Here is a 144179-nt window from a genome sequence, read left to right on the forward strand (position 1 = left end):
AAGTAGGCTGTCCTGAGACTAATCCTAATGCTGGTAGTGACTACAGAGCACGGCGTCGTTCTGTACTGCCATGCTCAATTTGATCAATTTTGGAATTGAATCAAATTGTGTTGATTTAGGGTAGCCTAATTGAGGATGAAGCCGGGCATCTAAGTCTCTCTTAGGCAGTGCAGTTCGCCAACTATTAACAACAGCTACCCTGCGCACCGAGCTTTGGGATACTGCCACTGCTCTAGGGACTATCAATAACAAGTCGGTGACTTCAACATTAAAGTCCGAGTATGTAGAAAAGTACGCACTCATTTTAGGATTTTCAGGAACATGAAAAAAGACGTCGGTGGTATTGCATATTCTAAAGCTTACGACGACCTCACAAAGCCATTTGGTTTAATTCTATCGATGAAATATGCACCTGCAAAGTATGTTGGTTGCGTCAAAACATATATTTCAATGTCCCATTTGTTGTATCTTGGTTCAGTATCGCGGTTCAATAGCCCGTTTTATGCCGTGACCCTAAATGACATATGCGGCAACCTGAATAGTTATTTAACCATCATGCAACTAATTGAATCTTGTGTGTTCCTCACTACGCATAATCGCTTCGGTGGTCCACTAATTAAAATTTGAACGATGCAGATAAGATTATCATGATTTTGTGTAAGTACAGCACGAAAAATCCTGATGCGGTAGTGATTTAGTCCAATTGTCAATAGACGAATCCTCGTTCATTTGTCAATTTTATTGTTTGCGAATCATGGTATTGCAAGAATAGACCCCTCGTGACACGAAATATATTGTAATTTTTTAGGCTTACTGAAGAATCCAGGTATTGATTTAGAGGTATCGCAGAGGCATGAGCTGACTGACAGGGGATCAAAAGGTCTGTTTACGACTGGAGATCAATATAGTATTTAATCTCTCGGCTATCAATGCAATTTGGTAACACCAGAGTGCAACTGATATTTTAACGAAATATGGCAATTTGAACTTTCTTAAAGAATCTAGTGCGCAATTCTATCAGTGTTGATCGAGTCATAAGTCATTTTGAGTCAATACACAAGTCAAGTCAAGTCAAGTCAATCGATTTTCGAAGGTGCCCCGAATTTAATCAAGTCACTCGATATTTGGAGGTGACTCGAGTCAAGTTAAGTCAAGTCACGAGTCAAGTCACATTCACGTCAATTGCCTTTTCGAAGTATGAGACATGATTACGTCATTGCATTTTGCTAGCTGTTTTAAATACAGGCCGAGTGGTCATTGATTTTGAACCGATCAACCATAAATAAACCTCAAACATGTATATAAGTATTTACCAAAATACTCAAATAACGATGCAATAATTGAATCAGTTTTATGTCAACCACCTATTTTAAATTCAAAATAATCAGTTGGAATAAAATATTGAATAGGTTCCTTGTGGTACAGAATTTGAATATTGCAACGAACAACACATTCATATTCGCAATTTATTCACTATAAGCTTTTCAACTGACCCTCGTCGGTAGCGGCCGTCAGTATAATACGGGGATTGCAATTCGAAATGTAAAGATGAAATAGTAGTGTGACGTAAGAATGGTATAACAACAACAACGAGAGATTTCACAAAACGAGAGCGTTAGGCAAAAACGACAGGTAGTACATCCTTCCCTGTTGCAGGAAAGAGAGATTTCGTGGTGAAAACAATCCTAGGTTGTACCTCCATGAAACATTGACTGACAAATGACATGATGTGCTTCACAAATCTACCAGAAACTTTATCGACCCATGGTAAATGTAAATAGACTGGACATTTACTGGGTCCAATGAATTTAGTGGCTCTGAAGTCAATAAGTTTTTTGTCAATGGTGGACTTTACAATGTCATCAGGGTATCCAATTAGACTGGAAGATTTTCCGTATGAAATCTAATTTAGATTCAAGTTCCGACTTATTACAAATCATTAGAGCCCTGTGAACAAGCGTTCGTATCAGATTAATTTTGCGCTTTGTCGGACAAAATGAATTCCAAGCGATATATTGGCCAGTGAAAGTGGCTTTCCGAAAGACTGACGTTAGAAACCTCGTATTGAACTTTTTTACGAAGACATCAAGGAATGCTCCTTTTCCATAGTAAATTTGAGCGACGGATGAAGCTGATTTAAATGTCTCAAAATATATCACATTCCGATTCTTTTTTAAAGACCATGAAAGTGTCATCAACGTACCGATGGTACATAAGTGGTTTATCAATGTTCCGAAATAAATTTTGCTCGTGATAACCTACGAAAATATTAGCAAGTGTAGGACCAAGAGGTGATCACATAGCTACTCCATCGGTCTATTTGTATATGACGTCATTGAAGCTAAATTCCACGTTACATGTTGTCATGCGTTGGTAAACAGACTTGAGATCTCGTAAGAGCACATAAAAAGTTTAGCAGGATCGAGCTTAGAACTTCTTATGGTATCAGCAAACGTGAATGAGTCACGAATGCAATGGATACCATAAAGAGAACTTACTGGTTCAAGAAAGCGTGCAATCCAGTTATCGAGTTTGTGATATGACGAGCCAACCATTGAGAGTATTTCATTAGTGTGTATTTCATTAGTGTTGCGTCTCTGGCTACATATTAGGCTATAGCTTATTTGTATTGCACTAATTGCATTTTTGCTTAACGCTCTCGTTTTGTGAAATCTCTCGTTGTTGTTGTTATACCATTCTTACGTCACACCACCTATACCTATAATCACACTATAGTGATTAAATTGCGAATATGAATGTGTTGTTCGTTGCAATAAAATATTAATAACTTATCTTAAAGCAAAATTGGTTCTTGTACTATTTTCGGTTGTAAGCAATTTAGTGCACTGTTTCGAAAGGTTCTAGCAATAGTCTGCCATAATATGTTCGTCGCATCTGCACGGATATTTTTCTTTTGTTGTTTTGATGTATTGGTGGAACCTTTCCCCTTTCTATTCCCTCTAATCAACAATATCATCGGGAAATATATCAAGATGACTGAACAGGAAGTGAGATTTAAAGCTCATGTTTGCTCAAAGGTTTCCATATGCAAATGCCAATTCTCGGACCATCTGTTACAATGGTTGGGTGTTTTGTGATCGTCCAAAAAGTTTTATTACTACATCCTAGAAGTGATTCTATGCAGTGAGCACGATTCTTAATATGATATTGTAATCCTTAGTCCGTATTCGAATCTGAGATCCATCAAAGACTCCAGATTTAAGCTTCTCGTTTCATATGGAATCTAGGTGTACCCACTTTGTTAGCTTTACGGAAAAATTATCCATTTACAAGTCGGAAGAGATGAGACGCATATGAGTATTTTAATTAAGCTTTCCGGAGACAAACTTGATAGCTTTATACTCCTCTTTCATCTTGGTAGAATGTCCAATTGGACAGCAGAAACTATATTTCCATTGGGCAAAAGTACAATTTCTAGGCTTGAGGTACTGCTTTCTTAACAAACAAAGTTCTCGCATCGGGTCATGGTAATAATGATGGAATAACTGAGAACGACATGAGTGTTCATCATTGCCTATTATTTATTTATGCGCAGTATAATAGTAGAAAAATCTAAGATTTACTTCCTATCTAGTGAAATATTCAAGGGTAAAGACAGTGATTGTAAGCTTTTTTAGGGGTATAAATATATTTTTTTCTAGTGCCAATCTGCCAAAACTAATGTGATATTTGTAATCAGCAACCTCGAAAATCCTCTGATGTTCTGCCAATTTTTTTTTCTTCATTTTGTTGACCAGTGTAATTATTTGCACAAATCGAATTATCCAACAGATAATTTGCCGATGGCGGAATTAATGGCCTTTGATCGCTGAGCATCAAGCTTGAGCGGATGAACTTTTCACCGAGCGTGATGCACGTGTTCTGATAAATCTGGGTACATGCTGGTTATTATTTATTGTCGTATTAATAAAGGCATTTCAACTGATTACGCTACTACCTTTTCATAGAATCGATTTGGACATTATTTTGTTAAATGTGGCATATACAACTGAAAATGTAAGGATGTATCAATGCACGCAAAAATTGAGAATATGTGTGAACAGAAAATAAATTTACAGGTGGAATGGGAAATAAATCACAGGCCATTCATGGGTTATATAAAAGCTGCCGAAAATGAAATGCAACCCTATTTTTTTCTTTAATCGTTTGATGTTTGGTATCAGTCAGCCGACAATTTAAGTCGATAGTGAGATGTATGTCAGACATTGTATCGAACGATGTCGTGTATCAGCAACTAAAAGGGTGTGTTATCATTCAGCTTTCCGAGCTGTTGATATGGGACGGGAGGATGACGCCAGATGTCTACTGCAACGTTGTAAATATCATCCATATCACGGGATGTTCGACAGTCTTTTTTGGAGACTGCGATTTGACAAAACAGAAGCTGGAATGTTTTGCCGTGACCGGCACCAAAAATCAGGTATCTGTGAGCTGGAAAAATTTGCTGTTAACATATAAGGTAGTACTTTTTTCCGAAATTAGGACAAGAAAATTTGACGTAGCAGGTATAAGGAAAATTCGTTTATACGTAATCGCATCGCTCTGTCTATTGGTAATGCCAACTGCACGAGCTTTCGAATAATCAACTAATTGAATGGACCGTTACCTGCACTGTAAAACAGTCATTTTGAATACATCTTCTTTCACAGCTATCGCAACTGAGAATAGCGGATGCCAAGATGCCTGTAGATGGATATCGCGAAATCGCCAATACACTCAACGCCGTCGGTTGTAAAGGGATTCAGTTCGAAAACTGCGAATTGACGAGAGGGAAACTTTCTGAATTCTACTCTGGGTGTAAAGACAACGAGTTATCAGTGAGTTCGCCTAATTCACTGGAAACGTAGGCTACAATGTGTAGATTACGAGTGGTGCCAGGGCGATCGCGAGCTAGCGGTAAATCAAAGGGTTCTCTCCCAGATTTTAGTTAAACTCTAGCTAACCTGGGCAACTTGAATCATCACATGCATTCAAAGCTTTTTCCATGAAGATTAAGAGCTTTAACGCGTTACTTTATAAGCCCAAGTTTGGTATACAAGGGAAGGACTTAGGGATGGTGTAAACATGAGGTTCAAGTAGTCAGCAAATGATACTTATTCAATCAATCATTCTAATTGATATAGTAAAAATGGTCGTTGTCTAATGTAATAAATTAAGCGTGTTTTTCGGGATCCATCTGCTCAGAGTCGGACGCCGAATACATTGTCCGGTCTAGCCTCGACAGTTGAGGCGTAAGCTTACATTACCTTGCAATTCCTCGTCGAAATTGCTCGCAAAGCGACGGGAGATATTTATTTTATGGGATTTTTATATCATTTGTTTGCTCCAGTGATACATTTTCTGACGTTTAAAAAGTCAACATGTACTTCAGTATTATGGCATATTGCGACCTGAGTCGTTGCTAGGTATATTTGTGTACAGTACATTAATATATAACTTCTTTGGCCTCCGCAAAGCTTTCGACACAGTTAACCACAGAATCTTAAGATACAAGCTAGAACACTATTGAATCAGGGGTATTGCAGCAACTCTACTTGAAAGCTACCTGGCAAACCGCAAACAATCTGTTAAACTGGGGACATTAAGATCGACTACCAGAGATATAACTTGTGGAGTCCCACAAGGCTCAGTAGTTGGACCGACTTTTTTCCTCATTTATATTAACGACATTGTTAATGCATCTTTATTCCGCACAACCCTATTTGCGCTGATGATACTCACCTCTTCATAATCTCCAACACTGTCAATGATTTGCATGCATCCGTGAATAGGGAACTCCCAAAAGTGTCGAGATGGCTGCAAGCAAACAAACTAAGCTTGAATGCAGATAAGACCGAGATGCTCCTTTTCAATAATGCCAATCATAGTTTCACTGTGAACATCATCATAAACAAATCTCCATATGTGACTCAGCAAAATATCTCGGTGTCACCATTGATGCTAAAATGTCTTGGAAGCAGCATATTGAATGCATAATATCAAAACTAGCTCGATGTGTGGGAATAATGACCCGTCTGCAATCTTTGGTTTCCAGATCAATACTACGAACCATATATTTTTCTCTTTTCCACTCTCACCTGCAATATGGAATCGTAGTATGGGGAAGTGCATGCAAAACATTTCTGTGCAGAATTCGAACCCTGCAAAACCGTGCGATACGGCTGATCTCATCTGTACCTTTACGTACCAAACTATCGCCTTACTACCGTAAGCACCGAATTTTGCAAGTTGACGACCTATATCGCTTCGAAGTATCAAAAGTCATTCACAAATATTTTTCCTTTAGTTTGCCTCCTGTGTTTGATGACTTTTTCATGCCTGTCAAAAATGTCCACTCCCATTACACGAGATCCTCGTCTAAAGGAAATATCTACTTACCCCCGCCCAATAGCATCTTAACTAAGAGGTCCATCGACTACTCGGGACCTATCATCTGGAATGCATTACCACCACATATCCGTGAATTGCCCTATAATAGATTCAGAAAAGCCCTACTTGATCACCTCTTATAGTTACACTAACACTGTTGCCCTACCTCGCCCAGACATTGCTTCATTGATCATTTGCTACCATCGTTTAATTTTTCTTCTATTTTATTTTTTTTAACTACTGTAACATTTTTTACAGCCAGACTGTTTAGAGTCAAGTGTACCTGTTTGATGCTGGTGATCAGACTAGATGACCTTCACGGTCTAATCGATCATTCCTATCTAATACCGAATACTGTGCATGCATATTTTCTGTACCACCACCACTGCCGTGTGTTATGTATTTTGGTTTGATGAAAATAAAGACTCTCTCTCTCTCTCTCTCTCTCTCTCTAGGGTCGGAATTAGCAATGTGACGTCACGTGACGCCATACGGTTCACGTTCGCTTTCACACAGAACCTTTCAAGAAGGTTTGCGTTCACACGAACCTGCACCCTAGGGCCTAGAACGAATGGTCACTTCTGATGACACCAGTGGTTCATGAATAATGTTTTTCTCGCCAGTCATCAAAATATCTCTTGAACGCCAATGTTGCTGTTTTGCTCTTGAATTCCAATACAGAAGAATACAGGGAGACTATTTTTATCCCGATTGTTGGCCTAGTGTGGCGTACCTCTCATTGATTACTCTATTGCTCGGATTGATTGCCCTTGCCGATTCGCATGGTAGCCTACCCGATGTTATGTGGCACTCCGATGGGAGTCGCCATTTGGTCACCGTCCGAGGAGCGATCGCTTTTAGTCTCCGTCGGACGAGCATCGTTGTACTTTAGTTATTTAAATAAGAGAGTAATGCTGACGTGTCTACTTTGTCTTACCGAGTCGCGGACCTAGCAGGAGGCGCGCCCACGACCAGAGCACGCTATACTAGTAAACAGTTCAATATTTTCAAGTCGACACAGATTTGCCAACCACACTGCTCATATAAAACAAGCTTGATGTCTTCATATTTTTATTTTAGAGTAACCAAATCTTTAGTAGCAATGGGTCTAACTTGGCTGCCATTAGGGCGTGTAAATAAATATACTCTCCATTCCTCAGAATCGTATTCAGGCAAACCCGCTTCTGACAGAATATGACTTATGGCATTGCAATATACCAAATAGGCTCCTGAAAAATATTCGATATAAAATCTATGCTGCGCAGGGCGCAGGAGACGTTTTTCCTGTAATCTTGAAGCCAACGATTCTGCAAAGGGATCCAGGTCATTTACTTCAAGATGATTAAACAACAAAGGGTTCGAATTGATTTCTAAGACTTTAAAGCAGTGCTTTTCAACCTTTTTGATTTCCATTCGCACTTTTTGTAAAATAAATTTCTTTTGCACTAACCGAAAATTGTTACACAAAGAAAAAGGTGAAGATTATTAACAACATTTTGTTCAGATGTGCATCAAGCTGGCTACTATTTAGCTTAAGTTATCAAGAGTCTCATTATTGCGATTTCAACAACTTCACTAAAACCAAACAAGTTGTTGAGTTTTGTATAAGAACGTCTACTAGGGCTTAGATGACCAGGTCTTGGAACCTGTTCTGTACTCCCATCCAAAATACAACGTATTTGAAACGAGTGAAAAATGCTTGCTGGCAGAAACCGTTTTTGAGAGCTGACACGAAGGTTCCGGAGGCTCCAGTTTGTCGAAAGGGAGGAAACCTCACATGTTTGTGTTGAGGATTTGGCCTGATATCTTGAAAAATAGGATTCAAAACGATCAAGGTGAGTGGGCACATTAGAGCTCGCTACTATAGGGATGGTGTGAACCTCAGAGGGTTCAGGCTCGTGTGAACGCGAACTTTTTTGAAAGGTTCTGTGTGAATGCGAACGTGAGCCGCATGACGCCTCGTGAAGTCATGTTGCTAAAACCAACCCGACGACATTTCTGTGAAGGGATACCTAGCGAGGACTGGGGCCAGATAATATCACAATGCTTAAGTTCACGTTTTAAACGTCGCCTAATGTATCAACTGCGACAATCAAATGATATATTAATTCCATATAATTAATATGGTCCGCCGCTTTGCCAACAATTTCGACGAGGACTTACAAGGTAATTGGCCAGACCGGAAAATGTATTCGGCGTCTGAGTATTGCTACGTTGATATTGAGCAAAGCGTCATACAGGTTTCTATACTTGCTCTCGATATTAACCGATTAACAAGTTATATATCGGTATAACCAACACCCCGATCGCACGGATTTGGTTTTTATGATACAGTAAACATATGAAGTCATGATTGACCCCGTGCGCCTGCTAGATTTTACCATCAGACAACGATATCAATTCCATTGATTGGTTGAATAAGCATCAATCGCTGACTTCGGGTAGTCACTGTAGTGCATTTCGCTGTTGATGTTGTGTGATTGCGGGTAAGTTCATAGCATAGAGTCACTAAATATTCACAAACGGACAGCTGGATATTTAAAGCAAACTTTTGTAACGAAGCAAGTAAAGTATTTAGGATTGTTAAGGTACATTAGGGTTGTTCAAAATTTGGAAAATGTTTGGAATTCTGCGTGTCCATCGCTTATTCTGTAGATTATTGTTAAAAAACAATAATGGGCTTGAAAGAAGCTCGCAGGAAAGCCGGTAATATTTGTCTAAATGCGTTTGAAAGTAGCCGTCGGCGAGTGGGCGGGGAATCGATGAAGTGGGCGGGCAAAGAGAAGCCATTAATCCTGATTGGTTGAAGCCGGTAATAATAAGCTAGTGATTGGCTGAAAGACCGACTTTGTGAACACTGCTGGTAACGATTTTTGCGTGCTGTTGTGCAGTCGTTTCTGTTGGTGGCATTACAGACATGATATATTGCCTTTGTTAATGTTGTCATCAAGAGTCCATAGTACAACATCGCAACCGCCTAAGGTAATATCTACCTGCAGAAAGTGCTATGTATAGCACAGGTGCTCTCGCTAGTTGAGATACGAATAAACTAGATGCATGCATATTGCTACCTTCAACCTTTCCAAAAGTTACTGACAGTGAGTGAAACTCAAAAATTTACCACCAGGAGTCAACATCTCAGTAGTACTTGTTATGACTGGTCGACATCTCACCCATAAACAGACGCATATTACACTTTTTATTCACAATTGAATGAAGGCGAAAAGCACTATTTACAAAAGACATTAAAAAAGTACGTTGCAGATCAGTGTTGCATTGTCAGGCACAAGTTGCAGATTACAGGCTTTTGATTAGAGTTGACTTCCTGCTGTCTCCAACTGTCTTCCTATGCTGTTCCACAGCTTGAAGCAGACTGTCTCTTTGTTGTTCATTGCCAGTCAAGATTGCAGCATAGTCTGTGCTTAGCTTTACACCTCGTTCTGCGGCATCATTAACGACTTTGACAGAACTGATGTAGGAGCTCATTCTGGTGTAGGAATCTGATAAGTGCCAAACATCAACCGGTTGAGCTAGCCACGCCCCAGAGCATTCAAAAACATCAAATATGTACCACGACTGTGGCCCAATAAAATCAGACAAAGTAGTGTCCTTGTTGATGTGTACAGTTGCATTCAACGAGGGCGGGCCTCTCCTGAAACTTGAAGTTCGCTCTACCTGCAGGAGCGTCTTTGCCATATTTTCTCGGGTTTCATTGCTTTCACTCGGCGAAAACAAGGCATATACAGCGGTTTCCTCCACGATATACCAGTCATGCTTTAAAAGCTTTTGTGAAGCAGCTTTGGAAACTTGTTCATCATGTTCCTTGTAACTCAACATGTCCTGGATGAATCTCAAGTCATTACCGGCTGCATCACGACCGATGCTGGAAGCAACCCAGGCAGGGATATAAAAGAGAACTAAAAATAAATTGAAGCGATGCAGCAGTTCCACTTCTTCAGATTTGTAATGTAACTGATCAGCCCACATGAACATCTTCTGAGCATACAGAATTGTGCCCATCCATCTTGCATGGTGTGTTGCACCAGGTTTGTGATGATGTATATCTCCATCTGCACCGAGAAGAGCAAGAGCATTAGTCACACATTGTTTGTAGTCATCCCATGTGAAGAAATCTTTTCTGGCGAGTAGTAGCTTGAAGTTCTCAACTGTCATTGCTGCTCGTTCTTTAAAGCATATAGGAATAGTCAGAGTCTTGAATTGCTTTTTTCTGTCAAGACTGCTCCAGCTCTTCTTAAGGTGGGCAAACCATGTGTTCTCTGGTCCGGTTGTTGCTTTTCCAAATAAACATTTCCAGACGTCTTTGACTACTAGCTCATACACATGGTGCCGACACGCATGGTAAAAAACCTTCTTTCCTAGAAGGTCCTCAAGGATCTTCGCTGCACCCTTCTTCCAGCCGCTGTTGCTTGCTGTGGTGCCAAAAACCAAAGCTGTTACAGCATCTTGTATATCCCACTTTTTAATTATGTCGAAAGTAGTTTCAGCTTGTGTCTGACCTGCCGCATTTTGTATCTTCTGAATTCCAAGTAGTTTTCCTTCCGAGTATTGAGGTTGACAAGATAGAACAATTGACAAAGCTTCATATCGATTTCCTAATCTATCCTCTGTGAGCTTTCCATCCCAATGAATGGCAACATGCTGTGGTCTATTTTCGGCAAATTTTTCCAAAATGTCCTGAGATATTTCAGGCGATTTGTTTCCCTGGCTCTCTTCGTTGAAGATCTTGACAGGGAGAACATGGCTATATCTCCTCCACAAGCCTTAATAAATGGTCCCATCAACATCGTTGTCAGTTACTTGCAATCGATCCAGAGCTTGGGAAACATGCGTATTTTTCATAATATTTTTAGGTGCCATCAGTTTAATGGATTGGGTCGGGGTGCCAAGTCCAACATCAGCATCATAGTCAGAACTTGAACTCAAACTGTCACCCTCTTTTGAAGATGACGATGATGCTAAAACAACATAGTCACAACTTGAGTCGTGTGAAACGTTTTCAACAGTTTGATCTGCAATGGCTGCTGTTTTCTTTTTGAGGTCTTTAGCCAGAATTTTGTCTCTTCTCAACATTATTGACTGGCGAGATTGCCGCTGATCTTCATAAAATGCAATGTCTTCAAGCTTTCTTTCATGTGATAGATAAATGTCATTTTTTATTGTTGTTATGGCATCTCTACTTCCAATATCCCACAGCTTGTCCAAATCATCAGTGAATTTTGTCCTCTTACCCTTGGGATCACTTTCCTGTTTCGGATTATTCTTCAGATCACGCCATCTTTCGTGCAGGTTTTGAAGTGATCGCACCACATGTGATTTCTGCATTGTCGCAATTCTCGCCATTTTCCACACTGTCATTACATCATCCACCACCACAGTACATAGTTCATGAGCAGGGGTTGACTGAGGACAATGCTCTTTCAGATGCAGCAAGTAACTCATTACTTCTCGTATAGTAGGTAATCTCGAGCCACAGATGTAATCGCAAGTATATCCGACCAAGTACTGCTCAGATTTGGATCTTGTTCTTCGCTGCGGCATGTGTGCAATCTTTCGCCGTTTTGCCTCTGCCATGACTGCACTATTGTTGCTCCAAAGCATAAACTACTGCTATCGACTCTGAAGCATTCAAAGAACACGTGTTACAGTACTACTAATGACTCATCAACACACAACGCGCTTGTACAGAACCACAACCGCTACTAACAGACTCTACCTCAGCAAAACAGACTTTCAATTTAGTAAAGCGAAGCTCCCGAATCCGAGTCAGCTGTTGCAGTAATCAGTGAAGCTTAGCCGATTACCCAATCAAGAACCGTTGTTTCGTGATTGCCCGCCTCTGCTGTCGGTTGCCCGCCCACTCTTCAACAACGACTTTCAAACGCATTTAGACAAATGTTAGAGGCTTTCCTGGGAGCTTCTTTCAAGCCCATTATTGTTTTTTAACAATAATCTACAGAATAAGCGATGGACACGCAGAATTCCAAACATTTTCCAGATTTTGAACAACCCTAAGGTACATGCTCGTTTAGTGTTGCTTTTTCATGCTGCTAGCGCTGTGCATAGAGTGACCCGCAGGTAAAATGCAATAAATTTCAACCAAAGATGATATAATGAAGTTAAAATTGTAATATATGACAAAAGTTCACAGTACAGAATCTACCAAGGCTCGTTTGTGAACGTGAACCTCTAAATTTCTGAGGTTCACACACTGAACGCGAACGTAAACCTTACGTTCACACCACCACTGCTTGCTACCTTATGCTATGTTGCTTCAACTTGTGTTCCGTTTTTTTTTCGATTTACCATTATCTGTCTCGCGACTAATCGGGATTCGTAACTCCTCTAGTAATCCATAGTAACAGTATCATGCCAATGCTGTGAGTGAATCACGGCAATCCACAGAGCTACCGAAAGTAATCCATAGTCGTTGGTGAAGAGTGGGCGGGCCACCGTCAGCAAAGTTGCGAAAAGGCGGGCAATCACGAAAGCACGGTTCGTGATTGGATAATCGGCTGAGCTCCAATGATTACTGCAACAGCTGACTCGGATTCAGGTGCTTCGCTTTACTAAATTGACAGTCTGCTTTGCTGAGGTCGAGACTGTTAGTAGCGGCTTTGGTTCTGTACAAGCACGTTGTGGGTTGATGAGTCATTTAGTAGTACTGTAACATGTGTTCTTTATAGGCTTTAGAGTCGAAAGCAGTAGTTTATGATTTGGAGCAACAATATTGCAGTCATTGCAGAGGCAAAACGGCGTAAGATTGTACACATGCCGCAGCGAAGAACAAGATCCAAATCTGAGCAGTACCATACTTGGTCAGATATACTTCCGATCATGTATGTGGCTCGAGATTACCTACTATACGAGAAGTAATGAGATAATTTATGCATCTGAAAGAGCATTGTCCTCAATCAACTCCTACTCATGAACTAAGTAATGTGGTGGTGGATGAGGTAATGACAGTGTGGAAAATCGCGCGGATTGCGACAATGCAGAAATTTCATGTGCTGCGATCACTTCAACACCTGCGCGAAAGATGGCGTGATATGGCCACCTTAAGAAGAGCTAGATCAGTTTTGACAGAAAACAGCAATTCAAGACTCTGACTATTCGTATATGTTTCAAAGAACGAGCAGCAAGGACAGTTAATATCTTCAAGCTACTACTGACCAGAAAAGATTTCTTCACACGGGATGACTACAGACAATGTGTGACTGATGCTCTTGCTCTTCTCGGTGCAGGTGAAGATATACATCATCACAAACCTGGTGCGACCCACCATGCAAGATGGATGGGCACGATTCTGTATGATCAGAAGATGTTAATGTGGGCTTATCAGTTACATTACAAATCTGAAGAAGTGGAACTACTGCATCGCTTCAATTTGTTCTTAGTTCACTTTTGTATACCTGCCTGGGTTGATTCCAGCATCGATCGTGATGCAGCCGGTAATGACTTGAGATTAACCCAGGACATGTTGAGTTACAAGGAACATGATGATCAAGTTTACAAAAGCTGCTTTAAAAAGCTTTTAAAGTATGACTGGTATATCGTGGAAGAAACCGCTGTATATGCCTTGTTTTCGCCGAGTGAAAGCATTGAAACCCGAGAAAATATAGCAAAGACGCTCCTGCAGGTAGAGCGAACTTCAAGTTTCAGAAGGGGCCCAGACTCGTTAAGTGCAACTGTACATATCAACAAGGACACTACTTTGTCTGCTATTATTGGGCCATAGTCGTGGTATATATTTGACCTTTTTGAATGCTCTGGGGCGTGGCTAACTCAACCGGTTGATGTTTGGAACTTATCAGATTCCTACACCAGAATGAGCTCATACATCGGTTCTGTCAAAGTCGTTAATGGTGCCACAGAAGAAGGTGTAAAGCTAAGCACAGACTATGCTGCAATGTTAACTGACAATGAACAACTAAGAGACAGTCTGCTTCCAGCTGTGGAACAACATAGGAAGACAGTTGGAGACAGCAGGAAGTCGACTCTAATCAAAAGTCTGTAATCTGCAACTTGTGCCTGACAATGCAACACTGATCCTGCAGGTACTTTTTTAATGTCTATTGTAAATAGTGCTTTTTGCCTTCATTCAATCGTGAATAAAAAGTGTAATATGCGTTTGTTTATTGGCGAGACGTCGACTAGACATAACAAGTACTACTGAGATGTTGACTGCTAGTGGGAAATTTTTGATTTCCACTCACTGTCAGTAGGTATTGGAAAGGTCGAAGGTGGCAAGATGCATGCATCTAGTTTATTCGTATCTCAACTAGCGAGAGCACCCGTGCAATGCATAGCAACACTGTTATACACATTCTGCAGGTAGATAATAACTGTGGGGATTGCAATGTTGCACCATGGACTCTCGATCACAACATTGACAAAGGCAATATATCATGTCTGCAATGCCACCAACAAAAACGACTGCACAACAGCACACAGAAATAGTTACCAGCAGTGTTCACAAAGGCGGTCTTTCAGCCAATCAGTAGCTTATTATTACCGGCTTAAACCAATCAAGATTATTGGCTTCTGTTTGCCCGCCCACTCGCAGACAGCTACTTTCAAACGCATTTAGACAAATCTTCCCGGCTTTCCTGCGAGCTTCTTTCAGGCCTATTATTGTTTTTTTATCAATAATCTACAGAATAAGCCATGGATACGCAGTATTCTAACATTTTCCAAATTTTGAACAACCCTAATGTGTATGTGTACTATGGTCAATGGTCATTTACACCAGACCAAACGGGAAAGTACATGCAGGGACTTCGTATGTCGTCAGCTCAGAGTAATTGCTAAACATATGCGATCTGACTAAATATGCTTTTGACACATTCTTACTTGGTATTTTTCAGAGCTTTTATATTGACATGTCTTAGAAATGACCACTTTTACTTGAAATTGAGAATAAATGTAAGGAGTTACTTGTTGTTATACTTAAGTAGCAACGCTGGTCAGTTCAACCACATCTGGTTTGAAGTAAACTATCATAGCTAATCGAAAACCACCCTGAAAATGTAGACGTTATTATATTCAGAACTGTAGAGACGTTTAAACATGCAAAATACAACTGAGCTACTACATTAACATTCAGGTTTCGAAACTGTCGATATGGGATAGTACGATGACTTCGGATGTCTATAGTGATGTCGCGGCTATAATCAGTATCACGGGATGTTCGACGGTATTTTTAGGGAACTGCGATTTGACGAAACAGAAATTGGACAATTTCAGGACGACTGGCAAGGAAAATCAAATATCTGTAAGCTGCTTAATTTGATGCCAGAATTGCCGTTATTAGAATGTATTTTACTAATATCAGAAGATGAAAATGGGAAGTAGAACTAATAAGCCGACGGCTTCACGAGCATTGTAAATATAATTTATGACAAATTGTAAACGCGATCACGTCGCGATGAATATTTATAATAGCTGCTGTTTCCCGACCTTTCTTAAACAAAGAAGGAAATCCACCGTCATCTATTCTACATTGTATTTGTAGAGCAATCAGTAATGGTAAAGAATTCCTATTTTAAAGCTCTCAAGTCTACAAATCATCGATGTCAAAATGCCAGCCGAAAGTTACGGTGAAATCGCAATTACACTCAAGTCCATCGGTTGCAAAGAGATAATGTTCGAAAACTGCGAATTGACGAGACGGAAGCTCTCTGAATTCTACACTGGATGTAAAGACCACCACGTATCTGTAAGTTGGGATAATGTTCGCTAAACGTTCATTGCTTGGATTGAGATGTACCCGCGAGGATAATCTTGATCCACTTGTTGATAGCAAGATCCGACCGGCATACCCCGCAGCAATATTGAGTGAAACGAGCGATATTAACATGAATTTTTCAGTTGTAAGGAGATTGGTAGACCTCGACGATAGAAAGATAGTTTATTTTTTGTGCTTGGTGGATTACGCTTAATACACAGTCAGGCCATAATATCGGTAACGTTAATTGGAACATTCATATTAAGGAGCAGAGCAGAAAGGAATAGAAAGACACAGTGTAACGATAAGGCAGGATTATTCAGTGTAACGGAAAACTAATCAGTAATGACTTACAAATACAAGTACTCTACAACATGATATGGGATGGAAGAGATGTCGACTTGTCATGCTATCAAACAGACATTCGATATTTCCCAAACCAAGCGATCAGTCTTTTTACTGTGAACCCGAAATAATATTGTCAATAATATTCGAAATATTGTCTCTTAATAGCCCTGCAATGGCTCTTAGAAATACTAAAATTTAATTGCGTTTTTTTATTTGAGATTACTGAAATTCGAAATTAAAACGTAGTTTGAGAAATAGCCACCGTATAAACTATTGCCAATTGATTATAGGGGTTAACTGTCTAAAACTATGAACTTGATAATTGATCTCGCCAACGCGGGTCACAATAATCTCCGGGCTAGCAATAGCGATACTGCTCCTCGATTTGTATTGCAAAGGCTAGCAATAACTGCAGAGTCTAGCCAAGAAAATGTCGTCTAGCGATAATTGCCAGAAAAGAAAGTATGAACAGTAAAATATAACGGTATTTAGAAACGTCAATACGAAACCAAACAACAAAACTTTGTCACGAGTTTCCCAACGGAGACGGATTTACGGAGTAATAAATTTACCGAGCTGAAACCTTCCTTACATTCTAATCTGAACTTAAAGGAACTGCTCCGCACAGCTTTGTCGTCATATCAGCCATATTCCATACACCTTGCAACCCAGGTGGAGACGAACCATATCACCACATACTATTGAACTAAGATCGGTAGTCTTGATTACATTTTGACGAAATATATCCGTATTTCATAATTTTTGTGTTGTGGCTATTTTAACGCTAAGATTCTTGATTTGCTGGTCACGCATGAAGCAGGTCTTTCCACCCGGATAACTACAGATTCGTATAATACTTATACGCCGTGAAGAAACGGAGTTCAGGGTTGGATATGTTCGTCACAACAATTTTTAGCCTTCACCAAATCGAAAAGGGATGAAGAGCACCGCTTTAGAGAGTTAACTCCTATATACTCACAAATACTCAAAACATTGCATCTACATTAGAAAGTCCCTTAAAAACATAAATTTCTGCTACAATATCGGCAAATCACTATGGAATACCGTTCTTGAATTTACGTGTCGAATAGGGCTACCTCACCCAATTGAAAATGAAAACGATCTTATGATATCAGATTGCCTTGTTCAAGCACTGTGGCATTTGTCGACCACATTGAAACTCATTTTCATGTTAGCCAAAGCGCAGTCAATCATATGCTGAAATTATGTCACTTCGTGTTGTCGACAAAATGACTGTACCACAGGGGCGGGCAACTTCTTCAGTCGTCGGGCCGGATATAGGAAAATTAAGTACTTGGCGGGCCGGATTGCTGAATCGATACATTATTCGCACATTTACCCAGTTATACAAAGAATCGTATTTAATGAATGTATTTTACCGAGAGCAATGTCGCGTCAAAGTCATTTCTCGCCGATAATGACGAAGACAATGTGGATTTGAGAACAGCATTGTCATGAATATGAAGCCGCCATCTCTGCTTCTCTCTGATCAAACAACACATTTTGAAATCCCTAATTAAGATTTCAAGCAGGGCATGGTATGGTATGGTATGGTATGGAAGTATGGTATGGTATGGATCGATATTTTGGTATGGAATATGGTACAATGCAAGTATGGTATGGAATGGAAGATTTTAATCTATGGTATGGAACGACATTTCCATACTTCCATACTTTGGTATTTTATACATTTTATCGTGATCTGTGCAAGCTTCATGAAGCGTACGTTGTTCGCTGTTCAGTGATCACGGAATACGATCGATTTTGTTATGTGTGAACGTGAACTATTCAACGCTGCGTAGGAACAAATACACGCAACGGTTTTATAAGAGCAATTGGGAATACATGGTTTCGTGATGTAATAATGACAACATTAATGTTGATCCCATTCAGTTTTCCATGGTTGATCCTATATTCTACTGAGTCTAGACACGACGTCTCCGAACATAGTCTATCATGTGACCCAATCATTGGTAATGTAGGCCACTCCAACTACCTCATTCCTTGAGTGACGACAGCTTACAAGTAATCATGATGCAAACGAACTAATTGCTCAATGTGACTGATAATTACATTTCCTCTGAAATATTGTCAGCACATTTACACTATATTTACATACCGAGATATCTTATTGGTCATATTTCAAACGCTCTCGCATTAATATTATAGATCAGGGAGTGGGGTAGATATAGTTTGAAATTCTCGCCACGCTAACCCCAACTAAATACTTTACTGATATTCACGCAGATCGCTGCAGTATTGATCGCCTACAGCTGGGATATTTTATTATTTTGCGAATATTTACTTCAAACTTGCATGTGCCTCATGCCAATGTACCGGAAATACGATGAAATTCTTATGGAGCAGGGGCGGGTAACTTCTTCAGTCGGCGGGCCGGATATAGGAAAATTAAGTACTCGGCTGGCCGGACTGCTGAATCGATACATTATTTGCCCGTAGATACAAGGAATAAATCGTATTTAATGAATGTATTTTATCGACAGCAATGTCACTTCAGAGGCACTTCTCGCCGATAATGACGAATACAATGTGGATTTGAGAACCGTATTGTCATAGGCGTCGCCATGTCTGCTTCTCTGTGATCCACTAACTCACGATGCAATCCTTAATTGAGATTTCAAAACGTTTGATAAGCCCGGTACCCAAAATTTACCAAGATATCAATTCATTAGGGTTGAGTACATCGTAAATGCCGATAGTGCAAGTCTTCTCGCTTCGACGAACTTACGCGTAAGCTCCACTCTTCCACGCTGTGCAGTGCGCACACGTATATAATAACATACAGTCACTAAAATTTGACGTTAAGGCAGGTAGTGGGGAATCTCGGCATACTGGGGCCACTGGCCACATTATCATGTAAGACGGCCGTATGTTGCCTGCTCCTGCTGTACACAATGTCAACAAAATGAATAAGTGAACGACTCTTGGACTCTTGTAATGCTTTTGATCACTACAACTAAATCCCGCAGGTCAGGAACAGGTATAAAATGTTGTTGACCTTGTTATACGCAGACCCGTATATCCAACGAGTAAGTGAAAATGACAAAACATCGAGTGGCATGGAAATACGCCACAACCGCCAATACGTATTGTACAGTAAATTGTTAGATTTTCCAGACTAGTCCGATCCCGCAATATCACTGATTATGCCTATGCATATAATTGCGGGTGTGGGAAGAATACATGAACAAATTCTCGAAAATGATGTTTTTAGTAGACGTCATTTATCAGACATTTCTGACATTGGAATGGACAGATAAAATCGACATTATAGGTTACTCTTGCTGTCGACGTAAGTAGCCCTAAACAGAAAAAAACATCTAGTGTTCTCAAACTTGGCATTTACTTTACTTTGATTTTGATATCCATCTTTAAGTTAATTTATTGTACTGGAAACTTACAGATATGAATATTCGTTTTCGCCAATTTGTTGACATATTTGATATTGCAATTCCTATATCATCGAAAATAGAATTATTTCTTGCTGTCGACGGCGAATATCCCTGCACAAAAAAAAAATCATCTACTTTTTTAAAGCATAATAGTTACAATACTCTTATCTTGGTCTCAATTCACATTCGGCTCACGTAGAACAAGCCCAAAAGAATCAAGTCCGATACTGGGTAATCCAGTATCGAACTGGAATAGCCATATCCACTAGGGTTGTTCAAAATTTGGAAAATGTTTGGAATTCTGCGTGTCCATCGCTTATTCTGTAGATTATTGTTAAAAAACAATAATGGGCTTGAAAGAAGCTCGCAGGAAAGCCGGTAATATTTGTCTAAATGCGTTTGAAAGTAGCCGTCGGCGAGTGGGCGGGGAATCGATGAAGTGGGCGGGCAAAGAGAAGCCATTAATCCTGATTGGTTGAAGCCGGTAATAATAAGCTAATGATTGGCTGAAAGACCGACTTTGTGAACACTGCTGGTAACGATTTTTGCGTGCTGTTGTGTAGTCGTTTCTGTTGGTGCCATTACAGACATGATATATTGCCTTTGTTAATGTTGTCATCAAGAGTCCATAGTACAACATCGCAACCGCCCAAGTTAATATCTACCTGCAGAAAGTGCTATGTATTGCACAGGTGCTCTCGCTAGTTGAGATACGAATAAACTAGACGCATGCATCTTGCTACCTTCAACCTTTCCGAAAGTTACTGACAGTGAGTGAAACTCAAAAATTTACCACCAGGAGTCAACATCTCAGTATAGTACTTGTTATGACTGGTCGACGTCTCACCCATAAACGAACGCATATTGCACTTTTTATTCACAATTGAATGAAGGCGAAAAGCACTATTTACAAAAGACATTAAAAAAGTATGTTGCAGATCAGTGTTGCATTGTCAGGCACAAGTTGCAGATTACAGGCTTTTGATTAGAGTTGACTTCCTGCTGTCTCCAACTGTCTTCCTATGCTGTTCCACAGCTTGAAGCAGACTGTCTCTTTGTTGTTCATTGTCAGTCAAGATTGCAGCATAGTCTGTGCTTAGCTTTACACCTCGTTCTGCGGCATCATTAACGACTTTGACAGAACTGATGTAGGAGCTCATTCTGGTGTAGGAATCTGATAAGTGCCAAACATCAACCGGTTGAGCTAGCCACGCCCCAGAGCATTCAAAAACATCAAATATGTACCACGACTGTGGCCCAATAAAATCAGACAAAGTAGTGTCCTTGTTGATGTGTACAGTTGCATTCAACGAGGGCGGGCCTCTCCTGAAACTTGAAGTTCGCTCTACCTGCAGGAGCGTCTTTGCCATATTTTCTCGGGTTTCATTGCTTTCACTCGGCGAAAACAAGGCATATACAGCGGTTTCCTCCACGATATACCAGTCATGCTTTAAAAGCTTTTGTGAAGCAGCTTTGGAAACTTGTTCATCATGTTCCTTGTAACTCAACATGTCCTGGATGAATCTCAAGTCATTACCGGCTGCATCACAACCGATGCTGGAAGCAACCCAGGCAGGGATATAAAAGAGAACTAAAAATAAATTGAAGCGATGCAGCAGTTCCACTTCTTCAGATTTGTAATGTAGCTGATCAGCCCACATGAACATCTTCTGAGCATACAGAATTGTGCCCATCCACCTTGCATGGTGTGTTGCACCAGGTTTGTGATGATGTATATCTCCATCTGCACCGAGAAGAGCAAGAGCATTAGTCACACATTGTTTGTAGTCATCACGTCTGAAGAAACCTTTTCTGGCGAGTAGTAGCTTGAAGTTCTCAACTGTCATTGCTGCTCGTTCTTTAAAGCATATAGGAATAGTCAGAGTCTTGAATTGCTGTTTTCTGTCAAGACTGCTCCAGCTCTTCTTAAGGTGGGCTCTGGTCCGGTTGTTGCTTTTCCAAATAAACATTTCCAGACGTCTTTGACTACTAGCTCATACACATGGTGCCGACACGCATGGTAAAAAACCTTTTTTCCTAGAAGGTCCTCAAGGATCTTCGCTGCACCCTTCTTCCAGCCGCTGTTGCTTGCTGTGGTGTCAAAAACCAAAGCTGTTACAGCATCTTGTATATCCCACTTTTTAATTATGTCGAAAGTAGTTTCAGCTTGTGTCTGACCTGCCGCATTTTGTATCTTCTGAATTCCAAGTAGTTTTCCTTCCGAGTATTGAGGTTGACAAGACAGAACAATTGACAAAGCTTCATATCGATTTCCTAATCTATCCTCTGTGAGCTGTCCATCCCAATGAATGGCAACATGCTGTGGTCTATTTTCGGCAAATTTTTACAAAATGTCCTGAGATATTTCCAGACGATTTGTTTCCCTGGCTCTCTTCGTTGAAGATCTTGACAGGGAGAACATGGCTATATCTCCTCCACAAGCCTTAATAAATGCTCCTATCAGCATCGTTGTCAGTTACTTGCAATCGATCCTCCAGAGCTTGGGACACATGAGTATTTTTCATAATATTTTTAGGTGCCATCAGTTTAATGGATTGGGTCGAGGTGCCAAGTCCAACATCAGCATCATAGTCAGAACTTGAACTCAAACTGTCACCCTCTTTTGAAGATGACGATGATGCTAAAACAACATAGTCACAACTTGAGTCGTGTGAAACGTTTTCAACAGTTTGATCTGCAATGGCTGCTGTTTTCTTTTTGAGGTCTTTAGTCAGAGTTTTGTCTCTTCCCAACATTATTGACTGGCAAGATTGCCGTTGATCTTCATAAAATGCAATGTCTTCAAGCTTTCTTTCATGTGATAGATAAATGTCATTTTTTATTGTTGTTATGGCATCTCTACTTCCAATATTCCACAGCTTGTCCAAATTATCAGTGAATTTTCTCCTCTTACCCTTGGGATCACTTTCCTATTTCGGATTCTTCTTCAGATCACGCCATCTTTCGTGCAGGTTTTGAAGTGATCGCACCACATGTGATTTCTGCATTGTCGCAATTCTCGCCATTTTCCACACAGTCATTACATCATCCACCACCACAGTACATAGTTCATGAGTAGGGGTTGACTGAGGACAATGCTCTTTCAGATGCAGCAAGTAACTCATTACTTCTCGTATAGTAGGTAATCTCGAGCCACAGATGTAATCACAAGTATATCCGACCAAGTACTGCTCAGATTTGGATCTTGTTCTTCGCTGCGGCATGTGTGCAATCTTTCGCCGTTTTGCCTCTGCCATGACTGCACTATTGTTGCTCCAATTCATAAACTACTGCTATCGACTCTGAAGCATTCAAAGAACACGTGTTACAGTACTACTAATGACTCATCAACCCAAAACGCGCTTGAACAGAACCACAACCGCTACTAACAGACTCTACCTCAGCAAAACAGACTTTCAATTTCGTAAAGCGAAGCTCCCGAATCCGAGTCAGCTGTTGCAGTAATCAGTGAAGCTTAGCCGATTACCCAATCAAGAACCGTGGTTTCGTGATTGCCCGCCTCTGCTGTCGGTTGCCCGCCCACTCTTCAACAACGACTTTCAAACGCATTTAGACAAATGTTAGCGGCTTTCCTGGGAGCTTCTTTCAAGCCCATTATTGTTTTTTTTACAATAATCTACAGAATAAGTGATGGACACGCAGAATTCCAAACATTTTCCAAATTTTGAACAACCCTAATATCCACCAACCACCATAGCACATTACAAAGTAGACTAAGTGCATTTGTATCGAATGCAAAAATAATTGTTTCAGAGCAGATCATCACGGATGTACCGTCTCATATTTGCTAGTATAGTTAGTAATGCATTCCCACCTCAAGGAAATGGTTTTATACAGAGCACTGAGTCGCTTATACACACTCGATAATCTTTGAACCATAGAAATTCACTGACTGAATATTTGTCACTCTATGTTCGTTCGATGATTTGCATGGACTCTCTCGATTATTTTAGGTGACTACGCGAAATGAGTGTCAGACATTCCAGCGAGCAATTATATAATGGTCTCGAATAATCACTGCTGACAAGTTGCATCATTATCATTCAGCTTGCCAAGCTGTCGTTATGGGATTGTACGATGACGTCAGATATCTACGGTAACGTTGCGGATATTATCAGCATCACGGGATGTTCGACAATATTTTTTGGAGAATGCGATTTGACGAAACAAAAGTTGCAAAGTTTCACGGAAACCGGCAAGAATATTAAAATATCTGTAAGTTACAAATTTCTCTGATTGATTTGATTGGTTTTGATATGAATAATTCGTATTATGAAAAGAAGTACCAAGAAGTGAATCGAACTTAAACTATATACAGTAATTGTAAATAAATCGGATATGATGATTATATCTTATTTCATAGCTCTCCAAGCTCCACATAAGCGATGTCAAAATGCCCACTGAATGTTACCGCGAAATCGCAACTACACTCAAGTCCATCAGTTGCGAAGAGATCGTGTTCGGAAACTGTGAATTGACGGATCTGAAGCTTTTAGAATTCTACACTGGATGTAAAGACAACGATCTATATGTAAGTTTAGTTAATGTACCGAAAACGTGCATTGTTTGTATCACGAGTGATCGCTAAGTTTTCATTTGGTTTATCATTCCTACCCGCATATCACACAATTATATTATTCGCAGAATGTCATGCGTTTGACGAGTGATATTTACAGTACTTATTCCGGAGATTGGTAGATTAAAGTGACTTCTGTGCTGGAAAAGTAGTCAGAAATCCTTCCAAATAATGAGCACACAACACAAATTGACAAAATGAATTACTGAACAACTCGTGGACTATTGCAATGCGTTTGATCGCTGCAACCAAATCCCGCATGCTAGAGACCGTTCGAAAATGCCGTTGACTGTATTGCAGTTTGCAACGCACTGATAAGAATTGCGATGATAGTTGGGGGTAGCCCAGTAAATAAGAAGGGTAAGTTAAAATGGAATTAGTATAGAGAGCTATGCAAATTTGTTCTGGATACGCGGCCAACGATAATACAGCTTATACACTACATCGTTGGATTTCCTAGATTAAAATGCGATACAATCATAATTTCATTGAATAAGTTAATGACGACAAGAACTGTGGGATGTAAGAAGAATAAATCAGCAAAATCGTAGAAGTTATGCTTATTTATTTCTCGACCTTTTTGACACTGGAAATGATAGATAATAAGAATTGGAATCTTCTCGCGCTCTCTAATTCAGTATCCCTGCAAAGAAACATTTCTACTATTCTGAAACTTGACTCATATATCAGTTTTCAGTGCGTGACAGCCTCTTGAAATTCCCGACTATGACGTACCGTTTGAACCGTGTGGTGTTTCATACATTTTCCGCACAATTCAATCCAAGGAAGTTTTACGAATAACATCATAAGCTACTGCAAAGATTAGCATATATACGGGACTGCAATATTTTTATTTCAATATACGAGCTCGGAAGATGTTGATGAAATATAGTTTACTAGAGATGTTGCAAACATTTATTTACGTTGGTGTACGGCTTGGAATCCGTGAGCTACGTGTCCACAAACTAATTTTGTATGAAGTACCAGTAGTTCCCAATAATCTTAGCAATAGTCGTAAAAATTCTTGAGATGGTAACTGCACCGCGATGTCAGCAAAGGAAGTTTAACCCAAACGTAAGAGGTAAATTGAGATGTAATTAATTTTTAACAATTTCGATAAAGTTGCTTGACATATCACACCATAGTAATTCCTAATAATTAAATACCTCACTTTCGGTACTTCTACGTATTGGAATATGCATATAAATATGCCTGTACAAGTAAAAGGTTAGCTCTGTGTCATAACGAAGAACCAGTGTATTTGGGTATGTTTTGCAAACTAATTATTTGACTTTCTGGGTAAGCTAGGGTAACATAAAATAAGCGTTCATTCAATACTTGCCGTAGATTCTTAACACTTGCGGCGCAAATTCACTAGGGTTCCACTATAATATCACGTACGAGTTGTTGGTATTACTATGTCACGTGATAAAACACTCCGTTCGATCAATAACTACTATGTCGCTAAATTTTAACGACACAAATACCACTCCTGCTCCGCCGATAACGCTGATAACGCCAGGTGCAACAGTAATATATGCAACTACCATTACTTTTGTCAAATATACATCAGTTTACTTTGATGTAATTTCCGGGTCGCTCGGCTAAGAAAACGATGGTGACTCATCTGAAAAGTAGTGTTGTGATGTGCGCGTATGCTGGCAGTTTTGGTACGCTCATCGAATCGACTTTGATCTGCGATATTGCTACAACAGTCGGCCATGTTGCTGCAAGCGAATTCGCCTTGTAACCTCGTTGTCAATTATATTTATATTTAAATACTTATGTTTATGACAAGATAGAACAGGGTGAAGGGCTGCATGCGATCGTCACCGCAACTTTTTGGGATCCCTAAATGCAAAAATATTTTGAAAACATCGCATGTATATTAGAGAATCAGAATGTCGTTAAACACCGGAATTTCCCTGCTATTTCCAACTACGAATTAGACATGTAGAGGCCAAATATACTAAGGCACTTCATTGATTATTTCCTATTTGACTCAGTTGCTCAATCTGATGAGTAAATCGTAAACGTAAATCGTAATCGCCAGGACATCGCTACGTGTATTGCTAATTCCTGTTTCGCAACCTTTCTTAAACAAAAGAGTAAATAAACAATAATCCAATTTAGAGTATACAGTTGCAACGCAATCGGTAATTAAAAAGACTGTTTATTTTGTAGCTCTCAACTCTGTCTATAATCGATGCCAAAATGCCTGCTGAAAGTTTTCGTGAAATCGCAATCACACTCAAGACCACATGCTGCAAAGAGATGCAGTTCGAAAACTGCGAATTGACGAGTCGGAAGCTGTTTGAATTCTACACTGGATGTAACGACAACGATCTATCGGTAAGTTTATTTAGTGTAGAGAAAACGTGTACTGCTTGTATCATGAGTGCCCGCTAAGTTTTCGTTAGGTTTCTACTTCCTACCCGCAGATCACGCAATAATACTAATCCCAGAATATAATGTTTTAGACGAGTGATATTGACATTACTGTACTTATTCCGCGGATGGGCAGATCTAAGTGACTTCTGTGCTTGAAAAGCAGTCACAAATCCATCCAATAATGAGCACACAACACAAAATTGACAGAATGAATTACTGAGCGACAGGTGGACTCTTGTAATGCTTTTAATCACTGCAACCAAAGCCCGGATGGGGGGAACAGTTAAAAATGCAATTGAATTTATTGCATCACACTGATCAGAATTGCAATGATAGTTAGAGGTAGCCCAATAAATTAGACAAGTCAGTGAAAATGAAATTAGTAAGGGTGGTGTGAATCTCAAAGGTTCAGGTCCGTGTGAACGCGTACCTTTCTGAAAGGTTCTGTGCGAACGCGTACCTCATGACGTGACATGATGGTATATTGCTGATTGCAACCCTACATTTCAGTGAAGTAGTAGTCTATATTAATGTACACGATACCTAGTGACGACTCTGGCCACATAAATGCCAACTGCTGAATTAATATATTGACGTTTTAAACGTCGCCAAATGTATCAACTGGGGCAATCGAATGATATAATAATCCTATAAAATCAATATCTTCCGTGGCTTTGCCAACAATTTCGACGAGGACTTACAAAGAAATGTTAGCTTACGCCTTAACGGTCTAGGCCTGTCTGGGCAATGTATTCGGCGTCTGCGTATTTCTACGTTGATATTGAGCAGAGTGTACAACGGGTTTAAATACTTGCTACCGATATCACCCCATTACCAAGTTATACAGCAGTAGCCAACACCCCAGTCGCATCAATTTGGTTTTTATGGTACCGAAAAAATAGGAAGTCAGATTGAACCCGTATGTCTGCTTGATTTTCTTTACATCAGACAACGATAGCAACCTCATTGATTGGTTGAATAATCAACATTCGCTGACGACATGTATAGTCTATTTCGCTCTTGATGTTGTGTGATTGCGGGTCAAGCTCACAGTAAAGAGTAACTACCTATTCATAAACGGAAAGCTGGATATTTCGAGCAATTGTAACAAAGCTAGTAATTTTTGGTGATTGCCAAGGTACATGCTTGTTTAGTATTGATTTTGTATGCTGCTATAGTGCCGTACGTAGAGTGGCCCGCAGTTCAAATGCAATAAATTTCAACCAAAGATGTTTTAATGAAGTCAAATGTGTAAAATATGAAAATGTTTCACGGGGCAGAACCTACCAAGGTTCGATTGTGAATGTGAACCTTTACATTTCTGACATTCCCACACACCACGCGAACTGATCCTCACGCTCACTCAATCCCTACAAATTAATATCAAGTGATATGCAAATCCGTTCTGAATATACCACCACCAACAATATTGCTTGTACACTACGTTGTTGGATTTCCTAGATTATAATGCGAAACAATCATAATTTCATTGAAGAAGGTAATCACGAAACGAACTGAGTGGTATATGAGAAGAATAAATGAGCAAATTCGTAGACATGACGCTTATTATTTGTCGTCATTTTCTCGACATTTTTGTTACTGGAAAGGACATATAATCAATATTTGAATCATATTGTGCTATCTAATTAGGTACCTCTGCATAGAAAAACATCTACTATTCTAAAACTTGATTCAGATATCAAATTTTATTGTGTGACAGCCTACTGAAATTCTTGACTATTAGATACTGTTTGAATCGTGTGCTGTTTCATAAATTCTTCACACAGCTGAACCTGCGTGAGGACGTTTTGCGAATAGCACCATAAGCTACATTAGTGTTACCATACGTCCTCTTTTAGAAGGATTTGTCCTCTTTTTTCAAAAAATTGAAATTGTCCTCGGAGGACGCTTAAATGTCCTTTTTTTTAAACTGGTCCTTTTTTTTACAAAAAGTATTAAAATACCATCAAAAACTCGACTCCGACGCAGCGAACGTGTATAACGAAGGTCGGGTCGAAGTGTTGACCTTTTTTGGCAACACCACAGACTTATCGTAATTATGCGGGTGACTCGGGATTCGGGTCGTGTCTAAGTGATGACTTTTATATTTTTTTTAGTCAACGCATGTACTATTGGTCGAAAACCTTCAAAATTAACCATTTTCTTTTCCGTTATTACAAATTTCATAGATTGTAAAATGGTTCCTCTTTTTCGGAACTCAAAATATGATAACCCTAGCAAAAATGGGGGGTTGGAATATACTATTCATTTACGATTTCTGAACATCTTGATGAAAACTTAATTTACTAGAGGAGATGATGACAGCATTTATCCTCGTTAGTGCTCGGCAATGTTGCTTGACATATCACGCCATAGTAATTCCTATTAATTCAATAACTCACTATGGTTTCTTCTACGTTCTTGGACTATGCCTCTATATCCCTCCCTACAGTTACAAGGTTAGCTCCGTCTAATAAAACAGAACCAGTGTATTTGGGAATGTTGTGCAAGCCAATTATTCGGCTTTCTGGCTATAAGCTAGGGCAGGGGTGGGCAAACTACGGCCCGCTGGCCGCATGCGGCCCACGACACCATTTTGTGCGCCCCGCGAAAGGCTCGAGAATTGTATCTAAAATACTGAAAAAAAGCACAGTAAAAATATAATTTCTGCAGGGAATCGATTAAACTTTTTCTCATTATAGTTCACGATGATAAATATAAGTTATATTCTGACTAGTCCATTTTTATTTCATTGTTGGTGTGATAGCTCGATCTCAAGGCCCACGCATTTTAAAAGGTTTTAATTGCTAAACATTACAGAAATTCAAAACGGGAATGACTCTTGGATCACAAGTGTAATTTTATATTGGCCACTCCAGCAAGTTTATATTACTTTTAATGCTGTACTTGGAAAAACCGATTGGCGCGTGTGAAAGATTCGCTCTCTCGTAGAAGTCTTTATATTTATAACATCTGTATACAGCATATTTGAAGCTAACATGGTTGTGACGCTGTCAGCATTGTGTGTCCTGGACTTAAACCAAAAGTAGAATCAGCAAATCAATAAGCAGATCACTGCTCACAGATTCAAATCTTCCTACCGTTCTAAGAATCGGGACAAGCGACTTTCATCCTTAGGTTTAAAAAATGGTTATATTGACATTGGCCAGCAACTTATGAAATCTCGCCAATGTTTCTGACGCTTCTACCATATCTTCAAATCAATGGTTGGTTGGTTTTAAATAATTTATAATTTATAATTTATAATTTCCACATCCTCACTATATAATCAAACACCAATATTGTGCTTTGGTTTATAATCCCAATTTTATATAGTGCGGTAGGCGAATGGATTTAGATGTTGAATGCTCGGTCCACGAGTGTTTTTCTTTGCGAACTAGTTACTGATGAGGACTAAAACAACAATTCGCGCTCCGCGCGATTTGCCTATGGTTCATGCTTATTGCGCTGTCTATTGTCCATATTTCATATTTGATAATTCGCTCGTCTACAGCTATTACCTTCAATGCCATCAAACTATCCGTTAGGATTGCTAGCAATCGGATTCCGCTCTTGGATATTTTTTGATATCAAGTTGAAGGAGGTGCAAAATTTTTCACTATGATGAGGGGGGCGTGTCTGATAAAGTATAAGCACCACTACTAGATGATTATATAACAATATTGCTTTTTTGGCTAATAATCTCAATTTAATATGGTGCGGCCCGCGAATGGATTTATATGTTTAATGCGGCCCGCAAGCCCAAAAGTTCCCCCCCCCCCTGAGCTAGGGTAATATACTGTAAGCATTGATTCATAATATCTGCTATGACTTCTTGGCACTTGCAGCGCAAAGTGACTCGAGATCCATTATAATTTGATTCACGCATGCATATAACACCTTGATCGATCATTAACTATTCCTGCACTAAATTTTAAAGAAACTACTACCACACTAGTTTGGCCAATAACGCTGATCACATGCGGGGACAAATGTTATAAATTAACCAGTATACAACTACTGTCACTTTCGGCAAAATATGAATAAGTTTACTTTGAGTGAATTTCCCGACTCGTGCGTCTATAAGTAAATCAATGCGACTCATATGAAGAGAAGTGTGGGATCTAAACGTCTGCTGGGAAATTTGGTAGGCGTGGCGAATCGACATTGTTCTTCGATATTGCTACAGTAGTCGACCATCTTGCTGTGAGCGAATTCGCCTTGTAACCACGTTGTCAATTATATATATATATATGTATAAATACACATGTTTATGGCGTGAGAGAACAGGGTGAAGGGGTGCATGCGTTCGTCACAACAGCTTTTAGGGATCGCGTAATACAAAAATATTGAAGAATTGTCGCAGACTTTCATTATATACCCTAATTTCACTACTATTTCCAACTACGAATTAGACAGCTCCAGGCGCAAATATAGTAAGACCATGGTCATTGGATTGACTATTATCCAATTTAACCAAATTGATTCTGAAAGTTTAGAGTGCATTTTTTATCAAATTGCTCAGCCTAATAATTAAATCATAAACGTAAACCGTGATCGCTGTCACATTGCTACGTCTAGTGGTAATTCATGTTTCGCGACATTTCTAAAATTAGGAAGTATAGAAACAGTCATCTACTCTACAGAGTTGTAAGGTAATCGGTAATTGTGAAGAACGCTTATTTTGTAGCTCTCAAATCTGATCATTATCGATGCCAAAATGTCTGCTGAAAGTTTTCGTGGAATTGCAATCACACTCAAGACCACATGTTGCAAAGAGATTAATTTCAGAAACTGCGAATTGACGGCACGCAAGCTCTCGGAATTCATCAATGGATGTAAAGACTACCATCTATCTGTAAGTTAGAATAATGTTCCTGAAAGGCGAATTATTTAGATTGGGTGTGAAAATAAGGGCGATCGTGATCTGTCGGTAGATTGCGAGATCCAATCGAAAGTCACAAAACTATACTGATAGTAGGTCTTCTTGGGTGTGAGGGCAATATTGACTGGAATTTGCCATTGCTCACGGGTTTGGTAGACCATAGGATGACTGCTGCATCTGTAAAGTAGACAGCGAATCACCCCCTGGTCAGTATCGGAAAAATGAATCGAAGCAAGTTCAATATATCCCAGAGGTATTTGAATATGTGCTTGGAATTGAATGGCATGCAAATTCATTTCAATATGCAGCAACCATTGATCCGGTCAATACATGATATGTATTATACATGGTATGTATTATTTAATACATTAAAGTCTGGTACAACCGAAATTTCAGGATTTGTATTGCAAAGGCTAGCAATAACTGCAGAGTCTGGCCAAGAAAATGTCGTCTAGCGATAATTGCAAGAAAAGAAAGTATGAACAGGAAAATGGAACGGTAACTAGAAACGTCAATACGAAACCAAACAACAAAACTTTGTCACGAGTTACCCAACGGAAACGGATTTACGGAGTAATAAAATTACCGAGCTGAAACATTCCTTACATTCTAATCAGAACTTAAAGGAACTACTCCGCACTGCTTTGTCGTCATATCAGTCAGATTTCATACACATGGAAGCCCTGGTGGAGACGAACCATATAACCACACAATATTGAACTAAATTCGGAAGCCTAGATTTCATTTGACGAAATATATCCGTATTCATAATTTTGTGTTGTGGCTATTTTAACGATAAGATTCTTGATTTGCGGCACACGCATGAAGAAGGTCTTTCCACCCTGATATATATATATATATATATATTTACCTATTAGACTACTTTGGTGGACAGTCCTGTTTTGAAGCAGTTGGGCGACAATTATCGCCAACAGAAGGAGACAAGCTAGGCGTCTGAAAATAACTCGATTGGTTTTGGAATATCGATTCCGCGCTTCGTCACTGGTGATTTGCGGTTTATATCGCAGCGTTTAGAATATACACGAAATGTCCTCCAACTGCGGTCGCCCTAATTTTTCCCAACTTTTGCAATATCTAATAGACCACTTTAGTGGACATTTGTTACTTAGGGAGACAATTCGCCATTTTGAATTACCAGACCATGACCATTGCTGTTACTGAACTAAGGTGGACATTGACGTCGTATTATATGACAAGGTTCGGGAACCAGTTTCGTCAAAAGAGTCATTTACCAATGACAATCACTTTTGACGTCACTATTTGAAATCCACGACGTCATCCTTGTACGATATCGATGATCGCGATACATAATTCGCCGTTTGTTTGTTTTTTATTCATGGTGTTTTGACTAATTTGGTAGTTTTAGAGTATGCCTATATTCATTTTTTGATTCCGTATTCACCGACTTTTAGCACAGCCCACTCCTAGGATTTTATAAATCACCGCTTACGCGGATCACATGACAACGAGGAGCCTAGATAAACCTCCAACACTTGGGTAGGAATTCTCGTGTCGTCCTCAGCCGGACTCGAACCAACAACCCATTGGTGTTGCAGCTGTGGATTATACCAATGACCACGCCATTTCACCACGCACATATTTGCGTTTGAAAACTGCTGTGAAAATACGGAACATGTGTCTTTATAAGAAGCTACAGTTGGCCATGCTGCAGATTAGATCACCAGTTCTCTACGGCTAGTAGGCAAATAACTACGACATTCAATAGCTACTTTGCTGCGATAGCAGATCTCAGTTACCATAAAATAATAAATATATTCATTTATTATAATCGACCCTAATATCCATCGGAAGCTTCTTGTTTCATAGACTTGGAGTGTATTAGCAGGTATAAGGCAATTTTCGGCTTAACGTATAAGGCACACTTTTTGATCAATTATTACTAGTGCTGCAAGACAGAAACCTTCGAATAAATACCACATTAACATGTCTGTACCTCCTATCTCAGACTCTCGTCATGTTAAAGCCGCTTCAAATCGTTACGGATTAGCTGGAAATTAGTCCACTTCATTAAAATAACTCCATTAAAGGGTGGTGGGATAATTTTTTGAAATTAAGGACGACGAAAATGAAATGAGCTGACAAGCAGGTAAAATACGGGTAAATATATTCCTCCAGTGATAGTAACATGTATTTTTGTCGGACCAATTTTGATTTCATGAAATCATTCCCAGTTATGCAGGGCACATCGATGTCTCTCTGCCTTGATTCGAAGTTTTTACTGATTGCAAAGTCGCCATTCCTAAAATCTCATCCACAGAGACATCAATTGCATTCCTCAGCAACTCAGCGTTCCAATATTTCTCTGCCACTTGACATTGACTGATCCAGGGCGTAAATGATGCCGATTGCAATTGAGAATGGACTATGCCAATGAATGGTATTTATGAGTTGAAAAAGCATTTATGGTACTTCACTTAGGCGTTGATACTAGAGCTGTGTATGTGCTGGAAACTTTGCGAGCTTCAGGGAAATTAAATGGTAACCCACTGAGCTTATAAAGCACATTAGATATTTTCTGGTCTTTCAATATCACCAGAACCCCCTTCTTGTCATAAAGTAATAAAAAACATTGGTGATTTAACACGATATATGGATACAATTAGTTATTAGATGGTATTCACCGAATGTGGAGGATGACATGAAAAAAGGACGATGACTTTTGATAGGAATAAGATCTGTCACGATGCCAATTAGTCTTATAATCCGCCTGTAAGAGTACTATATAGGCTAGGAGTGCTGCAGAGGACATGATAGAATAATTCATAAATATCAAATTGCATCGTGAAGGAATCTACCTTGGACCGATAAAGAATATAGATATTGACTATCACTTGAAAAATATACTTACCCGTATTTTGTGTGCTTATTATCAGTTCATTTCCTTATTGTGGTCGTGAATTTCAGTGTGTAAAGTACTGTATTTGAGAATTATCTCACCATCGTTTCAACGTGTCTATCCAAATGAAGTGGACCAATTTACAGCTAATATGTGTCATCAATTTCTTTCAGTTACTGGCGATGTATGCCTTGTCAAGATCAAAACATGTGTAAAAGACATCCCTGCCTCCTAAGGCATAAATAGAACACGATTTCTGGACATGTCGGTGTGACGAAATCGGTCACCGTAAATACTATTATTCTAGCAGCGCAGCACGAAATCCAGCAAACCTAACCGAACATTCGCCGCATTCACAGACACGCCTATGAGATCTTCAATTCAATCAAGCTCGTTAGTAGAGCGTAGCGAGATAGCGTTTAGTGGAATAATCCACAACCGCAAAACCAGCTGATTGCGGTTTCAGGTCCGACCGAGGTCGACTCCAAATTTGTACTGTGTTAAAGGTTTATCTCGGTTTCTACGTACCACTCATTTGCGTAATCGTTGTCTTATGAACGTAAATATCGCATACAAAGATATCGGCAATGTGAACAATATAGTCGAGCACCATGAATATCAAACAATAACGACCAAAATTGTTGCGTTACGCTATATTGCGGCGTGAAAATTGCTTTCATGAATCGCATCGATCTGATGTCATAGTTCAGATACGCGCCTTTCGCAGATGAAACATATTAACCTAGCTTTATCGGCTCGGAGCCGAATGAATCTTCACTAATCTATACTAAAACAGTCAGAGTGGGTTTGTTGATGCAGCCATCCATCCAATCTTATCGAGTACACCAGTCAAACCAAATTCGAAATAGTGAGGTGATGTAATATTGACCTTGATACCGATAGCTTTCCTTCATGTGTAATTTCGTCATTAAATGCTATATTTGTCGTCAAGACTACGTGGACTACGGGTTTTTGTAAAGTATCATAACTTTTACGAGTAATTACCGTGCCCGATAAATTATAATCACAATAATCAACATGGTCAAAATGCCGAATCATATATAAGATTATCCCAACCGGGGCCTACGATAACTGGCCTACGATCGTAGGCCCCTAGGCCCCGTCCCAACCTATCTTCATTGCCAATTGCGAGTCTTCTTGATTACCCTGGCGCTTGATGGGTTCATCATCATTGTAAACGAGGTATTACATGCGACCTAATGTTATTTAATAGGCTCCAGGCTCCGCCTATGCATGCAGGAGGCCTGTGCTTCAAGTCCCGCACTGATCATAAATGGACTGTACGTACGTACACTAGGGCTGTTCAAAAATAAAGTAAAATTTCGGATTCCAGCCATTGACTTATTAAATTGTCAGGTTACCCTAAGAACACTGCACACCAAAGTTGGTTCAATTCTAACAAGTAAAGGACTCCGCAGATCAAATTAAAAATTTTAATTTATTAGGTGAAATTTTGAAAAAGAATTCAAATTTTTCTGCCAACCCCATGAAATTGTTTAGCTGTCTTCAAAGACGATGCAAACCAAATTTGACTCAATTCCGACCAGTAGAAGCGGAGTTATGTGAGTTTTTCGATTATAATCCTCGGATTATCCTGGATCGGTGGATCATCCGAGAAGTTCACGTTTTTCATAGGCGGGCTTTCCGAGGTTCCGTCTCGGTCGTTCACACCACTGGGCCATACGAGGTACCGCTGCGTTCGTCTTCGGGCCCCGCGTAGACCGATACCCGATACGATCGTATCGGACTTTCAGCCGACTCGGGATCGGCCTTCAAAAAACAGTGTATAGCGCTTTTTTCACAGTTTTTTTAATCACCGATTTCTCGCCAACCGAATATCGTAGCCGGATAAATTTGGTACCGGCAGACGCGTAATTCGATTACAATTCCAACGATACCCAGGAAATGGGGTTGGGACGCGTAGAAAAAAGTTTTCTTCCAAAAACCCGTGATGGTACGCCAATACGGGTTACGCAATTGGTTTTTCGATCGGTCGGTATCAGAACACAGATCGAAATACCGATCGACAACCGCTGGTCTTAGGGGTTCGACAGAGTTATCCCCGCTTTCCTCTCGTCGAACTGAACGCGATGATATCCGATTCAACGGCTTGGGCACGGGGTTGGCCCGGTATTGGCGTCTGAAAAGTCGGTTTTTGTCTCCCAAAGGCTACCGAATTCGCAGAATATACAGATCGATCAGTAGCTTAGGAATAGCCTACTTTTATCACAAAAAATTTAACATGCCGCCTTTCTTACAGAGATAGGCACAATTCACAATGTTGAATTAGGTCGATGACTTTTGTATTGTATACGTACGCGCGACCAATTGCGTGCCATCATCTGGTAAGGTCTCATGTCCGCTGTCACCGAGTGATTGAAAGATTAGTTTCAGCGTATTAGCAGGTTATTGTAAATGGACGTTACTTTGGACGATGGACTAGCAGATGATGTAGAATGATGCAGAAGATGTATTAGCACCTCATGGCCCTAAAGTTTCATGACAAGTAAATCAGCATGAATCCTTAACACGAATCTTATATGAAAAGTTAAAGACGCAAACATGCGTGATGGAGTTACTTCCCAATCAGTGTTTTCATCGAACGATTCGTTCTGTGTATTGAAGAGTATTCTACATAGCTGCTGAATTCTGCGTACAATAGCGTACAAATTTGGATCGCCACGCTGACTCCTTTTCCATGACAAAAAGTGAGTATTCAGTATAGAATGCATTTCCCTTCTGTTGTAAGTATTATATTTCGTTAACTACGTCACGCGGAAGGGTAAGTACTGGACAGAACAGTCGCCAAACGGAGGCTGCGTCCTGTGATGTTTCCCTCACTAATTCAATTCGTGCCGTGGTAGATTTTCACTGCGTAACGTGCTTTCTGACAGATTATTAAACGTCTATGTGAGTAGCAACGGATTTAGAATCGTCCTTGAAAAGGTGTTCACAGAACTCAATTAGTAAAATGTTGACTTCACGCTCAATATATCTGGGAATAGGCCTACTTTTATCGCGTAACGTTAACTTTATATTGTTTCCCGATTAATTTCAAATAATTCAACTAGCTAGATACTTTCTAAATATTGATAAATCGTATATATACGCTGTGTGAGTGAGCACATAGTTACGATAACATCTGCCTTTTCGTTTCATTGATTCTTTTCAAAATCAAGTGTGTGGCCTATGATAAAGCTCCATCTTGATGAAGCAACCTATCATGTTGCATTTTTGTTTTGAAATTTACTGGAGTTGTGTATAATCTTCAAACGTATGTACTGTGCATGGAGCTAACAATTTGGCATTAGATCGCTGCCTTGTTTTTCAGCCACTGCAAACAATCGAGACGTCAAGATAGCTGGGAAGACACTCTAATGAATTTGCCGTCAAGCAATTCTGATCAAAGTGCCTGCGGTCTCCCTAGTCTGCCATAATGATCAACGATGATGACGTGACGGTCTGATCACTTAAACATCAGACTGTCAATGTCAATATATGTATTGTTGCCTTGGCTTGAACGGACGGGGCCGTAATTGATAGCCGAATCTGACTGCTTCTTACCGTGTGTTAATATAAGGAAAATAGAATATCTGTACTCATGTTTTAGTTAGTGCAACGCATATAATGTAAGATTATCGGTTGTAAGCCTAGATTATACCGAGCGTTGTAACCAGCGCATTGTGCGAAACCGACACTCTGGGTATTTACAACTGATACCACAATATGTCTGATAGCCAGTGATAGGTGTTTGAATGGACACTCTCTTGCCGCAGCATTGTGACGTTATGAAATGACAAAACAAGTCAACTTTGCAGTTGGCTGCTTTCCGAACCTATATCGCCACATTTCAGCCTGATCATCATTATTTGTTTATGTTAGCTTTGCAGAGTCATTTTATCCTTGTACGTGATGACGAATAAACGAGTTTGATTTTTCAAGCAACACTGCTGCATGGTATGAGCGGATGACATAAGCTACGTCAGTTGAATTTAATGTTAAAATTACGGTTGATTGATATCACGCGTTTTCAACCCAGATATGCGTTTCTGGTAAGATGATAGGGTGATTACAATCATTTAAGGAATTGCTACAAACTTACGAAGGTATGGAAAGCTGATTGAGGTCACATGGTCCGTTGGACCTTGCACATAATTTGAAAATTACGACGAGATATATTGTTATTATGCTAGTCGTTGCTGTTCTCCTCTCTCTAGCAACGAAATTATTGTGGGTGTGGAGAGGGATGATTACACCCGCGGCCATATTAGGTCACATTTTATATTCATCTGGTCCAGATTGACACGACATGAATATTCGGCGCCAGCAATTTAGGTACCCGGATCAAGACATTTTTATATCGAAGTTTACGGTCAACATAAGGGAAATCCTTTTCGGCTAATGTTTTCTTACTGACGATCTTTTTGGCTCACTTCTCTGAGACCCATGTTGACCCACACTTTATATGTCTTTTTACATCGTGGCGTGGTAATGGCCAACGCTCGCTTAGATGCCTACGTCTACAGATGATGCGCATTTTTTTGTGGAGGAAGGGTGCCTAATAAACAAACATTTATCTACATGAAATCGCGTACAGCGCGAGAAAAATTAAAAAGTTACGAAAATTTTCAAATAAATAGCGAATAATTAGTGTTCATTCACGAAATAATTTTGGCACCATTCGAGCTCGCCCTCCCCCAAGCGGGGTAGGAATATCTGGGTGTGGCAGGAATGGGGGAGATAGCGTAGCAGTGATGCGTGCGGCTTTTTGATCTGTAAATCGTTGGTTCAATCCCCGGGCGGGTCAGACCTAAGATTCGAAAACTGGTATCCACGGTATCCGATGGTTAAGATAAAAATAAGTTTGTTTGCTTTCTCTCTTTCTCTCTCTTGAGCATTAGTAAGGTGAATCCTTTCTTATTTGCACGGTTAGAGCAACAACCCTCCTTGGTTTATCTGGGCTACTCCTCCGACAAAGACATGGATTTGCGAATGCCAGGAAAGCGAACACTGAATTGCTAGGACAAGCAACTGAAACACAGCTGAAGAGAAAAAATGGAAGCCAATCACCTTCACGATTAGGCCGAGATGGATGCTATAGATTAATAATAACCGTGCTTGGTAGTTTTAGCATTCTCTTCTCTGTTCAATATGTCGCAATGCATCTTTAGTACCGCATTGCACATTGTCTGGCTTGAGCGGAAACAATAATTTGAGCTAAATTAGAAATAAAAGTCGGGGGTTCGCTGAGGCTCGCGACGGTCCAAAAGGGGTCCGCAAAGACATGAAAGGTTGAGAATAACTGACACAAGGTACATGCCTTACGCTCGCAACTGACAGAGCATCTTAAAGCTGTTTTGACACAAGCAAATCAACGACCTATCAGCTCGATATATTGGGTGCGGGAAATACTACAGAATATTTATCATGCTATAACCAATACATATATTTGATGGAGTTGTATTAAGGTAAATCAGGGATCCTTTTTCACAATATGTATCACGAGTGTTAAACAACAAAATTTAACGATGGTATAGTGCCCTTTCGCCTTTGCCAAGAGCTAATCAGGGCCCAAATAATAGGAGTCGCCATTAAAATCGTACGATCCGCGGTGTCTACCAAGATCGCAACTAGAACTTATGTCGAGTCATCACAATGGTAGTCAGCATTTTTTATGTCGTCATTTTTTAAAACAGTGTATAAAGTCTTAAAATCCCTATATATACTGGAATGGTCTAAACTGAGTAAATCCTAAACAAAAACTATCATGTATGCAAAGCGGTGTCATTTTATACACGCGAAAAGTGGAAGAAAATCCCCCCTATTGATTGTCGACTTAATGCCACTTTTCAAAATACGGGGTTTATACAGGGGTCAAAATGTCGCCATTGTAACTCGAAATTCCTGCTACTTCATGACTTGATTTCTTTTGGAAGGGACAAATGAGGGACTAATAAGCGTGGTCCCAAACGGATTTGCTTAACAGACGATAGCAACCGAGGGAAAAATGTCGCCAAGAATTAGGGGGACACAAAATTGTCTCCCAATTTTTTTCGTCCCCCAACTGCTACAAAAATAAGTGCGATTGTCTCCCGAAGTAGCCTAATAGGTAAATATATATATATATTCGTATAATACTTATATGCTGTGAAGGAACGGAGTTCAGGTGAGGATATGTTCGTCACAACAATTTTTAGCCTTCCCCAAATTGAAAAGGGTTGAAGAACGCTTGGAAGAGCACCGATTTAGAGCGTTAACCCCTATTCTCAAAAATACTCAAAACATTGCATCTACATTACAAAGTCCCTTAAAAACAGGAATTTACCCATTATTTTTCTAATATAATTTCGGCAGATCATTATGTATTACCGTTCTTGAATTTACGTGTCTAATAACTAACCCAATTACAAATCCAAACGATCTTACGATATCAGATTGCCTTGTCCAAGCACTCATTTTTATGTTAGACAATACGCAGTCAATCAAATGCTGAAATTTTTTCACTTCGATTTGTCGACAAAATGACTGTAAACAATGAATAAGTGAGCGACTCTTGGACTCTTCTAATGCTTTTGATCACTGCAACCAAATCCCACAGGTATTATTGCAAGGCACCGATAAGAATTGCAATGATAGTTAGGGCAGACCCGTATATCCGACGAGTAAGTGAAAATGACAAGCCATCGAGTGGCATGGAAATAAGTTCTGAATACGCCGCAACCGCCAATACGTATTGTACACTAAATTGTTAGATTTCCCAGATTAAAGTCCAATCCCGCAATTTCACTGAAAATGCCTTTGACGAATAATTGCGGGGGTGGGGAGAATACATGAACAAATTCTCAAACATGATGTCAATCTAATGTGCAGGAAACTTATCGATAATGAATATCAGTTTTCGCCAATTTGTTGATATATTTGATATTAGAATTCCTATATCATCGAAAATAGAATTATTTCTTGCTGTCGACGGCGAATATCCCTGCACTCTAAAAGCATCTACTGTCTATATTAATAGTTACAATGTTCTGGTATCAGTTTGCATTTTGCTACAGCCAAAGGTGGTCAAATTAGGAGTAGAAACGCAAAAAATCGACTCAAGTAGAACACGCACAAAAGAATGAAGTCCTACATTGGGCAATCCAGTATCGAACCGTGCATTTGTATCGTATGCGAAAAAAATTGTTTTGGAGCAGATCATCACGGATGTACCGTCTCAAATTTGCTAGTCTAGTTCGTAATGCATTCTCACGTCAAGGAAATAGTTTTATACGGAGCATTGAGTCGCAAGTACACACTCGATAATCTTTCAGCGATAGAAATTCAGCGACTGAATATTTTTCACTGTATTTTCGTTCGATGATTTCCATGGAGTCTCTCGATTATTTTAGGTGACTATGCGAAATGAATGTCGGACATTCCAGCGAGCAATTATATCATGGTCTCGAATAATCACTACTGACACGTTAAATCATTATCATTCAGCTTGCCAATCTGTCGTTACGGGATGGTACGATGACGTCAGATATCTATGGTAACGTTGCGGATATTATCAGCATCACGGGATGCTCGACAATATTTTTTGGAGAATGCGATTTGACGAAACAAAAGTTGCAAAGCTTCACGAAAACCGGCAAGAATATTAAAATATCTGTAAGTTACAGATTTTGCTGATTGATTTGATTTGTTTTGATATGAATAATTCGTATTATGAAAAGAAGTACCAAGAAGTAAATCGACCTTAAACTATATACTGTAATGGTAAATAAATTGGATATGATGATTACATCTTATTTCCTAGCTCTCGAAGCTCCACATAAGCGATGTCAAAATGCCAGCTGAATGTTACCGCGAAATCGCAACTACACTCAAGTCCATCAGTTGCAAAGAGATAGTGTTCGAAAACTGTGAATTGACGAGTCTGAAGCTTTTTGAATTCTACGCTGGATGTAAAGATAACGATCTATCTGTAAGTTTAGTTAATGTGCTGAAAACGTGCATTGTTTGTATCACGAATGATCACTAAGTTTTCGTTGGGTGTCTTATTCCTACTCACAGATCACGCAATAACACTAACCGCAGAATATAATACGTTTGACGAGTGATATTGACAGGGGATTGGCAGATCAAAGTGACTTCTGTGCTGGAAAAGTAGTCAGAAATCCATCCAAATAATGAGCACACAATACAAATTGACAAAATGAATTACTGAACAAATCGTGGACTATTGCAATGCGTTTGATCGCTGCAACCAAATCCCGCATGCTAGAGACCGTTCGAAAATGCCGTTGACTGTATTGCAACGCACTGATAAGAATTGCGATGATAGTTGGGGGTAGCCCAGTAAATGAGACGGGTAAGTGAAATTGAAATTAGTATGGAGAGCTATGTAAATTTGTTCTGGATACGCAGCCAACGATAATACAGCTTGTACACTACATCGTTGGATTTCCTAGATTAAAATGCGATACGATCATAATTTCATTGCAAAAGTTAATGGCGACAAGAACTGAGGGGTGTAAGAAGAATAAATCAGCAAAATCGTAGACATTATGCTTATTTATTTCTCGACATTGTTGACACTGGAAGGGACAGATAATCAAAATTGAAATCATTTCGCGCTCTCTACGTCTGTATCACTGCAAGAGAACACTTCTACTATTCTGAAACTTGACTCAGATAACAGTTTTCATTGTGTGACAGCCTCCTGAAATTATCGACTACGGGGTACCGTTTGAACCGTGTGGTGTTTCATAGATTTTCCGCACAGTTGAATCCAAGGACGTTTTGCGAATAACATCGTCAGCTACTGCCGAGATTCGCATAAATACGGGATTGCAATATTTTTTTTCATTACGAGCTCGGAAGATGTTGATAAAATTATAGTTTACTAGAGATGTTACAAACATTATTTTAAGTTGGTGTCCGGCATGGGAACCGTGAGCTAGATGTCCACAAACTAATAATTGAGGTTTTCCCCTGTGAATATTTTGTGTGAAGTACCAGTATTTTCCAATAAAGACAACGATCTATCTGTAAGTTTAGTTAATGTGCTGAAAACGTGCATTTAGAAATTTTTCGGGGGGAATCTAGCTTTGGCGTTGTATCGGAAGATACAGAGGGTTCGCAATGTGTGGCGAGATAGTGCAGTGGTAAGCTCCACAGCTGCAACACCAATGGGTTCTGGGTTCGAGTCCGACCGAGGTCGACTCCAGAATTCCTACCTAAGTGTTGGTAAGTTTATCTAGGTTCCTCCTTGCCATCTCATCCGTTTAAGCGGTGTCTTATAAAAGGCTAGAGGTAGTTCGTGCTATAAGTCGGCCGCTACGGAATAAAAAATGGAGAAAATTTGCCTGGTGTAAATGACCATAGTAGTCAACACAAACACACACCATGAACACCACAAAACAAACAAACTGGGTTCACACGGTTTTTAGATTTTTATGGTAGAACTGTTATGTAGAAACTAATTCTTTACAAATATATGTTTCTTTCGGCGGATTTTCAGCTGGGTGTATGTTTAAATGCCTTCTTTAGATATATATTCCCCCTTATAAAGTAAAGTTCGCGAGACGATTTCGTTGGGCCCGCGACAGCATCCCGACCAAATTGCTACTAAGCAGGAAAAAATTAAGCCGAATTCAGCACAAGGCGGCTGATGAAATTGTTTACCTTTTTAAGTCAACATATGAGCTTATGTGAAAAACATATCAATTTCATCGATTCGACTCACGTCATAGCAAGCGGACTTAGTGATTTATGTTTCGTCAGCGGCTACCCGACCGGTAAAAAATCAGGTCCAATTTAGCTGTACTTTACCACGGTGAAGTGCGGTCCGCATTCGACATAGTTCGTACATATCTGAATACGATTGTCCAGTAATTGCTCAGTCAACAAAGCACCTTTTTTAGTCACAGAAAAATTATTATTGGGGGGGATTTTCAGCTCAAATATCGGCCAAGGGGGCCACGAGACGAAAAAGGTTGGGAACCACTGCTCTAAACCTGCCTTAAATTCATAGCACTTGCGGCGCAAGGTCACTAGGTTTCCATTATAATTTTACGTACGAGTTGGTTTTACTATATCATGTGATAAAACATTCCGTTTGATCAATAACTATTCCTGCGCTGAATTTTGACCACAACACTACCACACCAGCTCCGCTGATAACGCTGATAACGCTATGTGACAGATGATATAAATTCCACAGTAATATATGCAACTACCATTACTTTTGTCAAATATACATAAGTTTACTATGAAGTAATTACCAGATCGCGGGGGTCAAGAAAACAAAATTGACTCATCTGAAAAGTAGTGTTGTGATGTGCGCGTATGCTGGCAGTTTTGGCACGCTCATCGAATCGACTTTTATCTGCGACATTGCTACATCAGTAGGCTATTTTGCTGCAAGCGAATTTGTCTTGTAACCTCGTTGTCAATTATGTAGATATTTAAATACATATGTTTATGGTGCGATAAAACAGGGGGATGGGGTGCGTGCGTTCGTCACAACAGCTTTTTGGGATCCCTCAATGCAAAAATATTTTTAAAATATCGCATTTATATTAGAGAATCAGAATTTCGTTAAACACCGGAATTTCACTGTTATTTCCAGCTACGAATTAAGCAGGTGGAGGTGCAAATATACTAAGACACCTGATTGACTATTTCCTATTTGACTCAATTGCTCAATATGATTAGTAAAGCGTAAACGTAAATCGTAATCATCAGGCCTTTCTTAAACAAAAGAGTAAATAAATAATAATCCACTTTATAGTATATAGTTGCAAAGCAATCGGTAATGGAAAATAATGCTTATTTTTTAGCTCTCAAATCTGTGTATAATCGATGCCCAAATGCCTGCTGAAAGTTTTCGTGATATCGCAATCACACTGAAGACCACATGCTGCAAACAGATAGCGTTCGAAAACTGCGTATTGACGAGTCGGAAGCTTTTTGAATTCCACACTGGATGTCAAGACAACGATCTATCTGTAAGTTTATTTAGGGTACAGAAGATGTACATTGCTTATATCACGAGTGCCCTCGAAGTTTTAGTTAGGTTTCTAATTCCTACCCGCAGATCACGCAACAATATTAATACCAAAATATAATGGGTTTGACGAGTGATATTAGCAGTTGCTATTCCTGGGATTGGAATATCAAGGTGACTCATGTGCTGGAAAAGTAATTAGAAATCTCTAAATAGTGAGTAAACACAACAAAATTGGCTAACGAATTATAGAATTTTGGAATACTTTTGATCCCTGCAAGCAAAGCCCGCCTGTGGGGAAGAAGTTGAAAAAAGCAGTTCACATCATTACAACGCACTGATAAGAACTACAATGATAGTTAGGGGTATCCCAGCACATGAACGGTTAGGTGAAGATGAAGTTAATCTCGAGTGCATGCTATGCAAATCCGTTCTGGATACGCCGCCATCGATAATACAGCTTGAACACTACATAGTTGGATTTCCTATATTAAATGGGAAACAATACTTATTTCAATAAAAATGTAATGGCTACAAGAGCTGTGGGTGTGAGAAGTACGAATCAGCAAATTCGTAGACATGTTGCCTTTTATTTGGCGTCATTTCCTCGACATTACTTACACTGGAAAGGACAGCCAATAAAAATTGAAATAATTTCGTGCTGTCTACGTCAGTATCCTTGCAAAGAAACACATCTACTATTCTGAAACTTTACTCAGAGATCAGCTTTCATTGTGTGACATCTTCCTGAAATTCTCTACTCTGACGTAATGTTTGAAAATTGTGATTTTTCATACATTCTCGGCACAATTGAACCTGTTAAGGTTTTGCGAATATAATACCATAAGCTAATGTTGCCTGACACATAACGTCATACTAATTCCTCATAATTGAATAACTCACTTTTGTTACTTCTACGTACTTGGACTATGCCAATATATATTCCCCGGGAATTACAAGGGTTAGCCCGTCTCATAAAAAGGAGCCAGTGTATTTGGCTATGTCATGCGAACTAATTATCCGGCTTTCTGGCTAAGGCTATGGCAACATTCTCCAAGCACTCATTCAATGCTTGCTATAAATTCTTGTCACTACTCACTAGCAGCGCAGAGTAGCCATGGATGCATTATAAGTTTACATTTGAGTTAGGTATTACTATATCATGTGATAAAACACTCCGCTCGCTCATTAACTATTTCTGCACTGAATTTTAAATACATCACTACAATATCAGCTCCAACGATAACGCTGGTCACCCGGGGTGACAGATGATTTGACGTCAACGGTAATATATGCAACTGACGTTACTTTTTACAAATATGCAGCAGTTTACAGTGAGTAAATTTCCCGATTCGTGCCCGTGCAGTTTTAGTATGCTCGTCGAATAGACTTTGATCTGCGATATTGCTACAGCATTCGGCGATTTTGCTGCAAGGAAATTCACCTCCTAACCTCATTGACAATTATATATATATATCGAAATACATATGTTTATGGCGTGATCGCTGTTGTTTGTGGTATTGATGATGTTTCGACTACTATGGTCATTTACACCTGACCGATATTCCTTAATTCTGATTCCGTATCTGCCGACTTGTAGCACGGCCCACTTTTGGGCTTTTTATAAGACACCGCTTACGAGTGAGATAACAGGGTGAAAGGATGCATGCGTTCGTCACAACAGCTTTTGGGATCGCCAAATACAAAAATATTTAAAAATCATCGTATGTATATTAGAGAATCAATATTTCACTAAATACCAGAATTTTACTGCTGTTTACAGCTACGAATTTGACAGATCGGGGCGCAAATATAGTAATACACCAGATTGACTAGTCTCCTATTTGATTCATTCGCTTACGAAAGCTCCTCGTGCATATTAGGCAATTTGATAAGTAAGGCTATTATTTTGACACGTCAAAATTTTGTAAAAATAGTAGCGTTAGGTGAAAATTTGTCAAAATTGTTCACAAAGTCAACTTTTTTTTGACGTCTGCATCTCGTTTGTTTCGTAGATTTTGCACCGTCGGTGAACTTATCATTTGACATTTTACAACTTGTAGCCTACTTCATAGGCCTACCGTTACAAACGGCCAATTGTCTGCTCAATGTGAATCGTAAACGGTCAAATAAAACAAATATGTAGACATGGTGTTATGGTCAACGTACCGCAATATCCTAACTGAAGAAAGACTTCTTGGGCATTGCATCATTCTTATATTAAAAAGCGCACGATGAAAAACTATGATGTAGGTAGACAACATCAGAATGAAGCGACACGGTGTGTCACCAGTAGTGTACGCACAACTTGAGTCTTGTCAGCCTACAACTACTGCTGTTGAACGTTCTTTCTCCATTCTTGACAAGCTTCTTAGTAAGGACATGCACTTTCTACCCAAGAATGTAGGAAAGTATCTCTCGTTGTGCTACAAAAAATGTTAATTCGGTGTTTTACGCCTGAATCGGCACTTATCAGACTAGAAATTGTTCATTGATCTAATCGTACTCGGTGCCAGGGGAAGTTTCTCTGGTTCGACCGAAATTCGGTGTCGTGATCCGAAGCATGTGGTCTACTGCAAACGGTGTCTCGATATTATTCGATGTTCGACATTGCTCGGCTCGAGTTGACTTATTTATATTTCAATACATCTCTTTTCGTAGTAGTAACCAAAGTGAGCTTTTAAAATTCCTAAGTTGAAAAACCGATATCCATCAACTTTGCAGCAGTAATTAGGCTCGATGCGGTAAATGTGCTCACGATTCTCAACGCTCTCATTCTGGGTATTCCAGATTTCATTGAAATCATCATTGAACATTTTGCAACTATGAAATCATGTCGCGCGCAATAGGCCTACTGATACGAACGTTAAAATATGCACGTATGAACTAGTGTACTTCATATTTTCTTTCGAATAATTTGAAATACGTAATCCTTGTTAACCATGCCTAATGTTTATACCCCATAAACACTGTGTATTACCACCACGATGTCACATTTTCACGTAGGAATACAATATTGTGACGTCATTTAGACAATTAAAATCGCGTACACTCCTTGCTTCACCACCCTATATTGTCACGAGCCGCCACTGATAGTAAGACAATGGTCACTGGATTGACTATTATTCAATATGACCCAATTGTTTACGGAAGTTCCGAGTGCATTTTGCGAGCCAACAATTAATTCTTAAACGTAAACCATAAACGCATCACATTGCTACGTATATTGGTAATTCATGTTTCGCGACCTTTCTAAAAGGAGGAAGTAGGGAAACAGTCATCTACTGTACAGAAGTATTTTAAAGTAATCCGTAATGGTAAATAATGCTTATTTTGTAGCTCTCAACTCTCTATATAATCGATGCAAAAATGCCTGTTGAAAGTTTTCGTGAAATCGCAATCACACTCAATACCACATGTTGCAGAGAGATACAGTTCCTGAACAGCGAATTGACGACATGGAAACTCTCGGAATTCTTCATTGGATGTAAAGACAACCATCTATCTATAACTTGAAAGAATGTTCCTGAAAGCTGAATTGTTTAGATTGGGCGTGAATATCAGGGAGATCGTGATCTGTCGGTAGATTGCAAGATCTAATCGAGAGTCACAAAATACAAACCATGTGACTTATAGGGTGAAAGGGCAATATTGACATGAATTTTTCATTACTCGTGGGATTGATAGACCACGGAGAATTATGCATATGTGGAGTAGAAAGCGATTTACTAGTGATCACCCCCTGGTCTGAATCGGAATAAAAGAATCAAAGCTACTTCAATATATCACATATGTAGTTGAAATTTGGCTTTGATTCATTCTGAATATGCATCAGTCCATGATCTAGTTTGAACACTAAATAATATATATCATTTCCTATACAAAGTCGGATATAATCGTTATTTGATGTAAGTTGAGTTTCGGGACATGAGAACACAAATCCACAAATTACCGGACATGACGATTTCTAGAGTTCGCCATTTCGTCGACATATTTGATGCTAGGTTACGCATCATACGACTTGGTTAACTTCATCTAGCCTACGCCTTATACCAGGGGTGGGCATTTCTTTATCCAGCTGGCCAAATTAAAAGCAGGAAATTCGTTGGCGGGCCGATTCAAAAAATTGAATGATATTCTGCGGCATAATAGTTGTTATAAATTGACACAGTGAATTGCATTGTTCACATATGCTTCTCAGTATATGTATTGATATTAGGACATGGGGAAGTGACGTGTAATTAATATCATAATTCAAAACAACGGTAAAATCATAATTTAAAACTATATTTTATTGTACAGACACGTTTTTCTAGTAAGACATGGAAATGAATTTAGGATACTACAATTCCTGTCTTGGTCACCGCCTCCCAAGTAGTATGTAGCTTTGTGAAATAGCCTTGTTGTTGATGGAAACTAGCAGTGTTCCCCAAATTCGCCTTCCACTGCGACCTGCTCGCAACAGACCAAGATGATGGGTTCACCTCTGACTCCAGTATACAAATATTTAGTAGTCCATATCTATTTTTGAATTCCGGCACTCGGCCCGCAACTTCCATTTTTGACATGCCGCGATAATCGATGATCGCTTATGGGCGGTGATGACTGATCAAGCACAGACACTGGACACTGATTGACATGTTTTACTAATTGGGGATTTGCAAATGTATCACGTAACAATTTGGGCGGGCTGGGTGCTTGAGACCGCTGCCATATAGGGCTATAAGAAGGATTATATCGTAACTTTGTGTGGTACATGTGTCTCTGCGAAAGTGAAAAACAGACAAGTTCGAAATAATTGTAGTCGCCAGCAAATACATTTGTTAAGAAAAAAACATGAAAATTGCTAACTCTGTTGCTAGCCCGTGTAAGCTTTGATCATTTTCTACGTTTGTCACATGCTGAAAATTTCAGATGTAAACTATGTAACAAAGTATGAAGGGTACGTGGAAACTGTTTCCAGAACTGGACTTGATTGTTAACGAATAAAACGGCATTCGTTACCTTGGCTTTGAAGACCGCAATGTTCAGATAGTCTCTGTAGTCAATATTTACGGACCATGATTGTATTCGTATTGCTAAATCTACAGCTCCTTATAAACCGGAATCACATTTGATTATTTCACAACGTTCAATCGTTAATATTCTAACTGTAGACATTCTATAGCGATCATTATATTCTACCCGTCATATCATTAATAGTATTCCTGTTATTGAAAGTTTATGCAAACATGTGGTAATACATATATATGTGTGCAATAAGTCGCCAATGAAAATAAAAAAACATCTAAATTTATGGAGTCGAGTGATATCGATAACGGCAACAATAACAACTATATTTGAAAGAATGCTAACTAGCTTTTATCACTTGGACGCTTCGTTATCTAGAATGGCTGATTAATTATATAAGCGACTGTCAATTGGATTGGGTACCTTAGGTTTATTAAAAACGAACGGTTGGTTCGAATTCGAATTCACATTCATATGTCGAGCATGATCAATTAGTCATAGGTGACTGTGTGGTGTCTTTAGCTGGTTGTGCAAATTTTCAATATAATTTAGAAATTATTGCCTCATTCTTTATTGTGGTCTGCATTTACACGAATTCATTGATGCTTAGTTAGCATACAATTCACCATATCATTGGATACGTCGAAACTATATTATATCAGTGCGAGTTAGTATGATATAATATAACCAAAGTCAAAATCACCTTTGAGTATAATTCACACATATTTGTTTTATACAGCTTTCGAGACTGAACATCGTGGATAGTACAATGCTTCCAGACGCTTATTACGACGTGGCAAATATCGTCAAAATTACTAAATGTACTATTCTGTATCTCCGATATTGCGATTTGTCAATACAGAAATTGGAAAGCTTGGGTAAGAGTTGCAAGGAAAGTCACAGCTTGGTAAGTTGGTAAATTTTCTTTTTCATCACAACTTTTCTAAGAAGAAATCGAATCCGAAAACCACCAGATAACCAAAAATATTTGAAAGTCATTTTTTGTCCAGATGTCCATTATAGTCCACGGTTATTGTTGTTGATGTTGTTTGTGATATTTATGGTTTTTTCGACTACAATGATTATTCACACCAAACCGATTAACTTTATTTTGATTCCGTATCCATGCCGACACCGCTTGTGCGGATTAAATGGTGTGGAGGAGCATAGATAAACCTGCAACACCTCGCAAAGGATTCTGGAGTCGATCTCGGTCGTACTCGAACCCGCAACCTACTGGTGTTGCAAATGTGGACCTTACCTTTACGCTATATCGGCACCCACGTCAGAATTCCTCGTATCTACATTCGGTATTGGGGCATTTACATTACAGACTTCGGATATGGCGGGATTACTTGGGATGGCATGCTACTTCACATAGAAATAACTGCAATCTCTCAAATAAAATAATCAGTGTTCTGCACAGTTCAGATGAGCGGAGCCAGAAGTCTCAAGGTTGGGAGTCGGCCAACGTGTTAGCTCGTGTTATGTATTCATAATGGGCATCTGTTCGCGTGACGCACTATAGTGAAATTAGTGAGGCGATTACATTTTGCATTTAAAAAATAAAAATATTGATAATTGTTGATATTAAGAAACTTAATTTTGACAAAAGTTTGCGTTCAAGTTTAAGCTTTCTTAAGCTGGAAGTGGCGTAGCATGTAGAGTATATAGTCACTCCGAGTATACTCAATTAGACGACATTTTGTAGAAAGTCATTTTGCATTTTATGGCAGCCCAAAGGCAATCACTTAAATTATTCTCTTGCCGAAAACCCGCGACCGGACTATAGAAAAATTTGTCTCGCGAAGAACTGCAAAGTTTGAATGGTGTGCCTCCCGTGCCATTGGTTTTAGATTTAGTTTAGCGCAGGGTTCGCCAACTCGAAACGGGTGGAGGGCCACTTTTCAAATTTCATGGAGTCCTTTAGCCGTAAGAATGCAATATCTTGACCAAACAGACCACACTTTTAGCAACCATTACTTATTTACGTCAGTACAACGCTGTGCTCTCTAACTTGAACGACTGGCATAGTTCCATAAAAGAGTACTATTTTATTCAAAAAATACATATATCATTATCATCAATTTAAGATTATTTTCAAATACGAGCTGCATCCGATAGCCGACTACGCTTTTTAGCGAACAAGGAATCAAATCAATATTGGGTCCAGCGAGACACTGTACACGGTATTGCAAATCTTCATCTTGTAGGGAGCAATAAGATCTTTTTTAAGCGTCTCGGTCTTTGCAGTGTTACGGCAATTGCACGTAATGGCATTATGCCTAATTGCCGATTCATATCAGCTGATTCTTACTCGATGGAATGCTGTAGCAATTTCAGCTAGCGAGGAATAATGATGCGAGGCACAAGATAATAGCCTATTTTGCAAACAGCAACAACAATATTTTGAAACTGAAATCAATTACAGCATTTCAAAATGCTTTACTTTGCGTTCTTCCAAAATATGCAATCAGGTCGCCGGCCGCAAAATATGAGCGCGGGCCGCGTGTAGGTGACACCTTGTTAAGGGTAAGATACGTTTGAGCCAAGCCCAAGTCAGGAAATATAATGGGATTAGGCAATTGGCTAAAATTCGGTACAAATTATCGACTCATGCTGAGTTCATAAACTTCGTTTCGCTCAGGCGACATCGCCCCCTTTCAGATGCTTTCACGCCCCCAGTTTGAGAAACACTTGCATAGAACCTCACAGAAAGGTTCGCGTTCACACGAACCAGAACTTTTTAAGGGTTCCAACCATCTCTTCTTTTCTACGTTTCTGATTAGAACTGTCTGTCCATACGAAGGAGGTTAGCAAGGATAGGAAATGAACGTTCAAGAGCAGCACTTGTTTGCTGGCAGTATTGAAGTTCAGCGTATAGTGCTGGAGTTTTAATTACAAAATCCGTTGCTCCATACCGGTGATGTTGTCTACATCGAAATATTTAGACCTCAACATCTCGCGATCAACCTATACGCTGAGAACCACTATGATAGCCATGATAACCAATGTCGACCACGCAGTCAAGATTCAGGTTTGAGATATCGGCGTGAACTTGTGAAAACGTCAGACCTACTGAAATTAAACTCCGTTCTAGATGGGATTTTCATCGCGCAAAGTCAAATTATTTGTTTCATTCGGTCGTTTATCATTCACTATGACTGGTCATCTACACCAGCAGGCCTATCAACTGCTACAATGTGTAAAATGTCAAATTATTAGTTCACCAACAGGCAATTTTTTTTTTTAATTTCTTAAGTTCGTTCCAAACATATAAGTGCTCCACATCTAACATTTCGTGAAGCAATGCCTAATTAAATAGTTGGGGTCAAAAGTTTATTGTATTTTTTAAGTCAAAAAATGCCAAAATTCTAATTTTTATAGGTAAAAAATTAATCAACCGACTTATAAGAAAGGGTATATTTCATTACGTGATATGAATATAACAAAATCAACACATGTTGATTTCAGATTCCTAGACTTGGGATTAATTGGTCAAATTTAACTGCAACTGATGGTCATATATCAATTCTGTGCGACTTAATGATGTGTGCTGTGGAGATGCTGGCTCTATTTAATTGGGAAATAGATGTCAAAGGAAAACAAAGACTAATAGATACACTTCACCTCGGAAACTCTAAGGTTAGATTCTGATTTTTTGTTTATTATTTTATTTACTGCAAGCTTGCATTGGTAATCCCTAGTAGTAGTTAAAACGTCGTTTCGAAAATCACTATACGGCAGCTTTACTATCGTCTGGTTTCATCATTTAGTACTGATGAACTTATTGCAACGCTGTCCTAAACACAAAAGATATGCGGAAACTATAAATCGCCAAGCTTATGTATCAGTTCCACTGTGGTCACTGCCCCGAAAATTTCAATGACCTCTTTACCTCGATATCAAAAATGCATAAGTACTACACACGCGCGTCCTCGTCGTCCGACCATCATATGATCGACGCAAAAGATCATCGCTCTCGTGCAGGGGTTCTCAGCCCTTTCTTGGCCTTGGCCCATTTCCCGATTTGAAAATGTGCTGTGACCCACCTCTTATCTTAGAGACATAATCCCTGAAATATGCGCATTTTTCTCTTAATTTACTGATGAATATCAAATCTAGATCTCTCGGCACATGAAATCGTGACTTGCGCAACGAAAATTTTCGAGTTGAATAATATCCTCTGAATGGGGTGCTAGTACTACAGAGAAGTGGAGAAAGAGTTTTTTAATATGCATGATGTACAATGTATGCCTTTTACCAAACCAACTGAAGTTGCGATGTCAGAATATTCAATCCAATGATACAATCAATTCATGTGACTCTAACATTATGTTCAATGATTTCCAGGCCGGAAATTTTAAACCGACTCCAAAGATTAATGCGCCCCGCTAAATACTCAATCCATTATGGTTCGTTGCAGTGGTGCAGTATACCATCACCAGAAGTTGCTAATAATTTTCAATTATGACTATTTTTGTCTTACAATAATACGACCTGCCCTGCCGAAGTACAGTAAGTCTATACATCAATTACACTTCATTCCGAGTTTATTGCACACCCCTTCAACGACATACGACATATGACCCTGCCGGAATGCTTGGTTATTCCAGCATTACCTTCCAGTTATCATATACTCGAAATTGCTGTTAGCCGTAGGTTGTCATAGCCGATGGAAAAAGCCGCCGTTTGCCCCCCCCCCCCCCCATCCGTTTTTGACTGGTACATGCTGACTCCATACGTGCCACTACGTCTGATCAGTGTCGGAAGAAAAGTTTATGAAGATATTTGTAGCGTTTAACATAAAAAATACAACTAAACATACATTAATTCTAAAATTTTCTAAATAGCTTTGTGGCCCACCTCAAAATGCTCTGTGGTCCACCAGTGGGTCATGGCCCACCCTTTGAGAACCCCTGCTCTAGTGTATGGAAGAGTAAGTGTCGCCGGCTATCCGTCATTCGACGAGCATGTCTTATCCACACTCAAGTCGAAATACAAGCAATTTCTGCTAAATGAATACTTGACAGCCCTCTACTTTACCAGACCACGATCTGATATATCGATCTCGCCTACCGTCACATGCCACCTAATTTTGTCGCTTGTCATTTTATGTTAAATTCTTTACTTTTCATGCAGTGTGCATGCCTTCTCTTTACACCGCCTAGGCCCTGGTGGGTGCCTGATATCAAAGACTACTCCAAGTCGTTTCGACACATTCCTATCTTTTGATTGTATCGCAGCATTGTGGTGTTTTTCAATGATGAAATTTTAATAATAAAATGAATTGAACTGAACTGAACCAGTCCTTTTATATTATATTATTTTAGTTTTCATTCATTCATTCTTACATCGCCTAGGCCAGAGGTGTGTTTGATTTCGAAGACCACTCCAAGGGTGCGTTCATACCTAATTTTCAGAACACAATTTCCCAGAATAATCCTCAGAATGCCAACAAGGTGAACGCAGTCGGGAATCCCGAGGCTGGTCTGAACGACATAATTTCCAAAACTTCGGTTCTCAAAAATATCGATCTGAACGCAGCCAGCCCCGCGTCGCCTGTCAATCATATTCGTGTTTTGGGAATAGGCGCGTTCAGATCGCGCGGGAAATTACCACTGCATCTTTGTCTGTGCAGCGTGCTCTATAGTTGCGTTTCTCAAGGTGAATTTGGAAAGAGTTATTATATGCAGTTGCATGGGGCCAAATTGGTACGTACGACGTATATCTAGATCTCTACTATGCCTATTTAGTTGAAATATAGAAGATCGGGATAAGCGGGTGTCATTTTTCCCTGCGTACCGAACAGCATCATATAAATATATTTTACATTTCTTGTTGAATATAGATAGCTAGCATAATTTTGTGATAAAGAAACATGTCGTCGCGAGGTATACTATGGTCTACAGAGGAAACTAAATTGCTCGTCGATCTCTGGGCCGAGAAACAGATAGAATAGGGAAATCTATGGTAGCATATCACAATCGCTGCAACTACGGGATCACGATAGCTGTTACAAGAGGATGCAAAGACTCATTCGTGATTACCGCAAGTCCAAGGACGACTCGAAGAAAACTGGTGGAGGGGAATTGAGAATACCATCCTCAATTGCTGATGTATATCCAGTTAGCGATGCAGCCCTGCAAGACAAGGCCTTGACAGACCCGATTCTTCTAAGCTCCATGGATGGTGAGTTTCAATGTCATTGGGACTGAACCATTCTCCTATTATGTTAATTGCAGAGCCAGGCAGCAGTGATACGTCTTTTGAAGCTGAGTCAAGTGGTTAGTTATCAATTGCTCCATCAAATTTCATAATAACATTATTTTCATCATTTCTGTTTGTTTTTCTCAAGAAAAAATGTTACTGAAAAGGAAAGGTAACAACGGATTACCCGCCAGTAAGTTTTTTCGCTTTACATACGACTATCTGATAAACTGATGAACAGCTTTTTGTCTGTAGCTTCAGCTAAGAAAAGAAACAGTGACCTGTCACAAATAAGTGAGCAATATGAACAATATAGAAGATTTTAGACAAGAGGGATTGTTATTTTCATTTCAAAGAAAGATAGTGGCAATGGGACAAGAGAGGTCAGACAAACGGATCGAGTCCATTCTTCAATACCAAGTAATGGCTTGAAACTTTTTAATAACCGGATACTGAGACCTAGGATATATTATTTACAATTCAGAGAGAGGAAAGAGAAAAGGAAAGGCATGTAAGGGAGCTAGAAAGAGAGCACGAGATGAAGCTATTCGAGATGCTGACGAGGTTGGTAGTTTATTGAAAGATTGCTTTTGCCGAACATGCTACATAACGCTTTTTCTTCTTAGGGCTCATGAAAACTATGTGACACTCCGGTACGAGACTCAAGCTTGCTGTCAACTGTCTTAATACAATTCGAATGATTTTTATGCCCGAGGAACAAAACCTGGAAAACCCAGGAGAGTTGCAGGATAACTGATCGAGTGAGAAGAAGTGAAGGCTCTCTCCTCTAAAACTTTTCTTGTTGGTGTTTCATTAAAATAGTGCCATGCACAATTAACTAATAATAAATGTTTTTTAATTATTCTGCGGCAATTCATGTAGCAGTCCAGTTTGATATAATTAACACTAATGAACTCAGAACTACGGTAGAGTTAAGAAATCTCTCCGAGCGTCTCGCACATTCGCTCCTGATACTTCATCGTCCTCGTATGTCGGCACTGGCTCATCAAGTATGACATCATCGTCCATGTCGTCCCCTAGGGCGTCGCAGGAATTGTGAAGTATGATGCAAGACGCAATCATCATTCTAGCGTTCATTGGGCAGGCGTCACAGGATTTGAATAGGCATCGCCATCGCATCTTCAGTTTACCAAATGCTCTCTCCACCACCATCCTGGATTTGCTGAGTAGGCTATATGATTAAAATGACTGCTGTCCCTATCATTTTGAGCACAGGGCTTCATTAGCCACGGTAGTAGAGGATATGCAGCATCACCAATGATGTAAAACGGTATGTTTTGCCCACCAATTGAAAGTTCACTATGGGGAAAGAGAGCCCCACTCTGAGCTTTTGAGAATAGTTCAGATCTTCTCAGTACCCTTGCGTCATGCACTTTGCCAGGTCAGCCAATAACAACATCGATAAACCTCCCCTTGTAGTCGACCACTGCTTGTATGTTTATCGAATATTGACCTTTCCGATTCCAGTAATCTTCACCGTCATCAACAGGCTTTGGAACCGGGATGTGACATCCGTCAATTGCTCCAATACAATTTGGCAGGCCATTTTTGACACTGAAATTGTGAGCGGCAAGATGTATGTTCTCGGGTATTTTTACGTGCCTGGAAATACGGTGTGACAAGACTGAGCACACTTCCATAGTGACCATGCAGACGGTAGATTTCCCCAATCCAAAGGTCTCTCCAATGTGGCGGTAGCAACTACCACCAGCAATTCTCCATAATGCGATAGCTATTCTGCAGTCCGGTGATATTGGCTCTTTGTATCGTGTAGTTTGTTTGATAACATCCTGACGCAAATCATCGCACAAGATATGAAAGGTGGACCTGGAGAAGGAAATATGTAACGTCACAATTCATCCATCACACAAAATATAATAGATGAATTTATAAGAGGTATGCCAACTTTTTCAGGAATGATCATATGATTGTTAGTTGTAGGTGGTGGTACTACTACTACTAGGAGAGCAGTCATTTGTTAATTTTCACTGCAATATTTCTATTCATCAGTGAGGCACTGTGATACTTTTTGAGCCTGGAAAGTTTCTTATCTAGGCCTACTACCAATCAGCTGCCCTGTGAAACTGTGCACTTGGATCTGCATGCAGAATCAGGACTAGCAATAGCAAGATAATTCAGGGCCGCCGTTAGTCGGTACAGCAGCTAACGACAGAAACTGTGATTTCGACTACAAAACCCCCATTAATGCATCATACAAAAAGTTGTTTCGGCGACAGTTACGCTATAGAATGTAAGTAGAATGTATAGTTACGCTACCGGTACATGACTGAGGTGAATGAACAATGACTGGGTCTTGAATGTACGTACGACTAAACTAATACCAATAGTACTGCAACACGTTTCAAGAACTTTCTGACTACAATAGCTTCTGGCTCACTTACCTATTTAGACGAAGATGCCTCTTGTAGTCAACCCAGTGAACACTTTACAGATTAAAGATGTAGAAAAGCTGCGTCGATATAGTAGATATTAGATCTCGGCAGGTCGTAGAAAGGGGGATTTTGTGTCGACTCGTTTTAATGTCTTTTCCATGTCTTTCAAGAATGTAAATATTACGCATATACTACAGCGTTTTCATCAGCGCGTGGGATGTAGATCCGCTGGTTAAAAGACCACCCTGACACACTCCCTTCCTGCTTCACCCATTTAGGCATACCTGATCATAATAGCATGCCGTCACATATGCAATGGTATCCACTACCCATTACCTTGTATTATATAAAGATCATAAAACAGATAATAACATGAAATGAGTTGGAGAAGCGAAAACAAATTAGAATTGACATTATAGAAAAAGCCAAGACAACTAACAATACAATAAAACGAGGACCAAGAAACTTAACTGAGTGGATAATATGTCTCTGCAATGAGTAATAAAATTGCTTTCAAGTGTACGCAGATACAAAATATTACAGTTACTATGACAAAAATCCATACATATTAGGATACAGCACATGAAAAGTTTACTATATAGTCAATAGACCGAACCAAGAACATCCAAATATCATCATATTACGGAAGTAGATACTGAGGTCAGCGGATTGCATGGATTCAGTGACAGAAAGGTTTATGTAACAGTTATGGCACAGTGCGCAAGGATTAGGTTGGAGAGATAAATACTCAAGTCTAGAAAGTGGAATGATACTCTGCCTGGTTAGCTGAAGACCTAACAATATTGTGTACAGAGAACAAAACATTTGAGTGGCTGCACTGGTATAGACATTACCAAATTATTAGAATTGACAGCAAGATAACCAACAAGACATTAAAATGAGAATTAGTGCAGTTTTTTAGGCTGTAGTGATACTCAGCCAGGAAAGTAATTGACCTAGCAGAGAGTAAAACGTTGTAAATAAAGCGAGCGAAACCTCTGACAAATGATACGATAAAAGATTAGAATCGACAGTCTTACTAGAAGCAGAATAACTATCATGAGGGGTTAGACAACAGAAGCCCGGGAAGTGACCATCAGAAATTACTGCATACTGGCCGAACAAATCCATGACCACTAACAAATTGTCTTTTAATAGTCAATATTGATACCAAATGACACCACCCATATTTCACCGCAACATTTAGCAAATACAGCGCTGGAGTCAACCTTATATAAGCGCTAACCAAACGCCCCATTAGTTTTCCCATCTACTACTTAGCGCTTCGCGGATGGGAATACGCATCAAAGCGAACGGACGCGGCTTGTCATACTCTTGCTATTTCTGCTCCTTATTTCTCTTCGTTCCTCTTCTCTGTCGCTTCCGCTTGAGGAGAGAAACAGTCGGACGCGTTTACGGATCGTGAATTCCCGGCTTAAGGGTGATTCTTCCTCCAATGGTCAGCACCTTGAAAATTGAGAACAATGTTGTTGCAAAATGCATGACAATTTGAAAGTTACATCATTCTAATTATTCCAGTTATGGCCGTGAATCGTTACAAGTGCGGTAACCATAAGTATTATTACTATACTTCAACTACAATATATTGTATAAAATAAATAACAATTCTTTTACGTTGATCGAGTCCCAAATAGATGAAATATGTCAAAGAATTTGTTAAAAATTTTTGTATAATTTGACAGATTCCGAAATCTTCTCAGAGTGCACCTTTCAAAAATTTGATTTCAAGACTCCCAACATTTTACAATTCGAAGTTCGATGGCTTTACCAATACAAGCAAACAGTTTGTATCGCAATTGACAATTATGTGGAGAACGCTGCGAGACATGTGAGTAGGCCTACCCTTAAACGTTTCTCTGACATGGACATTAGGGCTCTTAAAAAAAAATTGAAAATTTTCTGTTCACCCCATGTAAGTGTTAGGTTATGTATAGAAACGATGTTCATCAAATTTGGTTCGATTCAAACAACTGGAAGCGGAGTTAATGCCATCGAAAAATTTGGATTTGAATAAAATAGTATTTACGGTGGGCACCACTATAATAAATAATTAAAGAATTGTGTCACGCTGTCATACTGTTCTTCGGTTTTCAATAACGTTTATCATGAAGGCACTTTTGAAAGCAGTATCAAAATTTTGTACCACCAACCAGTTATTCAATTACTATTTATATTCAAAGTAAATGCTCGTTGCATGAAGCAGTTGTTGTAATGACTCGAGTCATGATTTTCTGTTGACTCGACTTGACTCAGGTCATCTTCTCAAAGTAGGGAAATGACTTGACTCATTGCGCATGACTTGAGACTCAGACGGCCAAGACCGACATTTCATGGTTATTTCAAAGAATAGTACAGTAAACCGCTATTGGGATTTCGTCTATTGACACTGGTATTTGAAAGTGTGACCAGAAACTGCTAAATGTAAGGAAAATTAGTATATTATAAATGCGACCCCCTCGATATCACAAAAAAATGTAAAAAGTTGGTTTAACAGGACTTAAATTGAAAACTGAGCAGCTAACACAATGACTTAGACTCTGACTCGAGTCATAATACCATAACTCGGTGGTGGATTGAAAATGACTCGAGTCAAAACTATAAAAGTGAGATTGACTTGTGACTCGGAGCCTTGTGACTTGGTTACAACTAGGGCTGGGCAAAATCGAGTACCTGAGTGATTCGATTCTGAATCACATAAAATGCTTCGAGTCGAGTAATCGAGTATCACTCATTATGACGTCACAACAGAATGTAATATGTCAAAGTTCAAATATGTTCCTTTTAAGCGACGACAAAGACTATTATCCCTGGTATCCATCACATGAAAGATACTTTGGTATTTTTCGACCATGCATTTCATTGCACTTGGTGACAATGTTGTGGGATGATGATCATGGCTTCGGAAATGAATTATTTCCAGTAACGTTCGTAGCTTTGTACTATATGTTTTGTATGCTACGATACGGCCAATCAAGGTTTCAAGGCTTCGACAGGGATAATTAGTATCGAAACTATAATTCTCTTTGTTAAATTACCTTGCAGTGTAGAGGGAAGTATAATTTCAGTACTCGAAAAAATCGTCTTTTACTACTCGACTCGAATCATTAAAATTAATACTCGATTCAGATTCGAGTACTCGAAACATTGTGCCCAGCCCTAGTTACAACCCTGGCATGAAGCCTCAATAGTTACATGAGTGGGGTGACTAGACAAAGAACACAGTCACATTTGCAGCATATCATGAATGTCACTTACTATATGTGATCTTGTTCAAATGGAGGTTGATGAAAGCGTATTTCCCATTCTTTCCGACTCTGCTATAATTACAATATTGTCGCCGCCAACGGTACTGAGTGCAAATGTCTGATATGTCAATATAGGAACAGAATTAGTTGACTGTTCATTAGGGCTCTTCAAAAATGACCTTTTTTCTCAAATCGTACTGGCTACTTGATAAAATTGTTAGGTTGCCTAATTCAAGCCTAAACACAAAATTTGGTTCAATTCCAGCCAGTAACCGCTTTGCTACTGGAGAAGAAAGTTTCTATCTATCATATAAAAATAAATAGGTAATAAAAAATTTTAAAATTTTCTGTTCACCTGTAACCTAACAATTTTATCAAGTAGCCAGTACGATTTGAAAAAAAAAGATATTTTTAAAAAGCCCTACTGTTCATGACCGTCCACGTTCAGAGTTGCATCTCAAAGATGCTGAAATAAGCCTAAATATAATCCAAGCAATACGATCGTCCACTTTGACTGACTGAATTTCTAAAAATAATAAACGTAACACCTTGATAGCTTCCACATCTTACGTTCATATATACCGTCTGTTATCGGTACAACAAAGTATTTAAAAATAACAAAACATATTCAAAATACCACATCTCTCGCAAAGGCTTTTGCTTTCATTCAATTTGTCATCAAACTTCTTTAAATCCTCCTTTATGGTGAGTGGCTTTTGAATTATTCTAGGATCAATTCCGATATCGTTTTATCATATACAATCTATGGCGGAATAAAAGTTTCGGATAAGTTCTGAAACACACAATTTTCCACACAAAAGTCAATTGCCACACGAAATGCCAAATGCTACGGTCTCATTTTACAAGGTATGGCGAGGAAACGTAGTGGTACGTTCCATTACAGCTAAACACCAATGAATTGCGGGTTCGAGCCTGACACGTCGACTCCATAATTCCTACCGAAGTGTTGGCCGTTTATCTAGGCTCCTCCTCGCCATCTGATCCGCATAGCCATGTCTTAAAAAGACTAGGAGTGGGCCGTGCTATAAGTGGGCAGATGGTTGTCGATGAACTCGGCCGCACAAACTAGGCACTTGGTGAATTCGGCCCTCGGGAAATTTTGAAATGAAGTGTATTTACAGCTATTAATATGAATTATCAAACTAATAATAGTATTATCAAGTGATTCGTCAATCTTGTCAGGTCAGGGCATCCGTAGATCACGTATTGCGTAGCCGCGGGAAATAACGCAGCGCTCATATACTGACCATGCGCGGTCTGCTTGGAATTGATGGCGTGAGTGACGGGCCTGTGTCGTGTAAGTTTTGAGAAGATGGATCTTGGCGTTGTATGTGAGATGGAAACTGTGGAAGATCAAGCGGCACTTCTTCGTTTATCGATCACGACAAGCCAGTGTTCCTCATCAACAAATGTTTTGCATGATCACGTCAAAATAAATTATTTTTTGCCTTTGGAGAGACGATTTCACTCAAGATTACCAGATCTACCGCGAGCTACGACACGTTTAAATCGCCTTTTTGATACTGTTCATTCATATTAAATGCATTTCTAATGCGAAGGTGTTCTAGTGCCAATTCCTCCAAGGGCCGAGTTCACCAAGTGAAGAGCGTCGCGTTATTTCCCGCGATTACGCAATCTGTGATCTAATCACGCCGTGACTGTGTGATCTACGCATGCCCTGACCCCCGTACAACATTGACAACCACTGAAAGTGCCAAGTTCACCGGCAAACATTCCAGTAACCAATCATGGTGACCGGTACCGCTACGAGATCTACCACGGCCGAATTCACCAAGTGCCGAGTTTGTGCGGCCGAATTCACTAAGTGCCGAGTTCACTGGTAATCGGGCAGATACGGAATAATAATAAGAAGAACCGGCCTGGTGTAAAATGACCAGTGTAGTCGAACCACCACCATGAACACCACAGACAAACATCTAACATGGAAAAGAAATTACCTTTACAGCCTTTGACAAACACAGTTACCATTGAAACCAGCAATTTAGGTCTTATTCGAAAGCAGAATAACAACTGTTTTAGCGGACATATCAAATCAAATGTAGGAAAGTTCATGTAAAATAGCCCAAAATTTCATCTTACTGTGACCATATTCTATCAATATGGTCTGGCTAGCCAAATTCTCTGGGCCAACATACACAAGCTGCGTTTGGTTTTAATGATTAATAATCTTGTCACTGGATTCGAGGTATAATTGCACTCAAATATCAAATTTTACTCCATTAATCAACATCAAGTTGAAATGTCCATTCTTGCACCAACTTTTATAAAATCACGAATCAGTGTTCAACAGGTATGTATCTATATGACTTGACTTATGTACCTAGAATTCAAGCATAAATATTATGATATACCGTAGGTAGGCTTATAGGTACCGGTAATTCAGATGTTTGAAGCGACTTGGACAACTAGATAATTATAGTGGTCTAATTTCACTAAATTAGAGCGAAATGCCAGCAATATAATTGTAATCTAATTCGGAAAAAACGGTTTAGCTCAAATTCTAACCTGGAAAAGCTGAAACTTTTCTATAGTTGTCTACACCTGTTTTGCAGAAAGTCAAACAGCTCTAGGCGTCATAAACTACAGGCAATTCGAAATACCCCATAAGATATATGCTACTGCGTATATACCTTTAACCCGTTACCTCAGTCAGTCACAATTCCTATATATTTACGGCATTTACCATACATAAAGAGCGAACTATGCCTGTCTGAGACCTGTTGCGCGTCAAATCTTTGTCCGGCGCGATGACGTAAAATTTGAATCGCCGAAATATTCTAGAAGTCACGCATCGATAATTATATTCCTAAACGTACAACATCTCACTTATTTAGTTATTCTCTGAATAAAACTATTGGTTCTCATATACCTAGTACCCTTCGTTACACGATGAACACTGTTTAAAATTCGAGAGAATGGTTGTAAAAGAAGTGCATTATGACGAAGCATATAATTTATTGAAGTATATTTGAACTTATATGGAACAGATAAACTTAACCCCACCAAAAATTGACGTGTAAGCGTAAAGAAAATGGTAGAATTGTAGAGTGGGGTATTCTGAACTTGAAGTTGTTAATGTAGAATACGTGTACCAATAATACTTGCCAGAAACAAACAAAAATGACGATGGGAATAAGTCGTCGGCCATTTTGATTAAAGCAAAGTTTGAACTCGCCTGTTAGTGAATCACGGCAAACACATATTTCAAACTAATGTCCAAACGCTTAACGGGCGAGGCAAAGTCAGGAAGATATCAGGGATCAAATTTCATAATAGAGGCCATATGGTAACTTGAATGGGATGCGACGAACTATCGTTACAGCAAAGTTCACATGATGGCGTTCGGGCGACTTTTAATTTACCGAGGTAATCTGACCTGGAGTTGCGTTTAATCTCAATACATACGGGAATACATGAATTTTGGAATTGCTGTAGAAATGAGTTCGATAAAATCGCGTGAGAAAAAACGACAATTGTACGAAATTCTAGATTCGCACTCGTTTTGAATCTTCGTTCACGCAGGTGAAAAACGCCGTGTGCTGGCGATTGTGAGCGTACGTTGTCAAGGTTGTTTAACAAAGCACGTAGGAAAATGTGAATTATGATTTCGTTTTTATAAGGGAGATACAGTAATAGCCTGATCATCCGCGCAATATAATCTGTGCCCTCCCGTATACACCACATGATTGATGTTAGTTCTGGTCTGCCTTGAACACTGGATCGATTGGTTAGTGTGGTAAGTGGTTGCTCTGTAATTAATACTGCGCAGAAGTGCATTGCGCGGCGGTGCGAGTTCTGAATGAATTCAAGTAGTTTTGCTGAACGGATTTTTTCGGCAATGGCTTGCTGGCTAGTGATGCTACATAATAACGAAATTACCATATGGATAGGCTGCATAGTGGGAACCCGCGTGAAACTATCGCTTTCTATGAAAACTCGGGAACAATCCATTTAAGGTAAACGCCCTACTGCGAATCTCGTGCGGCCGGCATGAATATACAAGCGAAGATGTATCTGACGTGATACTGTATCCATGCCAAAGTAACGGGACCTGTAGTTGTACTTTGTTGACCCTTTTGGAACACTGCACCTTTGCGAATATTCGGCGAAAGAAAATATAAAGTTAATTCACAGCCGGCCAGGAGTCGCCACTGAGACGATTACAATCCAGGCTTTTAGTTACGCGGTAATTACAATACGGGTGTATCAAACAGCTGCGGCCCGTAAAAACCGCGCATATAACTAGGAACTGCGCTGCGGCAACAAGGAAATACACGACCTTTAGGAATGCTGTTGAAATTAGTCCAATAAATTCACCTCAGGAGAATCAACGATTGTTCGGGATCCTAGACTCGCGCTAAATTCAGGTGATCAACGCCGTCGGTATTTGATGTTGCGTGTGTTTAAAGCAACACGCAAGAATATAGGTATTCTGATTTCACCCGTACATGGGAGATGTTCTAACGTAGGGGTGTGCAGCGATCGGGTGCGTACCTATGTGACGAAGGTCTTGCGAAACTAACCCGTTCCACGCTGAGACACATGAGGACATTAAATTTTGTCCGATATACAGCTAGGGAAAGTCCGGTGCCAGCAAGATCGGTGACGATAAAACCACTGCCAAAATAACCGTCGCTGGTTGACTAAAACCTTCGACATTGCTATGTCCAATCGTAGGAATGCTCGGCGTGGGATTGGCTGTCGCGCGGATCCTGCGTTTGTTTAAGTAGTTTGAATTCAAGTAGAATAGCGGAGCGGACTGTTTCGGGCTAGGCGGCTTCACGGGTCAAATTTCAAACCATCGGGATTTGCAATTTTGGGGAAATAGGATCGTGACAGTAACGATTTGCGCCATATGGTACGATGAAGCTTGCATGAAACCTCTGCCGCTTCCTGACTGAGAGTTTCTGGGAAACGGTCGTCCTGAGGTAACTGGGATAATACCGCACGGCTGAAATGACTTTATAGTGGACTATTTTGTATCAGTTTATCCCTTCGAGGCAAATCAAAGGGAATGTACATCTTGCCCCAATAACCAGAAATGTCAACTGTAGGACGATACTCTTCGTTATGATAACTAGGGTGTTCCGTAAATCTTGGCCAAATGCACGTAATCTGATCTTAGCGTTACGACATTGTCTCTAACGTGAACCTTGCGCGCCGTTAGTGGCGAGCGCGAACAATCTCGAATGACATAATTTACGACCAGTGCTTGGCCAAGTTATATCCTGAGAATAGCGCCAAGAAAGGCCCAGTTGTAAGATAAACGATCCATGAACTTGTCATGCCTAAATGTAACGCAAAAAGAATAATTGCTAAGACATGTGTAATTCAACTTGTGTACCATAATCCAATTTATGTGCCGCAACCCAGGTTGCGAAAAGCTCGGTTGAATTTTGTGTGCGCAAAATGAAACAACAGCGCCCGCCTGCGGCTTAAAGAAATAGGTAAGCGATAGGGGTCCCTTTTGATAAAAAAGGGGGCTAAATGTGATTCTCAAAATCGGCGCTTCAGCCAATTATGGGTCGACGGGGCTTGCTTCGTAAAGGGTATATCTCTGACACCTAAAAAATACTGAGACCTCGGAGTTTTGGCTAGGTTACGCTCGGAAATCCGAATTGGAGAATACCTGTTGTTGGGCGTGTTGCGTGAGGGTTGCTGAATAACCTATAGTACACCTGCGATTGACGACCAAAAGATAATGTATTTCCCTAGTCGGAGAAAAGATGTTAGATACTATCGGGAATTGCCACATGCGGGATACAATAGTATTGAACGGCAATGAATTGTCACGAGAATAAATGACGGCTAAATTTTCAATCAAAATGGCGCCTGAAATTTTCATTCAAAATGGCGCTGCTAGGACCGAAACTGCGGACCCTCGAGTTGCGCGCGAGTCATGGCTCGTGGTCATTGATAAAGCCGAAGGCGGACCAAATTGGGCACGCCGACAGGATGTTTAACAGCTTTGTAGCCAGAGAACAATTGGTCAATTGCCACCAGCTGGAACACGAATAATTACTCATAAAGGGTATAGAGAGGAATGACTCGATACTAACTAGACCCGAAATTAGTTTCCAGCTATTAAGTACAGGAAGCCTTAGTTTGTTTTAGAAATCAGAAATGCATATAGGCCGCCCCAAATCACCATCTATTCAGTCCGAATTTTGGACTCGAACACGACGCAGCAGAGTTGAGAAAGAAACGTAGCTACGCGCGGGACTGCGGCTGACAACAGGGTTACGCCTAAAGATCAAGGCGCGGGTTGAGTACTCTAGAATTATTTTATGTCGAATGTAGCAATGCTAACGCATATGCGGTCATAGAAGGGTGGAGCCTTGATCGGCTGTCTACGCGCTTGAAGTAGTGCGCATCAAATTGTCTTGTCAGTGCACCACACCAAATATGCTCCCGATTGTAAAATCTCGGCCTGTACTTCCTTTGGTTACCATGTCGATTGCCCTAAATCGTGTTGGCCCTTTCAGTATGAATCTGAGCCCTTGTGCTCACAGATGTGAGCGGCTTAAGGTAAAAAGTTCGGGGACAGCCCGCGGGCCGCTTGCGCCCATGCCTATGTTTCGGACGAGCCGCGGCGAAATTTGGACATTTCAAGTGTTGAACAAAATATTTAAAGGCCACGTACCTTTCAAATAAAAAAGGTTGAAGTTCGCTCTAAAATTGCGGTGGAAATCCTGGCGAATTTCGCCCTAATATAACTCTCAATATTACAAATTACGGTTGGCATAAGGCGATCCTCATGGAATGTCTGTTTTTTCTTTTTTTTTTTCCCATGTCCAACGTAAAATATTATCATAAGTAATTTGGATTTTTTGGCGGTTGTGGGATTCTCGTTTATGAAAACCCGTCGAATGGGGGCCATTTGGAATTACTATATTTAATATCTCTATTATTGATGCTGCGGCCCGCGGCAACCTCAAGGTTCGGGAGAGGGACCCGCGAGCGTGTCCGAATAAGAGTCTCTGGATAGAATAAGGAGGTGTGAAGATATGAAATAATTAACTTGGTAAAATAGGCCTTGGAGCCATGACGACTACCGTAAGTGTAGGAAGGTGTTTGATTTAAGTGCATGCTAGTTGTAGATTTTCGATGGCTCTTTCAAATATTTGCCTCTGACAGGTATCCTGAAACAAGGGTCGTCTACCGTCGAAGATTATTACCTATTCTAGAAACGTATTAGGTACGAAGAGAGGCGAAATCAGGCCTAGAATTGTTGCGATAAATCCGACACATACGAACGCAGCCGGTGAAGAGAAAATCACACTACGTGATAATTACGATGATAGATCGTAGAGCTTCAAATCGGAAAATAAGCGAAGGTTGAATAAAATATTTTTGTCACATTTTTTCCTAGGCTGGCATCCTCCAGCGGGATTAGCCCCAATGGATCAGAGCATTCGTCGCGGGCTTGTGGACAGCGCGAAGGGCGGTGCTCTTATTGTCGCAGGTCCGGGATGGGCTCTGTTCCAGTAGCGATTAGTTAGAGTATAGTGAGAGTGGGGATAGGTCCATTTTTAGATGATTGCTCTTTAGTAATCCTGGGCCCAAGATCCAGCACTTGTACCGATGGCAACTAAACCTTATGTGGAGATTGCTTCATGTGCCATAGATCTCCTGAGAGGCATTGCATAGCCCTCCTTGCACGAGTCATGGCACACATCGAACAGGTCTAAGACTTACGGTCTGAAAAAGTTTTGTAGGAACGGATTTAGAATAGGTAGGGCTAAATCTAGGAGCGTAACGTCCTTGGTTCAAAAGGAGCCCTAAAAACCCACGAGGGCGTATAGGCATAAGACCGGCCAATTCGTGGCTAGCAAGGAGGTTATGAGGGATGGTGACGTAGTTTGTAAGGTTAGTAATAATTGCACAGATTGCGAGTTTACAAGACCGGCCAGAAATTGACTAGTTTGGCCACCTCTGTTGAGATGTGGTGACTAAAATATCAGTCCCGGCGCAGTATACCAAAACTACTAGTCGGTCACCTTTTAGTGGGTCTTTGTATCAGAAGTAGAAATTTTCTACACGCTTGCACAACAGGCCGCTCGGTTGCTTTCTTTAATAAGGTAACCGCTTTGTAAAAAAGAAAGAACATCTAAGGTATCGAATTGAGCCGAACTACATTTGGCATTATGAGATAAAGTTCCCTGCGCCGTTTGTGCTCACAGAAGGGCCGTTGTCTATGGAACCTGGGCTTGGTCTAGGCTTTCGATAGCAAGGTGTCTAGACGTCGAATAGTTCATCCCTCTCGAACTGGCCCGCGACATAATAAATAGTTGTCGCGAAAATGCGGCCTTACTGCGGTAAAATGATAACCTACATCCTCCGATCATAATAACTACTTATGTGAGTGAATGAACTGAGTTATGAAATAACAACTTTTCCCGGAACCGCAAATATCGCCGACGCATAATCTTGTAATTGGGAATGAGTGTCTCATCTTGCTTTCCTGAAAAATTAGGACTGCTCAGTGCTCTGTTCAACACGGACGCCAATACCATTGCCTGAAAATTTCGAATAGACCTTCCTGAGATGTAATGCAGTTGAATAATGAAACCCACGACGGGCAAGCTAAGAAAACGTATTGCTGACGTCCATTTTGAATAGGGTCTGATTATAGTTTCATCGGACCTTTTTACCAGAAGTTGAAATCCATTTTCAGAGCGAACTGCATCAACTGTCACAAAAATTCTGTGTTATGAAAAGGCGAATACGAGTGTTTTCCGAGTGGTATTATTGAGATTGCGACAATATAGGATGATTTACTGAAGTGGGCGTAAAATATAGTACGACTTGGAATTTGGGCCTAGTGTTGTCTCGCAACGTAACTCCTAGAATTAAGTATTGTTGTCAAAAATGGATCCCGCGAGATGTGAACTTGCTAAGCTAGCCGAACGATTGAATTGGTCAGGCCGCAGCGCATAAATCGTGATGGCTAAAATATCAGTTTGGACCATGTCAACTAAAGCTTTCGATATCAGAATGTCTGGACGCCGAATAAACCAGTCCTTGCAGAGTCGAGCCCAGCGAGATGCGACAGCAGTTTTACTCATCCTCGCTGAACACAGATAATTCATATAAATCCAGGAACGGAACTTCAGAAAGAATCTGGAATTATTCGGGTTCTGCCTTCTGCTTCCTTGTGATTCCTTTTCTTCCAGTCAAATTGGTGGCACGCCTGGCAAAATTAGAGTAGAGTTACTGGAATGGTGTGGCTGGGTTTGGTCTAATGCTGTAGAACGGAATGTGCCTTAGGACTAAATTCACAGGGTCAATTCGGGGCCATTTAGTAATCGACTGAGATAGTACGGCGGTTAAATCAACCCACCTTATGTGCGTACAGGTTGTTTGCAGACTGTCATAATTGTTTCAGTTGGTCCGGTAGTGACGACGACTGCGTTGTTTTTCGAGTGGTGTGGTGGTCGTCGATGCCGACGCTTTGCGTGGCCTACATTGAACGAATACAGTTTATTTAAATTCGAGCTAAGGCCTAATGTATGATACCACATCAATTAGTTAAAATCCTCTGCATTGATAGATAAATATGGTATGTGATTAATTGACCCTTCATCTAGTGGGAGAATGTAGTGACCTCATGTCGTAGTGCGAAATTACGACGAAATGGGGAACCGAGTAGGCTCATGGTTGAAATTTGGCATGTTTTGTGTGAGATACGCGGATTCAAGTAGTCTAAACACTACTTTTCAAAAACTACTCGACAGCGGCCCGCGCCAATTGCTTAGTCTTGATTTCAAAAGGTCTACTGCAGGTCTGAGAAACATATAACCAGTGCCTAGGAACCTTTTTCCAAAAATGGGCGTGGCACAGCGTTAAATTTGATTGTTCGATTCGTTTCAACGGGAAAATATTATAGTCCGATAAACTTGACTGACACCGGGTGGACTGATAACGAGTGCACCAATATCTAACTTCGAACCATTTGCCATTTGGTGCAGATCGAACTTCTATTGATCACGTCGTTGTATCTGCCCATATTGCTCTTGCTGCAGTAACAGTTGAATAATAATCGCACATTCAAGAATTGAATTGAGCTGTATGACTGAATATTAGCGAGTACAGTGAGTCTTTCTGGGTTTATTTAGCCTCCACAGCTGGTTTTTTCCGAAAATATCCCAGTGGCATCTGGGATTCACTGTTCAGTTCAGTTGAGTTGTTCCTTGAACTTCTGATTTTCAAGTGGTTCTAAGTCTAGTTCATGATTTTGAATAGCATCAGTTGTAGTTCTCGTGTGCATTTAAAATAGAATTAGCTGCCGATTAACTAAAACTTGAATCAGAAGTTGAGAACGTGTCGTCATCTAATAACGTAAATTGTGATGCCTGTGTTTTATTGAGTGATGACTCAACCTAGGACCAAACAGAAAATGCCACTGACTTGAGAATAACTGGTAACGGTAGCTGTTGGCAGACATGAATATACTAGGATAGCAAACCAGACCTCCTTTTATTGTTTTTTTTATGCAACGACGTCACGAATGTGGATTGATGTATAGTGACCCATAACTCGAATGTAGGGGTTTGATTCCAGCATTGGCAAATAAAATGGATGGTGTTTCGATGAATTTTTTTTCGAGAATATTTGGCTACCATTTGAACGATGGTTGTGCAGTAGATTTTCGTGTACCTGAAGCCTTGAGTCTGAGTGGTTACCGAATGGTGCAATTCTTAGATAAAAGGTTGGGATCGTGAGCATTCCAAAATGTTGTCACCCAGTTTCACATCTACCCGGATGCGAACACTACATGACAAGTAGTACTCAAATGTAGGGGTCCCTAATCTGTTGATATCGAGATAGTTACGTACAGCGTATGCAAACATTGTTGACGAACAGTACATCTTTGCATTTGAGGGGTATGTTCGTAGCATAACACCCTGGCCGTTTTAGAACAATTCCTTTAGTACTTGGACATGAGTCCCAGTCTTGATATCCTTGTAGTGGCGTCAATAGGGGGTCCCTAATCTGCACTGTGATATTGTTCCTGCGAAAATTGAGAGAAAATTTGCTTTAAGGTCTGGCAGGTTTTAATATTAGTGTCGATAGCATTGTGGTCATAATATAATAACAATTTCAAGAGCAAAATGTCTACCCCTTTGACTGACGGTCAACTGCTGAAGCTGGCCCTTGAGAATATCGGAGCCGTATTTGAACTATTTTTCGATATACCGGAGGATAGGAGATTGGCAACATGGACTGTTTTGGCCGAAATTATGGTTGAGGAGACATGGACTGATTTAGATGAATTGATGGCTGAGGAACCTATGAGGGTGGACATCATCCTGGAAACAATGGCAGAATCGCTTGTGTTAGAAGAAGAGCAAATGCAATGTGTAGAGACTGTAAATGTACCATGTTCTACCACAGAAGTAATGACAATTGATAATGCTACCACAGAAGTAATTGCAATTGATGATGATGGAGCAATTAATCTTCCAATATTGGATGATGACAAACTGATATCCCGGAAGTGTGTGGTGGAATTGTGGGACATCGGAGATGAGTTAAATGGCATGAATGCGATTGAAAATGACTGAATAATAGGTGTTTAAACTTGCTTAGGATAAATTGCTATCACCAGATTCGTTGCGACAATTCGGTATTTTGTTTTGCCCCATTTGTGGCTATGAAAAGAGACTGGGATGAATGAATCTGTACTTGAAATTTGACATTTTGAAATTATTGGTAAACAGTAAATTATACCCTTATAGTTTCAGAAAGTAGTATTAACTCAAATAATTCTTGGACATGTCAAATGCAAAAAAATTCAAATCCTTCGGAAACGGATTGGACTTTGAGTCATTGATGGCATACAGCAAGTTCTTAAGATTAAAAGAGCAAGGTGGGAGATTTGGCCCTATAATTTCTATGTGCGAAATTTTATTTCACTTACCGGAAGAGCCATACCGAAGGCTTTTTGGCGAGACAAGGAATCAAAGGATGAAAAGAGAATTAGGTCGAAGGGCTGGACGGCATGCCGAGGGACTGGCTCGTATCGCGCGGGTCTCAAAAAAACCCGTGATATCTGGCAAACCTGAAACGAAAAATCAGAAGGTTTGTGGCCGAATTAAGGGGCAATCAATCCAGGCCAAGATAACACGGATACGAAAAAAAGACGCAGAAGAATTATCTCACATTAAAAAAGCTTGTGATGGCAGCCCTTCGAGGGATTCTAAACAATCACCAAAAAAACCATTGGCTTTAAAAGTGCGACCCGATTTGTCGAGGGTTTTGAAAAAAAGGGCGACCCATAAGGGCAAGTCGACGTTTCAGTTCGAGGATCCCCGCACTCCCAAATGGTGTACATTATCGGCTAATCATTGTTCTATTTGTTGTTCCAAAAATTGGGAATGTCGAACTCACGATACTGCGAAGTGCGATGTCTGGAAGCGGCGGCGCAAAGGGAACCCCAGTTTATTCGATGTATGTTAATCTGGAACCTGCATGTTAACCTGGAACATGCGTCCAGCCAATGGACTTTGATGTGTGTTTGGCCGGAATGATTGATTGTGAAGTCCCAAGATGTTGTTGTATTTCGTGTACGCATTATTTAGATTGGCGTTTTTTGGGGTTACAATTTTGGGTCATGGCGAAAATGAATAGTATAGTGTTAGTTTGATAATCTTGCTATGGTTCGAAATAACGTAGAAATGTCAAATCGATTGTCGGAGTTTCAGGTCAGTGCGGTTTTGCCCTGGTCTGTATTAGACGTCAAGCTTAATGATTGGTTCCTCAAGGTTACCTTACCTTACGCGCGGCTGGCCCTTGGGGGGGGGGTAAACTGACGATCACTGCAAACGTGGGCCAAGTGTGGCCATGATGCCGGCGTTATCACCAGGGCGGGCGATGTGCTGCCTGCAAAATCCTGCTTGAACCCAGTGACCTGAGACGCTGAGAGTGACTTTTGCTGTGATTTGTCCCGATCTGTGGGGATGATATACAAATGTTATGTATTTCTATATCATGAATGTACAACGCGGCTTAACTAAACCTCTTACTCAGTTTTCCACCAGATTAAACAACATATGACTTGTTACTCGGAGTAGTGATTTGATGATAGTGAGTGGACAGTGAAGTATAATGTGCTTATTTGAAGTGTGAATTGCACAACTTTCTAATCTGGAACTAGAGACCCATGAGCCTATGATGTCTGTGACCGGACTAACCCTTTGGGCGACTAAGGTCGAAAATGCTGAGGCTGTGGTCCTAGTTTCAGAGGTTGAACCAGTTTGATTTAAAGGCCTCGTTTCATCAATGGAACTAAAATCGCTCCTCCCCAGTCCACTCACTGCTCAAGAGGAGTATACCCTGCCCTGTTGAATTGTATGCCAGATTAGGGTAGTGACTTACTCAGATTGATTATTATTATACCTCAGAACAACCTTGTGCGAGCCCAGAAAAGTCCAACTAAGACCTAATACATGGTTTCACCACTTCTTGTTAATAAATGGATCAATGAACTTGCCCAAGTGACTTATGACTATTGTTTTAAGGGAGGAAAATGTTTTTTCTTTAGGGCGCAGGGAGTGAACTTTGTTTTGTGAGGACTTATTAGATTAGAGTACTCAAGGACATTAAACACTATCCAAATTATTTCATGTTATGGCTGATATACATTCCAAGTAGGTACGTACGTTCAAGTTGAATCTGTAGGTAGGACAGCACGTGACGTAACGCACATTGATGGGGGATTCGCGAGATCTGGGTACACAATGATCTGGACCAAATAATACATACCATGAGTTGGAGGTTTGAGGCAGTGGTGTCGAACTCAAATGGCGTCCCGGGCCGGATTAAGGCTTTCCAATCGCTCGAGGGCCGGTCAGCTGATAAAATAGCTAGTAACAGCATTTGTTCACGTACAATGGAATTGGCAAATTACGACGATATGGGTTGGCATATTCTACTCGCTAGCCCAGCACATGTGTTGTGAGGAACACAGGATGCTCAATTGATAATAAGTCGATCTGTTGGGTTAAATCCATGTAAACTACACAGGACAGTTTCAATTTGGCGTTTTCACCTTTTCAAAAATGAATACTCCTTCGGGGTTGTAAACGGGACCGAGTCAGCGATCAAGTTCGGATTTGACTGCTCAGTTCCCTATTGAAGTCTTGCTAGTACTAATTTAATCCTCTCCTGGCAGCTTATGGTCGCATTTTCAAGTTCGGTACCAAGGGATTGAATCCTAGTGGTTTGATAACCTTGCTATTATTCAAAATTACAATGAAATGTCAATCTTGGTTATCTGAAATTTGAGGCATGCGCCTTGATCTATGTTGGATGTCGAGTTCGCCGCGAAACCGTGGTCATAATAAATAATTTTTGACAATTGATACATAACGAGTTACGGATATGAGTTTTACAACCACCAATAATAAATGCAACCCATGACATTAGTGAGATCCACCAACAACATAAAAGCAACCATTTGCCGTTTCCCAGAACATAACAATGTGCACTAAACCAAGCCAACATCAGAATCCAAACACGAGATATCAATACCCATCAACGATAGCAGTTCATTGTCAAATCAAGTCACAGTCCTAATATGTCAATATCAGGGGCATAGTCCAGGTCAAGCCCAACCACCAATCACCATCTCATTCAAACTTCTCCTAAAATAAAAGTTTTACGGTGCGAAGGCTCCTTTGTATTTTCAGTGATACACTCAATGGCCAGCTTACAGTTCACCAACGGCTTTAAAGTTCCAAGTATATCAGATACGTTTACTTCTCTACCAACCAAGCCCTTGTTTCCAATTGACTTTCACCTCCACAATCCTCAGCCGATTGTTCCTCCATCTTACTTCTTTCTTCACCGTGACTGTCATCATCATCTGTCTCGTCACACGACTTCAATGGTACCATGACTACCATCTCAGATCCAATATCATCAACAGGAGCAGTAACAGTCTCTTCAGACACTGAATCCATTTTACTCTCATATTCAAGCGTTTTTTCATCAACGAATACATGCTGTTCCTCAAATTCCGCCTCTTCAACGTTCACGACAGCAACGGATTTTCCAGCAGACGAGCATACCGATCCATGTACCAAGTCACCACGTGTCACATTATCCATTTTCCCAACAGCACGCGTGTCCAATAACTTCATAATTCGTCGTACTTCTTTCCCAAGCATTCCTTTTGCCTGAGTGATAGCTGGTCCTTGTGGGAATGCCATGATACTCAGTGCGGTTTCTGTGAAAGGAGGACTGATTATTGCTCAACGACCACTACAGTCCAAAGGTGGTCATAATGGCAGCATTGTTACTTGGATAGGCTAAGAGCTGTTGAAGTACTACCTGCGAATTTCTGCTTGATAGTGGCAGGATTGCCTCGGAACTGCATCATCGGCGTGTTGCGAGTTCCGGTCATGCCAGGGTCACTACAAGAGGGGGTGGTCTTCAAGTTACTGGTGGGCCGTCAGAACTCCTTTTGCTATGATTTGATCTGTGAAATTAATATGCAAGGGAATTAAATTCATACCGTTATTGGGTGTGGAAAAAGAGACATTGCGTAATTGGAGAGGGTAATTTTTACCTGTATAGTAATGGAACTCTATATAAACTGGCTAGAATCCCTGTATAGATCTAAAATTGAATAATTATGGTGCTAAATTAGGGGAATTTGGAACGATGGATTTAATGCCCGATGGATTTAATGCCCACACGATTGTATAGGTGATGGTGATTGCGACAAAAATAGGAACGCCATATGAATTGAGATGATGCCTGCAATTAGTATCAAAGGAATGCTTGATGTTTAAAAATTGAAACCAGAACTCTCTGGGGTTTTGAGTTTTGAGTTTTTTGAGTTTTGCGCCGGAAAGGGGGCAAAAAAGGGCCAAATTGTTCAATAATGATATTAACGCTACAAAATTACCTACAGAGCTTTTGTCAAACACCTGGAATTCTAGTCTTGTAATGCTGATACTGTTGTAGGACACCAAATCAACAACCTATACAACTACACTGGGTCTTGAAATCATAGAACGATCAGTGTTGTTACAGATTGGTTTCACTAGGCCACGGATAATGTCCTGAATGGATTAACATTGTGCACTGATTGAGTACTGTGCGAGAAATAGCCAGATAATATGAATTTAAGTCAATTTTTTTTTTTTTCCCGTGGTTTAGCTTGTCCTGACTGGACTTCTAAGATGTGGGTCGATGATTGGCTGGATCACGGCACCTTGAATACTTCCTGAATTGTGTAACCTGTAAGGATTGAATGATCATGTGCTTATTGTATCACAAATGAATTGAATAACCTTGTCTAGACAGGTGATAAAGTGACGTAGTCTGCTAGTATGGTGCCTGGATTCTATAAGAGACTAACAGTGCTCATTGCACACCTTCGATATGTGTGTGCCAGCGGTTATCATTCTTTTCGAAAATAGTCATTATAGGTTGCACCCAAGTCTGTACTAAGCAGAGCAGTCCACTCACGGCCTAATCAAGTGGTATGTCATGAAGGAGTAGGACTTGCCTTGCGATTCAGTAGTAGTTGGAGGAATTGATACTATTATCCTTATTCCATGTGGCCAGATTTGACTTGGCGGCGTAATGGGATCGAACCTTGTGCTTTGAGCCTGATATGCGTCCAATTCTTGACAATGCGCCGATGTGACCTGTCGAGATTAATCAATCATTCAGTAAATGTGCGGCTTGCATGGTGTTAAACTAGTAGTAAACGATATAGCCCACTTGCAATGTATCTGGCTTTCAGTGCCACCTTGACTGGTCCTCTAGTATGATCTAGGCGAACGGTATCGCTTATACAATTGCAATCAACTTTGCTGTGTGGGTCGGCTTACTCAGTCACTTGCTTGTTTGTCTTGAGATGTTCATGGTGTTTTGTCGGCTGCTGTGGTCATTGACTCCAGACCGATATTCTCCTTATGCCGATTTGTGGCTTGGCCCGCCTCTAGGCTTTTGTGAGACACCGCTGACTCTGCGGGGTGACTTGACTTGACTTGTGGCTCAAGCAGAATTTACGAGATAATTTCGAGTCATGATTAAGCAAATGGTGTTTATTTACATTGCGCCCCAGGCCTCTTGTATGATTGAGTCAATGAATATATTCATGCATTTATATTCTCACACATGTGAATGGGTAGTGCACTGTACTATGTGAATTGGGCTTGATATTTGATTAACTGACTTGGCTGATAACGACATACCAGCACATACCACATTTGAATAAATTGGATATATATTCAATTCAAGATAAATGGTTAATTAATGTGTCTGTCGCACAGCTGGCAAAATGTTATGATTTTGAGATTTGAATCTCACTCTACTTTGAAAATTCAATTTGACTTGAGTTGTGACCAGGCTCGTGACTTGACTTGACTTGACTTAACTCGGTCACCTTCGGAAATCGATTGACTTGATTGAACTCAGTCAAAGTCAGCACTGAGTGCTATGCGTGCGCGATCGATATCAGCATACTTTCGGCATAATTAACTCTTCCACTCTCAATTGTTATTCAATTCGGATAGATGGAGGCCTCATTTGTAGTTAAAAGCTGGATAATACCTCAACATGTCATGTCTCTACTTAGACAATTCGACCCGACTCACTGGTGGTTTGACTACGACTTGGCTTGACCTGGCTCAGTCAGAATGTACCGTGACTCGGGAAAGTGAATAGGTCCCAGCGCTGGTGGAGAGTGGCTCGGGAAGAGTGTCTCACTGACTGTTTGGGTCAAGGTTGTTGCTCTGAAATTCAAGGAAATTGTGTTAAAAGTCTAGCAAAAGGTCAGTAAGAACATTTGCATTAATAACCATTGGAGCATTGTTGGGTTCTGATGTGGCACCTAGTTCCTGTAGGAGCTGGTAAGGAATTACTACTTATCCAGTGGGCGGCATCTTTTTTTTTTTTGGCACGAAATACGCAGGCAATCTTCCTTGAGAAGACTAAGCGGCGTGGTGATGAACCTTTCCCCTTACGCAGGTCAATAAGGCACTCCCGATAAAGTCTTTATGGGCCTGCTAGCTTCACCCAAGACTTCACATAACCTTATTGCGCAAATTTCGGGAATTAGAGCTATACTAGTAGTGGTTTGCAACATGTTGGCTCACAATACTCAATTAAAGCCACAGGAAAAATTGACCTCTCCAAAACTACTGAAAATGAGACCAAATCGTCCTCATTTCTTGGATTGGAGACCACATTTGTAAAACATTTGTAGAGTCATAGACACCTAATATGCGCTATGTGGATTGCCTTGATGAGGCTAACAAATTTGTATAATTCTAAAGTAAGTTCAGATTGTGGACCACAGGTTGGAATTCTTGACCACTTAGAACTGGACCAGGTTTTGGGCCCAGTTGATTGTGGCAATTTGGATTGATATTGAATAAGGGGAGGACAAATCATTGGATTTATATCTAAACGAAAACTGGGGTCACACTCATGCTTAAATGCCCAGTTCTAAAAGGATTTTGTTATATGTCAGGTAACCTATTGCCAGTGCACAGTGCCATGGCAAGAGGCCTGCTGAATCTGAATTCTATTAGGTAAAAGGTGCTTACCAGATAGACCCTTGAATTTCAGATTAGGATCCCAACATAGTGAATATAGGCTGCATAGTATCCGAGGAGATGACTAAACAATATTATGTAGTCGCTCAAGAGTTTAAGAACCTGAAATATAGGCGTTATTGAGAATTAATAATAATTAGTATATTTTCAAGAATAATCCAGGGTGGCACTGCGATGGTACTTTCACTGATATGTCCGGTTGACCTAATCGATTAAGAAGGGTGCTGAAACAGCTTTGATCTTCGGTATGGCCGTATATCCACGACTATAGATTTCATTACGGCCACGAACTGGCTAAACCTGTAATCCTATGTCAGACTGAGACGACACCAAAATACGAGTGAATAGTGGTTGACAACAGCCCAGTTATTGTCAACATTAACACATTGAACTCAGATTTATAATGGCAATTAAAACTCAATTTGGAAATGAATCTAGACACCGAAGTTTAAATTCCGAAGTTCGCCATTAACTACGTTCCAGGAGATTGCGGCCATCGGCCAAATTTCAACGGCGTGACCGGTATCAACGGTTTCAACGTGGTCATTTATGGTCGGAACCAGCCGGGGCTTGATCCTTAGCAATAAATGCATTTAACTACAGAAATAATATCGAAGTAGTTTTTTTTTTTTCATTAAAAATAAGATATCCTGAACCTTTACCACCTGATATGTGTGATGAATATCAAATCCTGTGTAAATCCGGCTCAGGTGGCAGTTTCAGGAAACGGTTCCGATCCGGCTACAGTAAAATTATTCAAAGTCCGGTTCCGACTCCTGAACCGGACTATGGCCATCTCTGCCGATGAATCGCCAGACCAACTGAGCTACTCTCAAAGCGGGAAAGATATAATCGATGCCCCTATACCAAAAAATGTTCTCCACGTTTTGCAAATAGGAGAATTTGATTTACGACTACGTCATATATAGGCCTGCTTAGGGTGGAGTCATCGCCTGACTGGTTGAACAGCAAGGTCAGGATCTTAAAATGAACTGAGTGAGGTTCTTACGATCATAGAATCGGGAATAACGATCGCTGAGATACTGCCGCGTGTTACTGGCGTGTTAGCGGCGCTCAGTGACTCAATTTTCCGATTGATGTATCGCTTTGTGCCAGTTACTGAGTGCTACATGGTGCTTTGTCGGAACACATCGCGCTCTTGTACAACAACATGAACTGAATCAGATCAGCGGTGATAGCAGGCGCACCAGCCTACTGCGTATCAGGCCTGCCCCACGTACAGTCGCTAGTGGTACAATTGGCTGCAAGAGATGTCAGTAACCTAAGATCGTCTGACGCTATACACAGTCTACTGTCGCTAATTTACATCACTAATGTAAGTGTATAGAGGAAATATTTGATTATGACATCACAATCAAGCGATGTACAGTATTATACTTGAGATAACATCGTACCATATTGCTCATTAACCTGTGCGTCAACCTGTACTGACCCATAACCTGCCTTTGGAATAGCTAACCACCGGCTCGTTGTAATTCGGATCTGGTACACCCCTGTACACCCCATTCGAGTGGTACACCCTTTGCAAATTCTGGTACACCCTAGAGAGTATGACAACTCCGGTTGAAGAGCATTGCAATAGACCCCATGAAATTCGGTACTGTGCGAGTTTATTATCAAATTTGCGATGTTTTAATTGCTGTCGTGCTTTAACGCGTTTGGCCAGTATGAAAACTTTGGAGGCTGGACCACTCCGTGATTTGCGGCGCATAATAGTTCTACATCGATGTGCAATGTAATGTGGTCATAACGCGATGCTATAGCCTTTGTCTCAACATTTCGATCGTGTGCAAGGGCAGGCTGAACAATTGATGGCGAGAACTCATTTTGCATAGTATAGTTGATGAAAACTTAGGAACGTATTGGAAGAAGGGTAAATATTTGTTTAGTCCCTCGTGGAGGTTGGACACTTCGACGAACCAATTTTTTTTTGAGTCCGCCCTACTTATTGGGAACCGCGCGATTTCTGCTGAAAACATAGTACAATCGATATTTGTTATTTGATTCAGATATAGTGGCGACTAGAACTATACTAGACGAAATGTGCTACGGACTCTTATGTGAACCGAACGCGGATCATAGCTTTGTTATTGAATGGGCAGCTCGGGCACCAGTTTATGTAAGACAAAAATGGGTTCTGGGAGCTATCAGAACCTTACATGTAAAGGAACGGTTAATGAATATATTGCTAGGGACTATCGGATGTGATAGTCCCCGCGTACGGTTTTGGCAATACTGCACCTATCCTAAGTACAGAGAGGAAATGGAGGCCTTGGGGACTAAGGGCATGGGAAACGTTGGCTGTGAAGAGTGCTGGGTCGGCCTTTACGTAAAGCCGTATTTTCAGCAGTCTGCCGATGTCAATGAAGTTATGAACTTTTGCGCTCAATGCGTCGCGGAAGCCAGTAGAATGAATGGCGACCTGGGGAAGCTTGATGACGAACATAAGGGAAACATAATACTCTATGTGCTCTATGCGGAGGCCATATTGACAGGGATCTCGCTACTTTTAGAACAATATAATGCTGAAAGGGAGATGACAATCAGTCAGTCAGTAAAGGCACGAGATTGCGAATATGAATTCCTTTGCGCAGGAAGTCCCGACCCTTGGATATTTGCCTACGGCAATAAGGTGGCCTTTGGCTACATGGGAAATAGATTTTCTCTGTTTAATGGGCAGCCATCCGGATTCTACAGGAAAAGAATCGAATCCGCCAATCAAAAACAACAAAAACCAGGCGGTCGGAAGTTAATGGCCGTAGACGGGCGGCCGGAATTTAGCGATTGCGGTTCAAGTGTTCCCTATCATGCAACTCGGGTACCCACATGCAAAACGCCGCGAGTAATCGATCTCAATCATCAAGCACCAGTCCTGACTGGGACCTTGAGTCGGCCTTTCCCCGGGGCGGCCGGGGACGATTTGAGGGGAAGTCAAGAAAATTGAATAATCACACAAAGAGATTGGGATAGTTGCGTCAGGACCTACATCTGCCCATATAACGAGTTATACGGACCTTGTGATAGTTGTAAAAACTAGTATCTTAAAAATTCGACTGATTGTCATTGGCGATAAGAGTGATTCGATCAGTTTCGCGGAGAACTCTCCCGAGCGACATTTTACGATGCTACCGGTGAATTCTAACATAAAATCCTACTATTATTGGAATATCTTTGCGGGTGGTTACCATTCTATGCATATGCGTGTGCTATGATGACATACCCCAAAATCCGTCGCAGAGAGTAATGGGGTACTCTGACGACTGGCCGGAATTGACTTGACCGGTAAATAAATATTCCTGTACACAGCGAGCAGTCTTTCGATATTGACGTTTTTTTTTTGTTAGTGTGATTGATGCGCTGAGAGAAGGGCGATTCGAGTCGGGACGAGTAATTGCGTACGATATAGTTATTTTGTGTAAATCTACCGCCTGCGTGCATATTGCGTTACGGAGGAGAAATATGACTGTTCTTCCTCTATTTAATTATATACCGGGCATATGTTGCTAGGAATGTCTTAATGTAAGTTTTACAAGTGTTGAAATTTGTATTTAGAGAGTAACATCAAATGTCAGGATTATTGACGGGACAGTAGATAATATGGTTGACCGCCCTCCACAATTACTTTCTGGAGTCTATGTTCACGTCGGGCAACGACTTAATGTGGTCGCCATCAGTGAAGGAAAACACCAACACCTCGGCTCCCCTGAGCGACCTTTTCAATGTATAAGGTGTGTCGGACTAATTCGAGTTGGTCAGAACCAGCGTACCAACGTTCTGGGTAGCATAAACGAAGAGGACATATTAAAAACTATCCGGGAAGGACATCCAGCGAGGATGATCCTTGGGATACGACGGCTTATCGTGGTAAAGGTAGGAGAAGATTGCACAGGGGAGGAAATTTGGGAATTGCAAAGAAGGGAAGGTGGATTTCTGGAAGCGTTTGAACGAAGAGAGTTCTATACGGAAGAGTGGAAAGGTATAATTCGCGAAAGTGCGGAGCAGATTGCTTTGGATTTCCAAATGAGGGTTTGTCAATTCCAGGAAAGGTATGAATTGTGGGACGAACTAACTCAACAAACGCCCGAATGTTGTCACCTAACGGACGATGAGGTTAATACAGGGTTAAAACCCCATATTTTCTTTAACAATGTAGACCGCGCGAGGGCTACCGCCGTCGAGGCTATTCGAATTTATCAATTCTTAATTGATAGCCGTGACTTACCTAATGATTGCCCGGATCTTGTGGATGGGGTGTTACATATGATAAAAAGAATTCTGGAGATAAAAAGGGGGAATTGGCGCTATCGTTGCTTACATGGGGATAAGGGAAGCACTATGTCACTGTGGGTGGCTCGTTTCATAGCCTATACGATCTATCCGATATTGGTATATTGCAGCCTTGCTTTCGAATTGGGGACCCCAATGGAGTTAGAACAGGCGCGGACTGAATATCAGTTGCGGGGAGGGGGACTAATAAATTCTGATGAAATATTAGTTAGTCTCATTCGTGGTGAATTACTTAAACACGAAGCCTGGAGAGATGATCGAATACCCGATGTGGCGGTCATTTTACAACACGTATGTTACCGTTGGTATTTCCGGGGTGATGAGAGCAAGACTGAAGCGATTCGGCCCTTCGTACGAACCGTGTTTCGGACCGGGGAATAGACAAAACTATATATGAACATGTATATTTCAAAATGGATGCGCGTTGTGTTCAATAACACGTGTTTATCTGGAAAATGATACCAACAACTACTTGTAATATATCTTATTGTGTTTTGATTCGAACTGACGTTACTAATACTTACAGAGGCGCGCTTCATCTCTTTTGGGAAGCACTAAAGTAAATAACCGGCCCTAAAAAAAGGGACTCCGTAACCTTGGTAATACTTTATATTGTTCTTTGGAAGTTTTTTGTTCTCTAATGTACATGTATACATTGACCGTTTGTGTCACGATATGAGTAACCGTAATACTCGCCGATTCCCCATTGCCAAACTACACTCACATGCTAAACAGAGTCACAGAACCGAAAAGATTTCATTAAGTGTCCATAAAATAGTTAATCATAGCCAAAGAGATGGTCGCACCCGCGAATTATGAGCAGCTGCGTTCTGGGAATTGGGTGGTGAATATTGAAGACATCGACTTGGCATACGCAGAGTACCTTGATTCCCTAGATACAGTCTTCATGGAGAGTAGCGAAGTCGACATAACCGACACAGACATGAACTTCGGAAGTGAAGATAGTATGGTCGTTTTGGATGATAGTTGGGAATCTGGAGATGACATGACTGACTCCGATGCCACTTACGAAGGCGGAAGTGACATAGCCGACTCAGACATGAGCTTCGGAAGTGAAGATAGTGCGATCATCTTGGGTGATAGTAGTGAATCTGACGATGACACGGCTGGTTCTGTCGTCACTTCCGATAGCGGAAGTGACGTGACCGACTCAGACATGAGCCCCGGGAGTGGAGATGATCTGACTGACTTGGATGGGAGTTATGAATCGGAAGAAGCCGTGACGGATTCATACGACGATTCAGGAGATGAGAGTTACGAGGACTCAGACGAAAATATTGTCATACTTCTGTCATCCGATGATGAAAATGAAACAACCAACAACTTCGATTGGGACGAATTCAGAGAAATTGACCGTTGGGATGACTAACCTTAATCTTGAAACTGAACTCTAAGTCAGTTGGTTTTCCTCCTCGTTTTAACGGATGAAATGTACTTGGTAATAGAATTTGCTTAGTAATCGGTAAAAAAACCTTACTATTGTTATATTCTATCGTATCCAAGGGAAATCGTGAGAGAGACTCATGCCGCGTCCAGTAGCATTATGAATGTTGATTGACCAAAGAGTGCATCTAAAATTACTTGGTAACGGACCCGTGACGTGGTCCATGGGGAAATTAAAAACGGAGGGTCCTTTGTAATTGTGAATAATACTTATGCCAATAGTGTCAGCGCTGTTTTACTCAGTACTGGCTTGCTGCGACTGAAAAGAGGTCCTTTATGAAATGGCATTCATGGGATAATACTGTTTTTTTTTGTTTGTTTGTAAGTAAGCCCTAGTTAACTAAATAACGAAGCAATGGGTGGAAAGAAATTTCTAATCGTATGGGCCGGCATCTGTTTTGCTACCGATCCTGACATGATAGAGCGAATGAAATGCACAACAGACGACAAACGAACCTGTCTCTACCCGGAGTGCATGCAAGGGAGAAACGTAACACTATGGTGTGATCATTCAAATTACACTAGAATTCCCGATCCCGATCGTATATATGAGGCGAAGTCATGTCGGAATACATTACGACTAGTCATCAACGACAGCTGTATACGTGAACTCACCGAAAATCAATTACACAAGTATGATAACATGGAAATATTGCACTGCGGCTGGAACAAAATCGAAGTGCTCCGAAGGGGTGTTTTTCGTAACAATACAAAACTCAAGGAGATAGACTTAAGGCGGAACTACGTGTCGCGGATTGAAAGGGGAAGTTTCGCGGGCCTGCAGCGCCTTGAATCCCTATATCTTAGCAGCAATCTATTGGAAGAAATTGATGCGTCGGTGTTTGGAGAATTGAAATCTTTGCGAGAACTGTCGTTAAACAACAATGCCATAAAGAGACTGAAAAACGGGACGTTCGAGCCTCTACGTCATCTTAGAGTGCTGGATTTATCAGGGAATTATATAGACGTCATTGAGGACGGGGCTTTCCAGGGATTGGGTGAGCTTGAGGTTCTGCATTTAGATGGCAACGAAATATCTGAGTTCAAAATGCCGCTACTTAAGACATTGCTTAATCTACAAGTCCTAACACTATCGTACAACAAATTACTGACATTTTCGTTTTCCCCTAGTGAAATATTTCTGCATTTGCATACGTTCGATATCAGCTACAATTCTATTCAATCTTTTGGTGATTCCCTGCTGTCAATAATGCCAGAACTTCGGAATTTGAAACTGGAGTACAACGCTGCTAACGTAACGCACACCTATCCTTCTCTTGGGAAACAAATGAAGTCATCCCGTAGGGATCTAGTGGGCAAAGTCAGAGAAACGAATCCCATGTCATACCCTGGGGCCACCAACTCGACGCGAGCGAATATCATAAGTGCGGGCTTGACCTCTCTCGGCCTAACTATCCTAATTGCTATAATTTTCTGGCTGAAGAAACGAGGAATAACGCCTCGAAGAACTACTAAATAAGACCGTAAACGGACTGGTGGTGATTAGACTACCAGACAAGCCGAGACAACTAAATTAATAAGGCTATAGCTGATAGGGAATTAGGACAAGCGTAATAATTCGGCATCCCTGTCTAGCTCAACTTAACGGAAGAAGAATTTGAGTCAGAATACAGTGTACTTGGAGAATAGCTCTAAAGTAGAAGCTGTATTCTTGTATTTCATTTATTATATACTCGGATTTATTATACCGATACACAAAATTTATGTTAAGTTCCAGAAAGTAAAAGACATTGTATTGTGATTGAATCGCTAAGTGTGCCCCTGAAAAAACATCTCGGGGACTATGGATAGTTCATTTACTCGAATACAAGGCTGCGCAATTCCCACCTTATATACAAAAATGATTTTTCGAATAAGCATAGAACCTGTATTGTCTTTAGTGAAAGTCCGCTCTACGTCTATTGTCTGTTACACAGAGTGTTTGTATTAAATCACAGGGTATAAATGCAATTGAGGACGTGCGTTGTAGTGAATGATTTGTTTTAACGCCACAATCATTTACGAGAGTAATGTGGTCCAATTGCAATAGCCCTTCCACCCGAAAAGTCGTCACAAGAAGGAGAAGATAGTAGCAAAAAGCGGGTAACATTCCCAGACCCCCTGCCCCGTGAAAAATCACCCTATTCTCATTATGAAATGTTTTGCTAATCTATTAATTATATTTGAGTTTTAAATTTACTTACATTTCTTGCCCTTTTATTGAGTCCTCGCTACAGTCGGCTCCGCGCGATATCAATGATATATCCACGAGACATTTTTAAAATTGTTTTAAATTGCTGCTTATATATTACGTATATATATTATAATTTTTTGTGAAATCTCGATCGTGACGAACGCAGAACGCCTCGAGAATTTCGGATAGATATGAAGTTAACTATTATTGAACTGTTATTGACTATATCTAAACCGCAAATTATATCTGTAAATAGTATTGTACATTTATATGGAAGACATACTCCCATCCCTACCTCTTGGCACCCCTCTCACTCTATGGATCCAAATGGCACCGCTTGGCACTTACCAAATGGTAAGAGGTGTCATCTTTTTGAGTGTCTGACGATTAATATTAATGGGAAAAATTAGGTTTATCAGGTGCTCACGTGATGGAGTTATGTAGATAAACAATGAGCACGGCTCTCGGCACTTCCTATCCGGTGTAACACTTTGGTTAACTATGGGAAGACCTCGCCTCCCATTTGACACGATTGTAAGTATGCTGGAAGAAATGTGACCGTTGACAATTCCTGTAATAGAAGGGGGGAAGGCTGGGGTGGAGAGATATATTAAATTGTATATATACGCGTATTGTATCATAGTATAATACCCACTAAGATAAAAATCCTAAAAAATAAAAACCTATTGTAAAAAAAAATATAAAATGAATTAATCTTGAAATATGTACATAAGATATAAAAACTTACAAAAGAGAAAACTAAAGATAAAGGTTATACGGAGTATAAAATCATCCAAAAAAAATATAAAACAATAAAAGAATGCCTTTGTGGGGGGCGATAGATTTATTTTACTTTTACTGGGTAGCCCATTTTTGGGCGCTGCAACTGGCTGTCTATTTACTCAGCTATCGTTGCGCTCAACTATGAGCTGCCGAGTACTGTCACTGCGCATGCTTCTACAAGTCGACTAACCATGACAGGGATGATAGGATGACCAACTGGGAGGTGTTAAAACTCCCAAACAATGTCAATGCGGTTTGAGGGTTTATGTGTGGGGAATAAGTCCCGGTGCTTATTCTCAATAGCGCCTGGGCTGAGCGCTATCAATGGCTGTGGCTTTAGTAAGCCGGGGTTGCGCTCAGCTGTGCGCTGCCGAGAGCTGTCACCACTTATGCTACTACAAGCTGAGGCACCGCGACAGTGGCACCGAGAAGTTTGACGAGCTAGGATATGTCAATTTTCCAAGCTAAGCCACTATTGAAAGTGAAAAAAAAAAAACGCCCTTGTGAGGGGTAGTGGGTTTCCGTTACTTGGGCTCGATCGCTTCAACATTGGGCGCCAGCACGGACTGTTTATATATCCAGTCGGCGTTGAGCCTAATTATAAGCTGCCGAGAACTATCACCACGCGTTCTGTGGGCGGCTAGTTGATAACAAAATTGACGCTACACGCAGTGCACTCTGCGGAGAACTCTACATGCCAAGCGTAATATATACCATATTAGTTGGACTAATCTAGATACAAAAAGACGCGTAAAAAAGGGCCGGTTTGAAACCTCCCATATGTGTTGTATTAAGGGTCTATAGTATCTGTAGCGTAAATATTAACGTTAGAATGTGCTTGGGCTTACGTTGTGGAGAACCTGCGACCGAACATCTTATATGGAAACCCCAAGAGGAGGAATTCATTGACCTTGGGCTAAAGTCATTGAAGTTTCTCATGACGACTCACTCACTAATAGATCATCTGTGTGATATATTAGACGACGACTCTAATCTACGACTCCGATATTGGAAAGAAAAGAGTAACCTCCCTACGTGTGACTGTGATTGGCCGGGTAAATACCTTGATGAAGTCGAATGGGAAGATACCTACGCAGGGAGTCTTCACCCTGAATGGCCTCTTCGAATGGCATTTGCAGAAATCAGCATAAGCTGGGTAAGAGACTTAAAAGCAGCACACCCAGTGTGGGGAGAGATGTTGAGCAAGGAGGATACCGAACGTAATCTCATTAAATGGGTGATTTTCCCGGAAGTTCAAATTTACGCACTTGCGAGTGCACGTTCGCTTTCCCTAGAAAAGGCCGACTGCGAATATATGGCTCTGAAAGTGCCGGGATAATGCGTTTCGATAGGATAAAAATAAGATAATACTGATATCATAAAAATAAAAATAGAAAAAATAAAAAAAAAATTTTTTTTGTTTAGTTTCATTCTATAATGTGGGTATTAAAGGAAATACTGTGAAAAAGAAAAAAAGGGAAATAGTGATACAGATATATAGGAATAAAGGGAAGAATGCAATAATATTGCGTCAACCTTCGAAAATTGAAAAAAGGCAAAGAAATTTATAACCACCTCGGAACACCGGTTCGGAAGAAAATAGTGATGAAACCAAAGCACGATAGATATAATTTACGACATCTTTTGCGACTTGCCGACGCCTCAAGTACACTGGATTGCGTACGGTTTTTGAGGACCCATCGATTATTGGCCAAATGGGTTACCTGTCACAAATGCAATGGGGAAATGGCGGAAGAAGTTTGCAAAGTAATCGCGGACGGTTACTGGTGGCGATGCTCTACCCCCAAGTGCAAAACAACTACCTCCATAAGAAAACATTCAATATTCGAAGGGAGTAAGTTGGAACTCTATAAGCTCATGCTCCTCACCTATCTTTGGACTATAGACGTACCACAAAGGCAAATTGCGTTTGAGGCAGAAGTGAGTAAGCGGACTGTAGTAAAATGGACCAAGAAGCTAAGGAAAGTATGTTTCTACGAGATGAAGAAGAGAGGGACCCTCATTGGGGGTCCTGGACACATATGCCAGCTGGACGAAACGTTTATTGCCAAGCGGAAGCCCGGAAATCCGCGCGGAAGGCATATAAAACGTCAGCGTTGGATCTTGGCCGGAATAGATGATACGACCCGCGAGATGTTCGCAGAATTGGTACCTGAAGAGGGTAGGACGGCATCTGTTCTGTCGGAAATAATCATGAGAAATGTAAAAAAGGGGACAACGATCTGGACCGATTCCTTCGCGAGCTACCGCAAATTGGAGCAGCTAGGAATGGGCTATAAGCATTTCACGGTCAACCATCGTAGGGAGTATGTTAACAGCCAAACAGGCGTCCATACACAGTTGATCGAGGTTTCTTGGGATTTTTTCAAGTCAGCGATAAGAAGAATGAGGGGCATAGCCCGACCTCTCATTTCGGAGTACATCCAGGAATGGCTTTGGAAGAGAGGTGTAACCCATGAGGAACGGTTTCAGGCATTCTTGCGTATATTGGCCACTGATCCTCGTTTCGACGTATCAAGGTGATGTATGCTCGACTTTTGTATAATGTGGTGATCTCTTAAAGGTGGAGGTGATCGGTTCCTACTCTCTTTAAGTCATTGATGTACCCCTTTTTCAGTAGAGGTTGGGGAGTCTTGACCTCCCATTGTCACTAGGACCCTTGATCTTGAAGGAATGTAAGCCAATCCTATCCTACAAAAATATAACCGACATAAATAATCGTACATATTGATACCATATTATATACACAGAAATATTCAAGAAATAGTATCGGTAAATCACCTATACGGAATAGCGTAGAGAAATAGATGACTGAAAATTGATCGAACGCCGTCGGATCACCTGGCAACGGGAGAGAAGTAGTATGTGTACATAAGAGAGAAAAAAAAATATATATAGATAAAAAAAAAAAATAAAAAAAAAAAGGGGCTACGTGTATACTAAATCCGTACCTCGATGTTAGATCCTGGATAAGACGGACAGATTTTCCAAAATGTTAAGGACAATATCCACAATGGATATAGATCGGTACCTCGGTGGTAGACCCTGGAGAAGACCGACATAGATTCCAAAAGTTTAGGGTTGCTATTGTATTATAGGTCGGTACCTCGGTGGTAGACCCTGGTGAAAGACCGACAGATATTCCAAAACGTTTAAGGTGCTACCATAGCGATTTACAACGTAACTACGTTGTAGATTGCTATGGCATTACATAGGATGAATAAAAATGAATATTATAATCGGAAATAATAGGCCTATAACATTAGGAATACCTCAGGCCAGTACTGCTAATATAAGGACCTTAGAAAAGTAACCCATGGTTGAAGTTGTCCACACATTCGTTTTTCGAAACTGATGTGTCGATGATCGAGTATGACATTAGAATAAGACCCGCCTTGTTTGCACATTCGTTTCACGAAATGGATGTGTCTGACAAGTGCACTTATGGCACCATGATCAGTACGTGCATGCAAATTATTGTATTTCGGAAACGTTACGATAGCAAATGACGCAATATTCCGACATGTGTGTATTTAATGTCCTCCCTGTGCGCATCGAATGTATCTACAACTAGTATGACAAGAAGAGCGTCTCGAAAACATGCCCAAGATTCGTTGCCCTGCTCGCAATGAGGCCATAATACTGAAGTATTGAGATGGCATGAGAGTATCGATATGAACTGGACATTCTGTTGGCATTAATGAACGGCTTGGTGGTACCAACTCTAAAATTACTATTCGACAGTCCCGAAAAACTGCTCCCCTCGATAGAATCTAGGGCTTAATGAAGTCAAATGAACGAGATGAGAAGAAATCCGGCACTATCAATCACTGCTCAGCAAGGACCAGTGAACCAAAGGTTGGAACGTGCCAAACAATGCGCGCAAGAAGTCGCGTTGAAGACAGCGGAGAAAAGAAACGACCAAGACGGCTGCAAAATCAAGAAAAGATACGCAGAAGAATCGTTTCATCAGCAAGGGAGTTGAAGAAATCGGGTTCGAAATAGATGCACGAGACAGAGTACCCAAGCGTACGATTGCCAAATATGTCCTGAACATACGATGATGGAGGTCAGAGAGGGTGCCGACGAACAACGACATGAATCTATCTGCGGCATGATGACGAGACGCGTGAGTCATAACAGGACACTGATATTTTCACGTGATGGTTACTTTGATGTATTATTGTAAACTGACGCCATTTTGTTCAAGCGCTGCCTTTACTGTACCTTTGATCAATACCATCAGGTTGCTTTAAAATGGCGCTAATATTTTATATCGTAGATATGTGTATGGGTTAGTGAACATTTATTATGTGAATAATTGGTTGTTACTACAGCAATATGATAGCAAGTACTATGCCTGTAGGCTTTACATAGGCGTTATACACCGACCACGCCCTATATTAGTGTCGGGACCCTTCACCCTAACGGGATAGAAGTTTAGGATTAGAAATGGTTAGGGATTTCTTCAGAAACCCGTAAAAGGGACCCTGGGTATCTAACAGTGTTCGAATAAGCAACACCTTGTTAAGGGTAGTATCATCAAGTGCACTTTAATTGGCATATGGCCATGTTAATCGGGTCAACGATACAAAGTCCTTAATGTTGGAACCTCCCGGAGTTATGCGTTATAACTAGCTACGCACCCTTAGACTAAGCTAGGAACCTCTACCTTATTGGAGCATGTGTAGAGTTAAAGATTCGTGGTAAATCAGATCGATTGTTTGTGAGACACGGTACATACGAATGAATAAAAAGCTTATACACACCGATACAAAGGAACCCAGAGATATAACAGATAGTGATTAAAACATTGGATCGTGCATGACTATTGTGATTGAATGGTGTATCATGTAGCGATATGTCATGAATGAACTTTACGGCAGGACAGGCCGTCACATGCATTATATGTGTAAACAAACCTATGAGTTATTTTACGGCAGGAAAGGCCGTCACATTAATTATGTGTTAACAAACCCTGAAAGATACCACTTCGGCAGGAAAGGCCGTCGCATAGTTTATATGTGAAAACAAACCTTGGAGTATTTAAAATACATTTAATCGTGCATGAATATGAATAGGTTTAAGCTTTATCTTGTGTTATAATTGATGGATATTCTATATGCCAATATTAACCGAGTTTTGCTTAGATACCTCATTCTGTCTGCATGATATTTAATTGGAGTATTTGGTTGTATTAAGGTTGTATTAAGGCTTAATTACACGTTATATAAGACTAGTTTAGTACTCTGGACCTAAGGGTCATTGTCTGATACTGAAAGGTACCACTACTGCAACTACTGCTGCTTCAATCAACACCCACGGACGTCGTCTGGACAATACAGCGCAATAGAAGGTCAACTCCTCACCGCGAAATAATCCGAACCAAGTGTAGACGACTCGCATAACAATCGTTATCGGAGCTGCACTATAAAGACATTACTGGAGCCATCGGCGAGATTTTTCCGGTGAAAAAACAGTGACCTATTAATGTGCGCGAAGACGACCCTCGTGAGAATCGTGCTCGGAGTGACGGTAATCACTTCTGTTATATCTCTGCTAATAACGTTGGCGTCGGTCTACGTACACCTCGTGCCGGTATTCTTTCCCACTACAAACCCTGAAGGTCTCTCTAACGACGTCACTACAACGGCCGAAGCACTTACTGTCCCACGTAACGGATTTGCTGTGGCAATCGCCAACGGAACCGACCCAGTTATCTTCGGAAGGTATTCCGTACCTGCAACGCAAGGGCGAGTGATCGAGAACAACAAAGCCACGTCCGCGGGTAATCTACTTCGTAACGGTACTTCCCCTAGCCAATAAAAGGTACGGGACCAAAATACAGACAATCAAAAGTTATATGAACTATGCGAAAAATGCTAAAATTATTTAAAAAGAAGAGTAAGTCGTCAAAGGCGGCAGGCGAGCTCGAGCAGGGTATCAAGCTGCTGAAAGCCACGCAAAAACGCCACGAAGACGTCAGACAACAAGAAAGACAAATGGCAAAAGACGTGGCTGACCAAACGAAAGTGCTAAAAGAAGTCAAATCAACTCTGCCCGAGACAATGAAGGGGCTGGAAAAGGCCAAGAAGGAAGTCAGGCGAGCTCAAGCCGACCTGAAAGCGGTATGTGATGCCACTTCGAAGGTCAGCGGGAAAGTCTCTACGGAAGTCCTCAATGAAATCCTGAAATCGGAATTTGAGCTGGGCAAAGCCCATGCACAAGTGGTTGGGGATAAACCACCGCCACCACCTTCTCTGTCCGTAATGGCTACAGCACCTCCACCGGCGTATGACCCACCCGTTGGGGAATCGCCTAGGGCGACAGCGCCCCTACCCACGTTTACAGTCGAAAAGGGCCTGGATTGCCATACCGTGACGGCAGTCTACCCTACGTTACCAGGTTCCAAGCCGAGGTCGCTGTCAGATTCTCGCCCAGGAACGACCCCATGCTTCCCGGTTCGAAATGGGACACGCCACGGACGACGAAGGGGAAACCTAGTAGATACACCCAGTCGATTCCGGCTGAGAGAAACCGGAACCGACACCGATTCGGACGATGACTATGCACAGGCTCGAGAACGGCTCGGGGCATGGTTCGGCGATCAACGGGCAACTGAAGGAACCCGAACCAGGACACAAGGTGCGGCCAGCACTCCAACAAGGCGCGTTACCTTTCAAGAAGGGAGAACGAATTACCGACAAGACGGTAGCGAAGATCCTGAGGACTCGGGTGAAGATACTGATGCCCAATTGGACAGATTGGGTAGACAAATAGCGGAGGCACGGGAGGCCATTCGGGAGACCACACGCGCGCTTCAGCGAGACTCTGGTCGGCCCAACCCAATCGAACCCGAAGAGAATATGTCAGACATCTCTGAGTACCTCAGGTTACCTCGATACGCATCTACTCCGAGAGAGAGCGAAGGGAGGCCGAGACTTCCACGAGATCAACCACGGAATGATGCCGTGAACCCGGTGTTAACTACGCCCGAAAGGTTCCAGTCGGAAAAGGAGATGCTTCAGCTAATGATGGACCCTGGGGATATGCCCCTTCTAAAGTGGATGGCTAATACGATGAGACGTATACGACACGGCGAGGGTGATACTGATACAGATATAATCCTGGCCAATGCAATGCAGAAGAAGTTGCGAAGTGCGGGTCGCCTCAAACAAGCTAATCAGCTAGGAAATTTCTTCAACACCAACTCGGGAAATGCGAAATGGGTCTCGGTCATGAAATCATTGTCGCTATCCAACCCGCAAGGCTTGGTCAACAATGAAAAGGTCATCAACGATTTCCGGAGGAATTATCAGTGGGGAGACGAACCTCTTCCGCTGTTGAACAGCGCCCTAAAACAACTAGAGATAGACATGGAGGCTGAAATCAAAGAGAATCCGGATGGGCTGCGGCTTTTCCGCAACCTAAGACAACGATTACCAGAAGCACTTAGACTGCTAATGCGGGGATGGGATAGCAGGCCCTGGCAAGACGTGGCGGAGGATTTGCAGTTGTACTGGAATTCTGAGTTTTTGGATGAACAAGAGGTACGTCCCACCGCTCGGGAAGTCAGAAAGACGCGCGAAACAACGTCGCCCCTACCACCTGTACATATATATAATGTTCAGCCTGCAGGACCCATGATGCACAGTTACCCTACTCACGGGGGTGGAGATGGACGAATAAACACCCCTCCTCCACCGACTACACCACCACTTCCGATGGTGCAGCCACCCTCACCCCAACAACCTCCGCACATGATCGGAGGGACACCACCCAGACCGTCGGGGAATATGTCGCCACGGCAGCCCGTCGGCGTCGGGCAAGCATCGCAGCCACGACGTGGCCCTCCTCGCGGCGCAAAGACCAACCGTTTTCCTACCAATGTAATGAGTGGAAATGGGTTTGGCAGACAGGGCCCGGCTCCCAGGGCCAAACCTTCCCGAACACAAAATGGGCGCAACGCATCGAGTGGACCGAACGTTCCACCAACACGGAACTCCAGATCTCCTCAGACAAGTCAGGGGCCAAGTACTTCGAACCGGAGACCTCGGATGATGAATACACAGGACTCTGGAATCGGCGGGGACAGCCAGGAAATCACGCCGTCTAGCAGTCAGGAAGCCCTCCGCATCGCGGAGAGCCAAGGTGAGAGGTATAATTTTCTTGGGAACCCCAACATTTTCGCATCTCTAGGCTTGTATCTGAACCCCCCTCAGGGGCAGTCCTTATCCGTTTGTTATTATTGTAAGGCCCCGGGACACCAATCCCGTAATTGCGTGGCAAAATTCGTGCTTTGGCTAAATGAGGAGGTGATTGCCAAGGATGATACTTTAGGTTGGGTAGTTCGCAAACGAATACGACCGGTACCTCCGCGCGTTAAGGAGTCCACAAAACGCAACTGGGAGCCTTTCCTTGCAAGGAATAACATATTGACGGTCCCGGACCTCGACCGATACCTTGCCACCCAAGGTTCTCCCTCTCTGACACAGAGAACTGCCTTGTGCGAGGCCTATTATGACTCTAGGCCAAAAAATAGAGATAGAACCCACTGGCATGATAGGGATCAGTGGGGTCCTCAGGGTCCACCTGAACAACCGAACCAGGGCAATAGCCAAGTGGCCTGGACGGAACCGCTATATCGTCGTCCTCCACGTCGCTATGACGCCTCGCATTGGACGGATGAGGAACTAGAACAAGGCTTGAGACTCTCAAAAAACGACTGGGGGTGCTGATTGATCCGGTAAATCAGCTCCCAGATAACTTATTACCCCAACACGCAAAAACTGTACATAATGCTTCCCTACCCCTATTTACATTTCTTGATACACCGGATAACCCACTACAGCCAGACTTTATGGAGTTATTCGGCGGTCGGCTCTTGTATTTGGTCGACACCACAACGGAAACTAAATTCTTGGCCGACACGGGAAGCATCCCCAATTTGATAATGAAAAACGTCGTTAAGACCAAATACCCACGAAGCTGGGAGGAGCGTCAACCCTTAGACATGAAATTACGCGGTATAGGGGGCTCTTCCCACGTTGACTCCTTGGTAACCATTGATTTCGATGGACTATCGGTTCCATTTGCGACCGGAAAAGGGGTCCCTCTCAATATTATTGGGTTAAAATGGATTGATCAGGTACAACAATTACCGAACATAACAACTGAATTCAAAACTCCGTCTAATGCAAACGAAGAGTTGTCTTTAGTAACACTACATGACGAGATCTCGTGCGATCGACGGGAAGGAACCAGAGTCGGAAACAGTCCTTGCAACGCTGCTACCGATGATGGGTTGATGGAAGCTGCAAATCAGATAAGCGTCGAGTCGGCGCGCCGGTCATCATTGCCGGCCGTCGCCGCTGGCGCAAGTGTCGAGATGGCAATCGCCACTGGCGCGGACGACGGGTTGGTAAATACCACTAACGTCGAAAAAAACCTACGGGAAACCCCTAGTGTCGAGACAGGAATCCCTGCTGGCACCATTAATGAAGACGTCGAGCGCGGAATCCCGGCTGACGTAAATAAGGACCTGCACGAGAAAACTGGTCCTGAAAGCTCTCGTGGATGCACTTGTCAGAATAATTGTAACAATTCGGCCCAAAGATGCATGACGACAGCCACAGTTATGAGTAATTTCCCAAAAGGTTCAAACGAAGCAGCTATTGTCGGTCAACCGGACGTATGTCCAGGCGCGTCCGACAAGGAGTCTGGGGATTTTAAGATGCACGTCTCCCCAGAAACAGGGCCCCCGGCGGAGATCGAGTCCGTCGGCGTGACGGTAGGTGTGGGCACGCACCGAGCTCAGAGGTCAGATTGGATAGGTAGGGAATCCCCGCTGACAACGAAGAACCTCGCCCTCTCTCCACCAACACCAAAACCCCGTTTTTCACGTGATTCGCATCGGCCGATAATTGGCCCTGTTACCACGTACACCTTACAACAAGGTACCAGTCCTAGCGTTAAGACGGAACTCGAAAGTCTCTGTGCACAATCGGTAGCACTAGCGAAACTTCCATACAAACCTCCTGATCTAACGACCCCGGAAAATACCATCATTGCCGACGAAGTTTGGAAAGCCGTCTATGAGCCTTACGCAGCTGAACTAGAGGACCTGCGTGGCCACTTACGAGCCCCTCAAGCCATGAAGTATAAGTGTGACATAGAGCTCAAGGATCCCTCGACTAAGCCTTTTGTTTCTGGACCTTATAATCTGAAAGGGGAGGGCCAGGCGAAGGCGTTAAAAGAAGCAGTGGACAACTTCTTGGACCTGGGAATAATTGAGCAAGGATTTGCCGAATGGAAACTGGCCATCTTTGTCGTCCCACAAAAGATGAATGAAAGACAGAAGCAGGAAGACGGGTGGAAGCAATCATGGAGAGTCGTACAGAATCTCCAGCCCCTGAACGCTGTTATAAAGTCAATCGAAGTCCCTCCACCCTTAGTACCAGATGTAAAACAACTCGCCCAGGGTAGAGAAGTGCTCTCTCTTCTAGATTTGGAGAAAGCCTACTTCCACATGGATATCACGGAAAGATCCAAGCAATATGTGGGGATAGCAATCAAAGGAATGCACGTAAGATGGCGCAAGATGGTGATGGGATTGAAGACCGCTGTTGCTCTTTGGAGCGCTAACATGCAAGAATGCGTGGTGAAACCCATCACGGAAAAGTATCGCCAACACATGAAGCAAAATGGCCGATCGGATGAGGAGAATGCGACGCCTATGGAGGCCTACATAGACGACATTTTCCTTAGCACAAAAACGGTAGAAGACCATTTGCTGCTTCTGCGGCTGGTATTTGAACAGCTTGCTAAAATGAAATTGACGCTCAGCATCAATAAATGCTTTATTGGAAAACGGAGAGTGAATCTGCTAGGAGCGACCTTGACGGGAAAAGAAATCGAGGTCCAGCCCGAGAGAATAAGGGCTCTGCTGGAGCTTTCACCACCCCGAAATATATATGAATTACGTGGATGGATTGGCGCTCTACGCTACATTTCGGAGCACATCCCAGAGTTGAGCTTGAAGTTGGCAAAATTTGATGCGCTAACGGGAAAAGTCCCAGCGACTCGAGGTAAAATGACACCGGTGCTTTGGACCGAAGAATTATTGCAAGACTACAAAATAGCTCAAGCCTCACTCGACAGTACCAAGGTATTGTATCATCTGGATCCAGGACTTCCTATTTTTGTGGAAACTGATGCATCAGATGTAGGATTTGGCTCCGTAATTTTTCAAACGGATGTGGGGAAAAATCCCCCTTTTAAAGAGGTTTACCCGATCGCTTACTACAGTCAAAAGTGGATGACTCCGACGGCGAAAGCCTATGACCCGTGCACTAAGGAGCTGAAAGCCCTGAAGGACTCAGTGGAGAAATGGCAGTCGATGCTGCGCGCTTTACCCTTCACAATAATCACTGACAATATGGGGGTTTTTGGGCTCCTGAAAAGAATGACGGATGAAGCGAAAAACCCGAGTCCAAAGCCATTGATTCAAAGGTGGCTAAATCATCTCTCCGGATTTCAGATAAAAGAAGTAATCCATTTAAGCACGTTACAAGTGTTCACGTCGGATGGATTGTCCCGATCCTATTGGATGGAAATGGCGGCGGGGAATGATGATCCGCATGTCTGGGCCACCCTCCCGGGGCAAAAGGAATCTCAACAAGAGAAAATACAGCGAACCCTGATGTTCCACTGTCGGCACGAGTATTGCGCAAACTCTGTCGATGGATACCACCCATGGGAAGAAGTTCGCGGAATAATCAAAGACAAGCTGCGACAAGACCTCGGGATAACTGAAATCGAGGATATCATGGCCAATTGCGACAGGGCAGTGATGTCCAGTGAAGGCCTGGCTGCAGCGCACGGGCACACCAAAGGGATGCCACCTCCATACGAAGAGTACCTCGGCGATGACATGCTGTATCACATAACGACGGATGAAGGTGCCCGTCAAATCATTGATACCCAACTACACAGAATGAACCGACGGTTCATCCATTTGAGTAAGATTAACACAACAAAGGCACGTGGGCGCAGAACGGTTCTGAGAATGAGGGCGAACGACCTCAGAAGGATAGGTCTACGACTCTTACAGTCGCATAATCACGAAGTAGTATTGTGCGAGGGGCCTATACCGTCAGAGTGTATACTGATGGAGAACATGGCCTAGGATGCGGGACGATGCAGCCGTCAAGATTTAACTGTTATAAAGCCATCGATCGTTGGAGGAACTTGTACTTTTTTCTATTACCTTTCAGACGCCTTCGTCGAGGATTACAACGTACTGCGATTGGTGGAAACGGGAGCCTTACCTCATACACGCGATTGCATACCTTTTTTACGAAGTCGGGGTCTACTGAGAAAACAAATGACTTGCAGAAAATGTTCGAGTTTGATGAAAGAAGAACGGACTACCGCGAGAATTTCGGATGGATGGAGATGGAGGTGCTCATCCTGTAGGACCACTGCTACTATCCGCAAGTACTCATTTTTTTCAAAGAGCAAACTTGGATTGCCCCAGCTGCTAGTATTAAGTTATTTTTGGGCCCAAGACTCTCTACAAATTCAAATGGCCCATGAGGCCGAGATCAGCGCACGTACGACGGTAGAATGGTCTGGACAACTGCGCAAGATGTGCTCTGCTTACATACAAAGACGTAAACGGAAATTAGGCGGGGTTGGCCGAACTGTAATCCTGGACGAAACCCACTTGGCCAAACGGAAACGGGCAGCTGGTAGCGGTCAACAAGCAGTGAAGGCTGTCTGGGCTTTCGGTGGCCTGGACCGAGGTACCGGTGACATGTTTGTGGAGATCACATCTGATCGAACAGCGGACGTTCTGAAAAGACTTATAATTAAGAATGTAGCCAGAGGTTCGACCATCCTGACAGATGGCTATCCATCGTATAAGGGCATTGAAAGTTGGGGGCAGGGCTATAAACATGGATCAGTTGACCACGCCACCACGTTTAAATCTGCCCAGGGCGTCCATACCAATGATTTAGAGGCTTGCTGGAGCTCGCTGAAATATCATTTACACAGATCGAGGGGTCTAGCACGTCATTTACTAGCCGATTATGTGGGGGAGTGGCTTTGGAAGAGAAAATACCCCCGTAAAAAAAGGTTTGGGGCTCTGTTGAAAACGATATCTCTTGACCCGCGGTATAATAATGACGACCCTAGCGATCGGATTCCTGACACACAAGGTAATCCTCAGTAAAGCCCAGAGAAGCCTTTTGCAATAAAGAAAGGACGTTAACAACAAACCGGACAATGTATGTTTCTATTTTTTGCAGACAATAATTAAGTCATATTCAATATAAAATAGTAAACTTATGCATTGGGGACCGACGCCTATACCACCTCAATGGACTACGCTATTTATATTCTGCCTGTCGTTATTGGTTTCAGTTGCACATCTGATTGCTTGTTGTCTGAGGCGGCGGACTTCGTGCCAAGATCCGGAGATACTGTAGCAAACAGGGCCCGAACCTTTACTCAGGGTACCCTGGGTGAATTCAACGGCTCACTACCTGACGACTGGGTCCGGCTGAATGATACGCAATGGGAAACCTACGACCTAATGAGCGCTTTCAATAAGACGGGGAATCGTCACGTGTACAGGCGACCAACACTATTTCATAGTGAATCTTTCGGTTACGTTGTGGCCGAACGGGTGTCATTGCAGCAAATGGCGTTCCCGCGAGGGCGATATTGGTCGAATGTACGGGATTTTGAACGAACCTGCCTATGCCAACGAAAACTAAGCCAAATTTCGCCGAACCTAACCTTTGCCGTTCTTGACCAAGAAACTGTGTTCGTACGCCCAATAGGGCATGGGGTCAGGATACGGTGGTTTTGGGACGAGACCTGGGAAACGTCTAGGCAGAAATGGAAGGCTGGGGCTGAAGTGGTCGAGTGGTCTCATGTGAACGATACCTTAATGGCAATGACCAAATTCAAGTTGATCATGTTACGAGCCTTCGCGGGGTTCTCAGCGGTGAGATCGACTTGCAGGACAGAGCGCATGACAAAAGATACCTGGAACTGGACTCGGGTTGATAGATGGAATAAGTATAACGCCAGTAGCTCGAGCATTGCGCATTGTTGGCCGAGTAACGTGCTTTGGGCCGGAGCATATTCAATAACCTACGACTGGAAGACTCGCACGTCAGACAAACGCCTGGTGTCGTCAAGGCCAGGTTCACGCGGCACCTGTGTTTTTTGTGATATCACAGGGATAATTTCTGCTTTAGAACAGAGCCAAGCAGACATAATAATACAAGAAATAGATACCATTCGTGCGGAATCCGCATGGGAACGTAAGTGGCATCCTATGCAGAACTGCCGAGCTACGTCAGGACTGATCACCCAGGAAAACTATGAACACCTTTGGCGGGTCGTCCATCACTCACCAACCTTATCCGGTAAGGGCCTACGCAACATCGCGCATCCTCCATCGTGTAATCTTTGGCCGACCCAGAACAAGAGTAAGTGGGGGGACTTGCCCACCACGAATTTTCCTCGAAGGATTAGATGGATACAGGCGTCCTTACCGAACTGGAAGGGTCAAGATGACCAAGGGCTTGGTTGGGATAATTTGTTCGACGGGCCTGCCGAAAGACCAGCCGCACCCTACGACATACTGCCTGTTTGGCGAAAGCACCCCTCTTTGGTTGCGGATGATCCTAGGTGTCAGAAACGGATAAGTGGTAGCGACTGTCAGGATCCGGTCGGGGGGCCTCAGTTGAAGGCCGCCTTTTGGGATCAGGTACACTTCGACCCTGAACATAACCGACCCCGCTTTCCGGGAGGTCCTATAGAAATAAAAGGAGATATCGCGCGCAATAATAGGAGGATCGGGAGGAAACGTAGACGTAAACGATTCCTTTTCGGCCTGCTGGCACTAATCTTTGCCGTTGTGTCAGTCGTCGCTGTTGTCGCAACTGTATCCTCCCAACTGCATAAAGAAACAGAGAACCTGAGTAATCAAATCAACGATAGAATGATCCAGGCTACGGAAAGATCAGTCGAGCTGGGAAGAAAGATAAACGAACTCTCTCGAATCCAAACGGCGCAGCAACAAAAGCTGGACCGATTGGTTGAAGACATGGAGGTGAGGGCATCACTGACGGACAGACGACTGGTGTGGATGCAGAAAATGGTGGAGAAAAACCGACAAATGATATTGCGGCAGGCTACCATCACCCTCGCTCAGTTTCAAAGTTTCACAGAGGTGAGCGACGCTGAACTTGCCGTCGACCGCTTGGTCATGAAAGAATTGGCTAATTTGACCGGAAAGTCCATATTCGATTCGAGTAAGGTCTATCTTACACAGATTCGGAAAGGGACATTGCGGGTGCGGGAGCATGCTCAGCAGTTATCCGCCTATAAAGATACGTATGTAAATGAGACAAACGACATCAGTAGTAAACTCCGAGCCAACAGGCTTCGTCTGAACCAGGCTCAAGAAGAAGTGGATCTCAGTATACAGGTATGGAAGGAAGACCTGAACCGGAGTGTGTTCGTAAATATCTCCGACTGGCGCTACGAGAATGTGTCAGTAGGCCCCTTCGAGTTTGCTGGGGGGGAAGAATTTATGAAGAACTTTGGCAAAACGATAGAAGAGATGGCGAACGGTGCCGGAAGTCTGATAGCATCGGTCGGAAACGGTGCCGGTAACCTCCTACAAAAGGGACTTGGAGCAATCGGAGGTCTATTTGGAAGTGGACTGAGTGGCATTTTCTCTGGCCTCGGATCCATCCTCCTCCCCTTGGGACTTGTACTGGGTGCGGTGATTATCTTATTCTGTTGTGTCAGGTATCACAGCCTATGCTGTCCCAAGTTAAAATCTAGCGTACAGAGGCGGAACACTAACGCTCAACTTACAATGTACATAACGTCGACACCATCTTACTCCAAAAAACGCAGGCCCATAGTGCGACGGTAACCAATCTCCGCCGAAACTCTCTTAACCCTCATGATTAACTAAACACAACTATATGAATTACAGATTTTCACGTTAAATTAATATGCCAATAATTAACTACCTGTACAAATGGAAAGGACTACAAAGACTGCTGTTGTTAATCCTGTGGGCTTGTTTTGTGAAAACCCAAACTGGCGAAAACCTACTACCCTTATCTGCCATGACCGTGGGGTCCATCGACGACTTTAATTTTACGGGATGGATACCTTTCGACGTCCCACCAAAGCCGCAAAGGGTGCCCTTGTCACGGCTTTTTATGTTAGGGGGGGACTGGCCTCGAAGGGACATTCAACGTCGCTATCAGATACAGGTTGACGTCTCGGCGTTTGGTCCGTTGAAAGCCGCACCGCAAAGTTTATACAAACTACTGGCACCCGTATCATCCACAGGATCCCAAAACGCCAGGTATTGGAATGAAACCTGGGCGTATGAACGGGAGTGTGTGTGTAGACGGACTGAGTCGTGGATATTGCCGGATCTGAACCCTACTAACTACTATTCCCAAAAAATAAAGTACCAACGAAACGGCAGACTGGGAGTGATACATCTTTGGAGGTACGTAGAAACCCGAGTCTTGCATTCTCTACCCCTCGAGACATTACAACGACTAACCGTATACAAGACAATGATCATAAACTTATTAGAACAATATGAAACGGTGGAAGCAAATTGTCGCTATCAGTTCGGGCGTCATATAGGATGGGATATCGGACAGAATAGATTCAGCCATTGTGTGGCTCACAAAAAACGTCGAAGTAGAGTGATGTGTATAGAGTGCTACTTCGTGGGGGAGCAACCGGTTGAGAATTTCTTATCCCTAGATTTTGTAATACAGGAAGTCGATCCCGGTATTATTGGAAACCCGCCGGATAGGCGAAGAACCTTTTCTAGCAATCAATGGCCCGATAGAGCTCCTCTGCCGAAGATAAGCGAGAATCTGGTATGGCTACGAGCAAGGAACGAGACGTATTCGGAACATTGGCACGTGATGTTCGACGGACGAAAAACCGATACGGCATTCCTACGCACGATGGCAAAACCCCAACCTTCAGGCATGACAATGAATGACCCTTACCCAGTTCTTTTGCACAATAGATCGCGGTGCGGACTAAAGGAAAATAGACAAGTTTGTTCGACGGCTGTTGGAGATCTCAAAACAGCCCTAATATTCAATAAAGTATTGTACGATCCTTTCGAGGGGCGGGAAGTGTTTGCAGATTCCCGGCGCGGTGTAATGCAAATTGCTGCTTCAGAAAGCCGGACGCGGACGGAAGTACCTTTAACAACCCTGGATAACCAAACTTCCTGCTTGATTTCGAAAGGGTGGGAAACGTTCATACTATCCCCGTCTCGAGAGACACCCGATGGAAAGGGACGGGGGGGTATCAAAACCTGGCTATCCCGTCTTGGGGTACAATACGCAGAAGAGACAAAGAAACACTTGTCACAACTGAAGGTTCGAATAAGGGGAAGCGTAGAAACGCAGCGAGGAAGACCCGTCTCGCGGGGACAACTTGAGGAGTTATCCGTGAGGTATAACCTTACCCTACGACCGACATTAGTAGAACAAGTAAAATTAATAAATACGATACTTCTGGATTATATGGCCACACAAAAGCTAGTTCAGGCAGAAGTGGGGGACGAAAAGTTATTTCAGTCTCGATGGATCTATCGGGGGACGTTTTGTGCAGGTTCCCTGGTCTATACGCCATATGCCTATAGGAATAATGCGGGGGAGAGATCCACCGCCCGAACGGTGATGTTAACCGCAACTGATGACCGTGGAAACCATCACGCTAGGATCACATGGACCCCCGAAGTTCCGCAAACTACTTCGATGATGGTGGGCAGTACGAACACAGAAGCTTTGGGAAATGGGCGTGGCGTAACACCAAGTGAAAAAAGGAAACCAGCAAACAACCGCTCGACACCGTCTCCGGCTTGGGAAATGCTAACGACTGCCACTGAAGCAATGTCGTTACCAAGGTTCCCGTCCGCGCACCAGGAAGTCATGAGAAGGGGGAAGGAATTGGCGAGCCAAAACAAATCGGCGGAGGCGATAATTACCAGAAGAATGACTCACGAGACCACCACGCAAACGAAAATAACCGACCAAAGGTTAGTAGAGACTGATTGGTCCGGCTTTGCAGGAACTACGGTTTCCTACCAGGTTTCCTCCGATCGACATGTAGACGGTAAAACAACACCCGAAGCGAGTAGAACTACCTATGTAACGACTAGCCCTCTCCCTAACACTACCGAAACGAGCGAGACTCCAAAGGATCAGGAGGACGCCGTCGTCCCTTTGGTGACCGTTGAACGGCTGACAACAACAGTATCAAAGACTACAGCGCCGAGACACCTACCATCCCAAACTCTAGGATGGCGGATGAAAACGACGCTGGTGCAAGTTAGACGATCACAATTGGTAGCTGATAAAGAGGGGCGGTATAAAACTGTTAAACGAACTGATGTGCTTCATGGGAAGCAACAGTTGCCAACTAGCGCGCGAAACCTACCCGAAGAAACGACGAAAATCAGTGGTGGGGTGTCCACAACAACGCGTGTGAACCCGGTTACCCCTACAGACGTTCTGCAGGACTCCAGAGGTGATGACGGGACCGACATCAGAACGAACTACCAAAACTCAGACCACAACCGAAAGGTAAGTACCGAAACAACTGTTTTGTATTTAACAGGAGACGACAAAGATGACTCGTCCCCGAGGAGGGTCGAACTAAGGAATACTACCTTGGAGTCAACGATGGCTGACGCATCACCGCAGCCTGGGCCGAAAAATCAAAGGTTGGGAACACCCGCGCCTGAATATTCCCGATTATCAAGAACCACCGTGCGGGAGACAACCACAGATTTCGTTGACTACAACTATACTCGATGGCTGCACGAACTGGTGATGATGGAAGGTGGATATAAGGTAAGAGAATTATCCTTGATCGATAGGATTATTATGGAAGGTGCGAAACTGATACCTATCGTGGAACCAGTGGTTGTAATAATGGTGGTAACAGGGTTGGTTGCTCTGTCGATAGTGTTATGGGTAGGTTGTATAAAGTGTCGTCGACGTAGAACCTTGAATCTTCTGAGGAACACGAGGAGACGTAACGGAACAAGTCAATGGATGGCGATAAGAGTAATACGGAGCACAACGGAGAATGAATAAATCCGAAGGTAAGAATTGGTGTTTAAGATTTAGATGTAAATACGGGATTTTCATAGTTTGTTGTATGGAAGTACTGAAGCGTAACGTTATAATTTTTGGCAAATCGTTAAGAAAAATGGTGATAGGTATCATGCGTACAAAACAAATCCATTGGCGCATAGTTTATGATGAGTCCCAAGCATTCCGTATTTCACGTAATGGGCGTGAACAAAAAAAACTGTGAGTCATGATAAGATAGCTATGTAACGAAGCATAAATCAATAGCAGTGCATCGTTTATAATAGATATCAAGTGAATTATTTTACGTAATGGGTGTAAACGGAAAAAACTGAAACCTCGTAACTAGAAATATGCTGAGTCATGAAATATTAATTCGAGAGAATTATAAAAGAAAAAGGTTAACGTGTAGAAGTGCTTAGTCAATAAAGTGATCACCATAACCGGATAATGTTGGTGTATTGTGCACTAGTTCCAAACTATTAGCCATACTCGTTGAACATGCGAGATTACGAAAGAGCGAATATATATAATGATGATCATATATATCAGAAGAAAACAAAACTGTTCGACCTTAGAGCAACAACACGAATATACAAAACCGGTGACATCCTCACGCAATAAAACGAAGGGAGAACATTGTTTTCTAATGGATCGAACGAAGCTACCGCATGAGATCGAACAAAACCGGATAGGAATTCATCGTGATTGAATGTACCGACAAAGTCATCCTTTCTACGTATTTTAGTCATACCCGCGAGAGATAGAAAATTTGCATTATTAGGTTAACTACCGGATATAACGAAGCCTAATGCATGAGATGGAACAACACCGAGTATGAATTTATTCTGATTGAATATAGCCACAAGACCATCCTACTACGTATTTTAGACATTCCCTCGACACTTAGAAAATCAGAACCTAATCGAGATGATCCCGGATGATCCTTTTACGGATTTGTGTTTGTTGGGAAGCGACGTCCAACATTGCAAGACCCTCTCCCAATAGTTTTCGTTGGCCTACAAAACGCTATACACTCGTCGCGGAGTTGGAGTATGATTCCACAGCCACCAAGTACAAATCAAGTCAAGAAACTCAGGTTCATCGGCCAACACAGAAACAAGATGAAGTTGTCGAGTTTTCATGGCCCGTCTGCGTTGCCGTTTATTACGCAACAGCAATTTATATAGAGCAATGAGCAACACTTATCAAGCTACCATCCATCTGAGTTGAAAACAACTGTTGTTAATTCACTGCATCACTCATCGCAATCCTTATACTGCACCAGGCCTATGGTGCCCCTTTATTGGCCATTATAACGCTCAGCCGTAACACAACGCAGTCTGTTATCAACGCTGGGAACACCTCGGCGAGGTGATTTCATAACAGCGCTACCTTACGAGGAACGTCGTTCAGACTTCACGATAATCCCGAGAAAAACCGACTGGTGTGAACGCACAATCGCGAAAATTGCGGACTGGTTTGAACGCTCACATATCTGGGAAAATTCTGAGGATTTTTGTCCCGATATGAACGCAGTAAGTTCTGAGAACATTTCTCGGAATATTATCAGAATTCATGTCTGAACGCACCCCAAGTCGTTTCGACACCTTCCTATCTTTCATTGTGTCGCTGTCTGGTGGTGTATCGAAATGATGAAATTATTAGCGATAAATTGAATTGAATTGAACGTTACAGAAGTTCCTTCTTTTAGCGCCAGGTTTCCTTTACTAGTTTAGATACAACCAAATAGCACGCCTGATTGCGCTTGGGTCACAACCCTTCTCCATTAATTTGACCAAAGCGATTTGTGCCAATATTTGGGCTGGCTTCCCAACCGCGAAATTTGATAAAACCCGGGTCAATCGAAAGATAATGCGGTTATTGTTTCGGAATTGCAGGCTATTCATTGCTCATAGTTCTCGCAGCCCCAAAATCATAATCGGTGCGACGTACAACACGCCTCGAAGAAGCATTGCTCTATTGATGACGATTTTTGATATATTTTATCGCTTATATACGGGCGTCAAGTCCGGGAGCGATGCCGATGTGGTATCCTTGTCTTGCAAGGTTCGCACATTGTCCGCAACAGGGATTACCGTGAATTTTTCAGCTTTCCCGGCTATTTATCGAGATCATTCATTCTAGATATTTATAACATTCTCAAGTTATGATGTCGATTGAGTTAGCTTTGAAATGAAGCAAGAATTAGTGATGATTAAGGACGAACACGAGATGTGCCGGTAGCGCATTGCTCATTGCCGTGCAACCGAGTAAACCACTTCCTCTTGCAGGATTCCTTCACACTACAAAATTAGAAACTTATTTTCCATGACCACGAGCACAATATAATTTATAATTCCACAATTTGCAACGCTGTAGCTTCTGATGGGTATGTGTTTTTTTTTCCAAAATTCGTGGTCGTGCGATAAATCGTCTTTGGTCAAATGGAGAAGATATTGTGAGCCTGGCGATTGGCGTATGTCTACTATATACGCCAGTGTAGGGCACAATGGTGAAGTCCTCTTTACAACTCCACTTTAATTTAGCAGTGTTTTCGCACTTCGTTTCGGCCCCTAAGTAATTTTATAATTAGATGTTGAGAATCATACCGTTTCGTGATAATTTCGAGATCGGAGATCTTCAAACAGCTAGAACAATGATCCTTAGTATGTTCCACGGAACACAAGGAGTTACGCGAGCCAGTTTCGGAGGTTCCCTGAAGATCAAGAGTCAGACTCAATTCGTACATATAATTTGCGATAATCATATGTTGCCGGTAATTTGGCCCGAACAGTAGTCGCATTCCGACAGTTGTGGTTTCGGGTATATCGAGTGTAATGGTGTACGCAGAAGCAGTTGGGGTTCAAAATCGATACCTCGTCCTAATGAAATGTGAATTGTCTTCCCAATATTGATAATCTCACTTGCAATTACAAAAATGGTGTCATTATGTTTCGTTTCAACTGAACATGACACTTACCAAGGTTATCGTATTGTGTGAAAATTATATTTTAACCAGATAACAACTGCAGTCGACATCTTATCTTTCGACTGCGGTCGGGACATTGTGGAGTACCTTCCCATTCATATAGAATCGGTTGTTCGGACTATCTAATTTGCGACGAATGCAGCGTGATCGACACAGTTAATAAGCACTTGGTTGAAAACGAGCATTAAATATGTCTTCCACGTGTCTTTTTGAATACCTTATTGCAGTGGTCGGGAACCTATGGCTCGCGAGCCATATACTGCTCTTTTGGGTATAAGATATGGCTCTTTGCCAAATATTAAATTTTTTACTGAATTGATCAATATTGAAGCAACTGGTTGATAAATTTTCATCACGGCCTGATTAATTATTCTCATGGCAGTATAAACATGTCTTTGAGAGGTAAAGACAATGCCGTCTTCATATTTAGGGGCTCGGTCCCCTCTTTTCAAAATCATAAAATTTAAGTTACTGTCACGCCGGTGGTCAATACCACTGGCGAATTCTATGTACTCGACTTTAAATCTTGAATTGTGCGAGACGTTGATTAATCCAAGGGCATAGCAGACATGGTAACGCCCATTTCAAAACGCAGTTTTAAAATACACATTGTCTTCCTGACCGACGGCGCGAGATGAACTGCCGTGGACGTGACAATAAGAATTATAAACTCGAATTACAAACAACGCCATAGCTATCCACGTTCTTGATTGGTAAGTAGCTCTGTAGTACCGGCGATAAAATGTATGCATGCAGCGCAACGTTATGTTACCGACGAATACCTTGACAATTGAGATCGATAAGTATTTAAATTTTCGGAATCACTGTGACAGTTACAATCGATTAATATGAGTTACAATAAATTATATGCTACTTACGATTAATTGCGTTGTCAACCGTGAGGCTTGGACCGTCTGTGCCCTATCTCACGTTTCGAGCTTTATTTTCCAGCTATATATACCAGTTTTTACAGAGAAAATAGGGCGCTCACGAGGAATCTCATCTAGTGAGTTAGAATTACTGATACCATGACGTGACGAATTTTCAATTGTGACGTAACAGTCGATTGGCATATATGACTCCTTGGGAGTTGAGATCGAAAAAAATACGGCCAATATGGCTCTTCGGACAAAAAAGGTTCTCGACCACTGCCTTATTGGAATGAGCTACCTATCCCGCCAGCCGTACGCCACCTATACTTTCGTTATGGGGATTGCCGACCGCCGCTGCTCAGATCGAAAGAAGTTCAGTTAGTTACCGCTTGATTTAAATTACGTCAAGACCGTGGGACAAAATGGCATAAATGGCGATAAACAACACTTCAGTTTCCAATAATATTTATTGCTTCTCATCTCTTAACGCTCTTTTGGTGTACAGGCTATTTGTGCAATAATAATATATAGTAGGTAGTATGGTAGATTTTTGTATTTATGACTCCGCAAAATTTGGGGATCCGCTGACGTTGAAAACTCGCGTAGGTGTTCTACGGGTTGTTAAGGGTTAAGACCCACTGAGCTAGAAATATGTCGTAATCCACTAATATTATAGCGCAAACTCATCGGTTGCAGTGCTCAAAATCGGGGAGTATGAATGAACTAGTTTGTTCTCCACGACGTGGATAAAATGAAATTCATTTTATATCGATTATACAGAATCACCATTATTACTGCGATTTGCATTTGTTCAATATGCATTTATATTCTCTTGCAGCAACATGATGTACCATTTGACCATTCGTGCGTCACGGCTTGTTGCTTGACGTAAAGAGTGCTGTTATATGTGAAATCGTATTTACGACAGTACGCTTTTGATTCGGCTAATATCATTGCTGAACAGTTTAGTTCATGGATGGTGATTTCATATCTCGTGCCATCTCTTCGACAACAACTACATATAAATCAACTTGCTTCACTGTATTCAATCGTATATATTTTCATTGATAACTTCATGTATTTGTTAGTTTTGAAAGCCTCGAGAACATATACCGGAATTACCTTTCCGTGCATTGTATATTCCATGATAGGATTTTGTTTTCGTGTGATTCTACAGATACAACGTATACAATTTCCGGACGGAAGTAACGTTTACAAGCGTGCGTCAATGCGGAACTGAATTCGAAACTTTGATGATATCAAGATTAAAAGAGGGCGAAGTACCAATAATTCATCGATGCCAAATCAACACATGGGACGGAAATTTCAGACTTGGAAAATTTACGAAATGTGTGAAACTAAATGCCACGATGTAATTCCGAAAATCAGGAAAGGAAGATGCGTTGCGGTTTTAAGCACTTTATCTTTACCTTTAACATTTTTGAAATTATTATTGAACGATTTTCACGAATTCTAGTTTCCAAAAAGTCACTTAAACTGAAGTCAAACTGGTGGGGAATGTTTTTCAATCAATATTACGAGATAGTATTTGTGGGAAGGTACATGGAGAATCATCACATCTCTGCAATGTTAGAAATCCATGTATAATCAATTACTATGGAGCCAAAACGGCCAAAACCGATGTTCATATTTTTGAATAGAACGTTACGAAATCGTGGGTCGAAAATAAATGAAGTCCCGTAGAAATGACGTCGCGAAAGTTGCAAATTAGATTATTGTGGAAGCGATTTATCATCAGCAACAAATATTTGTGTGTATTTTGAGAAATGCATGGTAGCATATAATTGTAGTATGGTAGTGTTTATGAATTGCCGTTTCATGAATTAGTTTGAAATTTACTCACAGAATTCGCTTGATTTTTAAAGTAGTCTTCCGTACTGATTAACTTACTGTTCTGACATCGATTCATGATCTCTTTTCGTATAGTAAATTACTAAACAAACATCTCTGTAATCACGTGATGGTTTCACTGTCGTCGCCAAAGTATAGTCAGAGATTATCGGATCGCATAGGATTTATTGTGCATGTTGGATTAGACTAAATGACAAATATTTTGGTATTTACTCTCTTTTGAGATCTCCACATTTTAGTTGATATGCATGTAAAATTTGACCTATCCTGCTGTCGTCGTCACATTTAATACTATTATATAATACCGGAATAATCACGGGGGGTATATGCAAAATTACATCAATAAATGCTAAAATCCTTTATTTGAAGAACGATAAATACTAAAAACTGAACTGATTGAAATGGGATTACGTAGTGAGTTTCCGAATCTATATTGAGATGTTCAGTACAGCCGTTTAATTAATCAGTGTGTATTGATCAATAAATGTTTAATCACCAACGCGATGACTCTTTGAACTATATTTCCAGGATTCAGGTTAGGCATACAACCATAAGGCTTTCATTTACTTATCCAACATTATAGCATACTGCGATTCGAAAGTACAGCTAGGCCTATACCAGGTGAACCAGAATTATTTACAAGTATTTCCGAAATGCCAAACGTAATATCTGCAATTGTGGATGTGCCGGGCGGCTTGCTTTCAATCATATTAAACAGTTAAATGAAGGGGAAAGTGGCGATCCTGTCTCATACCATATTTTACGGGAGTGGCCAAACTGAAGCTCGCCAAGTTCCCGCGTCTCATTAAGTCTTTGATTGCGACTATTGAATGATTAGACACACCTGCAATTAGAATCGATGTATATTGATTTCGATTATGAAGCAGCACATATCTCAGGCTTTGATTTGGGCTTCCAATAACCATTATCTACTCAGGGTTCATATTTGGCGATGCAACAGACACCACGGAATAATCGCGATTTAGAGTCAGATTTCTATTTTTAGACAGCTTCATTATCGGGTACTGTTAAAGTACCGACCTGATAACATCGTGTGATGGTCCTTTAAGCTTGCGGGGTTGCTGGGAAAGTTATCGTAGTGGTTGCATCCAACGCTAGGTACACAAGCGTGCCTATGGTTAAATTCCGCGACAGAGTTTAATCTGGGCTCTTGATCCCCCGTCTCGCCGAACTAACCCAGTGTAAGACCATATATCATATACCATATTCTACTTTAAAAAAGAAACGATTGTAAAGTGACGGAAAGGAGATCAACATTAACATGAAATACTGTGACTTCGGGCACCAGGCCGAAATGGGTGCCAATTAAGAAACCGTAACTGGTCGTTTCAGCATCGTCCTATCTGTTTGTTGCGTCGCATTGTGTTGGTTGGTTGGTTTTGAGGTACTCATAGTTTTTGTCGACTACTGCGGTCATTCACACCAGGCCAATATTTTCAATTTTTATTCCGTAATTGCTGACTGATATATACGGCTTATATAGGCTTTAACATACGTGAGCAAGTATCTACCAAGCTCCTGAATGTCCATAATGGATTTCAACCATCCCGCGGGCTGTACAACAGAGCATATCCTGGCACTGCGCACAATCATTGGCACCTGCCGCTCACACAAAAAGAATGTTGTGGCTGTCTTTGTTGACTTTGCAAAAGCCTTCGACTCGGTCTCGCTCCCAGCATGGCGAATATCCTCAGATTCTATGGAATTCCTGAGGTGATAAGGAACGCCATTATGGCCATCTACATTGACACACGAGCGCGAGTCCGAACAGATGACGGTCCAAGCGGAGATTTTACCACTTCGGCCGACGCACTTCAAGGTGACACCTTGGCACCATTCTTGTTCGTGACAATCCGTGACTTCGTGCTACGAACGGCTTTCCCGGACAACTCGGACCTCTTTGAATGGCGGCCACGGCAAGGAACGCGTAGGCGTACGACTCGCGAGGCTATCCACGTAGGTATTCTCGCCTACTCAGACGACCTCGCCTTGATTGCCCCGAATACCGCATCGGCACAGCGCCTCATCAACCAACTAGAGGCCGCCGCTGCTCTTATTGACCTCCAGATTAATGCCAAGAAGTCTGAGGTTCTGGCCATACCAGCTCTGTCGGAGAACGCGACACCAATTCAATTGGGAGAAGTCAGGCTCAAGAATGTCAAGATTTTATATACCTCGGTATTGACGTCACGGACTCTGGAAAAGCACTGAAGGCGGGGCGAGCAAAGGCCTTGGGTGCGGAAAGACGGCTATATTGCCTCTTCCACGCAAGTGCCTCACCCCAGCTCAAGACCCGCATTTTCTCTGACACTGTCGAGCAGGTTCTTCTCTACGGAATAGAAGCACTCACGCTGACAGAAAAGCTGGCTAAGACTCTAAACGCCAACTACGATGCACTCCTCCGCTACGCACTCGGCATCCACCACCCGGAGCACATATCCACCAATGCACTGTGCAAACTTACAAAAACAGTCCCATGCCGTTTGCTGGCTGCTGAACGACGCTTCCGCCTAATCGGTCATCTAGTGCGGCATCAAGACGATCAACCAGCCGCCGCCATCATCAACCACATTCCGACGGAGCCAGACGCAGAGGTGGCTGGAATAGAAGCACATGGCGCTCGACAATAGAGACCCAGCTAGTGCAACGCGGACTTTCGCTCGAAGACGCCCACGACCACCCACGATGTAGGCGCTTAACAAGGGCCCAAAACGGATTATCTTGATGTTCTTTTGTTTCCTGTTTTCTTTTGGCCTTTTATTTACTTATTTAATTGAAAGTCGTTATATATATAGGCTTTTTGTAATATACCGCTTACGTGGGTCAGGTGGCGAGGAGGAGCCTAGATAATCCTCCAACACTTAGGAATCGGACTACTGAAGTCGACCACATTCGGGCTCGGACCAGCTACTCCTGGTGTTACAGCCGCGGATTATACCACTGCGCTATCTCCCTACAATCGCATTGTGTCTTTTGTATCGCATTGTACATTGTGTGTGCCTCGATCGGATCGATATTTATAATCCGACGGATATTATAACTCTACAGTGTTGACGATTCTATATTAATCAACTCCAAAACTGAATATCATGATGTGTCTTTATTTTATTGCCAGCACACGACATAAGGTCGATAGCCACTGCATTTCACTAAAATGAGGCGGAGGACATTTATCGCAACTATATTGCAATACTGGCTGAATCCATGATTCCATTTTTTTTAAATCGAATCCATGATTGCACTCGCGTTATATAGCTTGACCTGTTAGGCACTGCCGATTTTCAGGTTTTGAATGCTATTTCTGGGTGGTTCCATTGCCTTGATGTAAGTTCAATGTATATTAGAAGAATTAGCAGGACTGTAGCTTTCAAATAAGATCAACTTTTTTTATTTTGAGCGCTAGAGTCGTGATCTATGGGATTAGCAATTTAATTACCGTTTAATGCTATGAACAAATCTAAAGACCATCGAATCACTCGTCTGGCCAAGACCAATAATGCGTAAGCTTATATTCCTTTGCAAGCCCTAGTCGAGATTGTTGGCAACGCCGCGAAGGAAATTGATTTTCTGGGATTACTCCAGTTGATACATTTGGTAACGTTTAATAAGTCAGCATGTTCCTCAGCATTGTAGCATAATGTTGCCCAAGTCGCCGTCTTAGTTATCTTCTATATCAATTCACTGAAAGGTAGTGTTGTAATTAGCAATATGGCGTCATGTGACGTCACATGTTCACGTTCGCATTCACACAGAACCTTTTAAAAAGGTTCGCGTTCCCACGAACCTGAACCTTTTAGGGGTTCGCATCACCCCTAGGCACTAATATCTTGAAATCGTAAAATGAAGTCGCATTGAATCGCGCGTATAGCGAGAAGGGAATTCCAAGATCAATTAAATCTCTCAAAGAATAACAAACCTCTCAAAAATTTGGGAGTCAATTTGTAAATTCAAATTTCATGTCGACGGCTACCAACACAGACTAATTGAATTTGGGCCGCAGGTTGCTCACTTAAGCAAATCAAACGATATCATATTTGTATAGCGAAAGTGTATATAACCCTCACCCCTTCCTACCGAAGACCAACAACAACTTATTGCATGTAATCAGAGCATCTACAGTTGTTTGTATCCTTTCCGACCCAACGGAGCGCACTAGATGTGGAAAGTAGTTTCAGGCACCCGTTCACGTCGATTACTGACAGTTGTAGGATCTGAACCGCTGATGACTAAAATACGGTTACCAACCAACCTGCGTCATGACGCTGTTCATCAGTGGCGGCTCGTCACAAGATAAGGTAGTGGGGAAAGGGCTAACAACTCCGTGCTGGAAAGCGTGCGAAATTTTCCGGTAAAATGACGACACAATACCATATTCCTACAAACAAATGTCATTTCATGATGGTCATTCGACTCACCAATATCATTGACTTTTCACCTTGGCGCCGTGATATGAGAGTACCCCATGTTACTATCGCGGTGTCGAATTGATCGCGTAAAATGCTATCAATCGAAGTCATTTACCTAATTGATTGAAAATCACCCCATATTGAGAGAACCTCATTGTCAAAGTGGCAACGATAAGAGACATTTCACGTAAATTCAATAAATTTCATCGTATCAATCACATTAGAAATAACACGCAGATTCTTATATACCCGATCAATGCGCCAACAAACAAATACGAAATTATGTTGGTCAGGCTGCCACATGATTTTCACTGCACCAGCAATTGAATTTCACTACCCTCTATCAATGCACACATGAACAATTTAGCGTTATTTCGCCAATTCTTATCACTGCTTTAGATAACTATGCCCAGATTTATTTCCAACTAGAGACGCTGATTGTGTTTGCTGCGGTGTCGAATAAACGACGACAGTAAAACAAAAATATAGTGTCCCGATATCCTCGGTATCCGTTTCTCATTCAATACCTCATCCGCGTCAGCGGTGTCTTACAAAAGAGATCGAAATAAGCAAGTCCATGTCGGAAGATGTAAAGAGAGATCATTCCAGCAAAGAAAACTCTAATTCAAATTCGACGATACGGAAAGCACCGCCTAAACAGGACGAAAAAGAAAAATGTGTCGGTGGAACGCAAATCAAATCAACCTCCTCAACTACGAAAGGCGGGAATAAAAAGACGGCAAAAATCGATTTGGGCGCAGGATTGTTTAAAACGCAGCATACACCCGCAACAAAGGAGTTCCGCTGCTTAACAGTAAAATTGCACAAGTCTGTTGTGCAGAGATCAAAATTCGGAAAACGCAGCAAGTCCGAGTCGGAAGATGTAAAGATCAATGATCATAGAAAAGTAAACTATGATTCAGATTGCAAGATACGCAGATCACCGTCAAACCAGGACGAAGAATAATGTGCATCAGTCGAAATCGATGTTCTACGAGCGTCAGCGCTGCCACATGTTCCGCAGGAGTCGTATTTTCAGTTGCGATGGTTGCAGGAAAGGTTGTCTCGGGTTAGCAGCCTCGACACGATGTTGAGGATATCTAAAATGATTATGACATCCACCAACAACACGGTATCAAAATGCTCCAATAATACGTTTACATGTGGTGTTTTATCTTTTGAACTTTGTGATCTAGACCTTCTCAACCTTTTACACCCCACGGACCGGTAAAATTTCAAAAAATATATGGCGGACCGGTTGTCCATCAAAAATTGAAATCAAAGCAAAATGTCTATTATGAAACCGTTTTCGTACGTATGGTACCAGAGCAGTGGTTCTCAAACTTCTTTAGACTCATTTATGATAGTGAAAAAATTCGCTCCCCCTTTTCGTCATATCACAAAATGCAACTGGAATACTTGCAATCCGAGGCATGGTTATGACCGTTGATGAGAGAATTATAAAATATGAAATTAAGACTATACACAGAGTAATACCAATGAATTGGTGGGAATCGCGCGGAGCAGGCTAAAAGTAATCGCATTTCCGATTCAGTTAATGAAACCTTTTGTTTTAGTTCACACATTAGTATTCAAACTAGGTTTTATGTTTTAAATTCCAGGCTACTTTTCACGGGCCAGTCAGAATCGTATCGCAGGCCGCACATTGCTCAGGTTTGCGTTAAATCGAACATGCTTCCAGGCCTAATGTTACCTCGCGAAGTTCTTATCATGTTTAAATTTAATGCTTTATTCATTTCATCAATTGACAAGCCTTCAACATTTTGAATCTTGAAATGAAATACGTGGTGGACAGGCAGCGAAGTCGTCGCGGACCGGCGGTTGAGAACCACTGATCTAGAGGGTGCTACGATCGAACGCATCAAATACGTGTAAAAAACGGATAAACTTTCTGCTTAATATATCCGTAATGAAAACAACTATGCCACGTTAAGAAACCAAATTCAAATTTTTTGTAGTACAACGTCCACTGAATAGTTTTAATTCGGGATTCATGACATATTACGACTATCTAATTGGCGATTCAAAATAGTTTCATCCTCATCTAAATGCACACGTAAAGCCGTGAATTTCCAACCCAATCGTCAGTCTATATGAAAGTATTTTATGGTGCTGACCAGACATGGGGTGATTACTTCATGAATGTAATCGATTGCGATTACGATTACTTCTGAATGACGCGATTACGATTACGATTACAGCAAAATCAGGAAGTAGTCGATTACGATTACGATTACATTCGAAAAGTAATCACGATTACCCACGATTACATTTATTTTGCATCTTAGAAGCTATGTTGGAAGACAATATATGGATTGCGCTGAAGAGGCCTAATGTAATGAGATAACGAACTCCCTTTAAAAAAGATGCGTCATTCGTTTGTTACGTCATAATGTATCCATTGCCCATTTTCATAGAGGTCAATTTATCGCGCCCAACGATTTGCATTCTTGCCAGGGCCATAACTGCCGCACCCCAAATTTCCCAATAGGATGGAGAAAGAGATCGAATGGGACTCAAAAAGTATTTCGCAAACCAACATAAGTTATAGAGTATTTTCGAGAGATCTAATTAACTTGAAAATCCTCTCTAGATCAATGATTGCCAACCGCGGGTCCGAGAGCTGCATGCGGCTCTCAGCTAGCCAACTTGCGGCTCCCCTTGACGTTGGAAATCCGACAAAAATATTAAAAAATCAATCTATAACAAAAAAAATTGATATTCAAAAATTTCACGTGCTTTGGTTGGAATCTGGAGTTTATAATTTAGGTGAAGACCAATTCCTTTGGTGTCGAGTAGCGATTCTCTACTCAGCAACGATTTCGTTACTCAACTCACGTCAAAAAGTATGCTCGCACTCAAATGCGTCTGGATCGGCACTCAAATTTAAGTCTGCTCATCACCAGACTTAATTAAGTGCAGGTAGTGTTACAACATGTTTTACAACGCTATCTAACCAGCAAACCAATGGATTATTTGACTTGATTGTTAAGTTCAACGGCCGCATTGAATGAATGCTTTTTAACCATGATGAAATGTTTTCAAGTCATATTGCAGTTAATGTGGCCACTGACCCTATAGTAATTTACAACTTGAGTTGCTAGACATGCAGTCAGATATAAAGACATGACAATTTGTTTATGCGTCTCACGAAAAGTTTTTCTTTTAGTCTGCTACGTTTGAGCCACTACAATATCTTTTGATTATATAACAAACTGGAGGTCACGAATTAAGAACATACACTAAAGTAATTATAACAAGAAACCAGAGGTCATAATTATGAATTACTTTGCCCCAGCTCTACAGGTAGGTAATTGTGTGGAGGTTTATCTAGGCTCTTCCTCGCCGCCTCGCCGCGGTGTCTTACAACATGCTTAGAAGTCGGCCGTGCTACAAGTTGGCAGATAAGGAATCGAAAATACATAAAATCGGCCTGGTGTAAATGTCTGTGGTAGTCGACAAACACCATGATTACCTCAAACAAATAAAGTCTACAGGTATATCTGACCATCGCGGACTGAGATAGGATCAAAAATTAAATGTAATATATTGCAATTACTAAATTTCTTGACGAAATTCAGTCTTCAACTTGAGATTACCACCCTACGGGGGCCAAAGACCAACGTTTGGACTGGGGGACGAATTGCTGTTTTGGTCCTGGTTCCAGCTACAACCCACGCTAACGTGAAATATAAGCCCATGGCCATGGCGGCAGGTCCCTATGTTGAATAAAGAATTATGAAATAACGATAGGCGCCCGTTTCAAGTAGAATCATATGAGAATAAGACGAAGCGAACATAAAATTTTGCCTTCAACTTAATACAGATATTGTACTGCAAGCTGCCGTTACGGGAAATGGCAAAACGGCTCGCTTATGATATATATTAGGGATGGTGTGACGTGAGGTTCACGTTCGCGTACTGTGTGTGAACCTCAGAAATTTAGAGGTTCGCGGTCACAAACGAACCTTGGTAGGTTCTGCACTGTGAACATTTTTCAGATATTATAATTTTCACGTCATTATAACATCTTTGGTTGAAATTTATTACATTTCAACTACGGACCACTCTATGCAGGGCGCTGGCAGCATAAAAATCAACATTAAACGAGCATGCACCTTGACAATCTCAAAAATTTTACTTGCTTCGTTACAAAAGTTTGCTCGAAATATCCAACTTTCCGTTTGTGAATACTTAGTTACTCTCTGCTGTGAGCTTGACCCGCAATCGTACAACATCTAGCTAGAGCGAAATACACTACATGTAGGTAGTCAGCAAATGATCCTTAACCACTCAATCAATGAAATTGATACCGTTGTCTGATGTAAAAAATCTAGCAAGCGATTTGTTATGTTTATTGTATCATAGAAACCAAATCCTTGCGATTGAGGTGTGGCTACTGCTGTATAACTTGTCAATGGAGTAATATCGGTAGCAAATATCGAAAACCGTTTTACACTCAGCTCAATATCAACGTAGCAACACTCAGACGCCGAATACATTGTCCGGTCTGGCCTAGACCAGGCGTAAGCTTATATTCCCTTGCAAGTCCTCGTCGAAATTGTTGGCAAAGCGACGGAAGATATTGATGTTATGGGGTTATTATATCATTTGATTGCCCAGTCGATACATTTGGCGACGTTTAAAAAGTCAGTATGTACAGCATTGTGGCATTATGTGGCCCGAGTCGTCGCTAGGTATCGTGTATAGTAGGCCTACAATAATATATCACTTCACTGAAATGTAGAATTCGAATTAGCAATATGACGTCACGTGACGTCACGAGGTTCACGTTCACGTTCACACAGTACCTTTCAAAAAGGTTCGCGTTCACACGAACCTGAACCATTCAGAGGTTCACACCATCCCTAAATATATATCACCAGCTGTTGATTTTTACTGTTTCGTTGTGGAGACCGCAATGTTTTATTTGACGAGTACAAAATTTCAAATCTTTGTCCGGTGTACGTACGTACTGGATAGGCCTACTGCTCGCCAAGCAGCAACGGTCAAACTGCGTTTAACTAAGCATAAGCATAACCATACATCAACACATAAGTTACTATTTTAAACTATAGTCAGAGCGGAGATAAATGATACTGCTGCGAGGTAGGGGCGTGTGGAAAGCGTTGATAACCTGATATACAGCACGACGGGTGTTCTTACAATCAGACTAATGGACGACGTAGGTACATCGAATATCTATTATACTGTGGATACTTCTTACACAATGACGCGCAAAGCTAATAGGCTGCTTCTGACGTAATAATGAGCAGTGGCGTTCGAAAATCAGACATTTGTGCTGTCACGAACCTGGTATAACATCTTTTCCTTATTCACGAATGTTCAGTTTATGTCATAGTCCTCGTACAAATAAAAAGTAATCGTTCTTTCACAGAGAAATCGATTAGATATGGGAAGTAGTCGATTACGACTACGATTACTTCGGAATTTTTTCGAATGTAATCGATTGCGATTACGATTACTTGAAAACGCTGTAATCGTCGTAATCGATTACGATTACTAATCACGATTACCCCATGTCTGGTGCTGACCCGATACGTATGCGGGATATTTAACCATGACAAACATGCATCATGGTCCGGTTTTATTGCAAACAGTTCACAATGGGGACTGGGTATTTTCCGGTCCTTCAAAACTGTCTGATTTGTGTTTTAACATACTTTTACTCTTTCGTTGTATAGTTACTGTGATACCATAACTTTACTCTGCTTTACAAGAGCCATCGTAAACCCTATGCTAATTCTGCCGTTTCCATGACATGCATTTTCCTGTTCGATTACATATTGTGTCTTGTTTATATTACTTGATCTGTCTGGCATTTTACATCTGAATACAATTCTTTCACGTACAATTTGTTTCAATAGAGTCGCATATAAAAGATGTTCGCATAATTTTGTGTCCATGTTATTTAGAGTTTAGCTTGTACGGTCAGTTGCGTCTGTCAGGTAGAGATTTCGTCGAAGATATAGTCAGCGTTGGTACTACAATAGAATTCGTCTTGATGCCGTAAACGTGTACACTTAATAGTAATAGAACTAGCGATATTGAAGTGGATATTGCCTACAACAGGGGTCAGCAAGATTTTCGCAACCAAGGGCTACTTCTTGGATACTGATTGAAGCGACGGGCTACCATTTACTCCCGTCGTTTACCCGTACTAGACCCAATTTCCTTGATATTCGTAATATTGGGCACGAATCACGTTGTGGTAAAACTTCTTAATTCAAAACATCTCATTTCAACTAGCTAGCCACCAAGATTTTTTAAAGAAATCATGAATTACGTCGCACCATGTTTGTATAAATTATACAACAACAGTCAAATCAAATTTTAAAATAAATCATGTCACACTTTATACTGGACATCATGTTATCTATATCAGTCACTGGGATGCCTGGAATTGTAAGCTATTAACTGGTGCACTGAACTCCGGTATTCAACTTGACACTGCAACTCTGGGTGAATGTTCCAGATTTGCATTAGTGAGGCGTTTTCTGTGTTTCTTTTTGTTGAAGGTCATTTCCGAAAAGGCTGATTCACAACGGTAAGTTGAACCAAACACGGTTGAAACCTTCATAGCTGCTGCTGTACTTTTCCGTGTCAACAATAGAGGCCGACCGATTATCGACCTGACCGATTATCGAGGCCGATATTTGGAACTTTTCCAATTATCGATATCGGTCTAGAAGGCGATCTCACCAAGCCTCACACTGTTCGCAAGCCGGAATAAGATTTTAAGTATTCCAAAAAAACTTTTAATGTCTTAATATAAACACGGTGATTGAAGAGATTGTTTGGAATTATTATGAAAAAATATATTATTGTGTTTTGATAATTTACTGTCATTTTCTCATTACCTAATATCCACTGAGCAATATTTATTAACTATGTAATTCACAGCTTTCAATTTGCAAATTAAATTAATACGCTGGAGAATATAGCCGAACCTTTTGACTCAGCAAGACCTTTTTGACTAATCGACCCGTTATCAAGATTATCTTTGTCAGCGTCCCTGAATGCTATAGCCGTAGGTCGGGGTTCACCCACTTTTTTGAACACAAGAGCTACTTTTTCGGAAATGATTAATGCGAAGAGCTATACAGGTTACCAGCGCTAGGTTGAATTTTTTCACTTATGTAGCTAGGATTGCACGCGGTACTAAAATGGGCAGGGATAATACGATCCAAGATATAGTGATCAAATTGATCAGAAATACATACAGCATATGGTGCAGACAGAAGCAATCAAGGGGATTTTGTCTCTGTCCACTTCTGCGATAGGACGATGTGACATCATATGTGCTGATCATGTCATAGAAACCCGATGACGTAACCTCACTCCTGACCTATCTCCTCCCTTTTCCCACATTTCGTACCTAGCAGAAGTTACTCATAGTCCTGTATTGTATGACTAAATGCCGGTTTATTTCTATATTGAAGCGCCTCAATTTCACCGCCCTCAAGCAGTTTTATAAGTATAACTTAAAGTTACTTGCTATTAATACAAATAATACACGCCTACGATTTTCTTTAATTAATGCGACAGTAAATGGTACTGCTATCAGGGCTCGTGAATAAATTTGCTATAGCTTTGCTAAATTCCGTAGTGTCCCATAGGACGGCATCATCAGTTATTTATAGCCTACATAGCAAGTAGGCTTACAAATGCTGTAAATTTGCGGTCGCAAATCCTTTCCATAAGGAAATCATGCCAGACTCCATCATATCGCTTCGAATACAACTAATACCTGGAGATAACCGCCGCGCGCCTACACCTAGAGTTTGTTTGTTTTTGGGGTATTCATGGTGTTTGTCGACTACTATGGTCATTTACACCAGGCCGATATTCTTCTTATTTCCGTAACTGCCGACTTATAACACGGCCCACCTCTAGGCTTTTTGTAAGACACCGCTGACGCGGATGACGTGGCGAGGAGGAGCCTAGGTAAACCTCAAACACTTAGGTATCGGAATTCGGAAGTCGACCTCGGTCGGACTCGAACCCGCATCCATTGGTGTTGCACCTACAGTGATTACTAGTTCCGGTCATGGCGATTTCTAATGGCAGCGCAATCTGGTCATTAGTGCAGCAAACGTGCGGTTGCATTGCTGTCTGGCGATTGATGGCATTTATTGTTATTATTCGACTACAACGGTCTTTCTCGTCGAATCGTCTGCAGATAACAATCGAACAGTTTACGAATTTGATCTGTTCATGTTTTATTCTTCGAACATTGAAGTGCATTAACTCGCAAATAAGATTCCGCGCAACACTTCAAACGATGAAATGCCACATATAGACCTGCGATATTTCACCAAACGAAATTTAAATTTCAACCGTCACAAGATCTACCACATTCAAAAAACGGCAATGTTCATTGTTCATTCATCTTTCGACGCAAACATTCGACGTAAAAGTTTCAAAATATGATTGGCATGTTTTTCGGCGCATTGTGATAGGCGTTCCACTGTCTTTTCGGATGCAGTCATCCTTGAGCACAATGCATCTATGTCGTTTTCTATGTCTCGGACTTCGTCGTCTGCAACGTAATATTATGAGCATAGTTTTCGTGTAAATGGCAGAATAACAACAATAAATGTGACATGCTCTATCTTTACACTAGCGCTTTTCGGACCGTTTACAAAAAAGTCCCCATTGTAGTAAACGCGCCTTGCCCTTCCATCCCGGACAAAAAGTTGTTTCGTTTCGTTTCTCATAGCCTTTTTTATATTGAACCAATTCACAAGCAGCACCATACACATTATTTTGATGATCAATCTGATGAAATTCCAGGACAGAAACAAATGAATAATAAAATGCATTTAACCCAATTTATCGTACTTCGAGGTGGGTGAAGTACTGCGTTTCCATGCACGGCCGACTCTCTCTTTTTCGAGCTACTCGGCCGACGAGCGAGAAAATTTTTGTTACGCAGCACACCCACGTCGGCTTGGCCGTTCGGCCATGCTTACGCGATAACTTCGATCTGCTGATTGCTATTTGTTACGTAGGCCTACAACACACTTTTCGTATCAAATTAACCATGGCTGGCACTCCGAACAGATCTTGGATGCATTGCGAAACCGGGAATTTAATTATGATTGCAACGGAAGTTAGCTTTACCGGTACTACTGCGAATCGCCTCTACGCTTCCGAAATCTTCTTAGTGTTCACTGATCAGTTTACCTACGCTGCTGCCACAATTCGAGGGTTCGTTTTCTGTTGCATGGGTAAAAACCACGGTCTGACCACAGGGTCGGTGAGCTTACAAACTTATTTACAGTCCTCTGCTAGGCAAGTCATCGACAAGACACTCGGAGCCCATCTCTGAATCATGACGATGAAACAGTAGTACCGGTAGACTAGACAACGAGTTATTATCATGTGTTCAAAATTATCGGACCACGATATCCCATATCTGTATCGCCCAACTACTAAGACATGCCACTTAATTTTCATCTTTTTGCCGTCTTATTTTATCTTCTGATAGTTTTAATTAGGTGGTTCATGACCATTATGTTACGAGTTCAATTTAGGCCTACATGTTCCAAGTCAAAGCGGGTTTGGTTGAATGACCGCTACAAGCTGTCCCGGCGCATTCCTATCGAGTCATTTTATCGCAATCTTGTGATGTGGTGAAATAATTACTGAATAAGTAAGCCAAAAACGTCATCGCGAACGCTTCGGCCGCCTAGCTCGGCCAAGTCACGGTGGGATTACGCCTGGTCATGGAAACACGGGCGACATGTACAACGCATGCGTCGTGGCCCTTCGGTCGTGCGTGGAAACGAAGTAATAGAGTGCATGCATACTTACCCTAAAGCAGACTTGGACAACTAGATCATTCTAGTTGCCTAATTTCCCTAATTTAGATCGAAATGTCCGTAATCTAATTTTAATCTAATTTTGGTACAAGTATACTAAGAACCCTACTCTACACGAAGAACACTGTTTGAAATTCGAGAGAATGGTTGTAAAAGAAGTGCATTATGACGAAGCATATAATTTATTGAAGTTTATTTGAACTTATATGGAACAGGTGAACTTAACCCCACCAAAAATTGACGTGTAAGCGTAAAGAAAATGGTAGAATTGTAGTGTAGAGTAATCTGAACTTGAGGGTATTAATGTGGTGTACGTGTAAAAAGGATAATTGCTGGGAACAACCATAAATTGACAGAAGAATAATTCGTCGGCCATTTTGAATGAGTCGAAATATGAAATCGACGCCGCGGCTATAATCAGCGAACTGCGGCAACATTTTTAAATCTGGCCCGATAGAGTGAATATATCCGTTAAAGCTTGATGCGATGCGAATTCAGGAAGTTATAAGGAGTCGAATTTCATAATCTTTGCCATACGCTAAACTCGATACCAAAGAGATGCGATTATAATAAAGTACCTAGCCGGCCAAAGGCTCGTCACCAATGTTCCCTATAATTTTTCACGAGCCTGCGCAAATACGCCAACTCACTGCGCAGGCCCTTGGACAGCAGTGCGCAACCAGCCCCTAGAGAGTGATAAACAGAACTTCTGGGGGACTTCGCCCGCAAGACTCACCTCAGGCTACACGCTTTTCACCGCTACTAATCAACTATGTCTGGTCTTCGTTTAGTGGGCGTTCCGACTAAACGCGCGAAGCGCCGAAAAATTTCTATAGCTTAGGATCAAAACAGCCAATATCATCGGGAATTGCGTATATTGCTATCAATTTTAATCCGTTCTATGCTCACGTAATCACATTTACAGGTAAAGCTGATCGAGTGAGATGTGTTGGAAAAGGTAGGATCCCTAAATATAATAAATATCCTCGGGCGTACCCGTTGGCATAATGACTTCTTTACATCATGCTATTTTGTGACCTCCTATCTGATATGCCAAAAGATATTGAAATATGGACACAAGTAATTTTGATTCCACTATGACGATATGGTGACATATTGTGGGTTTACTACAAGACAGACATACATGCACGAGAACGCACTTGAAACCAAAACATGCGATCGATATAGGCCTACCGCGGTAAAACACTGATGTGACGTCTTAATACCGGCAATGCGCTCGTCACTATCAAGACATACAGTCAGATATAATGATACGGATATTCAAGTCTGATTGAAAACGGGAACAAGATCAGTGACCTTATCGACAGAGGATACCCGTTCAAACGGATCGAATAAAATCACAAATTTGTGCTGCTTAGAAGCTGATCTAATGCAACGCCGTACAGTGCTGCATTCCCCGATCAACGTTGGCAAAGGAATGAATATCTTCAACAATATTGGTGCTTGTACTTGCATGTTCTGCATATTGTACGATATCACCATAACGTGGTCAGATTCGCCCGATGGAAGTGATGACTTCGAAAATTCGCGGCATGTAATTTTACAGTAAATCTTACAATATATTCATGCTACGCGGAGAAGAATATTCATTAGTTTCCCGCAGTTAATTTCGAGCTAGCCCATTGTTATTTATAACTTTGTTAAGCCATGTTATTTCGCCATTTCCACTAAGGATTGCGCTATTGATATGATGTCAGACAGTATCGCTGGATTGAATGTTATGAAGCTTGCGTTGTACGCAACAAAATGGGCGGTCTATATCTACGTTACAGGGAACGGGTGCGAGTGCTAGATCAAGCCCATGTAATACCTGTACGGCCAGGGCCGGATCAAACTGGTACTGCACCCGGTCCAGGCTGGCTTATATCATAAAAATGGACCACTGATCACGCAACGGTCAATCTCACCGACCCCAAATTAAAATGAGACAAAACGGCGTCATTATCAATAAAGTGCGAGTCGTGGTTTGATTATCACGCTTAGATTGGGTGCGCGATCTTCGAATTCTCTGTCGTATTGGAGGTGGGCTCCATTGCATGAATATCAGCTGATCTTCAGAAGTACTGACGTACAAATTAGCACGATCAAAGCCGCATACTGAGAATTATCAAGGATTAATTATGTGTGCGAAATAGGCCGTTGAGTTCTGATGTGCGTAAGCTTAGCTGGTTTGCTGGTCGGTTGCGTAACATGAAATAATGAGATTACCATATGGATAGGCCGCATAGTGGAAACCCGCGTGAACGTATCACTTTCCATGAAAACTCGACGACTATGCGGCCGACATAAGTATACAAGCGAAGATGTATCTGACGTGATACTGTACCTATACCAAAGTAATGAGACCTGTAGTTGTACTTTGTTGACCCTTTTAGAACACTGCATCTTTGCGAATATTCGGCGAAAGAAAATATAAAGTTAATTCACAGCCGGCCAGGATTCGCCACCAAGACGATTGCAATCCAGGCTTTTAGTTACGCGGTAATTACAATACGGGTGTATCAAACAGCTACGGCCCATGAGAACTACGCATAGCCTAAGAATTGCGCTGCGGCAGCAAGAAAATACACGACCTTTAGGATTGCTGTTGAAATTAGTCCAATAAATTCGCCTCAGGAAAATCAACGATTATTCGGAATTCTAGACTCGCACTAAATTCAGGTGATCAACGCCGTCGGTATATGATGCCGCATCTGTTTAACGCAACGCGCAAGAATATAGGTATTCTGATTTCACCTGTACATGGGAGATGTTCTAACGTAGGGGTGTGCAGCGATCGGGTGCGTATCTATGTGACAAAGGTCTTGCGAAACTAACCCGTTCCACGCTGGGACACATGAAGACATTAAATTTTGTCCGACATACAGCTAGGGAAAGTCCGGTGCCAACAAGATCGGTGACGATAAAACCTCTGCCAAAATGACCGTCGCTGGTTGACTAAAACCTTCGACATTGCTATGTCCAATCGTCGGAATGCTCGGCGTGGGATTGGCTGTCGCGCGAATCCTGCGTTTGTTCAAGTAGTTTGAATTCAAGTAGAATAGCGGAGCGGACTGTTTCAGGCTAGGCGGCTTCACGGGTCGAATTTCAAACCGTCGGGATTCGCAATTCTGGGGAAATGAGATCGTGACAGTAGCGAGGATGCGCCATATGGTCACTGTATAATGAAACCCGCATGAACTCGCTGCGGCTTCCTGACTGAGCGCTTCGAGGACGGTCGTCCTAAGGTAACTGGAATATAATCCCGTACGGCCGAAATGATTTTATAATGGACTATATTGTATTAGTTCATTCCTTCGAGGCAAATCAAAAGGAATGTACCCCTTGCTTCAGTAACCAGAAAATGTCAACTGTAAGGCGATACTGTTCATCATGAAAACTGGGATGTTTCGTAAAACTGGGACGAATGCAAGTAATCTGATCTTAGCATTGCAACATTGATCTGACGTGAACCTTGGGCGCCGTTAGTGGTGCGAGCGAACAATCTCAAATGACATGATTTACGAATGGCGCTCGGTTCAGTTATACCCTGAGAATAGTGTAAGGAAAGACCCAGTTGTAGATAAACGATCCATGGGCTGGTTAGGCTTCAATGTAACGTTAAAAGAAGCCAATTGTTAAGATGTATGCTGTAGATTTGCATACCATGATCCAGTTTGTAATAAGCTCGGTTGCACTTTGTATGCGCATAGTGAAGCAACAGCGCCCGCTGGCGGCCTAAAGAAATAGGGGTGTTTTGATAAAAAGGGGGGCTAAATATGAATCTCAAAGTCGGCGCTTCAGCCGATTATGGGTCGACGGAGCTTAAGACGTAAAGGGTATGCCTCTGGTGCCTAGAAAATACTCTGAGATCTCGGAGTTTTGGCTACGCTTCGCATGGGAATCCGAATTGAAGGATCCTTGTTGTTAGACATTGTGGTGTGTGGGTTGCTGAGTAAGCTTGCGAAAGAAAACCTAAATAGGATACCTACTTTACAACCAAAAAGTAAAGTATTTCCCTGAGCGGGGAGAGGGTGATTGCAGCGAGCAAGGTACTGCACTGCAAGGCATTGTATTGACGCAAAACCAAAATGGCGGCCGCCTTTTCAAAAAAAAAGGGGACCGAAACTCCCGGACCATCAAATTGCGCACGAGTCATGGCTCGTGGTCATTAATAAAGCCGAAAACAGACCAGATCGCGCACGTAGTCAGGATACTCAATAGCTTTGGAGCAAAAGAACAATTGGTCAATGGTCCCAGCTAGAACACGAATAATTACTCATAAAAAATGTAGAAAGAAAATTACTTGCCACGAGCTAGGCCCGAAATTAACTACCAGCTATTAAGTAGAGGAAGCCTTGTTTATTCTTTGAATCAGAAACCCATATAATCGGCCGCACAACACAGCCTAATTCAGTCCAATTCGGACTCCAACACGAAGCGGAGGAATTGAAGCTCAGACAGACCGCATCTACGCACGGACGAGGCTGGCATTGTTGCACCGAGGTTACGTCATCGAAGATCAGAGCGTATGTAAATTTAAGTTTATTCAGTATTTGATTCAAGATAAATGACCAATTAATTTGTCCAACACCCAGTTGGCAAAGTGTAGGGACTTTGCATCATCATGCAATCATGCATACTTCGAAAATTCAATTTGGCTTAAATGATGACTTGACGGTACTTGGCTGGGCTCGGGTCGAAATGTGTAATGTCTCAAGGGGACTCGTGACTCGAAGGTAGTGGTTTGATCTCCACACTGTTCTGAGGTCACAAGAGTTTATGGTTATAGCTATTCTGGAACACAGTGCAACTGTATAAAAAGTGATAGTCGTTTTGAATTCAAATAAAGGAAACGCTGAAAGACAGAGAGGGTCCGAATTATATGACAATTGCTAAATAAAAGAAAAACTGACTTATGGATGATATCAGCAGAGGTGGCCAAAGTAGTCAAGAAAGCTACTTAAGAAGAAGTAGGAGTAGCGACGGAAAAATCTACTCAAGTACAAGTAGAAGTACTTCTTCAATAAGCCACCTAAAACTACTTGAAGTAGAAGTAGAATTAACTGACTTTATATCTACTCAAGTAAGTAAGTAGTTTTGAAAACAGTCTTAATTCGTTCGCATGGACTGTCAAAAGCTGCGAATTGAGCTATGCGGCCCGTGCAGGGAGCTTGATTCGTATTGATGCATCCCAGGAGGTATCAACTTTCGACATAATAACTATTGTTTCGCATCATGGGATGCAAATTATAGTACTGATATGAAAATGCGATACTTATCTTTTGTTTACTAGAGCATCCCGTTTTTAGAGAATATCATGGGATGGCGCCCTACCCCATATTATAAGGCCCCAAGTTTAGGCGAAGAGCAATACGTAGAAAATGTATCGGATATGGTTACATCACCTTGCGTGATTATTATACGTTAATAACAAATATTGTGGATCGCGAAAGTTATGTTTAGTGTCGGCTAGTTTTATTTTCGGAAAATAGAGGCATTACTACACATGTGTTTATGCTTTAGCATCTATGAAAGTAAAAGTATGATGCTCACAATTAAAATGAAATACAAATACCACTTCTAAAAAGCGGATAATATATTTCCTGTATTTTGTCCACAAAGCTTAAAAGGTCATCTGCTAAAACAGGTGTAACGTTCAAAAAAGCTGGATTTTTCAGATTATCAAGACACGTAAGGGGCTGCTAGATTACAATATGATAGGTAATTGCTAGATTGCGAAACGGTAGTTTCAAATGTTGTGGTGGGCCATATTTACTGTGATGAAATATTTGATAAGGACGACAATGCGGTGTGAGAGGAACCAAGCAATCCGGTACCTAAATTACATTCACTGATACTTTCATGAAAACATATTTGTGACTCCATTACTACTATGCGCGAAGCGCAATAAAATTCCTGGGCTTTACTTGACTCTTATGAATATTAAATGTTGGTACTCCATGAAAACAGCCGCGGAATTCCTCAAGTTATCGTTCGTATTGGGGAATTAGACTACTTCTACTTGACAAACTGAAAATAGCGAAAATTAAGTAAGTAGATCACAAAATATTACGAAGTAGAAGTAGAAGTAGAGAAAATCAGATCTACTTGAATAAGTACCAGAAGTAGAGGAAAACTACTTGAGTAATTCCAAAAAGTAGAAGTACTTCGTTACTGACCACCTCTCGCTTTCAGACATATTCGGTTGTAATTCGAATGGGTGATGACATATGAAATCCTTCGCGAATATTGCCGTTTGTTCTCAAACATGTGCGGTGCATAGTCCTAGTCGCCATGGATGAAACAAAGAAGGCTACACTATATTAATACGTTTTATCAATAGTATTCAAAACGGATCATGCTTAACGGTATTGATCCATATCTGCAGAAACCCGCTCGAATAATCAATACGAAAGGTATGTAATTCATTTACGCGAAAATTCGAGTGGGACAGTTAGTATAGTTTAATTAAAGTCCAGAGATACTAATGTCTAGAGATATAAAAGCAGGAAATGACGAGTGCTTATGCCGCGTTTAGTCAATTAGTTTTAATAATATTTTAATCATTTCAAAACAACACGAAACTGCGATCCAGGGCAGTCGTACTAACTATCCTGTCGCGTGTAGTAATTGGCTGCGACAGATTTGGCGAGATGAAAGTGTCTATAGTTGAAAGTGAGCCTGACTCCAGTCAAGATTTGAATATGCCGAAAAACACTCTATTATTTCGTGTAAGCTTACATGGGCCGAGCTAGGACCAAGAATTAGTGAGGATGAAAAATAATCACTAGCAGCGATAAAGTTTCCGTAGGGTATGTTGCGGCGTTGTAAATGTGTAGTATCGCAGTGCGTCAATAAATATGTGCCGTTCGCTGTGCATATTCATGCCGACAATAAGGCGGGTGCCTTTGTACCTAGATATTCCATGGTTTTGTCAGCATTTTAGAGCATTCTTGTTTAGTGTTTTTGAGGACAATTTACCTCGCTGACGTAAGATGAAACGCACTAACTCAAAAATAGCTTCAGAAATATACCCACTTGTCGCATTAAGTAATAACAAGGACAAAGTCAAATTGGATTTATTATTGGTACTGCTAGCAGGCGATTCGAACCAGGCTTGGACAACTAAATAATTCTAGTCGTCTAATCTCACGAAATAGAGCGAAATGCCAGTAATATAATTCTAATCTAATTTGAAAAAGCTGCGTAGCTCTAATTCTAATTTTAACATAATTTGGAAAAAGCTGTGTAGCTCTAAATCTCATCTAATTCGGAAAAGCTGAAAATTTTCTAGTTGTCTGGGTCTGACTCGAAATGAAAATATATTTACCTATATCTGAACGTCACAAGCGCTACTATTCCGGCAAGGTCAACACACTCAATACCATTCTGATCAGGACGTCAATGCCCCTGTGGAGACGCTGTAAATCAGAGGTCTCAAACACGCGGCCCGCGGGCCGCATGCGGCCCGCCAGATCATTTTGTGCGGCCCGCGACGGCATTTAAGATTTTCATTAATTTTACAATATATAAGTGCCACATATATCTTTTCAAGTTTTAAAGTGAAAATTCGCTCTTTAATTTCTCCGAAAGCTTGAAACTATTCAACAATTTTCACTATTTGCGCCCATGCAGTAGAAGATTCACTATTTCGCCACATTGCCAGTTCATGATGATAAACCCTGACCCTTAGACGATAGTCGTTTACAGCACTATGCTTATAGACGATTCGTGGCTGAAATTTGTGAGTAGACTTGGACGCGACCTTTATTAGAATTACTCGGACTCGGGCTGACTCGATGGCCAAATTAAAATGACCCGGGTGGACACGGAGTCGTGGGAATAGTAATAGATCAGAAGGTCGCAGCGAGGTATTTCGCTTACTAAGCAAGCAACCACTGGCAATCTATTAGTTACATCTTGGGTCGCTAAACCATGTTATTATAAGGCCACTTAAATGTACTGAGTGCCGTATAGCGTTACGCTCCAACGATGTAACAACAATGGTTGTTCGGCGTTCCGGCATTTCTATAACTATGACACATTCATTAATATATTTATAATGTTATTTTTCCGCTCTAATATTCGAAGGTAATTGACCATGAGCTTAATAACCCACTTATCAGGAGTATACCCGAATATTGGATTGGGCTACATTGCTAAACCCCACATGCTGTGATATCAGATCGATCTCTATTATTAATCTGTTTGATTCACAATATTCATTGTAGCTGCAAAATTATAACGTGATAGCTTTTATGATAGCATTGTATATTTTTCCGCTCACATGGCGTCTATATCTTAAAATTAATATATATCAAGTACAACAACACTTCTATTCAAATAGTTATAAATGTATGATTTTTTTCATGCCAGGCCTAAATTGATACAAGAGTAAATAACATTTTTATGATGTGTGTTGAATGTCAGAGTGCTGTATCGGCACACATTCAATAGGAAAATTTCATCCCGTCAACTAAGGCCTACTTGGAAAGACATGGAATACCCTTATTGATGCTGCGGCCCGCGGCGTCGTAAAAACTGGGAAAATGGCCCGCGAGCTCATTTGAGTTTGAGACCTCTGCTGTAAATGGTCACGGAGCAGCGAGTCAGTTCGTTGGCTACTGTGTCCCTTTTGTGTTGTCATGTATATCGGGGCCTTGTGTCGAGTTTACGTCCTAGCGCTGAAGCGCCAGTATAGTTGCCGGCTATCTAATCGCAAACAACAATGTCAACGGATTTCAAATTGCTACATCGATACCTTTGGTGCTAGACCTTGGAGAAGATCGATTAATATTCCAAAATTTTAGGGCTACTATTGTGATTAATAAACATCGATACCTTGGTCACTAACTAGGATTAATAAAGAAGTATAATGTAACCGGAATTACTAGGCCTATAACATTAGGAATACTTCAGGCCAGTACTGCTAATATAAAGACCTTAGAAAAGTAACCCATGGTTGAACTTATCCACACATTCGTTTTTCGAAACTGATGTGTCGATGATGGAAAATGACACTAGCCCAAAACCCGCTTTGTCCGCGTATTCACTTTACGAAGTGAATGCGCCTGACGAACGCCATTTTGTCGCATTGCAATCATTACGTGTAAGAACTATGAAAGTTTACTGTATTGGCAAAAATCAATCTGCAAAAGGGTTTTTCATGTGAGGGTTTACTATGACGTATTATTGCAACGTGACGCCTATCTTTCTTATATTGTTCAAGTACTGCATTTACCTAATCTTTGACATCTACCATCATATTGCTTTAAGATGACGCTAACATGTCTTAGATATAGGTATAAGTTATGAACATTTAATATGAGAATAGTTGGTTGTTACTGCAGTAATTTAACAGCGAGTACTACAACTGTAGGTATTAATAAGGCGTCATAACTGACCCCGCCCCTATACTAGTATCAGGACCCTTCACCCCAACGGGACAAAAGTTTGAAAATTTGATGTGTAATGGACCATAGGACAATAAAAACATGGGTATTTAAAGACCTCTCGGGGTAAGGCATTGGAGCATATGTGAGTTCGAAATTCGCGATAAGCGTAGTCTATTGCCTATGAAGCACGATATATACGAATTAATAAAAAAGCTTAAGCACACCAATACTGGAAATTAAGGAATATAGCATGATTACAATTGGGATATTGGTTCACATATGACTATTATAAGTGAGATGGTATCATTTTGTGCTTATCTGGGACTGTGTCGTATGCATGTTAAGTGTTAGCTATACCATCAGTTTGCTTTACCAAAAATGGCGCCACCATTTTTTCATGTATGCGAGCTTTTACAGTGAGCCGAAGTATGACTGATATATGTATGCATATCTATGCCATGTATGATGTCCACATGAATTGTACACTCAGTTGTAGTATCCAACTATTGCATATAAAGACGACATCGGTACGTCCGCTAGTTTCGGCGAACTTGTGACTCTATGCCAATGTAAATCCGCCAGTCTGAAACAGAGCCCCAAACGAAGCATCCAGTAGCAGACTATATCCAAAAAACCGGACATTGACGGAGGCATTGCGGAAGGGTTTGACGTCTTTTGAGATTGAAGGGTGATGTTCCGATGTCCCTCTGAAAAATCTTGACATGCTATTGATTGGATCGGCTGCTTGCTGTAGTTGCAAAGTACACAGAAATAAAGCAGTGCGATGAAATGGGAGCGACTGCTAACCGAAATTGCAATGTATACATAAATGAAAAAGCTCGATTAAATTTGCTGGAATCGCTCCATAAAGCCGATGAGCTAAAATGGAAAGAGCCAAGAACATAGAGGTATTGCATTCGGAATATCGTTACAACGAAACCTCAACAAACCCCGCGTTCTGTTGGACTTGGAATGCCCGATCTCCGAATCGACAGCACGCAAGTAGGCTACTTGATGACCCTAAGTAGTAACGACTCAAACAAGGGGTCGGTTCCTGGACTAATTGCGGTTTGATATCTGCATCTGGAAGATTAGGGAACTCTTATAAACAAGGTGGTCGGCAAATTGGTCAACTTGAACTCTGTGTGGTATTGTTTTTTGTGGCATCGATTGGCATATTTCTTGTATATTATATGCATGTATATTGTCGGCAGGAAATACCGTCACATTTATGGTGTAAACACACCTTGGAGTATTGAACTGTTATTAATCGTGCATAGATATGAATAGGTTAAATCTTGACCCGTGTTGTGATTGACGTATGTTCCGTGTGCCAACTTAACCGAGTTTTACTAAGATACTTCATTGCTGTCGGCATGATAATTATTGGAGTATGTTGGTTGAATTAAGCCAAGGGGCTTGTCTATTGTATGAATAGTTTGAGCCGCTGGACCTTCCGAGGTCACTGCTTCGTTCGATCAATCTACAACCAAGGCTTCAATCAACGTCGACAAAACCGGGTTGTATAAGGGGTGTGGAAAAATGTGGAAAAGCCAGGAGATGGGGTTGAGCTCTGTGAAGTAAATCGAACCAAGTGTGGAATACTTGCATGGCAAGCGCCATGAAGCTACACTATAATCAAATGGAGGCACCAACTGAACTTCTTCCAGGGCTGAACGTCATTTCTTGGCAATTTCAGTGGACGGGGGAGAGTCTGAAGACGAACACATCGATTACCTCCTTACTATCTGCGAACGCCAATCTATGAAAAGAAAAGATCGTCGAAGGATCACAACTGGGGTTTTCTGCGCCGACACGGGAAGCGTCCTCAAATTGAAAAACGTCGTAGAAACCTAATACCCGCCAAGCTGGGAGGAGCGGCAACCTATAGACATGAAACTACGTAATATAGGTGACTCCTCCCACGTTGACTCCTTAGTAATAATCAATTTCAACGGACTATCGGCTCCATTCGCGATCGAGAAAGGAGACCTCTCGATATTGTAGGTCTAAAATGGATTGATCATGTACAACAATTACCAAACATAGCGACTGAATTTGAATCTCCGCCTAATGCAAACGAAGAGTTGTCTTTAGTAACGCTTCATGACGGGATCTCGTGTGATCAACGGGACGGAACCAAAGTCGGAATCAGTCTTCGCGACACTGTAACCGATGATGGGTTGATGGAAGCTGCAAATCAGATAAGCGTCGAGCCGGCACGTTGTCTGTGTCGCCGCAGGCCGTTGCCGCTGGCGCAAGTGTCGAGATGGTAATCACCACTGGCGCGAAATGTGTCGAGTCAGGAATCCCTGCTGGCACCAATCATCAATACGCCGATCTTACGATGGCAACTGTCTTACCTTCTTTCCCAAAAGGTCAAAAATATGGGAAATCCCTAGTGTTGGGTCAGGTAGCCCCTGCTGGCACTAGTCGAGAAAGTGTCGGGTCAGTTAGCACTGCTGGCACTAACTAAAGATGTGTCGAGTCAGGAATCCCTGCTGGCACCATTAATGAAGACGTCGAGCGCGGAATCCCGGCTGGCGTAAATAAGGACCTGCACGAGAAAACTGGTCCTAAATGCTCTCGTGGATGCACTTGTCCGAATAACTGTAATGATTCGGCCCATAGATGCATGACGACAGCCACAGTTATGAGTAATTTCCCAAACAAAGCAGCTGTTACCGGCTAACCGGACACATGTCCGGTCATGACCGGCAAGGAGTCTGGGGATTTTAAGATGCACGTCTCCCCAGAAACGGGCCCCGGTGGCGACCGAATCCGCCGGCGTGACGGTAGGCGTGGGCACACGCCGAGATCAGAGGTCAGATTGAATAGGTTGGGAATCCCCGCTGACAACGAAGAGCCTCGCCCTCTCTCCACCAACACCAAAACCCCGTTCATCACGAGATTCGCACTGGGCCAATAACTGGCCCAATTACTATGTAGCCTAACCTTACGACAAGACACCAGTCCCAGCGTGTAGATGGAACTCGAAAGTCTCTGTGCACAATCGGTAGCACTGGCGAAACTGTCATACAAACCTCCTGACTTTTGACTGGCCTAGAAAATATCGCCGTTCCTGAAGGAGTCTTGACAGCCGTTTATAATCCATTTGCTTCCGAACTTGATAGCCTGCGGGGCCACCTCAGCGCCCCCCAATCCATGAAATACCAATGCGACATCGAACGTAAGGACCCATCGACTAAGCCTTTCGTTTCTGGCCCTTATAACCTGACGCGGGAGGGCCAGGCGAAGGCACTAAAGGAAGCAATAGATAATACCTGATTTTGGTATTATTGAACAAGGTTTTGCCGAATGAAAATTGGCTATTTGTGTTGTTCCTGAGGAAACGAATGAAAGACTACAAGACAAGGCGAGTCGCACTCGATAGTAGCAAGACGGACGTCAGAGGTAAACCCCCATCCCAAGAAGTGTACATGATCGCTTACTACAGTCCGACGTGGGTAACTCCTGCGGCGAAAGACTATGATCCAAGCACTACAGCGCTGAAACAACTGCCACCCCTAACAATACAAGGGCGGATGAAAGCGAGGCTGGTGCAAGTAAGACGATCGAAATCGATGGCTAACAAGAAGGGGGAGTATAAAACTGTCAAACCAACTGATGCGACTTATGGGAAGCAACAGTTGCAAACTCTTCGCGCGCGAAACCAAACCGACGGAATGACGAAAATCATTGGTGAAACACCTACAACGACGCGAGTGCATCCGGTCACCACTGCGAAGGCTCTGCAGAACTCCACGGAAGACGGCAGGACCGACATCGGAGCGGATTACCAAAACCCGGATCACAACCGCAAGGTAAGTACCGAAACAACTGTTTTGTATTTAACAGGAGACGACAAAGACGACTCGTCCTCGAAGAGTGTCGAACTAATGAATATTACCTTGGAGTCAACGATGGCTAACACATCGCCGCAGCCCGGGAAGAAAACCCGAAGTTTGGGAACACCCGCTCCTGAGTATTCCCGAATATCAAGAACCACCGTGGGGAAGACAACCACAAGTTTCGTTGACTACAACTATACTTGGTGGCTGCACGAACTGGTGATGATGGAAGGTGGATATAAGGTAAGAGAATTATCCTTGATCGATAGGATTATTATGGAAGGTGCGAATCTGATACCTATCGTGGAACCAGTGGTTGTAATAATGGTGGTAACAGGGTTGGTTGCTCTGTTGATTGTGTTATGGGTAGGTTGTATAAGGTGTCGTCGACGTAGAACCTCAAGTCGTATGAGGAACACGAGGAGACGAAACGGAACAAGTCAATGGATGGCGATAAGAGTAATACGGAACACAACGGAGAATGACTAAATCTGAAGGTAAGAATGGGTGTTTGAGATTTGGAGATAAATACGTGATTTTCATAGTTTGTTTTATGGAAGAAGTGAAGTGTGGTGTGATAAATTTGGTAATTTTAGAAGTAACATTGCGATAGGTATAAGGCGTACAAAAATAAACCGGCGGCGCATCGTATGTAATAAGTATCTAATGAAGTATTTTACGTAATGGACGTAAACGGAAAAAACTGAAACCTCGTAACTAGAAATCTGGTGAGTCATGAAATATCAATTCGAGAGAATTATAAAAGAAAAAAAGGTGACGTGTAAAAGTACTTAGTCAATAAAATGATCACCATGAACGGGTAATGTTGGTGTATAGTGCACTAGTTCCCTAATTTTTATAAGCTGGAAATTCTCTAGTTGTCCAAGTCTGCCCTAAAGTACTTTGCACTTCACAAAACCAAAGATGATTAGTAAGTAGTTCAGCGATAGAAAGAGTTTAATCGAAGTGAAAGCGATCCCAAACTATAATCCCTTTAGTAAAGTGTGAGAGCAGGAACACTGCATTTGAGTAGTCCGAAAAAGTATAAGTGCCGTGTTGATGACGAGTCGTGCCAATGTCGACGAATGACGTCACAACTCGACCGTTGTAGGATTGCGACGGTCTGAAGTTTCCGCCGAAAATATTCTCATCTACCATTGTGTCCAAGCAATTTTCGGAATCACCAAATGCGCTGTCGTGTTCGGATTCGACCGATTTGATTTGTTGAAAGGCGTGCAGCTGAAAAAAGCGGTATGAATATATCTACGAATGTCAAGACTACCAAAATATGGCTGTTTGGGAACGGGAAGAAACTCCTTAGACATATTTTGTGCGGTGCTGAGATATATGAGTGGTTTAACATGGATAAAGTTACATATATATGGTTTTAAATGAAAGCTATGTAAGCCTACATCTACATGCGTATACCAACTTAACCCTAGACTGCTCAGGTGGAATATCGTTACACGATCGCTCTGGTGGGGTCGATTAGACCCCATCAGTTAATATGCTTTTTGTCTTACCAATTTCGCTATACAGCTGTCTAATAACCTCTTGCATGACGTTATGACAATGTATCTTCCCTTTTTGAACCCTACTGTTTACCCATTTAAAAGTTCCCGCTGAGGCGTAACACCAATACGCAAATGGCGATATGGGGTCAAACACCCCCCCACCAATTAATTATAATAACAAAGAAATAACAACAATACAATGCAACAATACAACAGAGTAAC

At 41.5% G+C, this 144179-nt stretch overlaps 2 protein-coding genes and 3 long non-coding RNA genes across 7 annotated transcripts; 3 read left to right on the forward strand and 2 right to left on the reverse strand.

The window, feature by feature from the left end:
- Positions 1 to 4691: 4691 nt before the first annotated feature.
- Positions 4692 to 115027, forward strand: LOC145434400 (uncharacterized). Of its 2 annotated transcripts, none has more exons than XM_080311760.1 (4): positions 4692 to 4838; positions 51435 to 51602; positions 54170 to 54340; positions 114204 to 115027. In XM_080311760.1, exons 1-4 carry the CDS (start codon positions 4701 to 4703, stop codon positions 114264 to 114266), a joined length of 540 nt encoding a protein of 179 aa, XP_080167886.1. In that variant the 5' UTR covers positions 4692 to 4700; the 3' UTR covers positions 114267 to 115027. The 2 variants fall into 2 exon arrangements, with proteins under 2 accessions (XP_080167886.1, XP_080167882.1); XM_080311756.1 differs by lacking the exon at positions 4692 to 4838 and adding an exon at positions 45438 to 45686.
- On the forward strand, positions 15395 to 32076 carry LOC145434252 (uncharacterized). 2 transcript variants are annotated; one of them, XM_080311609.1, is made up of 6 exons: positions 15395 to 15682; positions 15959 to 16126; positions 23986 to 24153; positions 24302 to 24469; positions 26699 to 26866; positions 31596 to 32076. In XM_080311609.1, exons 1-6 carry the CDS (start codon positions 15545 to 15547, stop codon positions 31770 to 31772), a joined length of 987 nt encoding a protein of 328 aa, XP_080167735.1. In that variant the 5' UTR covers positions 15395 to 15544; the 3' UTR covers positions 31773 to 32076. The 2 variants fall into 2 exon arrangements, with proteins under 2 accessions (XP_080167735.1, XP_080167740.1); XM_080311614.1 differs by lacking the exon at positions 24302 to 24469 and having other exon boundaries at positions 15396 to 15682.
- LOC145445463 (uncharacterized) lies at positions 32637 to 38634 on the forward strand. The gene is made up of 2 exons (XR_013917027.1): positions 32637 to 37397; positions 38021 to 38634. It is a non-coding gene; the product is annotated as an uncharacterized LOC145445463 (long non-coding RNA).
- Positions 59641 to 62668, reverse strand: LOC145445466 (uncharacterized). Its single transcript, XR_013917030.1, has 2 exons — positions 62596 to 62668; positions 59641 to 60786 (listed from the first exon to the last, which is right to left on the reverse strand). It is a non-coding gene; the product is annotated as an uncharacterized LOC145445466 (long non-coding RNA).
- LOC145445471 (uncharacterized) lies at positions 71360 to 78079 on the reverse strand. Its single transcript, XR_013917038.1, has 4 exons — positions 77964 to 78079; positions 76395 to 76483; positions 71971 to 72090; positions 71360 to 71820 (listed from the first exon to the last, which is right to left on the reverse strand). It is a non-coding gene; the product is annotated as an uncharacterized LOC145445471 (long non-coding RNA).
- Positions 115028 to 144179: the final 29152 nt, after the last annotated feature.

Source organism: Botryllus schlosseri, chromosome 1 (genome assembly GCF_051294905.1).
Source record: "Botryllus schlosseri isolate E-star chromosome 1, Bs_hap1, whole genome shotgun sequence".
Classification (NCBI taxonomy): Eukaryota; Metazoa; Chordata; class Ascidiacea; order Stolidobranchia; family Styelidae; genus Botryllus; species Botryllus schlosseri.

Bases quoted from the DNA above. Each gene is read 5' to 3' on its own strand.
- LOC145434400 (XM_080311760.1), top strand. From the start codon at position 4,701: ATGCCTGTAGATGGATATCGCGAAATCGCCAATACACTCAACGCCGTC. The intron at 4,839-51,434 runs GTGAGTTCGCCT...TGTTTTATACAG, and splicing joins GTAAAGACAACGAGTTATCA to CTTTCGAGACTGAACATCGT. The intron at 54,341-114,203 runs GTTAGATTCTGA...GTGATTCTACAG, and splicing joins TTCACCTCGGAAACTCTAAG to ATACAACGTATACAATTTCC.
- LOC145434252 (XM_080311609.1), top strand. From the start codon at position 15,545: ATGACTTCGGATGTCTATAGTGATGTCGCGGCTATAATCAGTATCACG. The intron at 24,470-26,698 runs GTAAGTTTAGTT...TTTATTTTGTAG, and splicing joins GTAAAGACAACGATCTATAT to CTCTCAACTCTGTCTATAAT. The intron at 26,867-31,595 runs GTAAGTTTATTT...CTTATTTTGTAG, and splicing joins GTAACGACAACGATCTATCG to CTCTCAAATCTGATCATTAT.